This window comes from Amblyraja radiata, chromosome 7 (genome assembly GCF_010909765.2).
Source record: "Amblyraja radiata isolate CabotCenter1 chromosome 7, sAmbRad1.1.pri, whole genome shotgun sequence".
NCBI lineage: Eukaryota > Metazoa > Chordata > Chondrichthyes > Rajiformes > Rajidae > Amblyraja > Amblyraja radiata.
The window spans coordinates 21,666,869-21,811,047 of NC_045962.1; the positions used below are offsets into that span (position 1 = coordinate 21,666,869).

Sequence of the window (144,179 nt, forward strand, 5' to 3'; positions counted from 1 at the left end):
TTATGGAGAAATTAATTAGCAGAGTCTCTGGTCATAATTAAAGAATGGAGATGGCATGGAATTGGTTAACTGTTGGCTTCCCTGGGAAGTCTCTGGGGGTTGTGCATGACTTCCATTCTAATACATACTGTAGGGCACAGGATACAGGACACCATAGGAGCCAGCCCTTCAGCCGACAATGTCCACATGATGCCAAGATAAACTAGTCTCTGCTGTTATACATGATCCGTTCCACCTCCCTTCCCTACACATCCATGTGCCTCTCTACAGTAAAAGCCCTTTAAATGTTGCAATCGTATCTGCCTCCACCATCTTCTTGGCAGCGCGTTCCAGGCACTCACCACTCTCGGTTTGAAAATAACACGTGCTACGCACATCTCCTTTGAACTTTGCCCCTCTCAGCTTAAAGCTGTGCCCTCTAGTCCTTGGCATTTCATTCCTGGCGAAAGAGGTTGTCTAACCTATCTATGACAGTCTACCCTATCTATGCATGTCCTCATTGTTTATACTGTCAGGGCTTCCTTCAGCCTCTGACATCATAAGAAAGTTGTTGAGAGAGTTATGAGTATGGCATTCTCTGCATCAGAGGGCGGTGGAGGCCGGTTCTCTTGATACTTTCAAGGGAGAGCTCGATGGGGCTCTTAAAGATAGCGGTCAGGGGATATGGGGAGAAGGCAGGAACGGGGTACTGATTGGGGATGATCAGCCATGATCACATTGAATGGCGGTGCTGGCTCAAAGGGCTGAATGGCCTACTCCTGCATCTATTGTCTATTATCTATTGTCATTGAAAGTCCAAAGTGAATGATTAAGGGGGTGGGTGTGTAAATGGTGAAAATAAGGATTTTGTAGTTTAGGGAATAGAAACTTAGTGCTGGAGTAACTCAGCAGTTCAGGCAGCATCTCTGGAAGAAAAGATGTGACGTTTCGGGGGAATTTGAGGGATTATGTATCTTACCAAGGGGGAGAAATGATAGTGATACAGGTGGGTAGGTGTAAGGATGCTCCTGGAGTTTTGAGCAGGCAGTGTTGTGAGTAAATGGAAATGATTGAATGTACTGAGGAAGATGGTTGAAATGAATAGGTTAATAGTTTGACAATAGGTTAATCCTGTTCATCTTTACAGAGGAAGACCATATTCGCCATCTGATTGCAAACATATTTTTCAATATCTGCGTATTATTTGCTGATTCACTTTCTATCTTGTTGCTCCCAGTGTCTTGTTGGATATGGTTTGCTCATTAATTATTTGTGATCTTGTTTAATTGGATGAATGCATCAATATTTAATGCTGGAAGTTCAAAGGAATCGGACTAAATTGGTGAGATGTAATGCTGACAGCAAATGGTTTAAAAAAGTGCTTATTTGTGCCTTTACTTTCTATTCAGAAAAACGTTTAGTGGATTATTTTAATATAAATTGTAACTTCCTTCAGCTACAGTTTATTTAGACATAGAAACATAGAAAATAGGTGCAGGAGTAGGCCATTCGGCCCTTCGAGCCTGCACCGCCATTCAACATGATCATGGCTGATCATCCAACTCAGTATCCCGTACCTGCCTTCTCTCCATACCCCCTGATCCCTTTAGCCACAAGGGCCACATCTAACTCCCTCTTAATTATAGCCAATGAACTGGCCTCAACTATCTTTGGTGGCAGAGAATTCCACAGATTCACCACTCTCTGTGTAAAAAATGTTTTTCTCATCTCGGTCCTAAAAGACTTCCCCCTTATCCTTAAACTGTGACCCCTTGTTCTGGACTTCCCCAATATCGGGAATAATCTTCCTGCATCTAGCCTGTCCAACCCCTTAAGAATTTTGTAAGTTTCTATAAGATCCCTCCTCAATCTCCTAAATTCTAGCAAGTACAAGCCGAGCCTATCCAGTCTTTCCTCATATGAAAGTCCTGACATCCCAGCAATCAGTCTGGTGAACCTTCTCTGCACTCCCTCTATGGCAATAATGTCCTTCCTCAGATTTGGAGACCAAAACTGTACGCAATACTCCAGGTGTGGTCTCACCAAGACCCTGTACAACTGCAGTAGAACCTCCCTGCTCTTATACTCAAATCTTTTTGCTATGAATGCTAACATACCATTCGCTTTCTTCACTGCCTCTACACCTGCATGCCTACTTTCAATGACTGGTGTACCATGACACCCAGGTCTCGTTGCATCTCCCCTTTTCCTAATCGGCCACCATTCAGATAATAGTCTACTTTCCTGTTTTTGCCACCAAAGTGGATAACCTCACATTTATCCACATTATACTGCATCTGCCATGCATTTGCCCACTCACCCAACCTATCCAAGTCACCTTGCAGCCTCCTAGCATCCTCCTCACAGCTAACACTGCCCCCTAGCTTCGTGTCATCCGCAAACTTGGAGATGTTGCATTCAATTCCCTCATTCAGATCATTAATATATATTGTAAATAGCTGGGGTCCCAGCACTGAGCCTTGCGGTACCCCACTAGTCACTGCCTGCTATTCTGAAAAGGACCCGTTTACTCCTACTCTATGCTTCCTGTCTGCCAGCCAGTTCTCTATCCACATCAATACCGTGTGCTTTTAATTTGCATTCTAATCTCTTGTGTGGGACCTTGTCGAAAGCCTTCTGAAAGTCCAGATATAACACATCGACTGGTTCTCCCTTATCCACTCTACTAGTTACATCCTCGATTCAATATGATAATGGCTGATCATCCAAAATCAGTATCCCATTCCTGCTTTCTCACCATATCACCTAAGAGCTATATCTACAGTAACTCGCTCTTGAAAACATCCAATGAATCGGGTGCTATATCTAACTCTCTCTTGAAAACATCCAGTGAATCGGCCTCCACTGCCATATGTGGCAGAGAATTCCACAGGTTCACAACTCTCTGGGTGAAAACGTTTTTCCTCATCTCAGTCCTAAATGGCCTAATCCTTATTCTTAAACTGTGACCCCTAGTTCTGGACTCCTCCAACATCGGGAACATTTTTCTGGCATCTAGCTTGTCCAACCCCTTAAGAATGTTATATATTTCTAAATCTTTCCTCCTTCTAAATTCCAATGAATATAAGCCCAGTCGATCCATTTTTTCAACATTTGTCAGTCCCGCCACCCCGGGAATTAACCTTGTGAAACCACGCTGCACTCCCTCAATAGCACCAATGACCTTCCTCAAATTAGGAGACCAAAACTGTACACAATAATCCAGGTGTGATCTCACCAGGGCCCTTTACAACTGCAGTAGGACCTCCTTTCTCCTATACTCAGGTCCTCTTGCTATGAAGGTCAACATGCCATTTGCTTTCTAAACTGCCTGCTTCACCTGCATGCTTACTTTCAGTGGCTGATGTACAAGGACACCCAGGTCTCGTGCACCTCCCCTTTTCCTAATCTGACGGCATTCAGATAATAATTTGCCTTCGTGTTCTTGCCACCAAAGTGGATAACCTCACATTTATCTACATTATACTGCATCTGCTATGCATCTTTCCACTCACTCGATCTATCCAAGTCACCCTGCAGCCTCATAGTATCCTCCTCACAGCTCACACTGCCACCCAGCTTTGTATCATCTGCAAACTTGGAGAAGTTACATTTAATTCCTTTGTCTAAATTGTTAATATATATTATAAATAACGGGGGTCCCGGCACTGAGCCTTGCAGCACCCCACTAGTCACTGCCTGCCATTAAGAAAAGGATAAGTTGCAGTAATTCCTACTCTTTGCTTCCTGTCTGCCAACCAGTTCTCTATCCATGTCAATACCCTACCTCCAATAGCATGTGCTCTAATTTTGCACACTAATCTCTATGTGGGCCCTTGTCAAAGGCATTTTGATACACTTTGTCCTGAGGATTTCAATTATGTTGTGTCTCTGCACATACGACTTTCATATCTAGGAAAGCAACGTTTAAGAAACATTTCATCAGGCAGGGACTGGAGGGGTTTAGACGATGGGCAGGCTGATTAGATTTGTTTGATTTGGCACTGTGGTCAGTACAGACATGGTGGGCTAAATGACTTTAGAGATACAGCGTGGAAACGGGCCCTTTGGCTTAAGGAGTTTGCGCTGACCAGCGATCACTGACACTATCTAATACATTAGGGACAATTTACAATTTTACTGAAGCCAATTAACCTACAAACCTGTACAAAAATAGCCTGTTCCATTGGTCTGTTCCGATTCCAATCTAAAGAGGTTTGTGGATGTCGGGAGGGTAGAGGAATGTTCAGTTTGGCTCGGGAATCCATTGAAAAGCCTAAGAGGCAGCAGCAGAGGTCGGCCATTTTACCCTTCCTCCTGATGCTGTGTTGAGTAGCATCATGGGTGATCTGACCTTGGCCTCCGCTCAACTTCCTGCCTCTTCCCTTAACCCCTGACTCCGCTGAGGTCTATAAAAATCTGTCTATCCCAACTCGAATACATTAAGTGGCTGAGCTCTCTGGAGGAGAGAGTTCTGAAGGTTTGTGATCATCATCCCTGCATTAAATGGGATGGGACAGGCACCGACCTGATTGAGAATGGAGGTACACAAAAATGCTGGAGAAACTCAGCGGGTGCAGCAGCATCTATGGAGCGAAGGAAATAGGCGACGTTTCGGGCCGAAACCCTTCCACAGACGAGAATGGGCCTCATTTTTAATGAAGCAACACCAATTGGTCTTCCTGATTTTCAGCTGAGCCAGTGGGGCAGGGGAAAGGGGCAGGGTTGGGTGGGGCAGGGTGGAGTGGGATAAACTGACAGCAATGTGTAGCCCTGTTGTCGATCTGGATCCCAGCTAAAATGATTCATGATATTGTCAGTGTCTAACATTGATAGCGCTCAGTGAGTCTGTTTCAGATTCGACAGAAGGCAATTGCTGTCAAACTGCGAAGCAAGATACTGAGGCAGTCTTTGGGCCTGGGCTGTTACATTGAAGGCAACACATTTCTAGTCTGACGTCCGTATAATTGAGAACAGGAGTGAGTTCAGAAAGATTCACCAGGTGAATGCCGAGGCTGAGAGGGTAATTAGGGTCAAGAGTATTTCCCCTGGCGCAGGGGAATATGGAACCGGAGGGCACAGGTTTAGCCCGACTCTCAAGGTTCAACAGTGACCCCTTCTTCACCCACCGCATGGTCCAGTAGATGTGGCTGTTGTTGGGGCTCACGTTGTAGCCCCCTGGGGACATCACTTTCTTCGGGCTGCTGCCAATGACAGGAAGTGCTCTGTCATCGTGGGGCTCCCTCCTCTCTCAATAGCTGCCGCTTCCTCCTGTTGCCCGCTGCTTTGTCCGCCCCACCACCTCCTCCTTCCCCCGTCGCTCTGCTACTCGGCCTTTTCCCCACCCCTAACCCCACCCAATCCCACCCAACTCCACCATCACCTCCTCCTTCTCCCCACCCCCGGAGTCGGCAACATAATCAACACTGGAAGGTGTTGACGACTGCTAAAGTGAAGGAGAAGGAGGTGGAAGTGGCAGTGGAGGAGTGGACAAAGCAATGGGAGAAGAAAGAGTAGGCAGTGGTGGAGCAAGGAGCAGACAAAGCGATGGCCGACAGGAAAGAATGGTAGGTGGTGAGAGGGGAGCAAGTCCCACAGTGACCCATCGCGTCCTGTCAGTGGCGGCGGCTGGAAGAAATCACTGCCGACCAGGGGCTACGACGTGAGCCGCAACAACAGCCATGTCAACAGAACCATGTGGCAGCTGGTGGAGAAGGCCTCGCTGGTGCAGACCAGCGGCATCACCGCCTAGCTTCAAGGTGAAACAACACAAAGTGCTGGAAAAATTCAGCAGACTGAACCAGTCTGACGTCACCTATCCATGATCTCCAGAGATGCTGCCTGACCCATTGCGGTACTTCAGAACTTTGTGTCTTTTTGTTTATTAACCATCATCTGCAGTTCTTTGTTTCCACTACATACAATTATAATACCTTCCTTGGTTATAGCAGACAATCTGCAATAACAAATACCCGCCCCCCCCCACACACACACACACACACTATGGTTCTTCATAACAAGTGTTTGCTGTATTTCGCTTCTTAGTAATTCACTTTTGAGAATAATATAATATCGATTTTGTTGTCCACTCTGTTTTCCACAGCATTCTTGTCATTTGCCAGCATCCAAACCTGTTGCTACATAGATTTAGAAACCTTTGAATCTTTGTTATACCCTTGGTGAGGGCTGGGGAAAATGTGAGACTCATTAATATTAATGTACAGATCTTGTATTTGGAAGTATTTTGCATGAAGTACAGTTATCTAATAATTTTCATCTCACAATGACTGTGTACGCCAGAGTCCTGGGTTCGATCCTGATTATGGGTGATGTTTGTACACAGTTTGTACATTCTCCCTGTGACTGCGTGGGTTTTCTTCGAGTGCTCGGGTTTCCTCCACATACCCAAGAAGTGCAGGTTTGTTGGTTAATTGGCTTCTGTAAATTGTCCCCAGTGTGTAGGATAGAACTAGTATCTGGATGAATGCTGGTCAGCATGGACTCGGTGGGTCGAAGGGCCTATTTCCACGCTGTATCTCTAAACTAAACTAAACTTGTATTCGCCATGTAATGTGTGTGCTTTTAAACTTTCGGCAGCAATAATCTTTAGTTTTTAGAGAAACGGCGAGATTCTATTCTGAAAGTGAGATTCAACTGGGTGTAGACAAAACTATTTAGCAATGCCTCTGATCTCCAGTATGAGGTCTGGGTCACTTAACTTGGCTTTCTAAGATATACTTGGCTTACTGCCAGCCCCACCACACTAGAACTTGGCAGTCTGGTTTGTTTGGTGAAACTCCAACAGGGCATTTAAAACAATAATATAACAATTATAAACCAGGCCCAGCGCTGCTCTTGCTGGAAGAAGGATCATGAACAAGGCTGCAGACAGGTTTTATCACCACATCCCTGGTTCCGATGACCTGATGCAGAATAAAGAATTAAATAGGAGCTACTCTGATTTTACTCTGAGCACTTGGCACAGGGAAGTCAATATCAAACAGTCCTGAAATTAGTTGAGAGTCAACAGCAAATGTCTCGATCTAGGGATCAAGGTGCAATGTAAAAAAAAATCCATCTTCTGAGCTGCCACGTGGACTAGAACTCAGCCTTTGTCTCCTGCAGCAATGGGCGACAATTCCTCTTTTTGGTGGGGTTTTTTTAAGCTAATTAATTTGAAATTTTAGTATGTCGTCACATTGGCACAAATGTTAAACCCGTTTTGCTTCAGAATCAGTGGTTTGGAAGTATCAGGAGGTTTGTAATCTTTTATTTTGAAGTGTTTTTTGGAAATACTTGCACTTTCTAGAGAGTTATTTGTCCATTCAGTGTACATTTTCGAGATACATCGCAGAAACAGGCCCTTCCTCCCACCAAGTCCACACCGACCAATGACTACACATACATTAGTTCTAACCTACACACTAGGGATAATTTACAAAATCCAATGAACCTACAAACCTGCACATCTTTGGAATGTGGGAGGAAACCGGAGCTCCTAAAGAAAACTCACGCAGTCACAGGGAACACGTACAAACTGTATACAGACAGCACCATAGGTCAAGATCGAACCTGGATCTCTGGTGCTATAAGACAGCAACTCTACCACTGCACCACTGTGCCGCCCTCAAAGGACACTAAAGAGCCTGTCCCACTTAGACAACTTTTTAGGAGACTGCGATCGCCACATGGTCGCCACATGTTCGTGGGTGGTTGCCTGGGAGTCGCCTTCATGGGCGTGAGGACTTTCCGCTTTCCGGGAACTAGTCACGACCTCATTATGGTCACCGTGAATTTTTCAACATGTTGAAAAATTAGCGCCGACCAGAATGAAGCTGCCATGGAGAGTAGCGAGAATTTCCGTGCCGTTGGTGCAGTGATAGTGTGTCGCCAGGAGGTCGAAGGTTGTAGCTGGTGCTGACCGATGAATTTCATTGGCTCAATGGGACAAAAAACGTAAGCAGTAGTTTTCAGAACCAAGGATAACCGACCAGTAATGTTAATGTCCGCCGAGCTTCACAGCCGTGTATCTCTGGCTTCTTAAAAGTTGTCCCCATTCCTTCCGCCCTTCTCCCTCCCTTCTCTACCCTCTCCCCCCCCTTCTCCCCCCTCTGCCCCCTCTTTTAAAGGACTTACATGACCCTTCCCGTACACTGTGCTTTAGCCATCTTAATTAGAGCGCCAACCTTCCTGTTCATCGCGGTGTGTGTCTGTATCACATTGACTTTGCACCGTGTGAATTTCACTCAGACGCCGCTCCCCCCTGCTTGCCCTGTCCCCCGCCTGCATAACGGGCTGGTGAAGGAAACGATGTGTGTATGTGTGTGTGTGTTCCACTCTGACAGTCGCCGTTCCAGTTGCCGGTTTTTCAGGCGACTGTCGGCGACTCGACAGTCACCAGCAGTCGCCTGAAAAGTCGCCTAAGTGGGACAGGCCCATTAATGTTCATCCTATTTCACAAGGAATAATATGTAGTGGCATTTTTCCTATATATACAAGACAACATTTTTGTTTTCTTGCTTTGAATCTTAAAAAAAAAAAAATCCATACTCCTCCCTAAAACTGGAAATTTACCAGCTTTGTTGTTTCAGATAGCTGAATTTATGTTTTTCTTTCTCCAAAATCCACCAGCCATATTTTGCAGGAATAAGCAATAATACTGATGTATCCTATCAATGTCCAAATTTACAGCATAGAATGAAGCGTAGAGTAAACTACTTTTGCTACCAATCTGCCACTTACCTTTGAGGGAGAGAAGGGGAATGCCATCTAGTGTGCAGGATAGAACTAGTGTATGGGTAATCATTGGTCGGCGTGGACTTGGTGGGAGAAAGGGCCTGTTTCCACGGTGTATCTTGAAAACCAAAACTGAATGCCATCTAGACCTGGAAACCTAATTGCACAAACTTGTTTTTAAAAATTGATCTATAGATACTCAGAAGAAAACTCGAAAAATTACCATCTTCTAGCTTGATTTACATCTCAAACTTCACTGGGTACTTTGTCAGGATAACTGGAGGTTTGCAAAGAGGAATAGAAAACAATGCTATTCGTTGTGCAGCTTATTGAGAGAATTACTTGAATTGTATTGGCCAGTGGGATCCCAATATGGAGCTTTCTTAGCACAAAAAGATCCTTTGAATTGCATTACCAAACCGGGAAGGTCTGGGATGTTTATGTATTGGGGGTGTTTTGTTTATTGGTCACTGTTTCTGATGGTATGGCTTATTTTAACTTCCTCTTCCTTTCTTTAACAACCTTTCCACTGATCAGCTACCTTCCTCGCCACCTCCATAACCCAATCATTCCTGCAGCTTTGCAATCCCAGCCTTGGAAAGTGGTGGCACAGTGTGCTCCACCATAAAGATGCATTGACTTCTCTGCTACACCTGAAGTCTTTGTACACCAAATCCTGGCATCGGTACCATTTCTGTGCCACTAAAGGTTCTCTAAAATTTCTAGCTCCAATTATTTCACTTTGTTTTCTGAAGGTGATCTGTTATTTTTGGCCAAATGGTGCAATCTAGGATTTGGAGGAATTTGTGGGAGAAAAATATTGAATTGTCAATTTATTTTCATTCTTTATTTAGAGCTCTTGAATATTTATTTACAGTAGGTTAGATTTGCATCAAAGTAGAATAATAAACATCAATATTCATTTAACAATACCAATAATGTCAATATTATTACTAATGGCAAAGTGACTACAAAGTGAATTTATGGTGGACAGGTTTGAATTTTGGCTCAACACAATCATATTTGTGTTTGTGTCGCTGATTGTGTGAGAATTGCTTCCTGGACTGAAGTCCAATGTGAATTTATAGTAGTAGATTTCTAAGCCCCAAACCTCTTGAAGGTGATGAGCTGAGGGCCCGGAAACATTCGTCAGATTTGAAGCAGGATAATCGACAAAGCTTTCTCTGTTCAAAGACAGCAAACTTCCCTTCGAGATGCTCACAAGTTGGTCTTTGGTAACCACTCTTCTTTTTCAGATGCTGCCTCTTCTTCCTCGAGGAATGGCGTTTCATTTTTGCTCCTTAAAAGTTTCACCCCTGTAAATGTGCAAAAGAGCATTGGCAACTGGAACCAGTTCTCTTTCCAGTCAAAAGAAAAGTACAGCACAGGATCAGGCCTTGTGGCCCACAATGTAACGCCCATAAAAAATTTAAAGTTAGGCTTTACTCTGTGAATAGAAAGTTTTTTTTGGTTAAGATCTTAAACAAATGCATCTTAATTCCACTGGTCTCGTCGATGAGTATCATCTCCGCTCGAGAAATGTTACAACTCACCTTAAAGTTGCAACTGGGGTGACAAGGGCCAACATCCAACTCATCTCTAAATATTCAACATTTGTTGCATTTTGCAATTACATTACTTATTAAAAAAATTCAACGTAAAATAACAATCATAAAGCAACATGTGGAGAAAAAACTGAAATACTTGATAAGACTTAATTTCCTATGTTCCAAATAGATTTTAACCATTTAGATGTATAGAATTTAATAACACCCAGGTAAGTAAAGAAAATATGAGCCTAGGTTTCATTGCAAATTTCAAAAGTTCTTGTACAACTATCTGGGGGATTGAAGAACATTTGGAATATTGTTTCTTTAATAACACATACACATTAAGTTCTGTCAATGATTTAATGAAGAGACCTGCAAATGAAGAACAGCAATATAACAGATGTCTGAACAAATAACAGTTGCATGCTTCAAAGTGCTATTGGAAAGATTTTTTATTTTTTATTTGTTTTGCTGTGTGCTATTTCTTTGCATTTTGTATAATCTATAATTCTGTGTGATGATTATTATACACCTTCATGTGGATAATGATGATGATTATCAGTCTGTAATGATCGACTGGTGATTCTTGCCTCGACCCCTGTGTGAGATGCAAGATCAATCTTTATTACTAACAGCAGACCTTCTGACCGTTGTTTGGTTTTGTTCCTCCAGAGATGGGCTTTGCAGTTAAAAGCCTGCACAAGGGGACAATGGGCAACAAAGAGAGCACAAGAATGTAAAGCATAAGCAATGGAAGACCAATTGGGTAGTTTACATGGAATAAGACCACTATGGGAGAATCACCAGGGTTGTGGGCAGAAGTTGGAGATGGATACGGCAGTGGGTGGTAGAGTCAAGAACCCGTGGCACATGTTTTTTTTAAAGATCTAAAAAGAATGGGAACTCCACACAAATTTGAGCTCACCTGGCCATCTGCAGATGGTGTTCCAGGTCCCTACTCCAGATAAATGCAATAGACCCTTTGCTCTGATGCTCCTTTTGATGCCTGTTCCATAAAAGTGGTCTACCCTGAATTCCAGGCAAGCCCACTCTTTCCCACCGACCCCCTCCAGCACCTACTTTCCCCCAGGTGCTGCCTCAATACATTCCATTGCTCCCGTTCCTCATCCTTGGTCATCCACATTCTTTCTGGACCTAACATTGGGACACGGTCAATGATGAAGAAAAATATTACTGGAGTCAGAGCAGAGCAACAAGGCCTTTGGCCCACCCCATCTGGGTCCACCCCACCTGTGTCCACCCTAGAGTACCCAACTACATCAACCCCATTTATCTCCGCTTGCAACCATAGTTATTGAGACTGTCATGAATTGCTGGATTACCATTTATATATTGCCCATCTAGATACTTCAATGTTGTGAGACTACCTGCTTCCACCAATAAGCAGGTGCTCAACAGCTCAACCAGCCTCTGGGTGGAAAAGCTCTTCCTTGAATCCCCATCAACACTATGCCCTCTAGTTTATGAAGTCTGAAGAACGATCTCGATCCGAAATGTCATCTATTCCTTTTCTCCGGAGATTCGGCCTGACCCACTGGATTACTCCAGCATTTTGTGTCTATCCTCGGTGTAAACCAGCATCTACAGTTCCTTCCTACCCTCTAACATTAGACACCTCTGCCATGGGGAAATCTTTCTACTACTTATCTGTCCTAATTTTGTATGCATATCTTGCTTTATCTCCTCCCCCCATCCACTTAGCTGCCTCTGCTCCACAGAAAATGGAACCAGCTTTTTTAATCTGAAATGCCCTATCTCAGGCAACACCATGACAAATCTCCTCTAAGGCATCTCCTGTATAATTGCATCCTTCCTATAGCGTGGCAACCAAAACTGCACAGCAGCTGAGGCCTTCTAATGGTTTATAAAGTTGTGCCACAACATCCCTGCTCTTGTATTCTACACTCTGGCTAAGGGAGCAAGATGTCCCTTATACTGCTCTGCAGTCTTGTCTACCCATGCTACTACCTTCAGGGATGCCTAGTGTTGAGGTAGCTCTGTTCCTCAATACTTTCTTAGTCTATACTATACTCCACCTATCTTAGCAACTGATCAATATTGATTTGTAGCTTAAGACTATCCTCCTTGCCATCGACACCAACAATTTTCCGAAGTTTTTACCGAAGATAGACACAAAATGCTTGAGTAATTCAGCGGGTCAGGCAGCATCCCTGGAGAAAAGGAATAGGTGGAGTTTTGGGTCGGAGCCCTTCGTCAGACTTCTTCTTTTCTCCCGAGATGGTGCCTGAGCCACTGAGTTACTCCAGCATTTTGTCTCTATCCTCAATATAATGTATTATCATTGTGGAAAATTCAAAGTAGTTAAGGAGGATTTCCCCCCTAACTAAATCATAATAATTCATTCACAATAGAGTCAGCCACGTAGCATGGAAATAAGGTCATTTGACCCTACTTGTCCATGCCAACCAAGATTCCCCATGAATTTCCTCCAAACAATTATTTTAAAATCAGTGCCATTAAAGAATGTCTATAATTACCTAGCTTATAAAAGATAGACACAAAAAGCTGGAGTAACTCAGCGGGACAGGCAGCATCTCTGGAGAGAAGGAATGGGTGACATTCTTCAGACGTGTATATCTTTGGTTGAAACTTGCATCTGCAGTTCCTTCCTGCACATTCCCCAGCTTCTCACGGCTGCTCTTCTTGAATAAAGGAACCATATTTGCTCTCATCCAGTCATCTGCTGTCTTTGATGGGACCGGCAAAGAATTGTCAGTGTCCCAGCAGTCCCTTCCCTTGTGTGCCATAACAAGCTGCGATACATCACATTAGGCCATGGGGATTTATCCTACATGAAGCCTGTAAAGACATCCAATGCTTTTTACCTTTTTAATGATAATATTTCCAGAATTTCACCCTCCCATGTGAATTATTCTTCTCCCAAGTGAATAGAGATGAGGTATTCACTTAAGTCCCTAGAGTACCCAACTACAAGTACCCTTTGCTCTGATGCTCCTTTTGATGCCTGTTCCATAAAAGTGGTCAACCCTGAATTCATCCTCTGGGTCTGCACTTGGGTTTCCTCTTTCCCTGATTATCATTGTGTGCTTAGCGTACTTATTGAAATACTTCATGTTTTTTTTGTCACTGGTATTTCAGCACCCCCTCCCCCCTCCTCCCCCCCCCCCCCTTTTTTTTTTTAAAATCTCCCTGCAGTTTCTGTAGTCCTGAAATAACATTTCTGGCTCTGTGTAATTTTGTTCCTTTTTTAATTGAATCGTTGCCATCCAATGTTTTTTTTGGACTTGCTTTTATCACTCTCAAGAGACCATGTTTGCCTTGAGCCTTCATTATTTCATTTTTTTTAAATGTCTTCCTCTTGTCCAAGGTAGACTTTCCCGCAAGTAGCTGCTCCCCAGTTTACTTACACCAGGTCATTTCCAAAACTATCTTGTAATATAGAGTGTCACCATTTCAAAAATCTTCTCATTAACACCTCAATTACTTGTCCAGATATATTCTCCTAAATTAGGTCCAGCGCTGTCCAGTATAATTCTATCCATGTACTGGGCTCAAAAAGTCCCCCTATTTGTACTTTTAAATTCCAATCCCCACCAAGTCTAACAGAGGTGATTCCAGTTAACTCTGGCAATGTTTAAATCTTTTCCCATTATAATACAATTAGTCCTTGCAATTCTTGGAGGTATGTCTGTATTTCTGGTCTGTTTCCTACTGATTAAGAGGCCTATGGTATATTCCAGTAGCAAATAATTAGTCTCTTTTTTGTTCCAAACTACTCGTATGGCTTCATTGGAAAATCTTCTCAGGGTATTCTCCTTCATTACAGCAGTAAAGAACTCTGTGTTTCAAGGCCATCTTTCCTTATATTCACTATTTCTCCCTCACATCTGAACATTCTATACCCTGGAATGCGAGTTGCCAACCTTGCAACTGTCTTTGAGAGCAACGATATCATATTTAGTTTAGTGATGCACATCAGTTCCATATTATTCCACTTTCTCATCCACTCCCCACACACCAAGGGCAATTTACAGAAGCCAATTAACCTACAAATCCACACATCTTATGGACGTGTGAGAAAACCGGAGCATCCAGAGGAACAGGGAGAACATGCAAACTCCACACAGACAGCACCCAAGTTCAGGATCGAACTCAGGTCTCTGGCATGGTGAGGCAGCAGCTCTACCAGCTGCGCCACTGTGTATGGTCCCTCTCAAATTTCCACCACTCTTAAAGTTCATCAACCTTGTTAGTGAGATTCATTAGATCATTGTACTGTCTCCTAGTTTTCAACAGGCAACACCAACACGAACTTGACACAGGGAGGGCCTTGCCAATTCCAGATCCCAGATCACAGCTACTAACAATGCAAAGGCCTCAGAGTGCAAACCATTCTCTATGTATGTTGAAGGGTTCCAGCAAACAATCATTTCTATAGTTTTGTAAAACACATGAACAAAGCAGTAATTTATGCATCGGAAGATGAATGAAGAATATCCAAAGGCACAGAATCATCAGGAAATAGTGAGATAGAGTTGTACAATGATTACTAGGTCATTAAAAACAAAAACGATGTTTATAAAAGGGTTTATTTAAAATAAAGCTCATAAAACCACAGCATCAATGTGGGAAAATTGGGGGAAATAAAATAGATTGGACATTAGTCTAATTTTGCTTCCTATGTATTTGTGAAATAGAGAATAAGTCTAGCTCCATAGTTATTCAGAGGTGTGCTATACTGACAAGGGAATCCTAGTGGTCTTAAGTATTTCCACTAAAGGTCTATGCCACTGTTAAATTATGACATCAATGGATAACAACAAAATAAAATAAAATACATATTCATTTCTAATTCCAACTTCTTTGGTGCAGAATGTACACCTAAGCACTGTTTTGGTGAATGGTACATGGGTGTGCTTATTATTCCCCAAAACCAATTGTATTTGTAGACAGTAAACAGACTAAACATCTGAACTGGGTGGCCTGCTCAAAATTGGGTTCATGTTTGCAGTCAGTGTCACAGAACTACAGTCGACCTGCCACCTTACAGCCAATTACCACGTTATTTCCCAAATTTAAAAAGAAAACGATTTGTCTAAATGTTAAATTCAGAAATGCTCTTCCAAGGATTGGAGGCAAACCATCATTCATTTCTCTCCTCCCCCCTGATCACTTCATTGCTAAACTACCCAGCCTCATTGCTCTGCCCTTGTCCACGTAACCTCTTTTCTCCCTAATAGATAAAGGGGATTGTGCGACTAACATTTATATCCTTGCAAACTATTCGGCACCTGGGCACAGCCAGAGGTTGCCCACAGCTTGTCAGAATTGCATAACAGGAGCATTTGGCCGTGTATGAGGTGCAGCTGCTGCCTACTGCTCTTGCTCAAATATCACTCGGCCTTGAAAGCCGCTGAAATCTGAGTAAAATGTAGTTGCTCTGAACCTTTTAATGCTCAACCATAATTTAACTCCAGATACAGTGAAAAAATCATATCAGGTCGAGCAACTTCATGAAGGGGTGCACTTCTTCCCAGTCATGGGTTTCCAATAAAGACTGTGGCAACAATACTTAAAATATTTCCAATTTTAAATATTCCTAAGGAACATTGTGCTAGACTACTAAAATGCCTGAAAATACAATACTATCAAAAGTAATAGCAAAAGTAAATCCAGTTCCTTTAAAACTTTACAAGTTCATAGATGTGCCCATGTTATTAAAAATCCTGCTGAACCCAGATTCTATAAACCAGGGTCCTGTGCAAAACTATTGTTGGGCAGATGTGGCAAATTCTTTACGAGTTGATCAATGGCTTTCAATTGTCTTTCGTATGATATCAGTGCCAGTGGATAAAGATGAGGAAGCAGAAAATAACACTACAAGACCCCTGGATAGTACATTTTCTAAGTACAGATGTGGGCCATGTTTATAAAGTCAGCATTAGTTTGCTATTTCCTTACAGCCTTGCACCGAGAGACCTATCCACTACAAAGAGCAGTTATGACATAACGCATTGTAGTAACTTCAGGTCCACAAGAGAGTAGACTGGGTAAGGTAGCATATTTTCATTAAATAACATTAGTAAACCAGATGGCTTATTCAGCAGATCTATGGATAGCAGCTATTTTATTACAGATTATTTATTTCACCTGATTTAAATTCACCATCTACTGTCAATTGCTTACCTCTGCATCATTGGTTCGGGTCGCAGGATATTGAGGAACCTCAATAGTATAGAGCCTATTGTTACAGTACCCTTTAGTCTACAAACCTACCACAGGGAACACTTCAATATTTCTGAGGATCAACATAAATTGGATAAATAGCACTCTGAAACATTTGGATGACTGTATGATTTTAGAAGCTTGAGACCACAGCAAATAGGACAAGAGGTTCCAAACTGATCAAGACAGAGTGTTGGGATAGGGAAAGTGGTGAAGCTAAGGAATAATGGATGTGACGTGGAAGCTGAAGAATGCCTTTGTGCTTTCCATTGTTTAATTATGGATGCTTGATGAACAGATGAGATGGAGGACACAAGTGCTGGAGTAACTCGGTGGGACAGGCGGCATCCATGGAGAACATGCATAGGTATCGTTTTTAGTCAAGACCTTTCTTCAGACTCATCATTGGCGGGGAGATGATGTGATGGAGGCACTGAAAGAATCAAGGGCTGGTAGAAAAATTAGCATACGAAGGAGCAGGGATAGCACAAAATTAAGAAAAATGGCTCTAGGATGGATTCTTGAGGAAATCTGCGATTAATACTAATGGGCCCAGAAACAATGCATTGCAACAGATCTCTGGTTATGATACTAAGGGTCAGTCAGAATGGTTGAAGATGTTGTTAAGGACAGACATGTCAAACGCAATAACAGAGGCAGAACTAGAGGAGCATGCTGTGCTCAATCATCTCGAAGACTATTTAGCAGAACGAGGGGAGATGAATTGCTGAGAGTACCAATCATATTTATGTATTATTTGCATCTTCGATAGGATTAATGTAAGTGTCGGTGCAGGGGATGTATTAATACAGTCGCACTCAGCCTACAGACCACTTGAACCACTCCCCAAAAGTCCCATCTGTTCATTAAATCAGCAAGTATTCTCTAAAAGAGTGAGCATAGATTTTAAATTGGAGGACTTTAGTTATGGGGAGTGCGATTGCATCGATTCATTTCCTTGGAGCGAAGGAGGCTGAGGGGGGACCCTATGGCAGGATATAAAATTATAAAAGGCATTGACAGGGTAAATAGTCAACATCTTTTTCCCTTGGAGGAGCATAAAAAGAAAAAGAGGGCATAAGTTTAAGGTTGAGAGCAAATAGTTTCAAAGGGGTTTTGAGGGGAAGTATGTTTATACAGAGTAGATGATGTATAGATATCACTGCTTGAGATGGTGTTGTAATCAGATACAATTACTATATGTAAGAGACATTTAGATAGGCAATTAGCAATTGAAAGCACAGAGTGTAGAAGGAGACATCCTCGTGTGAGTTAGATTGATAAAAAGATGGGCAAGGTCCATTTCCGTGTTTTACAACTGAGGAAACAAAGCATCCATTGAAAAGTCACTCAATTTTCAAGAAGCAATAGGCAGGTATTCATTTGGTCGGCAACAACATTGATTGAGAAAGTTTGAATCAAAGACCCACTATTTAATGATTGGTAACATTGTGCGACGGTTTCATACAAGTGGCCACTGATGATGCGCCTCATTGAGAAGTTCATCAATACCACGTTTCTATTTTAAACCAGCCAGCTATTATGCTGAAGAGCCACTTCAAAAGCACTAAGCTCCTGTTGTTGACTGGATGTTTCACAACTGAAGAGGGTGAGGAAAGCAGCTCTGAAGCTTTGTATTATAACCTTCATGAGGAGTTTGGTACACTAATGATCCAATGAAAAAATTGTCATAGCATAATGACCACCTTGTAATTTTCCTGCAGTGCCATTAAATAACTTCAGTTTAAATTGATTACGAAAATATTTTCATATCACAAATGGTTAGTTTCCACCCTTGAATGTGGGAGTTCATGCTTTTCCTGTTCAATTTTCCTGAACCCTACTCTAAGATTGCTCAGACCAAGAATCTTCTCAGCGCAGCTCCCACTTTGTTAGTTTAACCTTGTGAAAAATTCAAACAAATAGTTATTGCATTTCTGGCAACATTACAATGGAATAGAAATGCCAATAAAAGTCCATTTCCAATGGTGCTTGCAAGCTGGATACTTAGTTTCTTTGTCAACTCAAATTTGCCACTGTAGAAATAATGAACACTTATTTGTATTACAACTGTTTTACTTTTTTCCCTTTAGTACAAATTATTGTATTAGATTATTTTAGCTGAAACCTCTTCAATGCTTTGAATTTTCCTGAAAAGCAAATTAAACTGAAGGCAAGTTAATATATAAAAAAAACAAGTTTAGATTTATTTTAATCTAGGTCACAGTGAAATATGCTTGTAAATTCCAAAGGGGTTGACTAATTATATTAGTGTACTTTAATGCAGGTGTTAATTTAGCAACATTCTTTTCTACAGTGAGTAAAAAATAAAATTTGTAAAGCACATAGATTGTTGTGACATCTCCTCTTTAAAGCCAGATTATAAACATAAAATGGTAGGAATCGAACTCTTGCTTAATTTGTAACATAAAGTCTACCTGTCATGAATGGTGGCTGGTGCTGAAATGGTGTATCTTTCCGTTGAGGTTTCAAAGTTTGCTCATCTGTGCCTGTTTCTGTCTGCTGTTGCTGTGAACTCCTTGAGAACTGGTGAGGCACATCATCGTGACATTTAAGGGGGGCTACCTGTTCAGCTCCTGTAACTGTGATAGAAATAACTTTTCAAAGCCATGTGATGGTCAATGACAATAAACAGTGGTCACACTTAGCATAGTATGTTTCAGCAGGAAGTGTATGCACCTGGACAGCCTGCCTTCTTTCAGGAAAAGTACTGATTGTCCTAAATATGGTTACATCCTTTGAGTCAAAATTAGAGTCATATAGCATGTAAGCAGGATCTTTGGACCAACTCGCCCATGCCGACCAAGATGGCTCGTCTAAGCTAGTCCTGTTTCCCTGTGTTTGGCCCATATTCCCTCTGAACCTTTTCTATCCATGAACCTATCCATGAACTTTGTCTATCATGGGTTGGCGGCGCGACCGACGTCGCAGCGGCCTCTGCAGTCCGTCTGTCTTTTTTTATTTTATTGTCCTGTTGAGTGTATAGTTTGTGGTGGGTTTTTGACTGTGTATGTGTGGGGGGCGTGGGGGTGGGTGGGGGAAGCTTTTAGATCTCTTCCCTGTACGGGGACCCGACCTTTTCCCTGTCGGGTCTCCGTTGTCGTTGGGGCCTAGCACCGTGGAGCAGCCTCCAACCGGAACGACAGCTCAAGTCACGGAGCCGGCGGAGCTGCGGACCAACCATCGTGGAGCTGGCCAGCTTCGGAGCGTGGGGAGCTGCGGTGGCGCACTGCTGCGACCCGACTCTGGTGGATGGTGACACCGGGAGCTCGCGGGTCCCCGGTGGGAGACCGCTTTGCGGGACACCGGCAACGGCGACTTCTCCCGCTCGAATTGCGGGGTTGAGAGTGTCCTGGAGCGGGGCCTTACATCGCCCGACGCGGCTTTAAGTGGCCGTGGGACTTGCTAGCGCCCGCCGGGGGCTTTGACTTTGACTTCGGGAGAGGAATGGAGAGCAGGGAAGAGACAAGACTTTGCCTTCCATCACAGTGAGGAGGAGACTCACTGTGATGGATGTTTGTGTAAATTGTGTTGGTGTGTGTCTTGGTTCTTTTCTTGTATGACTGCAGAAACCAAATTTCGTTTGAACTTCATGTGAGGTTCAAATGACAAATAAACGGTATTGTATTGTATTGTATTATTATTGTACTCAAGTATCCTTTACATAATAGTATTGTACCTACCTCAACTACTTCTTCTGGCAGCTTGTTCCACATACTTACCACATTCCTTGTGAAAAGTTTGCCCCTCAGGTTCTTATTAAATCTTTCCCCTCAAATCTTAAACTTATGTCCTCTAGTTCTTGATTGCTCTACCCTTGGAAAAAGCCTCTGTGCATTCACCCTATTTATTCACCTCATGATTTAAAATCTATATAATTAAAAATCTCATCTTGACCACTTCCTTTCTGCGCTGTATATTGATTTTAGAAAAAGCGCTACCATATATCGCTATGATTTTTGGCCATCTTAATCACAGTCCTCCTCCGCTGAGCAGGCCCTGACGTTTTTTCCCATCGATGAAAAATCAAAAAGTTATGAGTGTTTAGAAAACCTTGAGATCCTCTCGCCTGTCAATACCGCGATGAAGTTAACGCCCCTCCCGAGGGGGGGGGGGCAGGACTATAAAACCCTGGATGCCTGAACATGACTCAGTCACTCTGTAAGAACGCGGGGGAGAGGCCACGACTCTCATTCTAGGCTGTGAATCAACTGAGCTGTGAGTCTGCAATGTACTTGCAATAAATGATTTGTTAGCCCTTAATGAAAATGGAATGAGTTGTTTTGCCTGCCCTGTGTTTGAAACTGCAATGACAATGGAAATGAAATGAAAATGCAATCAGCTGTTTGGCTTGGCCTGCCCTGTGCTTGAAACTGCAGTGGAAATGAAATGAAAATGCAATCAGCTGTTTGGCTTGGCCTGCCCTGTGCTTGAAACTGCAATGGTAATGGAAATGAAATGAAAATGTAATGAACTGTTTGGCTTGGCCTGCCCTGTGCTTGAAACGCCAGGCCTGATTGTCTGAGCTGCCAGCCCACCAGGCCTGAGTGACTGAGCTGCCGGCCCACCAGGCCTGAGTGACTGAGCTGCCAGCCCAAGAATCCATTCGGCCCACAATGTCCATACTAGCACTCTGGGCACCAGTCTCTTTGGCCCACAACACCCATACTAGCGCTCCAGAAAGCTCCCCCACCCCACACTGGCCACCAATATTGTAATTGGTGGAGAGGTGGAATATTGCATTGGGGGACCAGCCCTCCCATGTGAACATGGGACCCAACGGGTCCCACTTAGTCTAGTAGCTCTATAAGATCACCCCGCTGCTTCCTGCTCTCCAAGGACTAAAGTCCTAACCTATCTAACCTCCCCCATTGCTTAGGACCTCGAGTCCTGGCAGCATATTTAAATCTTCTCTGCATATTTTCCAGCTGAATGATATCTTCCCAATGGTGGGGTGACCTAAATTGAACACAATAATCTAGTGTGTCCTCACCAGCGTATTGTACAACTGTAACATAACATCCCAACTTTTATACTCAATGCCCTGACTAATGAAGGCCAGTGTACCAAAGGCCTTCTTCAGTACCCTACTTACCTAGGATGCCCCAATTCACAGAATTATTTAGGACTATTGGACATGTTTGGTCCAGTTAATTCATGATGCATTTCTGTTTACGGTGAAAGTTTCTGCTGAGTGAATGCACTAATTAAACTTGTATAAACTTTTGAATGTGTGGAAACACTTCACGTTGCATTGCATTCATTGCTCAGATAAAAAGTCGTTATACCAAGCTAGCTAATGGCGAAGGGAGTGGGTGAAAAGCAGAAGGAATATTAGCAACAGAGATGAGCTGAAGAAGGGAGCCAAATGTGTGCAGACCCGGGGAGTCTAACTTGGGAAAATGATGGTGAGTTGAAGGACGTTAGTTGGAAACAGTTTTGTAAAGAAATAATGTTTTGCAGAACTTAAATTATTTTATCCAGGGTTTAATCCATTTTGCACTTATCAGCTCAGTTTTCCCGAGTCAATAGCTTGTCTGCCTGTGACATATTTGCAATAAGAATCTGATATTCATTCACCAGAAATGTTTCTGAATTCCTGTAAAATATTGATAACATGCATCTAATCTCGAAGGATTGGAGCAGTTTTTTAATGATTACATTCTACATGTTAAATCCAATAATTGAAATTATTTAGGGTGGCACAGTGGCGGAATGGTAGAGTTGCTGCCTTACAGTGCCAGAAACCTGGGTTCACACCTTGCCACGGGTGCTGTCTATACATTTGCCATGTGATTGCAAGGGTTTTCTCCGGGTGCTCCGGATTCCTCCCACACTCCAAAGACGTACAGGTTTGTTGGCTGATTGGCTTCAGTAAGTTGTACAATTGCCCCTAGCGTGTGTAACTTAGTGTATGGGATTATTGCTGGTCGGTGCGGACTTGGTAGGCCAAAGGGCCTGTTTCCGTGCTGTATCTCTAAAGTAAATATGGAATCAGTTTAGTTTTCAAAGCTCCCTGGTTCTGGCATATGACAATTTTGAGATGGAAGATTATTCAAGTTGCCCATTTCAATTGACCAAATGTGAATTTTCTACATTACTTACCAAGTGGACATCTACATTTTCTGTTGCACTGGGCTGACCACCTATATAATACATATTTAAAAGGACGGTTGATTTTGGTGAAAGCCTTTGCAATGCATGTTGAAAATATCTCCAATCAGGACAAACTTGTATTTCTTCATTTTTGACTTACTATTTTGGGAGAGGAATGAGAACAGGTTGCTGATTTGCTTTTATCATTTGAAGTATTAGATGAAGTCTGAGTCCATTCAGTCTATTCCTGAAACCTACCAGATTTTCCAATGTGTGTTATCCATACTCCCTGCAAACCTGTCATTTTGAAAGGTTTGTGGTACCCCATTGCAAACTTTAAATATGGAGAATGGCAGTAAATATTCGAGCTGAGTCATCTTTCATGGTCAGTGGAACAGACCACATTTTGAGTTATCTCTAAATTACATAATGTTACAATTTGTTAAAAAAAAAACAATGGCAATGTTAGATATCACTTAAAGGGACAGACACAGATTCAATTTCCGAGTTAACATATCTTACATTATAGATGAAAATTATATACTAATCATTTTACTAAATTGATATTTATCAATTAGTAATTCTTGACAGAATAATTAAAGTGAACAGTTGATGTAGATACATTGCAGAAATTATTCCAGTACATGATACACCCACAGGAAGCAATATTCACCACGTGAAGTCATTTTATACTGATATGGTTTGTCATAACTTTAGTTATTCATTCTGTTTTCCAAATATGTTCAAAATATTTCTATACTTGCTGATTTCCAAAGTCATTCAAAAGACATTGCAAATGCTGTGAAATCACTTCATTAAGAGCACAGTAAATATATTTTCTGGGAAAACCAGAAGATTTATTGACAATGCAAAAGTATACTGATCTTTAGTTTAGTCTAGTTCGGTTTAGTTTAGAAGTGCAGCGTGGGTACTGATTGGGGATGATCAGCCATGGCCTACTCCTGCACCTATTGTCTATTGTCTATTGAAACAAGCCCTTCACCCCCTTCAGTCCACTCTGCCCAACGATCACCACTACACTAGTTCTATCCTAGACTATAGGGACAATTTTAGAAGCCAATTAACCTACAAACCTGCACGTCCTTGGAATGTGGGAGGAAACAGGAGCACCGGGAGAAAACCCTCGTGGTCACAGGGAGAATGTGCAAACTCCATACAGACAGCTCCCGTAGTCGGGATTGAACCCAGGTCTCTGACTCTGTAAGGCAGCAACTCTGCAACTGTGCGCCTGATCTATTAATTTCAAACACAGAAGGTATAATTTCCTCTGTACTACAATCAGGTGAAATAATGAAAATAATTTAAAAGCTGTACCTCAATCAGCACAGACTTGTCACTTTTCAATAGCAGTATTTTTGCCCAACAATGTACAACAGTATTTTTGTACAACTTGGTGTTGCCGATGGACGTTTGAGGAAATTGTTATATTTGGATGGATTTTACATACAATGAGAAGGTTTGGTGCTTACCACTAGGCTGTTGTTTAAGTATAACTCACTTGTACATGTTCACTTCAATTAAACCACGCAATGATTAATTGATTAATGATGATTACTATCATTATCAACGTGGATAATTAGTCAAATAAAATCAAGACTGAACATTTTAGGGATTAGTATTCACAGTTGGGAACATTAACTGGTGTTAGCAACTCATCAAATACATGACAGAGCATTTTCTCGCAAAACTAAATGCCAATAGTTGAAAATGTTGCTTTGGCACATAGCCAGAAGGTTATTGATACATGCAGTGACATCTTGATTCTTTGCAAAATAAAAATCGCATTATGTTTTTAAGATTTGGCAGGAGGCACCTGCTAACAGCAAAAGCAAAATGTGCTTTTAAATATTTCCAGTAACACACTTCAAAATCAGCTCTAAACACTCCCTGATACAACCCTCCAGAAAATGCAAAGCATTCGAGATGCATTCATTCAAATCTGACCTGAAACTCATTGGTTCTGAAACTTCAGGGTGAGAAATGCCTTGAATATGAAGATGCATTGTTATATACCCCAAGTATTATTGTGGAGCAGTCAGAAGATGCCCAGGCTACAGTCACTGTTCTTTATACTTTGACCCTGCTTGAGGCACCAATCTTCATAATATAATACTTGCAAACTGTGCATTCAATTAATTTTCTGGAGGTCATTAAAATGTAAGTTTTATGTTGTGCCTTACAATAAATCTGAAAGGACCAAAGTACTTTGAACAGGCAAACCCGAATATACTTTACATTTCCATTTACATGAATTTTGGGAGTTTATTGCCCAAACTTTGGCCTTCACTGTTTAAATATGATTAGTAATGCCTTCTGCTGTGTCACACAAAATGTCAGTGGCAAGTACATTGCATCTTCAATAGACAAAATGTCATGCATGTCGATGAATTTTATATGGAAACATGCTGTACATAGACAAGTCATAAAGTATTGTGTTCAATTCACCCTGTTCTAAAAGTGGTGCAGAGAAGATTTACGGGGATATTGCTAGGACTTCAGGGCCTGAGCTATAGGAAAATGTTGGGAAAATGTTGAGCAGACCAGGATTATATTCCTTGGAGTGTAGGATGATGAGGGGTGATCTTATAGGGGTGTATAGGATCATGAGAGGAATGGAAAGGGTATATACATTCTATTTTCCCGAGAGTAGGAGAATCAAGAATCAGAGGACATAGATTTACAGTGACGGGGGGGGAAAGGTTTAACAGGAACCTGAGGGGCAACCTTTTACACAAAGGGTGGTAGAAATATGGAATGAGCTGCGAGAGGATTTATTTGAGGCAGGTACTATCACAATGTTTAAAACAATGTATGGACAGGTACATGGATAGGATAGGTTTAGAAGGATATGGGTCAAGCGCAGGCAGGCGGGACTAGTGTAGATGGGACATGTTGGTCGGCATGGGCAAGTTGAACCAAAGGCCTGTTTCCACTGTTGACTCTATGACATGTTTGCTTGATTTATCACAGGAATTGTTTTAATTATCTGTGGTTATAACTAGAGTGGAAAAGGACTTTCAGTAAATTTATATTTGAGATTGTTAATTAAGAATCATTGCGTTGATTTTCAAACCCATAACTCCTTCAAATATATTTTTTGCTCAAAATTCTAATCATTAAATGAGTTACATGAAAGATAATGACATTATCTATATTGCAAGCATGCAAACTTTAATGCAGCAATGTGTAACCGAAAGCATTCACAGATGTAACACTACTGAAAAACAAGAGATTGCTACAATATGATCCGATAAATTTACAGCATAAATGAAATTTAAACAGCTTGATGAGAAATGGTCCAAGCTTTCAAATCACTTGATTGCTTGTGAAATCGACAGGACTCTCATGGTGATTATGTATCGTGAGGGAGGGCGTATTGTCATTGACTTACCACCAGGAGAACTGCTGCCTGGATCATCCTCGGCATTTAGTAGCAGTTTGATGCCCGTTTGGGTGCTGGTGTGTTCACAGCAGTTGTGGGGGCCCCAGTCTGCAGGGGCTCCATTGCTGTGACAGCACTCAGTCATCATTGGGCTGAGCTCGTCTAGACAGCTGGGGTCACTCTCAGAGTAATCCTGGTCCGGTTGCTCCTGTTTCTGAAGATGGTGCTCCACCAGCAACTGAAGTTCTGCTTCAACAAGAGCACTGGGTTTAATAATTAGATCGCGCTAGCCAGTTACTTGCTTTACCTGCACAGTAAATTAAGTTACATTTCAAGGTCAGAACGGGCTTCTGGGTGAACAATAATGAGGAGGATCATAAGATCATAAGTGATAGGAGCAGAATTAGGCCATTCGGCCCATCAAGTCTACGCTGCCATTCACACATGGCTGATCTATCGCTCCTTCCTAACCCCATTCTCCTGCCTTCCCCCCATAACCTCTGTGCTAATCAAGGTGATTTGGGGAGGAGCCTCCTCAAATCACCTTGAATTCTTGTAAAAATAAGACATTGCACCCTGTCGCCAATCTGCATCTGGTAATAATCTTCCAACTGAGATGAACTGGATAATTCAATACTTTTAGTAATCACTTTTACTTTTAAATTACTCTTTTACTTTATTACTTTTAGTAATTTAATAATTAATTACTGCAACTTCTATAAATTTCCTCTGGAATTTTTTAAGGATGTGACAAGCAAAATGGATGAAGGAGAGAGCCAGTGCGTGTAGTGTATCTGGACTTTCAGAAAGCATTTGATAAGGTCCCACACAGGTGGGCAAAATTAGAGCACATGGTATTGGGGGTAGGGTATTGACATGGATAGAGAGTTGGTTGGCAGACAGGAAACAAAGAGTAGGAGTAAACAGGTCCCTGTCAGAAAGGCTAGTGTGGCAAGGCTAGGTGCTGGGACAGCAACTATTTATAATATACATGAATGATTTAGATGATGGAATGAAAAGTAACACTAGCAAATTTGCAGATGACACAAAGCTGGGTGGCAGTGTGAACTGCAAAGAGGATGCTAGGAGGTTGCAGGGTGACTTGGACAGGTTGAGTGAGTGGGCAGATGCATGACAGTATAATATAGATAAATGTGAGGTTATCCACTTTTGCGGCAAGAAAAAGGAGGCAGATTATTATCTCAATGGTGTCAGATTAGGAAAAAGGGAAGTGCAACGAGACCTGATTGTCCTTGTACACCAGTCACTGAAAGTATACATGCAGGTGGAGCAGGCAGTGAAGAAAGCTAATGGCATGTTGGCCATCATAACAAGAGGATTTGAGTAAGGAGTTAAAAGGTCCTTCTGCAGTTGTACAGGTCCCTGGTGAGACCACATCTGGAGTATTGTGTGCATTTTTGGTCTCCTAATTTGAGGAAGGACATCCTTGCTATTGAGGCAGTGCAGCGTAGGTTCACGAGGTTAATCCCCAGGATGGCGGGACTGTCATATGAGGATAGATTGTAAAGACTGGGCTTATATTCAATGGAATTTAGAAGGATGAGAGGATTACTTATAGAAACATATAAAATTATAAAAGAACTGGACAAGCTAGATGCAGGAAAAATGTTCCCAATGTTGTGGGAGTCCAGAACCAAGGGCCACAGTCTAAGAATAAAGGGGAGGCCATTTAAAACTGAGATGAGAAAAAACTTTTTCACCCAGGGAGTTGTGAATTTGTGGGATTCTCTGCCACAGAGGGCAGTAGAGGCCAATTCACTGGATGAATTTAAAAGAGAGTTAGATAGAGCTCCAGGAGCTAGCAGAATCAGGGGATATGGGGTTACTGATTGTGGATGATCAGCAATTATCACAATGAATGGCGGTGCAGGCTCAAAGGGCCAAATGGCCTCCTCCTGCACCTATTTTCTATGTTTCTATAAATTAAGGGATCTCTATATTTCTCCTCTGAAGGTACCCACACTTAGCAGAAATAATTATTGCTTCGGAGGCTAATTGGGTAACTACATATTTATCCCTATACCTAATTTTAAGCATCAATTGGGTAAGGGATTTACTTGAAACGCACTTATATTACTTATGTCATTGCAATGAAAAATACAGCTGAGTAACAGCATTCAGCAAGAATACAAGCCTGCCTCATACAATGTGTAAAACTGCACTTTACTCTGTATACTTACTGGAAATGTTAGAAAAGCACTTTGTCTGATAATGTCATTGAACTATCCATGAAATGAGCCCGACACACTTCATAAACCAAACAGTATTCCCGTGGCCTGTCTCTTCGTACGACAATGCATCCTTCTCCACAACTCAATGTGTAGATCATTACAATTAGAGATATTGCCAATATGGTCAATGAAGTCCCATTTACACAGCACATGCCCGTCTCAGAATAACAGTGTAGTGTTACGTCACATCTGTTAGGAGCCGTTGAATAATATCATGTCAAAAAGTCATCAAAAGGACCAAAATTGAAAGCTAAACTAACACTTTTCCTGCTTACAAACATTTAATACCTTTTGAGTGGAAACCATTTCTACTTTCCACTTAAAAGCCTTTTGAAAATTAAACCCAGCTCCAAAACTATGCCTAAATGTCCAAACATACACATTCTATTTGGGCCAGGAAATGTATTTAGATCTCAATAACATGTGAGAGATTTGATGTTCGAGCATCTGCAGTATATTCAGGAATACAAAACTAAACTGGTACAGAGCAGGCCATTTTGACCTTCATGCTGATTAGCAGTAATTTTGTGAGTGTGAGCCCCGATATTCAAGCTGTCTAGGCAAGGCCACCAGCATAATCAAGGACGAGTCTCACCCCGGTCACTCCCTCTTTTCTCCTCTCCCATCAGGCAAGAGGTACAGAAGTGTGACAACGCACACCTCCAGAATCAGGGACAGTTTCTTCCCAGTTGTTATCAGATAACTGAACCAATCTATCACCAACTGCAGAGTGGTCCTGAGCTACCATCTACCTCATCGGAAACTCTCGGACTATCTTTAATCGGAATTCCCTGGACTTTATCTTGCACTAAACGTGATTCCCTTTATCCTGTATCTGTACACTGTGGACAGCTCAATTGTAATCATGTATAGTCTTTTTGCTGATTGGATAGTATGCAACAAAGCATTTCACAGTACCTGTGTACACGTGACAATAAACTAAACTAAACTCATTTTTCAAAAAATGGAAATGTTGCGATTGAGAAATTGATCTGATCCAAAGGTTTTTGCTCAAGTGGCTCTGACCATTTGGCACTGATGTGAGCTAGCTTAATGTATTCCAGAAAATAAATTAATTTAAAGTATAGAATTCAACAATTAATTTTGATCAGAAATGTTTTTTCCCCCCTGAATATGTGTCAGTAGGCGATCGTATAGATTCAATGTCTAGCTGATATTGTGCTACTGAAGTAACCAGCAGTTGCTTTGGAGAAAATAAAGAAAGATTGGTTCAATAAAACGGCAATAATCTTTTATTTTAACGTTGGGAAATCCTGATGGTTTGACATCTAAGTCCCTGTGTTCTCTTCCAACTCACCGGAGCCTCAGTTTCTACTATCCCTTTAAACTGTCCCAGGATCTCATTTCCTGAGTTCCTTTTGCCACTTACTGGGCTCACTGCAAAATATATTATAATACCACGCAACTCATGAAAAAAGTGAATTAAAAACCGTTAAGGCAACAATAGGAATAACACCCAACAGTCTGGGAAAATGCTTGTTTAGCACCAAGAAAGTCCAAGTTACCTGAGTTTTTAGAGTCGGAGTGTGACTTCAGCCCAACTTGCTGAATAGCTGAGATATCTGACCTAGGACAGCTGGTTGGCATTCATTCATCTATTCACAGCTCTGCCTAATATAAGCTACTCTTTCTTGGTCATTTAAAGAAGAAAGCAAGTGGGGAAAAGTGAGTAAATTGCCATTAAATTAACAAGGTACAATTCTCATTAGGCTACTAAAATGAATCAAAACTTACTTCACTAAAAACTGACCGAGATCCACTATAAAATCGTCTGGATGTCTATACAGTATGGAACTGAGTTACACAAATGAGGACAACCACTAATTTGACATCAATGATTTGGATGAAAACATACAGGACAAGATTAGCAAGTTTACTGATGATACAAAAGTGAATGGTTTTGCAGATAGTGAAGATGGTTGTGAAAGATTGCAGCAGGATCTGGATCGATTGGCCAGGTGGGGGGAGGAATGGTTGATGGAATATAATGCAGAGAAGTGTGAGGTGTTACATTTTGGGACGTCGAACAAGGGCAGGACCTACGCAGTAAATGGTAGGCCTCTGGGCAGTGTTGTGGAGCAGAGGGATCTAGGAGTACAGGTGCATGGTTCCTTGAAGGTCGAGTCACAGATACATAAGGTGGTCAATGAGCTTTTGGCACTTTGGCCTTCATCAGTCAGAGTATTGAGTATAGAAGTTGGGAGGTCATGTTGCAGTTGTATAAGACATTGGTGAGACCACATTCAGAATATTGTGTTCAGTTCTGGGCACCATGTTATAGAAAGGATATTGTCAAGCTTCTAATGGTTCAGAAAAGATTTACGAGGATGTTGCCAGGACTAGAGGGTGTGAGCTATACGGAGAGGTTGAGTAGGCTGGGTCTCTATTCCATGGAGCCCAGGAGGATGAGGGGGATCTTATAGAGGTGTAAAAATCATGAGAGGAATAGATCGGGTAGATGCACAGAGTCTCTTGCCCAGAGTAGGGGAATTGAGGACCAGAGGATAAAGGTTCAAGGTGAAGGGGAAAAGATTTAATAGCAATCTAAGGGGTAACTTTTTCACACAAAGGGTGGTGGGTGTTATGGAACAAGCTGCCAGAGGAGGTAGTTGAGGCTGGGACTATCCCATCGTTTAAGAAACAGTTAGACAGGCACATGGATATGACAGGTTTGGATAGATATGGACCAAGCGCAGGCAATTGAGACTAGTGTAGCTGAGACATTATGGGCAAGTTGGGCCGAAGGACCTGTTTCCACATTGTATCACTCTATGACTATGACTATGACCATTGGTTGCATTTCTTGGGTGGGAGATTGCAACCTTCATGTGGTCCACCCTGTTTCGATGAATGTAATCAACCCGGCATGCACAATCAAATAAGATCAAATAAAACAAGTTGTCCTACAACTTTAGGCTCTGCACGCCATACGCAAGAAGAAGAAGGTTGCATTTCTAGCCACAAATGCTCCTCCCAATGAACTTCATCACCTGGTTTCCATAGGCAGTGGATCCAAAGATAGTATAGCATAAGAGCAGGCCATATAACAGTAGATGTACAACCAGGTCAGCATTCAGCATTTTAACCCTCATTTATTTAGCTTGATCATCAATGGCTAAGTTGATTCTTGGCACTGCAAAAGTGATGAGGGGGGGGGGTTGTGGGGGAGGGGGGGGGGGTGGTGTGGGGCGGAGGGGGTGGTGTGGGGTGGGGTGGGGTGGTGTGGTGGGTGGAGGTGGGGTGGTGAGGGGGGGAGGGGAAGGGTAAAGGGGGGAGTGTGGGTGTGTGTGGGGGAGGGGGGATGTATAGGGAGGAGGGGAAGGGGGGGTGTGTGGGGGAAGTGAAGAGTTTTTGCACTTACAGTGGAATTAGATAATTTGTTTGCGATTTATTTTAAGCCTAAAAAATGGAATCTATTGGATTCCATTATATAATCTCAAAGTGCATACTGGAAGAGGAAAAATCTATATCAGTAGTTTGTTCATTGACTGCATTAACGCTAAGTGTCCAAAAGCACGTAGCCTTTTGTTATGTTGCTGCTGCCTAAACAATTTGGCTTCACTTTGCTGACGCGCGATTTTTCTGACGTCAGAATATCAGATGCATGATTCATTTATCTGCCGTACATAAGTGTTAATGTTACTTTGACACAATCTTTTCATCCAGTTTTTATGCAGGATTCCCAATGCTTGCAGGGAACTTAAATATGTTAATGGCTTGGATTCTGCACAGAAGTTCTGTTAATTCTGGCCAAATTGTAGAGGCCAGGACACTAAAATTGAGTAAAGGCTTCTGGGCTGCTAGGCCATTTGGTCAATTTAATTGTACCTTCTGCAGAAATAGGACAAGCTGCAGAATGGTGCCAGCTTGTCTAGAGCCTAGGTAAGATCTGCAGGAAGAGAATGAGAACATCTGCAGACCCTGACAATTAGGAGCAAATTGCATGGAATGGATTGGATGAATGCAAACCAGACATACACATTGTAAATAATGTTGCAAAGCTATACTTTGCTAGATGTTGATCGGATTAAGTATTGAGCCATGTCTGGTTTTCTTGCATATTAAGGCACATGTTGCGATGTTTGTTTCCTTTGAGAAGCACTGTTTGAATACATTGTATTAGTCACTGTATATTTGGGTTAGTGAAATGTCTATCATATGCTATGTTAATCGATATCTGTTATTGGACTGTAAAGAGACCACCCCTATGTGGTTCAGCCCCTCAAGGTTTGGGGACCTATAAAAGACCGATCCCACGAGGTCCTGTGTCGATCTTCTGCGTGACCTTCTGGAGTGTCTCTGCTTGAGTGAGGCTAAGAGGGCTTGATCAGGCAGATATGAGGATTGAACCCGCGGTGGTTAGATATAGTAATGGAACTGTAATTGTGTTTTGTCAAAATAAAGTTTAGATGCGCAAGTGCTTGATTCAGTGATTTTCGACTGATACTAAACTGGGGGGAAGCTTAGAACGAGCTATTTACATTGGGGGTGTTGAGCTGTTTCGATTGCGAGTGCAGAAATCGGGCCCACTGTGTGGTTTTCGCATTGATTTTCGGCACTTCGCTAGTCGGGGTGAATCAATCATTTGCGGGCTTGGGGAAGGGTCTAATCGAGATCATTAGAACAGAGTCTAGCAAGCACTCCTTTGGGTTAGGGGCCCATAAAACAGTGCGAGGAGTGGCCCAAAACCTTGTGGTAGTAGGCTGACTGCAGCTTCTTTAATGAGAGCCTGATGCGCTTCAAGGGCGAGGGGTGGCCCATTGTCCAGATTTGGTATCCAATTGGTGGGGTATTGAAACACAGGTCTGGTTTACGTATTGATCTATCTTTGCCGGGAGTGTTGATTGGAAAGGTGCATTCTGAAAATCGACATTGACTGCCAGCGCGAAGAGGCTAGGCGCTGAACCCCCTGGCGCCCAGCAGAGAGGGGTGTCTGCGTGAAGATATCTGAGTTCCTCCCTGAAGTGACGGACGAGGAACCTCGTAAAGGCACTGAGCTCGGTGGCTTGAGTATAGATCGGCTGGTAATACTCTAGTCCATTCGAGATTTCATTGGGCAATTTAGTTTGAATTAGAGAGCCCGCGTATGTGTTGTGGTACGCACCAAAACTAGGTGGTCCGAGAACGAGTCTAAATTTGCAGAATCATATTCCAAATACAGAATTTCATATTAAATTTCTGCCTGTACAGTAGAATTCGAATTCTGTGTAAATAGAACTTCAGAGTTTGTGCATGTGTGAGATCAATTCCGAATAGCGGCTGCTCAACAGTGAATAGTTACCCTGTGGTCGATTGTTGATTAGTACCTGATAGCGAAGAGTACCTGAGAGACAGGAACCTGGTTTACCTGATGAAAAGTACCCGAAATGCGAAGGGCACCCCTAATTTTGTAGAGAGGAGGGGTAGAGGTCCCCCTAGAGAAGTCCAGCCTTAGCATGAGGATAGTAACATTTCGGAGGAAAAGTAGTCATTTAAGAAGTAGTACCCCTGAACAAAGAGTAACCTAGGAAGTGGAAAATCTTCGGTATCAGAGGGAGAGGTTCACTGATTGATAACAGCCTGATGCGGCATTGAGATTGAGTGTTTGTAAACTGTGCGCTGATGTGTTAAATTATTATTGTAAATTGTAAAAATCTTTTTAAGCATCTTTATCGGATCCGAATTGTATAAATACTTTGTGTATGTAAAATGATTTTGAGTGTATTAAGATTTAGAAAGTTAAGATTTAAAGTGTGTTAAGTTTGCGGACTGCTATTTGTATTGTTTGTGTGAGTGCTTAGGGATTTTTGGGTGTTAGATAATTTTAAGTAAAAGTGTGTTTGAATTAAATATTTGTCATTGTTTAGATTGTAGTGTTGTTGGAATCAAATTTGTGGTGGTCCGATCGGGGTTCGTACTCTTTCGATAGCTGTGTCGGGGGAGGAGTCGTTCCTCGACTGAGCGCGCCACGAGGAAGATTTATTAGAATGTGATTTATGCTTGTAGTTTATATTGGGGTGTGTCTGGGGTCACTTGTAATAGGGGCAATATATTCTTTTTTGATTATAGTTTTATTAGCATGGTTCGTATTTGTTTGTCTGTGTGAACTTGAAGGGTTTGCGAGGAAGAGAATGCTGCTTGGGAGAGATTCTTGCGAGGGAGAGATTGTAATTAAGAGTTGTAGTCTTCGTTTGAGAAACCGGAGATCCTGTGTTTGAAGGTTGAGAGTTGAATGAAGTGATTGTGATCTAACTGATATGAAAGTAGGGAGATCGATTGAATACGAGCAATTGAGTTGAATAATTGAATAGGAGCGTTTGAGTGAGTGATTGAATAACGGTTGGAAGGGAACAATTGTGTAAGGTGTGAATCTGGAAGATGATTAGCCATTGCGTGGGAGCGATTCCATTGACCTTGGAGTCTGAAAGGGAGGTGCGAGTTTGAATAGGTGTGAGTGTCTGGAAAGTTATTCTGTATTTTGTATTGTAACTATTGTTCAGAAAACAGGGAATGTCTCAGAGAAAGACCTATCAAATAGACCCGAAAGCCCGATAAGGATAATTTGCAAGAAACTTCCGCATGAAGCAGAAAGATTAAGAGGATTATTTGGAGAATTAAATGGAGTTTTGAGGAGCAAACTTTGGCCTCTGGGTGGAATCTGTAATAGGAATAAACTACATAGAGACAATTGTTAGATGATATGGAAACAGTGAGGAGGGGAATAAGCTTATTGGAATATGGAGAATGCTCTTCACTAGAAGAAAAATAAATAAAGAGATCGTTCTGCTTTCTATAAGAATGGCAGCGTACAAATTAGGGATTAGAGGCGAACACGAGAGAACTGGTCCTTCTCGAGACATTCAGGAACAGGGAAAGGAAAATAGTGGAAACTGACAGCAGGAGCAGGAGAGAATACCAGCGACTAAAAGTGAAATGACTAAGATGGCTCTTAAAGGGGAGGTGCCGACTAAAATGAAGCTTATTAAATTTAGTAAGAGTGCAGCAGTATCCGTGGACATCGAAGGGAGAGAGGCTCGCCATATGCCAGGGTGGGCAGAATTTTTCGGAATGGAGCCACAGCATTCCACACAACACTCTCGTGTTCTCAGTTCGGAGACACCCTGCGCAGCTTGCGAGCAGGGCACTCGGGAGGAGTCAGCGGTATCTTCGACTCCTCCCACTAAATTCAAATCCAAAGTGGAAGAATCGTGGAAGGACCCTCTAGCTCCTATGATTGCTCTACCAGTGGAGGATAGTATGGGAGATCAAGGAGCTAGAAGGAAGGTTCTGCCGAAATGGGTACCAAAATTAATCAGGAAATCCAGTAGTGGGAAAGTGAAGGAATCCTTCCTGAAGTACAGAGACAGAACGAGTAGCTTTTCTGAGGGTGAGACAGCAGGAGGATACGAAGTGGCTGTTCCTGACATGAACTTATTGTGCAGGAGCTATGGGAGTATTATTAGGTCAGAGCAATTTCCCGTCGATGGGGGTATAGAACAGATTCCCCAGAGGCAATTCCTTTGCAGGAAGTTGCCTACTCCACCTCTGGTGTTAGGTCCCGCAGTAGGTGTAAGTAATCCCCGGGCCACAGACGTTCCACATTATAATGCAACCTGGTCTGACGGCAGCTCAGAGACCTGTATTAAGAATTCAGAAATGGGAAATAACTTCGGAGGAAGATAAGGAGGAGGAGGATCTTAAAGCTTGGATAGCCCTGCCATTCCGAGAGCCAACTTTCCCTCGGCTTGGTTGGAGAGGGTATAGAGCTGTTAGATCTGATCAGTGTTACAACTGTGGGGAATTAGGACATTGGAGCCGATCGTGTCCTGTGAGGGAATACCGAGAAGGAAGGGGGCAAAGAAGAGGGCCACGGGGTTTCAGAAATCTGTAGATCCTGAGGGGTTACCGGAACACTTGGGACACCGAGGGTAGAGGAAGAGGACACTGGCCAGGAGATCAGGGGGCAGGGACATTGTGGCAACCGAACCCATTCTGCTAGCCCTGACCTGCCAGCAAATACAACATATGAAATCTGAAGGCATCCTCACTTGGCCCAAAAATAACAATAAAAACCAGAAATAACATCACCCCCTTCCAAATCCTATGAGAAGAGACACAAAGAATCTAATTAGAATCGAGAAACCTCACTAAAAGGAAGGACTTCGAAAAGGGAAACATAATAACTGGTGTCAGAAGAAATGGGAACTAAGGAGAACTGAAATGGCACTAGGGAGAGACGAAATGAACTTATTGTGCAGGAGCTATGGGAGTGGGGAAAGAAGCTATTGTACTAACGTGTTACTGAATTTGTGCCTGCAGGACAGTATAATCGACAACATACTGTCTGGGGAGTGAGGTAAAGAATATACAGACCCCTTGAGAACGGGCAGAAGACAGCTCAGGTAATGTAGCTACCCAGAAACAGGAACCAACAAGCAGGAGGAAATGATACTGTCCTGTCCCTTTAAGACAGATCTGGGAAGGCCTTTAGATAGAGAAAGCTGCTCCTCTGTATCCCTACTCCCCTGAAACTGACATCAAAGAAGAAGAAAAAGATACCTACTCTAATGCCCAACTTTAACATCATCTAGCTTTTGACACCAGTGAAGGAAAGGAGAGTAACATTATCCAAGCTTCCCTAAAAAAACAACACAGACAACCTATGACGACTATTGGGACGAGCTCCACTTTTAAGAACTGAATTTGAATTTGGAAAAAAACATTCCTCCGTGGTTTGGGGCAAAACACCTACTTTGCGTCTAAATTATGATTATTATAAATAAATTGATAAAAAAAGTTGAATTCGGTCACTAAATTGTATGGTAATGAATTGGAGGGACTTTAAAGTTTCAGGTTTTGAACCGACTGTAAGATTTGGCTTAGGAATATTTGGAGTTTGATTATTAATTGATATTGTTATTGTCTCATCCACAGACAGGCAGCCAAAGATGGGAAGGATTATTCAGAGAACATCAGGAAAGATCGAACTTGGGAAAATCTGGTAACATGGAAATTATTCAGGGAACATGAGAGTTGGAATTGGGAATGGTCAAAAGAGGAACTGTGAATAGCAACCATCTAGAAATTACTCAGTGGTTAGGAAACTAGTATAAGAAAGAACCCCTATGGACTGAGAGCTGAGCCAACATACTAAGGAAGAAGTACTGGAGGAGAAGTCTATTGAATTAGAAGGAGAAACTTAAATGGGTGTTGAGATATCAGAGTCGATGTATTTGACCGGTGGATCTAAATTGTTTAACCCTTGATAGTAAAGCGGCTTCTATTATCAAGGTGGGAAGAAATTGTCTCTAGAATTGGCATTCTTAATTGGCTTTATGATAAAATTGACCTCATATGGAAATCGATTGATTAGATTTGAACAGCTGGGAATTCCACAGGAATTGGAAAAATTGTGTTATCGACCACAAGCTGTGGAATGAGAAGAGTGAGACGGACCCTGAAACTTAAAATATTAAATTGAAGGTTGAGGCTGAATTTGGTTGAATTGAAACATTGTTCATGGTTTGCTTTAAATTAGAGTCACACCTGTAAGGAAATCTGGTCTGAACCAAGCTGAAATTTATATGAAAAACCATCATCAGATATACATATTATAATATTGTGTGAATACGGAGAGAGCTGATTAGTGTTGATCCTAGGATAATAATACATTTATTGTAGAACAGAATTGTAATAGGAATACAGTGATAGAGTAGAATATAATAGAGATAGTGATAATGAAATGGAAAAGGGACAGTATTGCAGAATTACAGTGAATGTATGGGAAAGCATTAGTGCATGAATGGTAGCTTGCTTTGTCCCAAGTTTTTCAGCAATTATAGGTTATAGGTTCGACTATGGAAAGGGATGGAAGAAAGGGCAACAACGCGGATGGAGGGAATTCGTGCCCACAAAAACTCGGGAGGTAAAGACTCATCAGACGGAAATTGTGAAGCTATGCTCACGAAAACTTGGGAAGCTTGACAAAATTCTGGGAAGAAACATCATCGTCTTGTTGTTGTTAATAGATGGAGAATGTAATAGACACACATATGTATATCTGGTAATCTGATTATCTGACTATTTGGTTATCATACATGATGGTTTATCATATATGATAAAAGGAAGGAATGTTAATTCTGGCCAAATTGGAGAGGCCAGTACATTAAAATTGAGTAAAGGCTTCTGGGCTGCTAGGCCATTAGGTCGATTTAAATGTGCCTTCTGCAGAAATAGGACAAGCTGCAGAATGGCGCCAGTTTGTCTAGAGCCTAGGTAAGAGCTGCAGGAAAAGAATGAGAACATCTGCAGACCCTGACAATTAGGAGCAAATTGCATGGAATGGATTGGATGAATGCAAACCAGACATACACATTGTATATAATGTTGCAATGCTTTACTTTGCTAGATGTTGATTGGATTAAGTATTGAGCCATGTCTGGTTTTCTTGCATATCAAGACACATGTTGCAACGTTAGTTTCCTTTGAGAAGCACTGTTTGAATACATTGTATTAGTCACTGTATTTTGGGGTTAGGGAAATGTCTATCATATACTGTGTTAATCGATATCTGTTATTGGACTGTAAAGAGACCACCCCTATGTGGTTCGGCCCCTCAAGTTTCGGGGACCTATGAAAGACTGCTTCCACTAGGTCCTGTGTCAATCTTCTGGGAGAACGCTTAGGACTGCATGACCTTCTGGAGTGTCTCTGCTTGAGCGAGGCTAAGAGGGCTTGATCAGGCAGATACGAGGATCGAACCCGCGGTGGTTAGGTATAGTAGTGGAACTGTAATTATGTTTTGTCAAAATAAAGTTTAGATGCGTAAGTGCTTGACTCAGTGATTTTTGACTGAAGCTAGACAGGGGGGAAGCTTAGAACAAGCTATTTGCAGTTCCAGCACTTCCACACAGGCCAGTTGACAATTCCAGCTGTTGTGAAAGCAAAAAGTTCAGGGTTTCAATGAGCGCATGCACGAATGTGCAAGTCCAGAATTTGTTCGCAGGTGGTAGCCAGTCATTCTGCAACTGCACTCCATCACTGGCCTCCTTATGAAATTCAACTTGGGGGAATAAAGCTGGAGAGGACGGCACAGTGGGGTAGCTGCCTTTCAGTGCTAGAGAACCGGGCTTGATCCTGACTATGGGTGCTGTCTGTAAATGGCGCCATAACTGGTGACTTGGTATACTGCCTCAGTGTCCTACTGCTATACACTTGTGCTATATCTGAGCTGCTTATCTAAGATGTATCTAAGTGCTTCTGCAAAGCGATACTTGTACTGAACTGTATACAAAAACGGATTTCACGGTACAGGTACCTCGGTACATGTGACAAAGTACCATTGCACTGTAAATTCCCCAACATTTTCCCCAACAAAATGTACATTAAACTATGTGTTTCAGAGAGTTGAGTGGAGCAGTATTACCGCATATGCTAAGATAAGTGTCAATACCTTTTTAATTGCTTGAGATTATCTAAATGTTTTCAATTGTTTTTAAATGTAATAATATATTGAATAACATTTCAATAATGTTTAGACGTTTCTGAATGGTAGAAATATTCATAGTTTTGACAGCCCAGCAAGTATAGTTTAGACAGCTAGCAAAGCTTTTTTTGCTGTGTGTAAGTGAGGCTTGCCATGAACCCCCTCCCTGTGTGTTGTCATTCATAGCACAAAGGAACAGCTGATGTTACAGAGCCTCTGTGGCTCACTATGGATCGAGCTGGCTGCTGTCAGATCTTTAGCAAACTCTCATTTACAATAAGAGCCACTTTTCCCATTTCACCATAAGAAATGTTAAGACATGGGTTGATGAGTGACAAATAACATTCATCACACAAGTGTGCCAAGCAATGGCTGCCTCCAGCAAGAGAGAATCTAACCACCTAACCTACATATACTTTAGCATTTCCATTTCCATTGCCAACTTCTCCACTGTCCATGCCCTGGGTGTCACCAGAAACTCAAATAGAGTACCATACATAAACACCATGGCAGGTCAAGAGCAGGTTAGAGGCTCAGTGTATCCTGTATTAGATGACTTTCCTTTTGACATCCCATGCCCCTACCGTCATACGTTCATAAGTTCTTGGAGCAGAATTAGGCTACTCGGCCCATCAATTCTACTCCACCATTCAATCATGGCTGATTTATCTATCCCTCTCAACCCCATTCTCCTTCCATCTCCCCATAACTCCTGACACCGTTACTAATCAAGAACTGTTTTACAAGGTGTCAATTAATTTACAATGCTCCGATCAAGAGTATGGTGGAATGTTCCCCACTTGAATGTACAAGTGCAGCTCCAGGTATTCCCAGCAAGTTCAACAACATCCACTGTGGGCAGCTCGATTGTAATCATGTATAGTCTTTCCGCTAACTGGCTAGCACGCAACATAAAAGATTTTCACTGTACTTCGGTACACGTGCCAAAAAATTAAACTAAACAAAACATCCTGGACAAAACAGCATCATGGTTGGCATCTAAACATCATTCCCAATACTACCAGTACACACTGTCTGTAGATGGACCATCTCCAAAAGGCAAAGTAGTTACTCACTCAGGCTACTCCAGCAGCAGCTCCCAAAGCCGTGACCTCAACCACCAAGAATGACGAGGGCAGGAGGTACATGGGAACTCCACCACCAAGAAGGTTCCCCACCAATTCACACACCATCCTGACTTGGAAATATATCACCGGTCCTTCACCCTCACAGGGTCTAGCTCCTGGAACTCCCTGCTCAACAGCACTGTGGAGAACCTTCATCAGAGGGACTGCAGCAGTTGAAGAAGACTGCTCACCCCCTTGATCTGAAGGGCAATTGTGTTTGGCAACGACCAGATCCCAAAAATGAATATCTTTAAATGTAGCTATTGGCTTGCAGGAGTATATGCATCTGTTTTCCTGTTATGGCTCAAAGTCATCTAATGTTATAATGAAGCAATGAAACATGGGCTATGCACAAAATATGAATTGTACACATATACTTATTACAGTAATTGATCATTCTAACCAAATGTTTTTGTTCAATTTTACATTATCAAACATATTTGAAATTGTTGAAAACCAGACAAAATTCTAAATCAGTAGTTTTTGTTTTGCAGTGGCTGTGTTAGACTGTTTACTCCACAATTGTTCTCTCATCTCTTTGGTTGTGGTGATAAACTGGACACTAAATGCCCTCTGATAGCCTTCTCAGTGGCCAATAACCCCATAATGACAATATTGACAATATGTAATCATGTATAGTCTTTCCGCTAACTGGCTAGCACGCATTGACAATATTGACAAATATTGTAGCTGGGAAGCTAGCACATTTCAATCTTCATCTGATAGCTAAACACACAAACCCTTCTGAGGGCAGCATGCAAGAGTAGCATCCTAGGCTGATTCCACTCTAAATCTCTTCGTAGCTTCCCCAGCTCACCCAAACTAATGAGTGATGATGCAACCCAAATAGCCTTGTCGAAGCCATATCATGGGTCAAACCCTAGATGGTATCGTTTAACTCCGCACAGAATGAACATTGAATTTGGAAATACCTTGAGACCTCTGAGAGAAACATATGGATTACCCAGAGATTATATGCCACGCAATCCAGTAATTCCTTCTTTATCCCCTTACTACATGCTTGCACTCAGCATTACATGTATCCAGTGATGGTGACACTGACTATTTTTACTGGAGAGTACTAGGGCCAGCTTGCTACCCTACATCTGGTGTACTGAGTATATTTTTTATTCATTTTACCTATTTTTGTGACTTTTCAAAATAAACTCCTTTTTTAATTATGATCCTACAAAGCCCCTGGCATCAATTCTACCCCACTGCCACCGAGGATGGGAACGACTGTTCCTTCATGTCCTAAGCAGTTGCCAGAAGTGGCAAATAACATTTAAGCACTGTTGTAGAATTGAAAAGACATTGTTCAAATGTTGTGATAAATAGAAGCAGGAATAGGCCATGCAGCCCCATGTCCTTGCTCCGTCATTCATGTGGATTGTGACTAATCTTTTACCTCAGTGCCACTTTCCCACCTTAGCCCCATGTCCCTCAGTTTCATTGATATTAAAAGTTAAATTGTTACTGCAGCATTTTATGTCTATCTTCGGTAGTTACTCCAACATTTTGTGACTATCTTCGGTACCAGAGGTGCTACCTGACCTGCTAAGTTACTCCAGCATTTTGTGTTTAACTTCGGTATTAACTAGCATCTTCGGCTCCACCAGAGATGCTGCCTGACCCACTGAATCACTCCAGCATTTTGTGGCTATCTTCTACATAAACTAGCATCTGCAGTTCACTTCCTACGCTTCCTGAACATTTATCTCTGCCTGGAATAAACTTGGCAACTGAACCTCCACAATCTCTTGGGTCGAGAAATAATCTTCTCCTCTCAGTCCTGACTAACTAACTTTGAGCCTGTGACTCTTAATTGTGGATACCCCCAGCCAAAGGAGACATCATCCCTGCATCTCCTGATTAAACCATATAAGGACGTTGAATGGGAAGACACAAGGTGCTCATGCCTTCTGTCTTTTTCATCTCTGGTCTTGATCCAACTATTTTCCTATCAGATAACCTTCCTCACCTGTGCCAGCCTATTACCTGCCAGCCTTTGTCCTGCCCCTCCTCTCATTCAACTTTCAACTTAGTGAATCGGGTTTCTTCTTGCAATAATGGTCTTCCCATTGCATTCATAAAGGAAAGAAAATACATGTTTTTTGATATTAAGTTGTTAACATATAGTGGTTAGTCAGGTTGCGCATATTTTTTAATAGATTATAACAAGTTTAGCCACAACATATGCTTCCCTTCACATTTTTTATTTACTCAGGAGGTTTTCAATGCCAAGCCACGTTATGGGATTTTGATTTTTCCCATGTGTAGATTTTAATTGTCAGGGAAGCATCATCAAAAAAAGAATGACCAGTCTCAAAGAGATGTAGAAGAGTATTGGATTATTGTGATCCACTGAAGAACATCGACCAGCTGATCATCAAGTGGAATTGAAGATCATCAGAGAGAGAGCCAAAGATTCTGGATTTTTTAATTGATGAACAGAGAGAAGGAGGTGCCAACGGAAAAACAGCTGTCTGATAGTGGGAATAAAATGTCAAATTATCAAGAGTTCCTCTAACCACCATACTTACAATGTTGTTACACTGTTGCACAGTTCTGTATGTGCTGATTCTTCAAACAATTACATTATAACATCTAAGATATTAAGGAGACTACATTCTTGGAATAATTCTTCCAAGAACAATTTAAGGCAGTCACGTTGATAAATCTGATTTGATTAAAATTGTTGCTTTTATATTCTTAATCCAACGAATTAAACCCGGACAAAATATCAGACTGCTGGAATTCAGCGGGTCAGGCAGTATCTCGGCAGACAGCGTTGTGGGTCAGGATTATTCTTTACACATAGTATAAATTAGTTTTAGAGTTGATTTAAACTAAATTGGTGATACGTGATCTATATTGGCACCATATTATTTAAAAAACAGATTGAGAATAATCTATCTGATTACTAACAAAAGTTCACTGTCCAAGGTTTGGTTTTATAATAGCTCCAAATTATGCAACAGCAGATGTATATAGATTTATAGATGTATATAATTGATGTCTATCTAGTACAAATACTTTGTACTAGATAGACACAAAGCTTCAATACAGTCTTTTACTATATGCTTTATAGATAAGGTGCAATAAGCACTTGAAATGAATTAGCAGATAGCATTGACGTAGAAAATGTATTTGATGGTGTCCCATTTTGCATTGTTAAAACCATTTGGCTGGCGCAACCGTTTATTGACTTTCAGCATAGATTGCAAATGATTTAAGCTTTAATTATTCAAGGTGGTGCTCCTCAGCGTACTTTCCTTCTTTAACTAGACTGCTTTAAATCTTTCAATGCAAATATAAATGTAGCAACAGAACATATCGGCCACCTATTAGCACTGCAATGGAATTGTTTTCTAAATGTCTGTTTTTGCATTGGTGTCTTTTTGGCAGTGTTTCTTTTCACTGTTTTATAGAATTTGCGTTAATTTTGTACAATTTATGTTTATGTGTGATGTTTGTCTCTGTGCCAGTGATGCTGTTGCAAGCAAGATTTTCATTGTACCTGTACCTTTGTGTTCTTGTGCATATGAAATAAACTCGACCTGACTTGTAACAAGTGGAATGCACATTGATGTTGAAGAAGATTCCATTGTTCAGATTTAGACTGAAGAAAAATCCAGACCCAAAACAGCACTCATCCTTTTTCTCCAGAGACGTTGCCTGACCAGCTGAGTTCTTGGTTCTTGGTTTCTTGCTCCTCCAAAATATTCCCAATGAAATTTAAACTGGAGTTACTCCAGCACTTTGTGTCTATCTTCGGTGTAAACCGGCATCTTCAGTTCCTTTCTGCAAACTTGATGTTGACCAGTTGCATGCGCATGCGTCTAGTGCAAAGCTAAGTGACGGCAGGTTAGGAAAGAATTATGTACTTGACAATGTCAGTGGCAGAAGGCACCTCCAAGATTCATTTAAAATTAACATTGCCATTCTAAATTCAGAAAGGGACCACAGAGAGAGGAAGCAAATTATCTCAAGAGCTTGTGACCTGTGCCCTGATAGTCACGAGGAATCAAGTGGGAAAGAAAACAATGTCATTCGGAATTAATTACTCAGTTATTTTAGATCCCCTATTGATTGTAGGTTAAAGCGCCAAAATAATTATGTCACGGCTGCACCGGTGACATTGATTCACCGCAGCGCAAAAATCAGCGAGTTGATGAATTACCTCGCACATAATTGCTTAATTCACTCACTGGATTCTTTGTATGAGAACTAGTTCAACCCAGTTCACAACAAATATTTGCTGAGGCCAACTAAATCAGAAGGACTCCAGTCTGCTTTAGCAGTTGGTGGTAGATACATACAAGCAGAATTATGAACAGTACCTTAACAGTACCTTTCATAGTTGGAGGTGTGTATACACTCTTCTTTCTTTGTTGGGGTGACATCTCAGCATTCTGGAAATGAAAAATAACACATCAATATTAAATCAATGTTAAATCACATCAATAACCTGAACAGTATTTTTGACTATGGTGAAACAGTTTAGAAATTTATATCACGTGTTAGAATTTTTTTTTTTTTTAAATTGTGAAGTATTCAACATTGCAGAAATGTTTTGAAAGGCCATTTTCACCATTAGAAGCAGCAAACATTTCACCTCAGCAGCTTTGATAAGAAAATAATTTACGTCATCACGTATTTTTCCATTGATCTGAATTTTAGCCACAACCTAAATTTAGCTTTGAAAGTATATAGCTAAGTTCAGCATAATGTACTTACTACAAATTCAATTATCGATAATCAAATTACAATATTGCTCTCACATTCATAGTGGATCCCAAAATGAGTAAAGGTCAGAACAACACTCAAAGTGAAAAAAAATACTTTGGTCTCAGTCACTTGGTAAATCGCAAAAATGTTATTAAATGATCCCATATCACTAAGTCTGTATTTGGGATCCTGACTGAGGAATTGGGTTTAATCGGTCCGAATTGGTGTAGTGGGTTTTTGATTTTCTGTGTTTTTGATTTTCTGTTTTTGGATTGAATTCTGTTTTTAATTTGTGTCTCTGTGATGCCTTTTTTTACCTGTTCTATTCCGATTATATGTTTTTATTCCGATTAAGGTGTCCTTGAGATGTCTGAAAGGCGCCCATTAAATAAAATTTATTATTATTATTATTATTAAGTGTACAAAAATCCCTCTAGATTTTATAATTGTCATATTGTTCCTGGTGGATTTAAATTATCTTGAGCAGCTATTTGAAAAAAAAAATTTAGTCAACTGAAAAATGCAAATGCAATCAGGGCAGCACAGTGGCGCAGTGGTAGAGTTGCTGCCTTACAGTGCCAGAGACCCGGTTTCCATCCTGACTACTGGTGCTGTCTACATGGAGTTTTATGTTCTCCCTGTGACCGCGTGGGTTTTCTCCGCAGTGCTTCGGTTTCCCCCCACATTCCAAAGACGTACAGGTTTGTAGGTTACTTGGCTTCAGTAAAAATTGTACCCTAGTGTGTTGGATAGTGTCAGTGTACGAGGTGATGGCTTGTCGGCACGGACTCGGTGGGCCGACGGGCCTGTTTCTGCGCTGTACCCCTAAAGTGAATCCTACACCTCCCACCAATAGAATATAGATGGAACATGGGCAAGGACAGTTCCCAGGCCAGCCCACTCATTCTGGGTGTCTAAAGCAAATTGGCTGCTTCATCAATATTTAAGGTGACACTCAGCTGCAGAGGTAGTTTCAGCTGCACAATGTTTTGGAGTATTTGTTTCAGTTTCTGTGACTGAGCTACCATGTGAAAGTGATGCTTCACACCTAGTGTACATAGATAGCCCAGACCATCGCTCAAACCTGCCTCCTTTCCATTGACTCCATCTACACTTCACTCTGCCTTGGCAAGGTCACCTTCAGGATCATTCCACTAGCTTTATATTTCACCCCACTTCTCTCCTTAGCGGACACCCTTTTGTCTCCTTTACACCTCCAGCTTTGACACTTACTACACCGATCTGCCCATGAAACCCCCTCACCTGTATCCACCCATCACTTGCCAGCTTTTGTCCTGCCCCCACCTCTTTCCCAGCTTTCTCTCCCCGCCTGCTACAATCAGTCTGAAGAACGGTCCTGACGTGAAACATTGCCTGTCCTAACCCAGGACTTTGTGTTTTGACACAAAATATTAACCGTGTTTCCATTTATGTAGACACTGCCTGACCTGACCTGCTGAAATGAATTTCCAGCTTTTTTCATTTTAAATTCCCCTCAACTACAATACTTCAATTATGCGTGAAAATGTAGTTCAAGCATTCTCTCATCGAATCCTACAGTTCTTTGATGTTAACACACACACAAAATCGGCAAAATTATTTTAGGTAATAAATAAAGGCAGTAATAAATATATTGTTCAACATACCTCGCCTTGCAGATTAGTCTCCCTTTTCTCATCTATTTCTGAAAATAAAAGAAATGTAAAAATGAATGCGTATATTTTATAAATGGTTGATTTACAATACTACAGATCTGATTTTATATACATAATCTGGTAAGTCATGTGCAGTTGGAATGGGTAACCAGAGCAAACAGAAGGGCTGCTGGATCTGAACAATACTGTGCAATAATACCTGTATTACCATCTTCTGCTGACTGTCAAAACTGATGCATATTTCATTTAGTAACAAAATGAGGTTTACATTAATCATGTTGGTATAAGTCAAAAGTGAAAGGAGAATTTTAAAATGTGATTGTGACACATTGGCAAAGAGACAAGCTCTGATCTGGGATAATCTAATTTAAACAATATGCAGCAGAGAAAATTGTCAAGTCCAGTGAAATTAAATTTACAGAGAGCGATGTCTACCGATATATATGTGCGTCAATTCACTGATACCTATTCCAGAAAATGAGACGTGCACTCTTGCAATTTGTCATTAGTGGTTGAGTTGAAATGAGGTGCTGCTTTGTACTTTATATCACCTCTTAAATGCAAGATGGCTCCTGCCTTAATTAGATCCATGATGTGTTAATACTTAAATATCTGCCTGCAGCAAAGCCAGACATTTGATCTATACAATCCAGAAGAAGCTTTCTCACTAAATATTAAATTAAAAATGGAACATTTATTTGAAGGGCCATTAGTATAGATCAGGTCTAGATTTCGTTTTAATGGAGGATGCATACAGCACAGAATACTCAATAAATTAGTTTAGAGATATAACGCAGAAACAGGCCATTCAACCCATCGAGTCTGCACTGACCAGCGATCCGCATACACTATCACTATACAACACACAATGACAATAAAAGATTTTTACCTAAGCCAATTAACCTCCAAAGCTGTACGTTCTTGGAATATGGGAGGAAACCGGAGCTCTCGGAGAAAACCCACGTGGTCATGGGGAGAACATACAAACTCCGTACAGACAGCACCTGTAGTCAGGATCGATCCCGGGTCTCTGGCGCTGTAAGTTAGCAACTCTACCTCTGTGTCACCGTACCGCTCAAATAACTAAGTAATTATCAAAATGAATCTGAAAAATATACCAGTGCCCAGTAAATGTAGGAACTGCAAGGTCAAATTTGAGCTATGTATAAATCTTCATATCAAAACCTCAGCATTTTTAAAGAACACAGGGGCAATTATTTTTTACTTATCTCATCTATCACAAACCCACTTCCCCACACTGCCCAACCTGTTGAGAATCTCCTTTTGCCAGACCGTTTGTCTGAACCACAAGTTTATATTCCACACTCCAAAGACGTACAAGATTATAGCTTAATTGGCTTCTGTAAATTGTCCCTAGTGTATAGGATAAAATGGATGATCATTGGTCGGCACAAAGTCTAAAGTCTAAAGAGAGAAAGGGAATGGCCAGGGCAGCAAGTATTCTCAATGATATTTCCAGCCTTCCTGATGCAATGCACCATGAAGATGGAATGGATGGAGGGAATAGCCTGCAATGGACTGAGTTGTGTTCACCACTCTCTGCAGGTTCAGGTTGTCATGAGCTGAGTGGCATGTATGTTTTTAGAATGTGGGAGGAAACCGGAGCATCCGGAGAAAAACCATGCAGTCACAGGGAGAATGTACAAACTATGTACAGACAGCACGTGTAATCAGGATTGAACCTGAGTCTTTGGCGCTGTAAAGAGGAAGTCCCACTGCGGAGACCTAATTGGCGAGTTTAGAAGAGTTTGCCCTTGACTCATACTCGCAGCATGGTCGACACGAGGTCCTAGGAGGTCTTTGTAACTCTCCTTCATGCTCGAGAGTAGTCCCCGCCTTTTTGAGGCCTCAGTTAGGTCGCGGGGTATTTTTCAACATGCTGAAAAATGCCAGCGAGTAAAAAAAGGTCGCCATGGAAAAAATCTATATATTTTTTACACATAGGTTTAGTCGAAGTAGGTCATAGCAGGTTGGCACGTTATTCGTAGGTAATCGAGGGTAGTCGAAGGTAATCAAACGTAGTTGAAGGTAGTCGTAGATAGTCTTCAACATAGTCGAAGGGAGGTCGAAGGGAGGTCGAAGGAGATCGAAGGAGGTCGTCCTCACTCTCCACTATTCGGTGTCCAATTTTCCCGAAGCTAGTCGTAGCTAATCTTCAACATAGTCGAAGGAGGTTGAAGGAGGTCCTCAACATGACACTTTTTCAAACTCTCCTAAACTCTTCTAAACTCGCCAATTAGGTCGCCCAAATGGGACAGCCCCTTAAGGTAGCAACTCTACCGTTGAGCCACTGTGCCACCTTTCTTAAAGCCATTGAATGTTGCAGCCTTTCAACTTGGCTTTAATCACTGCAGTCAAGAATCCACCACTGCCCTTGTAGAGAAATAATTATTCCCCCATGCATCCTGTCTTCCTTCTGCCTATTTTCTGCTCAACGGAGCCCATGACCAATGTTCCTCAGGCTCGAGGATGATTTCCCAGTTAAGTAATGACATGAGTTTGTAGAAACATGGAATGCAGATGCTGTTCTACAAAAAAAAGACACAAAGTGCTGGAGTAACTCAGCGGGCCAGGCCATATCCCTGGAGAACATGGATAGGTGATGTTTTGAGTCAGGATGCATCTTTAGTCTGATTGTCGTGGAGGGGTTAAAGAAGGCTATGAGGAGAGTCAGAACAAAACGTGGCAGTAATGGGTGGAGACTGGCGAGGGAGGGTTTTGATAAGCAGATGGTTGGACAAAGGCCAGAGATTTATAAAGAAAGGTGCGAGACAAAAGGATTGAGGTGCTGCAAATTGTGAAGCCAGAGGAAGGAATGTAGGTGGAGGGGGAGGAGAGAAATAGGTTCGAGTCCAGTTAGGGCACAGGGGAGGGGTTTGATGAGGAAGAAAGAGGGGTGCAGGGGAGAAAGGTGAAGGAGGGTTGTTAAAGGTCACCTGAAATTGGAGAATTCAATGAGCATACCGTTGGGTTGCAAGAATATTTTATATTCTCATCTACATCATTTTCTTCTGCCTCATCACCATATCCCTGTTACCTCCTTCAGCCTATAAGCATCCTAGATGTTGTAAGCTGTGCTGAGAATCTTTCCCCTTCTAGTCAATTGAAAGACTCCATTAGACCTTCAGTTGTCAATGCCCCTTCTCTGCCTCCTGAACTTTCCCTTCTGCTTTGATATACTCCTGAAAAACACTCACTTTGGCCACCCTTCTAGTCATTCTTATCCTTTTATATGACTCAGCCCCAAAATTTGTTTCATACTGATACTGTGAAGCACTTTGGCATTCTTTTTAAACCATGATAACCATGATGTCAGATAAATAGAAGGTCTTAAGTGTAGGAAGGAACTGCTGATGCTGGTTTAAACCTAAGATAGACGCAACATGCTGGAGTAACTCAGCGGGACGGGCAGCATCTCTGGAGATAAGGAATGGGTGATGTTTTGGGTCAAGAAGGGTCTTGACCTGAAACGTCACCCATTCCTTCACTCCAAAGAGGCTGCCTGTCCTGCTGAGTTACTCTAACATTTTGTGTCTATAGTCGTTCTTATCCTTGAAAGAAACAACACCACTTGATACATTCCTCATTAGACTCAAAGCACAGTTCATTCCCAGGTAACTTCCATGGGTTGACAGGAGGATTTGATGGTTGACATAGGTTTTAACTTAAACACAGTTGGGATAGGCTGAGGAGAGAGGGGTTAAGAGTGGTGGCACAGTTAATAAAAAACAAACATTCACAGTAAGATCCACAGGGGTTTTGGCTCCCACATCTCATTACTCAACTCAGTACTCCCACCCATTAGGTTTCACTGCCTTGCCGAAGGGCAGATGTGAAATTCAAACAGCAGGACCGTTTTGCTGGAGAATGGAAGATGAATCCCCAGGGAAAGTTTGTACATTGACAGCTCCCCACAGTAACTCATCTTTTCTAGAAAGGGCACAACAGGCAGCCTGCATAGAAATGATCTGTTGCTGCAGAGTCATAGTCATAGAGCACGGAAACAAGTCCGACCTGTCCATGTTGTCCAAAATCCCCATCTAAGCCAGTCCCATTTGCCTGCATTTGGCCTATATCCCTCTAAACCTTTCCTATCCTTGTATCTGAGCAAGTGTCTTTTAAATGCTTTGATAGTTTCTGCCTCAACTACCTCCTCTTGGTTACATATGCCCACCACCCCCAACCCGAAACGTCACCTATCAATGTTCTCCAGAAATGCTGCCTGACCTGCTGAGTTGCTCCAGCACTTAGGAGTAGGCCATTCAGCCCTTCGAGCCAGCACCACCATTCAATATGATCATGGCTGATTATCCAAAATCAGTAATTCGTTCTTGCTTTCTTCCCACATCCCTTGATTCCGTTAGCCCTAAGAGCTAAATATAACTCTCTCTTGAATACATCCCCTTTGCATCTTTTTTTGTAGACCAGCATCTGCAGTTCCTTGTTTTTACTAAAATGTTACCACTCAGGTTTGTATAAAATCTTCCCCCTCTCATGTTAAACATATGTCCTCATGTTTTTGATTCCTCTACCTTAGGTAAAAGACTCCATGGATTCACCCTATCTATTCGCCGCATGATTTTATATACCTCTATAAGATCACCCTTCAGCCTTCTGCACTCTAAGGAACAAAGTCCTAGTCTCCCCAACCTCTCCCTGTAGATCAACCCGTGAAGAATCTGGCAACATTCATGTCAATGTTCTCTCTATGCTTTCCATCCTTTAGCAAGGTGACCATAAATGATCCCAGTACTCCACGTGGCCTCACCAATGCCTTGTACAACAGCAATATACTCTGCACTCAATACCCTGACTGATGAAGGCCGTTGTGTCAAAAACCTCTTTGACCACCTTAACTACCTGTGATGTCACTTTGAGGGAACTATGTACCGGTTCTCCTGGACTCTCTACTCTACAACACTCCCCAGGGCCCTCCAATACACTGTGAAGGTCCGACCTGCTTTGTCTTCCCAGAATCTAATGCCTCGTATTTATCTGCATTAAACTCCATTAGCCATTCTTAAGCACACTTGCATAGTTGATCAAGAGTCTGCTGCAATTTTTCATAGCTATCTTCACTATTGACGATACCACCCACTTTAGTGTCATCTGAAATATTTCCTATTTGTTCAGTACATTTTATAGCACCAAAAACACCCAGCGGTAGAGTTGCTGCCTTACAGCGAATGCAGCGCCGGAGGCCCAGGTTCGATCCCGACTACGGGCGCTGTCTGTACGGAGTTTGTACGTTCTTCCCGTGACCAGCATGGGTTTTCTCCGAGATCTTCGGTTTTTTCCCACACTCCAAAGACGTACAGGTATGTAGGTAAAATGTCTTGGTAAATGTAAAAATTGTCCTTAGTGTGTGTAGGATAACCTTAATGCACGGGTATCGCTGGTTGGCGCGGACCAGGTGGGCTGAAGGGCCTGTTTCCACACTGTATCTCTAAACTAAACTAAACTAAATGCATATTATTTTGAAGAATAGTCATGTCATGTAGAAAATGGGACAGAAATTTGACCAGAGCAAGCTTCCACAAGTTGCCATATAATAATAGTCCAGTGGTCTAATACTTAATAACTGTATGATCAACATTAACTAACGTTAACTAACATTAACCAAGTTTCATAGATTTTAACAGTTACCAAGTAGTAATCAACCTCCTGGGTTTAAGAAAATTGTAATTTGAAACTAGTCAGGGAGAAGCTGTGACTAACAAAAATAATGGATAGTCTGAAATCATCAAATTATCCCAAGTTATTTTGAAAATCTTGTGCATTGCTTTTCTTTAAGAACTGTTGTGTCAATTTGAGTGACACAGTTGGTAGAGCTGCTGCCTCACAGCGCTAGAGACCCGGGTTTGATCGTGACCGTGAGTACTGTCTTTGTGGAGTTTGCACATTCTTCCTGTGACCATGTGGATTTCTTCCATTGCTCCCGTTTCCTCCCACATCCCAAAGATGTGTGAGTTTGTAGGTTAATTGGTCTCGGTAAATTTTCCCGGGCATATAGGGAGCAGATGCGAAAGTGGGCTAACATAGAACTGCTGTGAATGGATGATCGATGGTTGGTGTGGAGTTGGTGGGCCAAAGGGCCGGCTTCCATGTTATATAGTTAAACTAGGATTCCAAAAAAGCTGCTTTGCTATTCAGAGTAGCGTTATAAAATCTTTTACATCTCTCTGTCAATAGTGGGTGCCTCATTCTAATGACAGTTTGTCAGACATCGCAAAACTGTTTCAGAACTACACTGAAATGTCAATCCAGAAGATTGTGCTTGAATGCACAGGGTGGGATTTCACCCCACGACTTCCTGATTCAAAGGTGCAAAGATTACTGACCCACTGCTGACATTTAAGAAACATGAAACCGACAACTCTGCAACGAGTCTCTTATTCATTAGTCAGACTGCACAGAGGGAGCAGCACAGAGGGGGAGCTCACAGAGCTGTTACCTCACAATGCCAGAGACCCGGGTTCGAGCCTGACCTCGGCTGCTGTCTGTGCGGAGTTTGTATGTTGTCCCTGTGACTGCGTGAGTTTCCTCCATGTGCTCCTGTTTCCTCCCACATTCCAAAGATGTGCGAGGTTGTATGTTAATTGTCTTCTGTAAATTGCCCCTAGTGTGTAGCAAGTGAATAAGGCAGTGAGACATCATAGAACTAGTGCACGGGTGATCGATGGTCGGCATAGACTCGGTGGGCTGAAGCGCCTGTTTCAATGCTGAATCTCTAAAATAAACTAAAAGACCTACAGTTATAGATTTTCAGCTCATGAAGAAACACATTGGCAAAGTTGTTGCTTTCCCAGATGACTTGGCCTAGAACAGGAACAGTCTATGTGGAAAACATTCACCATTTTTTTTATCATGCATAATAACCACATTGTCATAAACGGGGCACTGATAACAATCTTATTGATATTATCAGTGGCATTCTATCAGGAGCAAAGTCTCAACCAATTACCTGGTTCTCCTTGAACCTTGCAAACCTTGATTTCTGATGCCAATCAACACTAAGATTTGTCGACTGAATTATAATTACATCTGATTAGTACAACGGTAACATTGATAGAAGTCTTTACAGCACCTCATATTCCACTTGTGTAGTTTACAGCCCAATGGTATGAACATTGAATTCTCCAATTTTAGATAACCTCTAACAAACCCCCTCCCCTTAATCACCCATACTCCACCCACCTCCTTTCTCCACCCCCTCCCCTGTGCTCCACTTGGACTTGCACCTATTTGGCCCCTCCACGTCCTCCGACATACCTTCCTCTGGCTTCACAATTTGCAACTTTTCAAACCTATTGTCTCATGCCTTCTGTTTTTTTATCCCTGGCCTTTGTCCAACCATCCGCCTATCAACACCCCAACCCCCCCCCCCCCCCCCCCCCCCTGCCTGTGTTCTATTAGCTGCCACACTTGGTCTCTGTCTCTTCTCTTTCAGCTTTTTTCACCCCCATCGCCCCCTTACAATCAGTCTGAAGCCTTGACAATCAGTCTACCCACTGAGTTGCAAGATGGCACCCAAGCCAAGCAAATCTTTGCGTGCTGATCCCAGAAGCGGATCTACAATCATTCTGAAGAAGGGTCTCGACCCGAAAAGTCACCCATTCCTTCTCTCCAGAGGTGCTGTCTGTTCTGCTGAGTTACTCTAGCATTTTGTGTCTATCTTCTACAATCATTCACTTCAATAGCTCCACACTTTTAAACTTCTATTCCAACAGCAGCTTACTCTAACTATGCCCTTCTTAATCACCTCTCAGATCTATTGATTATAATAATAATAATAACTTTATTTATAAAGCACTTTAAACAACTGCAGTTGCCACAAAGTGCTGTACATGAGAACTCATGGACAAAAAGCTATTACAAACAATTAAAAACCATTAAAAACCGTAAAACGAAGGACTATAAAAAACACACTAAAAATTAAAAGACATTAAAAGCACTAAAAACAGGAGCGATGCCTCAGCCAGTGTCGAAAGCCAAAGAATAAAAATGTGTTTTTAGGGAGGATTTGAAGATGGACAGTGAGGGGGCCTGTCTGATGTGCAGCGGCAAGGTGTTCCAGCGTGCCGGAGCAGCAACAGAAACGGCTCTATCCCCTCTGAGCTTCCGCTTAGACCTTGGTACCTCAAGGAGCAGCTGATCAGCTGACCTGAGGCACCGGGCAGGAGCATATAGGTGGAGCAGCTCAGAGAGGTAAGACGGGGCGAGCCCATTCAACGATTTAAAAACAAATAAAATAATTTTGAAATGAACTCGAAAGTGCACTGGTTATCTGATTATCTTCAGACTATCCTTAATCGGACTTTACTGGATTTTCTTGCACTAAGCGTTATTCTTTTTATCCTCTATCTGTATACTGTGGACGTAATCATATATAGTATTCATATATTGTAATCATATATAGTCTTTCTGCTGACTGGGTAGCACGCAACAATAGAGCTTGTCACTGTACCTTGGTACACATGACAATAAACTAAACTAAGTTGCTCCAAAAAAAGATGGGTCCTGACCCAAACCATCACCTATCCATGTTCCCCAGAGATGCTGCCTGAACCGCTGAGTCACTCGAAAACTTTGAGTCTTTTTCCAATGGAAGTTTTATTCCCTTATGGGTTATGTGAATTAGCTGCATAGCCTGCAGTTAATTACCACTTAATAGTCCCTTGAACTGCTTGGCCTTTTCAGAGCACAGCATTAGTCATACTTAAATTAGACTTGCGTAAGGATAGTAGATTTCTCTACCCGAGAACATTATAAAATCTGATGGATTTTTTCAATTATTCCGTAGTTTCTTGTCAAGACTTCTGTCACAATGATCTATTCTATCTTTATTTATTTAGCTGTTTTTCCATTCTCCAGCTCCTGCACCGTGAATTCATATCCCATAGCCATTCACCAACGCTTCTGAATGACTAGATATCCAATACATTTCTGTGACCTGTAAAATGTTGTATTTGCAGCAAAGCAGATATGAAATTGAGAATGATAAAAATAGTACAGACAAAGGTAACATTTGCACAGCAATCAATACCTTTAAAAAATGTAAACAAAGGACTCATACGGAGTGTCTGGGGTCATTGGAATCACGCACCATATAGAATTACAAAACAATTAATGACACACTTTCACCATGTTATCACTATCCCCGTCATTCTCTCCACAAGACTGCATTGTTAGCATCCAGCACCGGATGAGCTGTTTGTATTTTTCGCACGAGGGGAGGCACGGTGGCGCAGTGGCAAAGTTGCTGCCTTACTGTGATAACAGTGCTAGAGATCTGAGTTCCCACTACGGGTGCTGTCTGTACGGAGTTTGTACGTTCTCCCCATGACCGTGTGGGTTTTCTCAAAGATCTTCAGTTTCCTCCCACACTTCAATGACGTACAGGTTTCAAGTTCAAGTGTTCAAGTGAGTTTATTGTCATGTGTCCCTGTATAGGACAATGAAATTCTTGCTTTGCTTAAGCACACAGAAAATAGTAGGCATTTACTACAAAACAGATAAATGTGTCCATATACCATGATATAAATATATACACACATGAATAAATAAACTGATAAAGTGTAAATAGCAGAAAGTGGTTATTAATAATCAGAGTTTTGTCTGAGCCAGGTTTAATAGCCTGATGGCTGTGGGGAAGTAGCTATTCCTGAACCTGGTTGTTGCAGTCTTCAGGCTCCTGTACCTTCTACCTGAAGGTAGCAGGGAGATGAGTGTGTGGCCAGGATGGTGTGGGTCTTTGATGATACTGCCAGCCTTTTTGAGGCAGCGACTGCGATAAATCCCCTCGATGGAAGGAAGGTCAGAGCCGATGATGGACTGGGCAGTGTTTACTACTTTTTGTAGTCTTTTCCTCTCCAGGGCGCTCAAATTGCCGAACCAAGCCACGATGCAACCGGTCAGCATGCTCTCTACTGTGCACCTGTAGAAGTTAGAGAGAGTCTTCCTTGACAAACCGACTCTCCGTAATCTTCTCAGGAAGTAAAGGCGCTGATGAGCTTTTTTGATAATTGCGTTAGTGTTCTCGGACCAGGAAAGATCTTCAGAGATGCGCACGCCCAGGAATTTGAAGTTCTTGACCCTTTCAACCATCGACCCGTTGATATAAATGGGGCTGTGGGTCCCCCTCCTACTCCTTCCAAAGTCCACAATCAGTTCCTTGGTTTTGCTGGTGTTGAGGGCCAGGTTATTGCGCTGGCACCATATGGACAGTTGCTCGATCTCCCTTCTGTATTCTGACTCATCCCCATCAGTGATACGCCCCACAACAGTGGTGTCGTCAGCGAACTTGATGATGGAGTTCGCACTGTGGTTGGCTACGCAGTCATGGGTATAGAGTGAGTACAGAAGGGAGTTGAGCACGCAGCCTTGAGGTGCTCCCGTGCTGATTGTTATCGAGGCTGACACATTTCCACCAATACGAACAGACTGTGGTCTGTGAATGAGGAAGTCGAGGATCCAGTTGCAGAGGGATGCGCAGAGACCCAGTTCTGCGAGTTTGGTAACCAGTTTGGAGGGGATGATTGTGTTGAATGCCGAGCTGTAATCGATGAATAACAGCCTGACATATGAGTTTTTGTTGTCCAAGTGGTCCAGTGCGGAGTGGAGGGCCAGCGAGATCGCATCCACCGTTGATCTGTTGTGGCGGTAAGCGAACTGTAGTGGGTCCAGGTTTTTGTCAAGGTAAGAGTTGATTTGCTCCATGATCAGCCTCTCAAAGCACTTCATCACCACCGGCGTTAGTGCCACTGGTCGATAGTCATTGAGGCACGTCACCTTACTCTTCTTGGGCACCGGTATAATTGATGCCCTTTTAAAGCAGGTGGGGACCTCAGACCTCAGAAGTGAGAGGCTGAAAATGTCCGTAAAAACTCCCGCCAGTTGGTCCGCACAGGTTGTGAGTTTGGAAATGGGAAGCAGTTTTATAGCCGAGACTTAAGTTTAGAGAAGATAAACGTTGTAAGGGAGCCATGGTTTGTAGGTTCATTGGCTTGGTATAAATATAAATTGCCCATAGTGTGTGTAGGATAGTGTTAGTGTATGGGGATCGTTGGTCAGTGAGGGCACGTTAGGCCAAAGGGCCTGTTTCCGTGCTGTATCTCAAAACTAAACTAAGAAAATGAACTAAAAATTGGAAAGTCTAAAGACACAAGCCCAGTTTTCTAACCACCCGGCAGACATTGGCCTCGTCTGTTTGCAACCTCAAGATTTTCACCAAACCACTCATTCGTTATTTTCCCTGCTCAACTCTGCCGCTGCCTCAGTTTTTACGCTATTGAGATCCTCTTTCAATTCTGTACCATCCAGAGTTGATTGTATTATTGGCTCCCTTACAACGTTTATCTTCTCTAAACTTAAGCCTCGGCTATAAAACTGCTTCCCATTTCCAAACTCACAATGTTGTGCATTTTAAATGCATGTCATTGACTGGGAGTAGATTTTACATCACGGCGTAAAGTGGCACAGCGGTAAATTTGCTGCCTTACAGCGCCAGAGACACGGGTTCAATCCAGGCTACGGTGCTATCTTTCCAGAGTTTGTACGTTTCTCCCGGTGACCTGCGTGGGTTTTCTCTGAGTTACCTCCCACACTCCAAAGACGTACAGGTTTGCAAGTTAATAGGCTTCTGTAAACTGTAAACGGAGTTTAATTCAGTTTATCTTTAGTTTAGTTTGGTGATACAGCACGGAAACAGGCCCTTTGGCCCACCGAGTCCACGCTGACCAGCGATCCCCACACATTAACACTATCCTACATACACTAGGGACAATTTACACTTATACCAAGTATACAAACCCAAGCCAATTAACCTACAAACTGTACATCTTTGGAGCGTGGGAGGAAACAGAAGAAAAAAACCCCGCACAGGTCGCGGGGAGAACGTACAAACTCCGTACAGACAACACCCTTAGTCAGGATCGAACCTGCGTCGCTGTTGCTGCAAGTGCTGTAAGACAGCAACTCTACCGCTGCGCCACTGTGCCTCCCTTACTTGTACCTAATGTGTAGGATAGTGCTAGTGCTCATTAACATATATTGTAAATAGCTGGGGTCCCCGCAAGGCTCAGTGCTGGGACCCCAGCTATTTACAATGTATATTAATGATCTGGATGAGGGAATTGAATGCAACATCTCCAAGTTTGCGGATGACATGAAGCTGGGGGGCAGTGTTAGCTATGAGGAGGATGCTAGGAGGCTGCAAGGTGACTTGGATAGGTTGGGTGAGTGGGCAAATGCATGGCAGATGCAGTATAATGTGGATAAATGTGAGGTTATCCTCTTTGGTGGCAAAAACAGGAAAGTAGACTATTTGAATGTTGGCAGATTAGGAAAAGGGGAGATGCAACGATACCTGGGTGTCAAGGTACACCAGTCATTGAAAGTGGGCATGCAGGTGCAGCAGGCTGTGAAGAAAGCGAATGGTATGTTGGCATTCATAGCAAGAGGATTTAAGTGTAGGAGCAGGGAGGTTCTACTGCAGTTGTACAGGGTCTTGGTGAGACCACACCTGGAGTATTGCGTACAGTTTTGGTCTCCAAATCTGAGGAAAGACAGTCTTGCCATAGAGGGAGTGCAGAGAAGGTTCACCAGACTGATTCCTGGGATGTCAGGACTTTCATATGAAGAAAGACTGGATAGACTCGGCTTGTACTCGCTAGAATTTAGAAGATTGAGGGGGGATCTTATAGAAACGTACAAAATTCTTAAGGGGCTGGACAGGCTAGATGCAGGCAGATTTTTCCCGATGTTGGGGAAGTCCAGAACAAGGGGTCACAGTTTAAGAATAAAGGGGAAGTCTTTTAGGACCGAGATGAGAAAAACATTTTTCACACAGTGAGTGGTGAATCTGTGGAATTCTCTGCCACAGAAGGTAGTTGAGGCCAGTTCATTGGCTATATTTAAGAGGGAGTTAGATGTGGTCCTTGTGGCTAAAGGGATCAGGGGGTATGGAGAGAAGGCAGGTACAGGATACTGAGTTGGATGATCAGCCATGATCATATTGAACGGCGGTGCAGGCTCGAAGGGCCGAATGGCCTACTCCTGCACCTATTTTCAATGTTTCTGTGTTTCTATGAACCAAAGGACCTGTTTCTGTGCCTCATCCCTAAAGCCTAAAGATTTCCTGCACTTCTGGCTGAGCATCCCTGGGCAAAAGGAATACCACCACTGTTTGTTTTTGGAGACATGGAGAGATGTAAAGTTCCAGCAATCAATTTTTAAGCAGAAAGTTTCTTGTTTTTATAAAATGTCACTGCTCCGTTGGCTGTCTGGAACCTCCTGCTGCTCCTACACTGCAGCAGATCTCCAAGCCTGCCACAGCTGATCTCCAGTCCCTCTGCACAAAGGCCAAGAGGGCTGCCCTAGAGTGTGCATGATGTTGACATTTAGAAATACAGCCTGGCTCAAGGACACATCTGTGTGACAGAAACCCATCCGAGATGCACAGGCATTTTGATAAAGGCAGTTGTATCCCCCACCTATCCACGCAGATAATCTCATTAGTTTAGCTTGTTTTAGTTTTTCATAAATTCTAGGAATATAATTAGGCCATTCGGCCAATCAAGTCTATTCAGCCATTCAATTAGGTCTGATCTGTCTTTCCCTTTCAACACCATTCTCCTGCCTTCTCCCCATAACCCCATTATAGTTTAGTTTAGTTTAGTTTAGTTTAGTTTAGTTTAGTTTAGAGATACAGCGTGGAAACAGGCTCCTTGGCCGACCGAGTCCACACCGACCATCGATCACCCGTACACGAGGTCAATGTTATTTCACTTTTGCATCCTACATACTAGAGACTATTTACAGAAGCCAATTTGCCTACAAACCTGCATGTCTTTGTAATGTGGGAGAAAACCGGAGGACCCTGGGAAAACCGACTCAGTCACGGGGAGAATGTACAAACATTCTATTAGTAAAGTAAATACATTAGTAAAGATAAATTTAGGTGGACTATTTCATAATTGTTCACGAAGATCCATAACCATGCACTATCATATACTTATTAAATGTCTGATCTTGTACGTGTGTATATGTGTGTGTATACATGTGTGTATATATATATGTATATGTGGTTGTATTTACATCTTCGCAAAAACACTACTCGGTAACGATTACATTTTTACATATTCCGATTGACATTTTTACTGTCGAGGCCGGGACACCTTATCTGAACATTTTATGCTTTATTTCTCGATTTAATCTCGACTCATTACTGATTAAAAGTCTAAAAAAGTCAAAAGACTTTGAAATTAAAACTACCAGCTTCAAATGATGACATCACAATTGCTCAGCTAGCAGAGACCATCCCCAATGAAGATTTCATCCTATATTTGACACGTTATTCGCAATTAAAGCTTCAAAAATGCCAGCTTTCTCAAGATTTTTACATATTCTGATTCACATTGTTCCCCTCGAGGAAGAGATCACTTTCACTAAACATTTTATGCTTTATTTCTGGACTTATTACTGATTAAATTTTTAAAAATCAAAATACCTTGATTTTCAAACAGACCAGCTTCAAATGGCTTGACTAGCACGGGGAGGGCAAATTGCTATTGCAATATGCAGGCCAAGTGCAATTGGGATTTTTTTTAAAGATCACTGCTGAGGAAGGCAAGGGGAGTGCTGGAATCTTACGTTCAGGAACAGCTTGAGTTGGAGGGCCCGGGTTATTCACACTCCCTCCCCCCCCCCCCCACCCGGATTATTCACACTCCCCGCACCACCGAAAAAGACCCCACCGGTGGAACAAAGGACGAGCCCGGAGATGAAGTCGGGGCTATTGGAGTGTTTTTTTCCAGGCTTATGTTTCAGAGAAAATGAGTGAGATCAAGCAGTGAAGCAATGTTTCTGAGGAGCTATGATGGCACAACAAACCAATAGGTTATTCACACAACCCCTCTCCCCCCCCCCCCCCCCCCCCCCCCCCCACCGGCCCCAGGTTATTCACACTCCCCGCACCCTCCCCCCCTCTGCTGCCTCAAAAAGACAGCCAACACGCCCCCCTCCCTCTCTACCCCTCACCCTCCATCTCTACCCCTTCCCCCTCCCTCGCTACCCCCCTCCCTCTCTGCCCCCCTCTCCCTCTCTACCCCCTCCCTCTCTAGCTGTGCCTACAAGGGGGGGGGGGTTAGTGTGTGTGTGTGTGTGTGTGTGTGTGTGTGGGGTGGTCAGTGTGTGCGTGTGACGCCGCAGGCCGCATAATCCCCCCCTCCCCCCACAACTGCGCTTTGAGGGGATAGGACCCAACGGGTCCCCCTTGGTCTAGTGATATATAAAACCCCTAGAACTGAAACAATAAAATCAGCGCTTATTATGAGTGATTAAACATTACACAAGATTACAATGTAGTGCAGCTGAAACACAAATAGAGATTTCACACAAAATTGCCTCATGCTGCTTGTAAAATGAACTTTCTTAAAGTAAAGTTTACACCAGGGAGTAGAAAGAAAGAACTGCAGATGCTGGTTTACAAAAAATAAACACCAAGTGCTGGAGTAACTCTGCAGGTTAGCCAGCATCCTGGAGAACAATGGATAGGTGTCATTTACTTATCCATATTCTCCAGAGATGCTGCCTGACCCGCTGAGTTACCCAAACACTTGGTGTCTTATTAAAGTTTACATCATAATGTTTAAATTATATACTGTAATATACAACAGTGAATAAAAATGGCAAAATTAGTGCATTTTATCCTCTGTAAAAGAGAAAAATACGGCAAGGATTAAATGATAAACAGAGATGAGGGAGTAAGATGAAAGAGGGTGATAATGTGGAAAGTAACAACATTTAGGGCATAATGAGGCATAAATAAGACCAACGATCCCTGCACACTAGCACTATCCAACACACGCTAGGAACAATTTACAATTATACCAAGCCAATTAACCTGTATTTGGAGTGTGAGAGGAAACAGAAGAACCCAGAGGAAACTCACCCTGGTCACAGGGAGAATGTACAAACTCCGTACAGACAGCTCCCGTAGTCAGGATCGAACCTGGGCCCCTGGAACTGTAAGGCAGCAACTCTACTACTATGCCAAAAGAAAAAGCAGAAACTGCTGCACTGTTTCCCACCCTTCCATGACACCTTCCTGCACAACTCCAGGACCTGCAACACCTACTTATTCCCCTTTCCCTTTCCACCCTTTGTAAGAAATAACACTTGTGCCTGCTCTACTATGCAACCTGATTATAGTTGATCTTTTATTTCAGCCCCACTTTCCTGCACCAATTCTCGATTCCTCTCATACCTCAAAATGGAATCGATTCCTGCCTTGAATGTACTCAGCAACTGAGCCTGCATTTCCTCTTTCACAGTGAACCCCCTTACAAATACTGTCAAGAGATTACAGGTTTGCTCTGCCTAAAGGGCCTGTCCCACTTACGTGTCCTTGGCACGCAAATTACGCGACCTCGTGGTCGCTTTGAGCCGAGACGGTCGAGCAAAGGTCGGGCGCGATTACATGCGTACGCACAGCCGTCTGGAGCGCGTGACGTCATTTGAAGATGGACACAAAGCTGGAGTAACTCAGCGGAACCGGCAGCATCTCTGGAGAGAAGGAATGGGTGATGTTTCGTGTCGAGACTCTTCTTCAGTCTGAAAAGAAGGGTCTCGACCCGAAACGTCACCCATTGCTTCTCTCCAGCAATGCTGCTGGTCCCGCTGAGTTACTTCTGCATTTTGTGGTCTATCTTCAATTTTCTTGGCCCCGCTCTGGGAGTAGAAGTGGGGGCGGATCCGGACCGCAACGGCCGTGAGCTCCAGGCCGAGTTCGGCAATCGTTTACCTGCTTCTGCAGCTGTTGAAGGTGAGACGTTGCGTCGCGCCAGGGTCTTGGGCCTGTCCCACTTTGGCCGCCAGTTCCGCGACAGGCCGTTAATGCGCGAAGATTTCGTTCACTGCAAGAATTTCGGAGCCCTGCGCGATGTCGGGACCAGCCCCGCACAACTCCATACCCCTCCGCGCTTCTAAGTGGGACCGGACCCGCGCGGCCATACGGTACCCGTACGACTCAAGCGACCACGAGGTCGCGTAATTTGCGAGCCAAGGACGCGAAAGTGGGACAGGCCCTTAACCTTTCAAACCACCTTGGCCATGCTCTCATTTCACTGCTACCACCAGGAAGGAGGTACAGGAGCCATAAAATCGTGACCACCACATTCAAGAACAGCTTCTTCCCTGCAACAACAGGCTCTTGAACACCACACAACACTAGCTCTGCAATTATGATCTTGGATGGACTGTGTCTTTATTGCACTATGGTCTTTAGTTTTGCACTAGTCTTGCACTACAATATTAATTTATTGTATTAATTGATCATTATTCATTATATATTATCTGTGTGTTAAGTTGCAGCCAGATAAGAACTTCATTGTACCATTGTCGGCACATATGACAATTGAACTGATTCATACATATATATTGTATGTGTCTTGACTATTCCCTCATCGCACAGCCATTGGCTATACCAGAAAATTCTCACAAGTCCAGAGTGACCAGTGCTACTGACAACATTAATTCAGGCACCCAAATCCTCTTTTGATACAAACAGTGATTTAAAAATAGTCAAAACTCAGAAACCACCAACATTTTTGGAAATATTCCTTCTTGTCCCCTCCATCATTTCCCCCTTTCCTCTGGCACCGTAAGATATTTAAAATCTACTTTTTGTAATTTCAATAAGTAATCCAACATTTATATCAAAAAAGCTTATATTATTAAGCTGAAATATCACATCCTACACATGTGATTAAATATGGTTTTGTAGATTTCTGCAACCAATTGTGAAACCAGTCAAGACTTAAATTCTGGTGATTGTTGTGTACATGAATGCGTTAGCAAGTGCTGGGAAATGAAAATATTCCTATTTCAAGCATCCTGCCATTTAATTAGCTGTAGAGCTCTCATCTGTTTAGCCCCAGCGATGCAACCTAGCTTCAACCTTGAAAGAACTGCTTCTCTGACACATTTTCATCTCCCGTATCCTGACATACAGTGACCTCCCTCAGTGGGATTGCCATTTTCATGCCAATTACTGTGAAATGACAGGCAGGTTTCTGCCAAGGCATTGCAGTGCTGGAAATTGGATGTACCCCTGAAAGTTTGATTTTCTTTACGGCAAACGTGGTTAAGTTGACATCGTTACAAATATAAACAGCAACTTTATTTTTAGCCAATTAATACACATTCTTTGAAATGCAATCTGGAAAGTGAAAGACTGGAAGTGCCATTAATAATTTTACTTTTGCAAAATCTATTCTAAACAATTCCAAGCACATTTACATTTGAATAATCTGTAAAGTGAATCTGTATTAGGTCTACTATCTATTTGTTAAGGAGCCATTAGGAGGTAGTGACCATGATATGGTCAAGTATAATCTACATTTGGAGAGGGTGAAGTTTAAATCGGAGGTGTCGGTGTTACAGTTGAATAAAGGGGACTATGGAGCCATGAGGGAGGAGCTGGCCAAAGTTGACTGGAAAGATACCCTAGCAGGGATGACAGTGGAACAACAATGGTAGGTATTTCTGGGAATAATACAGAAGGTGCAGGATCAGTTAATTCCAAAGAGGAAGAAAGATTCCAAGGGGAGTAAGGGGCGACCATGGCTGACAAGGGATGTCAGGGACAGTATAAAAACAAAAGAGAAGAACTACAACGTAGCAAAGGTGAGCAGGAAGCAAGAGAATTGGGTAATGTTTAAGGAGCAACAGAAGATAACTAAAAAGGCAATACGGGGAGAAAAGATGAGGTACGAAGGTAAGCTAGCCAAGAATATAAAGGAGGACTAGACTAAGTGGGACCCGTTGGGTCCCAGCATCACACAGGAGGGCTGGTCAACCAACGCAATATTCCACCTCTCCACCAATTCTAATATTGGTGGCCAGTTGGGGGGCGGGGCTTTCTGGAGCGCTAGCATGGGTGTTATGGGCTGAAGGGACTGGTTTCCAGAGGGCTAGTATGCAAATTGTGCGCCAAATGGATTCTTGGGCTGGCGTCTCAGTCAATCAAGCCTGTTGTGCTGGCAACTCACTCACGGCTGGTGGGCTGGTAGTTGACTCACGGCTAATCCTAGAAATTCTATTTCAAGCAGGTTATAAGGCCACCAAATTCAAGTGCAGTTTCTCACCACTTCTAGCAGGATGCAAGGCCACCAAATTCAAGTGCAGTTTCATACCATTTGAAGTAGGGTGCAAAGCCACTAAAGACAGCGAGTCATGACCTCTCCCTCCTCCATCTTGCAGAGACTGAGCCACAACCCCACCACACCCCCCCCCCCCCACCCCCATCGGAAAAGGTGTGGCTTTCATGGACTGATTGACAGGAGAGAGATTCTCAACATTTAAAAAAAAACTAATAACACTTTTATTTTTCATTGATGGGAAGAATTCTCTGCATCTGCTCAGCGGAGGGCGACTGAGTAAGATGGCCAAAAATCACAGCCGTAAGTGGTAGCATTTTATCTAAAATCAATATACAGTGCAAACAGGAAGTAAGTGCATTTACAGTAGTGCCTTTTAACTTCAAGCCAAAGCACCCAAGCCACCATTTGCAGTAAGTAGTGCCTTTCAACTTCAAAGCTCCCAAGCCACCATTTGCAGTAAGTGGTGCTTTTCAACTTCAAGCCAATGCACCCACGCCCCCATTTGCAGTAAGGAATGCATTTTAACTTCAAGCCATTGCACCCAAGCCACCATCTGCAGTAAGAAGTGCCTTTTAACTTCAAGCCACACCCAAGCCACCATTTGCAGTAAGTGGTGTCTTTCAACTTCAAGCCACACCCAAGCCATCATTTGCACTGTAGTGCCTTTCAACTTCAAGCCAAAGCAACCAAGCCACCATTTGCAGTAAGTAGTGCCTTTCAACTTCAAGCCACACCCAAGCCACACCCAAGCTACCATTTGCAGTAAGTGGTGTCTTTCAACTTCAAGCCACACCCAAGCCACACCCAAGCTACCATTTGCAGTAAGTAGTGCCTTTCAACTTCAAGCCAAAGCAACCAAGCCACCATTTGCAGTAATAGTGCCTTTCAACTTCAAGCCAAAGCTCCCAAGCCACCATTTGCAGTAAGTAGTGCTTTCAACTTCGCCAAAGCACCCAAGCCACCATTTGCAGTAAGTAGTGCTTTCAACTTCGCCAAAGCACCCAAGCCATCATTTGCAGGAAGTAGTGCCTTTCAACTTCATGCCATCATTTGCAGTAAGTAATGCCTTTCAACTTCATGCCATTGCACCCAAGCCACCATTTGCAGTAAGTACTGCCTTTCAACTGCAAGCCAAAGCACCCAAGCCACCATTTGCAGTAAGTAGCGTCTTTCAACTTCATGCCACCATTTGCAGTAAGTAGTGCCTTTCAACTTCAAGCCACAATTTGCAGTAAGTAATGCCTTTCAACTTCAAGCCACACCCAAGCCACCATTAGCAGTAAGAGGTGCCTTTCAACTTCAAGTCAAAGCTCCCAAGCCACCATTTGCAGTAAGTAGTGCCTTTCAACTTCATGCCACCATTTGCAGTGCCTTTCAACTTAATGCCAAAGCACCCAAGCCACCATTTGCAGTAAGTAGTGCCTTTCAACTTCAAACCACAATTTGCAGTAAGTAGTGCCTTTCAACTTCAAACCAATGCATCCACGCCCCCATTTGCAGTAAGTAATGCATTTTAACTTCAAGCCATTGCACCCAAGCCACCATTTGCAGTAAGTAGTGCCTTTCAACTTCAAGTCAAAGCTCCCAAAACACCATTTGCAGGAAGTAGTGCCTTTCAACTTCAAGCCAAAGCAACCAAGCCACCATTTGCAGTAAGTGGTGTCTTTCAACTTCAAGCCACACCCAAGCCACCATTTGCAGTAAGTAGTGCCTTTCAACTTCAAGCCAAAGCAACCAAGCCACCATTTGCAGTAAGTAGTGCCTTTCAACTTCAAGCCAAAGCAACCAAGCCACCATTTGCAGGAAGTAGTGCTTCAGCTTCAAGTCAAAGCTGCCAAGCCACCATTTGCAGTAAGTAGTGCCTTTCAACTTCATGCCACCATTTGCATTAAGTAATGCCTTTCAAATTTAAACAAGCCACACCCACGCCCCCCATTTGCAGGAAGTAGTGCCTTTCAACTTCAAGCCAAAGCAACCAATCCACCATTTGCAGTAAGTAGTGCATTTCAACTTCATGCCAACATTTGCAGTAAGTAGTGTCTTTCAACTTCAAGCCACACCCAAGCCACCATTTGCAGTAAGTAGTGCCTTTCAACTTCAAGGCAAAGCAACCAAGCCACCATTTGCAGTAAGTAGTGCCTTTCAACTTCAAGCCAAAGCAACCAAGCCACCATTTGCAGTAATTGTGCCTTTCAACTTCAAGCCAATGCACCCACGCCCCCCATTTGCAGTAAATAGTGCCTTTCAACTTCAAGCCACAATTTGCAGTAAGTAGTGCCTTTCAACTTCAAGTCAAAGCTCCCAAGCCACCATTTGCAGTAATAGTGCCATTCAGCTTCAAGCCAAAGCAACCAGTCCATCATTTGCAGTAAGTAGTGCCTTTCAATTTCAAGACACACCCAAGCCAAGCCAACCCGTGGGGGGGGGGGGGCGCTAGTATGAACCATTTTAGAACCAATAGACATTTTTTTTGCAAGCTTTAGAACCAATAGACATTTTTTGTGCAAGCTTTAGAACCAATAGACATTTTTTGTGCAAGCTTTAGAACCAATAGAGACACATTTTGCAAGCTTTAGAACCAATAGACATTTTTGCAAGCTTTAGAACCAATAGACATTTTTTTGTAAGCTTTAGAACCAATAGACATTTTTTTGCAAGCATTAGAACCACTAAGGGCACTTACATTTGAGTGAACATGTGTTCAGTGTTATTCACAGCTCAGTGAAACGTGACGCTCTGCCTTCCTCCAGCTTGCAGACACTGATTGAGGCACACCACTTCCTGGTTTTATAGTCCCTCCCCCCTGCCACCAGCGGGGGCAGCAGAGAGAATGGGGAATTTTGTAAACACATTAATATCTCTGTCATTTTTAATCAACGGGAAAAATCCTCAGCACACATGTGGCGGAGGGGGGCTCTGAGCAAGGTGGCCAAAAATGACGGCCGTAGGTGGCAGCGTTCTCTCGGAAATCGCAGCACAGATCGCCAAAACCGGTCAAGAACAGAGTTTTAGTAATATAGATAGATAGTAAAAGCTGCTTTAGGTATGTGAAGAGGAAAGAAATAGTTAAGACCAATGTTGGACCCTTGAAGACTGAAAAGGGTGAATTTATTATGGGGAACAAGGAAATGGCAGATGAGTTGAACAGGTACTTTGGATCTGTCTTCACTAAGGAGGACACAAACAATCTTCCTGATATAGTAGTGGTCAGAGGATCTGGGGTGACAGAGGAACTGAAGGAAATTCACATTAGGCAGGAAATGGTGTTGGGTGGACTGATGGGACTGAAGGCTGATTAATCCCCAGGGCCTGATGGTCTGCATCCCAGGGTATTTGAGGAAGTAGCTCAAAAATAGTTATTTGTGCTCTTCACCATGTGCTTCCTCCATGCATTCATCCGAATCCTTGAATCCTGCACAGCGATCCAATTAACCCAATGTTTGTTCATGAATTAAATGATTGCTTGATAATTCATGAAAGTGTCAGAAACATCTGTGTTCAGTACTTTCACACACAATAATACAAACCGTAAAGAAATGTTCAGTGCTCTGTAATATGTGTACCATTAGATGCATGCAAGATGTAAAAAAGTATTTAACTTATAGGTGACATCAATTATCCATGACATTACACTTTTTGAAGAATGCAAACTTCTTCTCCGTGGTCAATCTGCAATTTGCTATAAAGTTGGAATATAGCAAAACTAACTATGCAGGGAAACTAACAAACAATAAATTAATAATGCTGAGAAAATAAGCCAGGTTTGCTAAATCGGTCAACTCTCTAAAATGCCGATTAGAATGTTGAATAACTATATGTGCATCGTTAAGTGTTCAGAGGGAAAGAGATTGATCAGGAAATATAAAGACTCTGTTTTGATGGTACATAATGTTACTTTCAGGAGTCCACAAATGGAATACTGTAAGCGAGATATTTCTAGGACTCAATATTTCTAGGACATAACTTCCTGTATATAGGAATCTATAGCCCTTCCTTGGACATAACAGTTTCTGAGTTCTAGGACATAACTTCCAAATCTATATTTATATTCATGGAGTCCAGCAGGATAGTGGGCAGATAGGCAGTCCCTTGCAGGTGATATCCAATTACTTCTCGTCCTCTGCTCTTTCCCTCCAGCACTGCAAATATTTCATTTTCAACTCTATCACTGATTCACTTCTAAAGGTTAATGCTGCATCTGTATTCATTCTGCTTCCAGGCAGTGATGTCCAAATCAAAAAATACCTATCGAGTTAAAACCAGTTTCAGCTCCTAACTGTGACAAGTTTCCTCATATTTACTCCAGCTAAATCTTGCCTCGTATATTTTGCACAGTAATGAAAGTTTAGCTCTGATAAACTTCTAGTTTCTCATTTCTATTACTGTTGGTATCTGCCAAATGTGCTTGCTGCCAACAAAGGTTTCAAAGGTCAAAAATTTCAACGGTCTGTTTATTACGTGTTGCAATTAAGGTACAGTGAAACTCAATGTAATGACAATGATGAAAGTTTGTCAAACCTCACCCAACTGGATAGACTTGAAATCATTCAATCATTCGATCATTTTATATGAATGAGATTGGCTAGATCTTTCTCATAGGAACTATGTTTGAGAAGGGAGCACATAGGTTAGATAACTATTATTATACAAATTTGTTTGAAATAGTTATTCTTGATCGGATTTTGCTGGCTTTACCTTGAACTAAATGTTGCTCCCTTATCATGTATCTATACACTGTAAATGGCTCAACTGTAATCATGTATTGTCTTTCTGCTGACTGGATAGCATGCAACAAAAGCATTTCATTGTACCTTGGTACACCTGACAATAAACTAAACTGTAAACTGTAGAAGATTTAAATGGCAAACCTAAACTTCTCATTTGTATATATTTGGGTCTGAGACTCCCATTGTACTCTTTTGGTCTGAGTCCAAGTATAAGAGGGAGATTGATGGACTGACCATATTGTGCCAGAACAACAACCTGGCTCTCAACGCTAGTAAAAGCAAGGAACTGATTGTTGATTTTCGAAAAGGAAGGTCGAGAACCACAAACCTGTCTTCATCAACAGGACAGTGGTGAAGAGAGTCAAAGACTTCAAATTACTGGGCGTGCATATCTCTGAAGATCTGTCCTGGATGCAATCATACAGACACCCCATCAATGACACTACTTCCTTAGAAGATTGAAGACATTTGGTATGCCAACGAATATTCTCTTGAACGTTTACAGGTGTATAATAGAGAGCATATTGACTGGTTGCATCATGGACTGATTCGGCAACTCGAACGCCCAGCAACGAAAAAGAATGCAAAAAGTGGTGAACACTGCCCTGTCCATCACGGGTGCTGACCTCCCCACCATCAAAGGGATCTGCAGAGGCGGCTCCCTTAAAAAAGCAGCAGCCATCATCTGAGACCCACACCACTCTGACCATACTCTCATTTCACCCCTGCCATCAGGAAGAAGGTATAGGAGCCTGAAAACTAATGTCCAGGTTCAGGAGCAGATTCTTCCCTTCAACCATCAGGATATTAAACACTATAATCTCCAAATAAACTTGGAAATATCTTGTCTTGGGGGCATTGTTTTTCTCTTTGAACTATTACTGTTTGTTTTTCTAATGGACTGTTATAATGCACAAATAAACAGTTAATGGACAATATTAGCTTTCAGAATACACTTAAAAGCTCTAATCTCTAATTTCTTCTATTTGTCAGCAACTGCTTAACATGTACATCTTGGAAGGATATTACTATGCAGAGTGTGAAGAATGTTGCAATGTTGGAATGTTATATATTTATATATATATCTATATATATATTTCAGTATAGATATTCAGCATATACAGTTGATATATACATCAATATATATTGATACATTCAGTATTTGTGTATATATATATATATATATATATATATATATGTATATGTATATATATTCAGTCAACACACACACACACACACACACATATATATATATACTGAACTTTTTTTGTTTATTATGGTGTTTACTGAGTATTATGTTTATATATCTCTTGCTTTGCAGCAAATAAGATTTTTCATTGTTCCGTTTTGGAACATATGACAATAAAACACTCTTGACTCTTCACATGACTCTTGAGCTTGGTATTTCATGATGCCTCAAAGTTACATTGTGTAGAATCAAAGTAGAGCTATTATATTTCCATATTTACTTTCTTGCTCTAAACACAAACCTTGGTGCAAATAGAGTGCTCAGTTAATTTTAACTTCAGGGGAATAACCTCTGTATCAGCAAAGTAGCATTACCTCAGATCCTAGTGGGTAAAATCAGCCAATGGAAAGACCTTTGAATGAAAAGACCTTTGAATAATGACAAGATTATATTTTGTGCAGCATCGTGGCAAAGTAGATGTAAAACAAATATAGTATCAGGTAACACAGTTTACTTTTGTAGAGCAGCAGATAATGTACAGTATTAGCTTTCAGAATACACTTACGAGTTTTAATCTCCAATTTCAGATGTTTGTCAGCAACTGTTTGACATGCACACCTTGGAAAGATATTTCACTGTGCAGAATGTGAAGAATGTTGCAATGTTGGAATGTTATTGATTGTATAGCGATTCTAGTAGACTGAAATGTAAAGCAAGGCCAATACAAATGCTCCCCAATTTACGTAAGGGCTATGCTCTGCGGACCCTAGCGTAAGTCAGATGTTCCATAAATTGGAGAGTGCTACTGCTTGTGCATAAATGTATTATTCATACAGAACTCCAAAGCAGAGGCCCAGTGGGAGCTCTGACACGGAGACCTCGTAGGAGCATGCATGAGAATAGCTGACTGGCTCGTGGAAATGGCCGCATGTGAAAGCAGCAGGGCACTGCTACTGACAGTACTGAGATGCGCAACTTGGAAATATAGCAATGCGCTCAAAGAATTGCTTACATAAGCGAGAGGTTTCATATGCTACCTATTACATAAGTTGGGGAGTGCCTGTATTACCTTGTAAACAGTTAACATTTAGACTGTTTTCTTTGCTCATTTATCAATTCAGGCAGCTATACTGGGAACAACAAATGCAGAACAGAACTTTTGAATCAAAGAAGACACTTAGATTTTCATGAAGTAGCTAGGCAATGAAATTAGCATCAAAAATAACTCAGTTGAAGTATCAGAAGCTTCACTTTGCATTCAGTGATGTGGTTGCATTCTACATTTAATGTCTGAAGAAGGGTCTCGACCCAAAACCTCTCCCCAGAGATGCTGCCTGCCCTACTGAGTTACTCCAGCTTTTGTGTCTATCTACATTTAATATCCTCAGCAATTTTCAGGGCAATGTTTTCTTTTGGACAAATAGTGCAGCACTATACTACAATGAACAAGATCACAATACTGCCCTGGAGCTGATTTTAAAATATACACTGACAGCTTAATTGGATCGCAGTGGAACAAGACGTCAGTACCACAGTTACAACCCCACTTCATGGTGCTTCTACTTCTCGTTCTTTAGCAACCCTTTGGCATTGTGGATGACCTGCTTCCACTCTGATGCATCACAGATTCTCCCACAGATGGGACCGGAGGCATCTGATGAAATGAGCGGATGCATAGTGTGTCAGGTACACTGGGCTGCACTGGTTACTCCCATGCATGGACTTGAAGCTCTCAAAATCATCCTGTAAGCTACTTTTCCCACCTTGAATGGTCATGGGCCAGAAATTACCAGGAGTCACCAAGAATATTGCAAGATGGCTTTGAGCATGTCATTAAACTTATTCTTCCATTTGGATCATTTTCCCCATGATGGAGGCCAGAATAGAATATCTGCTTTGGGTTTCAGGAGTTGGGCCTGGTTGAACACTGGCCTGTCTACTGAGCTGGCTGAGTGTGGTAGATGCTCATTGCTGGGTTTTCTATGTTAATTGCCACGAGGCATTGTCAAATGTACCTAGGTACAGTGAAATTCTTTATTTTTGCATGCAACTCGGTAAAGTCATGCAGCAGACCTCACCTAGGCCCTGCACAAAGAGTTGCCACATTTCTGGCGCTGACAAAGTTATGAAAGTTCATCGAACAGTCCATCTTCAGTTTGCAGCAGGAACCAGGCCTTCTGCAGCATGTGACTGCAGGCAGCACCCTGCCTGGTCCCCCCATTGAACTTGGCCATGAATTAACATTCACACTCAGCGTGACCCTCACTAGGAACCCCCCGCCCCCCGTAGTGTCTATCTAAATCTGGACTCATTCCATCCATGTCCCAGCCCAGATTGACTTCCTACCTAAATCCACAATACCTTTTTTGCCCATCCAAAACTGAACTCCTCTCTAATCCATGGCAATTTGATTCCCCCTTCCACTGACTCCTGGCTAATCTTCACACTGCCTGACCCCATCTCTACATTCTCCCCTTGTGACCTTTTAATTTCCTGATCTTATCGATCTTTCTGCAGCAACTTTTCCACCATGGCACACCAACTGGTCTCTATTGCGCAATGCCTCAATCCCTTCTCATTCCTGATTCTCTCTCTATGCTCTCTCATCCATTTCCTGAGCTCCGGTTTCCTCCCACACTCCAAAGAAGTACAGATTTGTAGGTTAATTGGCTTTGGTAAGTTGTAAAAAATGTCCCTAGTGTGAAGGTTAGTGTATGGGAGGTGATCGCTGGTCAGCGCGGACTCGGTGGGCTGAAGGGCCTGTTTCCGTTCTGTATCTCTAAAGTCTAAAGCATTGCTTTTTCATGTATTTTACTCACTGTACCATTTCTAGTTCCTCACTAGTCACATCACCAATGGTAAATGAACACAGGGCAAACAGAAAGGATTTGAGCATAACTTTGGAAATGTGAACACATCAGTACATTTTAGGTTTAAAATGCAGTTGTGGATTACTTTGTGAGTTCTGTGTGAAAAATCAACTGAACCTGACTGTAGATTTATAATTTCAAGCTTTGCTGCTACAAATTCCTGTCTCACATCTGTGAAAGATGTTCACAGTTATTTTAATCAGCCGATTAATAAGGCTGCTCTCAACCCCATTCATGATAAATTGGATTCATAGTTCAATTATGGTTGATGATATCGTATATTGAACATAGAGATTTTCCATAAACCTTTCGAATGTGCACAGTGTATATGTCAGCTATTTCGTTAAATGATCTGGAAATAAAAAAAAGAACATTTAAGAGTCTAGACAGTGTGAAAGACATTTCTTTGAACAGATGGAGACACGGTTGCAATAATGATAGGCTCAATTGATCTAACTTGTGGAAAGTGGATATGTAAAATTCCGCAGCACATCTGCGTACAAAATGTCATGATTTGTTCTCCAGAGAATTAGATCACCACTCTTCAGCAGAGAGTAGAAACAAAAGACTGCAGACGCAGGTTAACACACAAAAGGAGTCTGGAGTACCTCGGCAAGTCAGGCAGCATCTCTGGAGAACAGGGACAGGTGATGTTTCGGGTCGAGACTCTTCTTCAGACTGATTGTGCGTTGGGGGTGGAGAAGAAAGCTGGGAAAGGGGAGAGACAGGACAAAGTGTGGCAGATGATTGGAACAAATCTATTTTTCTGATAGGCAGTTGATTGGAACAAAGGCCAGAGATGAGAACAGAAGATGTGAAACAAGTTTGAAAAGTTGCTGATTGTGAAGCCAGAGGAAGGAAAGTAGCAGGAGGGGGGAGGGGAGGGGAGTGGAGAAGTAGATGGGACTTCAGGGAAGGAAAGTTAGAGGTTACCTAAAACTGGAGAATTCAATGTTCTTACCAGCAAAAAGCCTCATAAACAGTACGTAATTTAGATCTTATCTCCCATCACTTTTACTTCCCCGTCATAATGGTCATGCATTCATTAATTGGAATTTTGCTCTTATCTTTCATATGTGACAAAATCTTGCTCATCAGACGATTTCCTCTCTCTGTTGATAATATTGGGTAATTTTAGCCCAGTTCTGTGCAGTCATTAAATCTGATCACTGTCTATAATTTCGCATTGTAATGAAATAAGGGGGCAAACGTGACCTGTGCTTGTATGTGAGGCATTGGATCTCCAGAAAAATTGCCTTCTCTATCACAGGCGGCCAGTGATTTGCCTTTTGGTTTCAGTTGAGGCACAGATTAAGGAACGCATTGACACAGGGATTGTTCTTTGCAATGACCATTAGTCGGGAAAGATGAACTGGGATTGAAAAATATATAAATGGCAGAGTTAGGAAACACAAGCTGCTGTGTTTCAAAAAGGGAGATCCATTACTAAAATCCCAATTGGATTCAATATATATCCTCAGGGGATTTATTGAATCCCAGCAAAAAGGGAACAATCCCATAGGGTTTGCAACTGCTCCATTTGGAAAGCTGTTTTGTTTTTAAAAAGATGAATTATGTCTGGATTAGAAAGCTTTTTGAACAGATGGCATGAAAAAAGAGCTATGGAAAGACTGCTAAGTGGACATGGATTATTCCTTGCTAATGATGAATATTATATAAATATAACCTGCCAATAAATTGGTATATAATCTTGTGCACAAACAGTTTGGGTCTAAATGCATTAGTCAAGATCTGGTGGTCTAACCCACATGAGAAAAGGTGAAATGATTCAGCAAAGATACTGATATTAGCATGAATTATGTAAACAGAATTGATAATGAAGGGTCAGGTTTGGACCAGTAGGGAATGGGAGCGTAGAAATTTTTAGCTGGTGGGGCAAATTCCTGAACAAAGGAAAATTGTTTGCTGGACAAACAATGATGACACCGGATGCTGAAGGAACCCTGTTTCCACACTGTATCACTATGACTCTTTGACTAGTTAAAATACCAAAGATCAAAGAAAGATTCTTATCTCTCTTTCTTATTCAGGAAAAAAAAAAAAACTTGTTTTTAGGGTCATAGAGTCACAAGCGTGGAAACAGGCCCTTTTGCCCAACTTGCCCACGCCGAGTATAGGGTGATTTCACGAAAGGTCACTGGAGCGTAAATCCCCACTCACGTGACCGAAAATTTTAACTGGGGGACAAGCGTCACTTCCGGTACATGTTAGTGAATGGGAAAACACGCACTTTCACACCCGTTAAAAACATCGAAAACGGCCAGTTTTTGAGCTGCAATTAAGTGAGCCAGTCGGGGTGACCGTGAGGAACAGCTACCTAAATTTACAGTCCAAAAAAAAGATAGAAACTAAGGTAAATACAAGAGCGAGCTGAAGGTGTAAAAAAGGCGGAAGTGCTAGCGGACTTTTTCCGTGGAGATTTAAAGATCCAAAATATCGGGAATTATCGCGTTTGCTCGCTGCATTTCATCAAAAGTGGCATTATTGGCTTTGTTATCTTTATTCATTTGTTATATGAAAAGTATTAAAAGTTAGAAACCCGTCAGTAAAATTGCAAAATCGCCCATGGCTCTCGGGTGGGTTTTAACATGCAAAATGAACACGCTTCTGAAGCTCCATTTACCATTTAAATAATCGTAAGCTTGCATCTCAGTAAAATTTATTTCAAAACGCATTGATAGTTTACGATTATTTAAATGGTAAATGGAGCTTCAGAAGCGTGTTCATTTTGCATGTTAAATTTTTTGGACTGTAAATTTAGGTAGCTGTTCCTCACGGTCACCCCGACTGGCTCACTTAATTGCAGCTCAAAAACTGGCCGTTTTCGATGTTTTTAACGGGTGTGAAAGTGCGTGTTCTCCCATTCACTAACATGTACCGGAAGTGACGCTTGTCCCCCAGTTAAAATTTTCGGTCACGTGAGTGGGGATTTACGCTCCAGTGACCTTTCGTGAAATCACCCTATAGGAAGCCCTCAATAACCAGTTAAATCTGCCTTTAACCTGAGGTTACCAATGGTCGTGCACATCTTCACCGCATGGCATTCCTGTGCACATCAATGCAGAGGGTGAGCTGCAACCATGCCATGAAGAAATGTATCAATGCAATGTATGACAGCAGGTGTGACAGACTGCCTTCAGCGATCAGGGAAAGCCTTGTAGGAAATACAGGTCACATGTGTACAATGATGGAGACCAGTGCTCTGGTTGACCTACATACGGTGTCTTCATCAACTATGCAAGAGAGGTGGATGAGCATGTAATCCATGTACTAGTCTATACAGGCATCTCTGTTGTGCAAGCGAACTGTATCTCTTTCACTTCAGGGCACAGATGATCTAGCATGCAGAAAGCCATAGGGACTCCTCGTTTTCCATTCCTCTATCATTCCTTTAGCTCACACTGAGTTTACCACATCTGCTTTTTTAATGCAATAAGCTTGTGGCTGAGAAACTACTTCCTCTTAGCTGCTGTACCAAAGCCATCAATGCGATCGGTAACACAAAGGCAAGTACCGAAGGGCCAGCTCTGGTGCTTCCTGATTCCTTTAAGGCTTTCGATCACCGTGCACCAAGTCGGATGCTACTCTATATTTTTAAGGTTTCAGACCCATCATTCGATTTAACAATCTAGCATTCTGAAAGCCACAGGGACTCCTCATTTGTGATTCCTCCATCTTTCCATTAGCTTCTATTGAGGTTACAATGTACGTTTTTTTAAAGCACTTGCTGCATTCCTGGTCTGGGAAACATTTCAAATACAGCTGCCTTTCACATCCATTAGCAGAGAGTACTCACTGTAGGTGCTCTATAAACGCTGCAATCTCCTTGGAGAAGGAATATACTTCCCATAACTTAAAAAAAAAAAAGTAATAAAAATACAAAAATGCCAATAAAAATAAATCACATGAGATGAGAGAATCGTAAAGATGAAAGGACTTGATGCTTTTCAGGGCTGAACACTGAAAGTCCACCCTGATCCGATCACACCCTACGCAGTTTGAAATTTTATTAATCATTAGAGTAATAATAATTATTTAATTAAGCTCCAACCCTTCTCATTTACACTGCTTGATGTCTATCTAAAAGGCCTGCAGACAAATATTACACCGGTGTCAAAGCCATCAAGATCCAGCTGCCTGGACCCAAGGCCACATCTTCCATCTCTCTGGTGTTTCTTCTGCTCCATCTCATCCTGAAAATTACACCCCAGTGCCAACGCCAAACAGATATCAGGAAGGAATCTTGTCCAAACTGCTAGGTGAGGTGAAGTGCTTAGGTTCATAGGAAATATAGGGCATAGGAAAAGGCCTTCATGCATCATGTTGAAATAGTTACCCAACCTTAGCACTTCTCCAGCACCAGGTCCATAAGGTCGTAAGGTCATAAGTGATAGGAGCAGAATCAGGTCATTTGGCCCATTAAGTCTACTCCACCATTCAATCATGGCAGATCTATCTCTCACTCCTAACCCCATTCTACTGCCTTCTCCCCATAACCCAGTTGTATCACAGCTCTTTAACTCCGTGATAAGCATTTTTGCTTGCTTAACCTTCTTTCTTGGTTGTGAGTTCTACCCCTCTATCATCCACTACATGAAAACTGTTTTCCTCTTTTCCCATTTCATCCTCTCACCAATTACTTTCAAGTTATATTCTTGGATTTTGATCCACCCATAAGGCAAATAGGTTTTTTATATTTTACAGACCTGACAGAATCTTTGTAAGTTTTCTCTATGAGCATCCTGGTGCATACACATCTTCCTTATTGAGCAGAACTGTACGTGATACTTAACCTGTGGCCTAACTAATGTTGCAAACTGTTCCAACAACAATTATGTGTTCTTTTAATACTGAGCCCGAGCTAAGGGGCGCTTTAGGGCAGCGCAGTGGCACAGCGGTAGAGTTGTTGCCTTATAGCGCCAGAGACTCGGATCATCCTCAGCAGCTTGGGCTCCGAATCAGCCACTTCCTACCGGAGTCCGTGGCTCCCGAAGTCCACAGGCCGAGCTGGGCGGAGGTTCAACGCTGGTTGCCCTCAGCAACGGGTGTCAGGACTCCGTAATGTTGCTCAGCGCCGCCCGCGCTGGGAGCTCCACAAACCACAGCTCCATGATGTTGATGCGCAGGCCCAACACTCCGGAACTTCAAATGGCGATCCCAGGTAAGGCATCGCCCGCTCCGCGATGTATCCAGCGCTGCGCCGCCGCTGCTGAAGCTCTGGTCCGGTTCCTGGCAGGAAAGGCCGCGCCAATTCAGTTGGTAGGCTGCGAGGAGGGGGACGAGGACGCGACTCGGAGAATAGTCGCATCCTCGCCAGGAAGTGACTGGGAAATAGTTTCCCCCTTACCCTACCCCCCTCCCCCACATGAAATATTTTCTTAAAAATCTCCAAAACATACTTTAACCAAACTAAAAATTAAAAAAAGATAAAAAGACAACAGACTGTAGGCAGAGGCAGCCATCATGCAGCGCCCCTCTTGTAGAATCAGAATGATAATAATATTCCAATCAAAAGAACAATGAACAATTACACTTTAATTCCTGCCTTTGAAGTGAATTTGTATCCATTTACCATTTTGTGCCATAAACTTTTACATTTTATGAGTAGCCTCCTGTATAGAATCTTGTCAAAAGCCTTTCTAAAGTCTCTGTAGACTACATCAAACAAACTGACTTCATCTAAATTCCATGCAGTCAAATTAGTCAAACTGCATGCTCCCTTAACAAATCCGCAATCCACTCTAACCGTTCCTTATTAATCTGTGCCTTTCTAAATGAAGGTTCTTTTCTTTACTTTGGACTCCAATAATTTTCCCACCCCAATGTTAAAGCCCCTGAGAATGTCAGAGAATGTTTGCACAGTTCTTGTTTTATATTTATTTTTTATTCTGAATAAAGTTTATTTTGATTAGTAATAAAAATATTAAACTAATGACTGTCCAGTTAATTATTTGGTTTATTCTATCCTTCCCTTTTAAACAAAAGTACATTAACAGTCCTCCAGTACCACTCCTGGAGTCAGGGAGGATTGAAAAATTGTGATCAGAGTTTCCATATTTTTCTTCTTTGCTCTCTTGACAATCTGGGATCATATTTCACCCAAGCCTGGTGATGGTTCTATATTATTACCAAGCCTTGTTTAAAAAGTGTTCGAGCATTACTTAGATCTCTAGCGCATCCATGCTCGAGGTGATAAAATGGGTTCTATGCAGGTCATGACATTGAATTAACTTTTAATTGTCTTTGGAAAGTTATTGCTATAATATTCAATTTACAGTGGGATAGTTTCAGAGCATTGTTCCATAATCTTACTGGGCAGTCATGACAGAATATTTGTGATGTTAAGTTTATTATCCGAGCTACTGTTTGAACTATTGTGAATTTGCTTTGTCAGGTTAGCCTCTATTCTAACTCAATGGCAAAACTATGAATTATGTAGCTTGGTCTCCATCTGTGTTAATGTTTGTGCCTCTATATCTATCTCGCTATTTGTAAATCGAATCAATAAAAAAACTGTTTTGAAATTAAGTAAAGTAATTTAAAGTATTTGTATTTACCAACTATATACATTAAAAAACAATGCAATATTGCTTTTTCAGGTAGAATACAGACTGGGAAAAGGCGAGCTATCATATCATGTCATAAGTCCATCTTGGTCATGTCATCCATGGCAGTGAAATGCATTCACTGTATCAAATGCTTTTTTCTATCAATCAACATTTAGTTTAGAAGGATGAGGGGGATAACTCATTGAAACTTACCAAATAGTGAAAGGCCTGGATAGAATGGACGTGGAGAGGGTGTTTCCACTAGTGGGAGAGACTAGGACCAGAGGCCATAGACTCAGAATAAAAGGATGCACCTTTGGAAAGGAGATGAGGACACATTTCTTTAGTCAGAAGGTGGTGAATCTGTGGAATTCATCACCGCAGAACACTATCGAGGCCAAGTCAATTGATATTTTTAAGGCAGAGATTGATTCTTGATTAGTATGGGTGTCAGGAGTTATGGGGAGAAGGCAGGAGAATGGGGTTCAGAGGGAAAGATAGATCAGTCATGATTGAATGGTTGAGTAGACTTAATGGGCGGAATGGCCTAATTCTGCTCCTATAACACACACATTTATGAACCAATTGCCTCACCATGACAAGAATGGGGTTGTAAAGGCCATTCATGTATTGTGATAATTATCTCTGTTGGTGAACATTATGCATGTGATATCACATTTACTGCAAGAACTTATTTTTGTCATTTTATTTTTTACAGATGATATGTACTATATTATGAAATCATCTCATAAAACTCTCAGACAAAGACTAGCACTGAATTTGAAATATTTGCCTCTTATATAGCTCCTTTGAAATCCCAAGGAGTATCAGAGGTGCATAACCTGACACAAGTATTAGTAATACAAATAACTGCAAATAATTATATTGTAATGTTGCTCAAAATAACTCTTCCATTAAAATGACAAGGATATGGAGTCTCTTGTGTCTCCATTTTTATGGAAAAGTAATTTTGAACAACACTACAAAATAATTATTTTACAGTTGGTTGTTTGTATTATTATTATTATTTTACTTCCTTTATAAAGTAGGAAAAGTTTCAGATGCAAACAATCACACTTTCAAGGACCCAAGCAGTCGTTCCAGGTGCGACAAAGGTTCACCTGTATCTCCTCCAACCTCATCTACTGCATCCGCTGCTCTAGATGTCAGCTGATTTACATCTGGGAGACCAAGCGTAGGTTGGGCGATCGTTTCGCCGAACACCTCCGCTCAGTCCGCAATAACCTACCTGAACTCCCGGTGGCTCAGCACTTCAACTCCCCCTCCCATTCCCAATCCGACCTCTCTGTCCTGGGTCTCCTCCATTGCCAGAGTGAGCAACAGCGGAAATTGGAGGAACAGCACCTCATATTCCGTCTGGGGACCTTGCGTCCGTATGGCATTAACATTGAATTCTCCCAATTTTGCTAGCCCTTGCTGTCTCCTCCCCTTCCTTAACCCTCTAGCTGTCTCCTCCCACCCTCCCATCCGCCCGCCCTCGGGCTCCTCCTCCTCCTCCCCTTTTCCTTCTTTCTCCCCCCCCCCCACCCCCCATCAGTCTGAAGAAGGGTTTCGGCCCGAAACGTCGCCTATTTCCTTCGCTCCATAGATGCTGCTGCACCCGCTGAGTTTCCCCAGCAATTTTGTGTACCTTCGATATTCCAGCATCTGCAGTTCCCTTTTGAACACATTTTCAGTCCTGCTCGGTTAGCTGCTAATATCCCTGGTGAAGGAATAGATGCAATGGATCTGAATGATGCGATGTGCTCCAGCTTTAGCGCTCGTAATCACAGCTGTATGTTGTACCATTAAGCATCTAACACTCTGCAGTGGTTGTTCACTTGCCCATGGGTTGAGTGGCTTCTGTTGAGGCTTGTCCATTGTCTTTGAAATCAAAGCCAGGGTTCTCTGCCGTGGGGTTAGTGATGAAGTTCCCTGAACTAGATATACCCACCAATTCCTGACATCCAGATAGTGGGTATATGCCCACAACAGAGGAACTGGCTGCTTTCTCCCCCCAGAGGGGCTGTGTAATTTTAAACAGTCTTACCAGGCTTTGGTGAGTAGAGCAGTTGATATTATTTATAAATGTAAATATTTCATTTTATGATCTTTTGCATCATCTATCTCTCTCTCAGAAATAAATTAAACATTAATATTTGAACATCTAGCCAATTAAATATTGAAACCACTGTGACGTGTCACAATTCAACAGTTCCCTGCATTCAATCCACACCATTTCGCAAGAACGCAAGAAAAGCTATTGACTAAATAAACGGAAAGAGTCCCGATTTATTTATTCAGTGCACACAGAAATACTGGTACATAAATTGCTGCCATACAGAATAAACAGATGGAAACAATCTTTAAAAAAACATTTTCACCATGTATTTCAAGTAAAGATAAAAGCACACACAAAATCAATTTGTTTCAGGAAACGAGAAGAAATATGGCCAAATTCAGCTGTTGCTTAATTTTCATGAAGGTAGAATCACATAAAGTTGACCTTTAGATATGTATATTAATGGGAGTGAATGTAACCACCCAGAACATAAAATGATGCCTTTGTTGCAACTGATTCCAGACTCAGGCAGTGTGACACAAAGGAATTCTATAGCTTGGGTCAGAATTTAAATGATCTCTCCCACTCTTTCGAGAACAATAACATCAAGCAAAGGCCCATCCTTGGGCATAAATTATGAACTTTCTGTGAATGCTCAGAGAAAGCCTGTGTTTCTTCCTGCCCTCGCACGATATGTAAACTTAAAAATCTGTGGAACGTGGCTGCTTTGTCACCCCGTGAGTAAGCATGATGTAAGTGAGAAGAAAGAGAATGGGCATTCATCGGCATGTTAAGAGAATGATATCGCAAGGGCTCTGTATGGGGATCTCAAGTGGTCACCATGCCTCCTAATGATTTAAATGAGGAACAGAGTTGACAACCCAACTCAAGAGTGTTTAATGGTCATAGGCACTGGCAATGGAACAATGAACCTCTGACAAATGCAGCAGCTTTATTCATAAATTCATGTCAGGTAATTTGGCTCATCGAGTCTATTCAATCATAGCTGATCTATCTTTCTCTTTCAACCCCATTTCCTTACCTTTCCCCATAATCCTTGACACCCTTACTAGTCAAGAATCTGTCATTCTCCACTTTAAAAAAAAAACAATGACTTGGCAATGAATTTCATATTCACTAGCCTCTGACTAAATACATTTCTCCCTCATCCTCAGCCTTCACAGGCACAATAATGCAACAACATATGAAATAAATATATAATAAATGATTCTACCAACAATTACAGTTATATGAAGTAAGCAGACCAGAATCGTTCAAGCTGAAGTACATAGTACTACTTATTAAAATCCATAGACATTTAAGGTTCTGAGGTATCAGGTTGTGCACATGGTTCAAGAACCTGATGGTCAATGGGAAGAAGCTGTTCTTGAACCAGGTAACAGTTTTCAGGCTCCCGTACCTTATTTCTGATGGTAGCAGAAGATGAGAGCAAGGCCAGGCTGGTGTAGGTGTTTGATGCTATGAGCTGCCATTTTAAGGCAGCAATTCCTCAATCTCCATAATGAGGTGATCAATCTCCATGATAGACCAGGCAATGTCCACCATTTTCTCCAGCCTCCTGAATTCAGATAGCTCAACCAGGTCGTGATACAACGAGTCATTAGACAATAGACAATTGGTGCAGCAGTAGGGCATTTGGCCCTTCGAGCCAGCACCGCCATTCAATGTGATCATGGCTGATCATCCACAATCAGTACCCCGTTCCTGCCTTCTCCCCATCCCCTGACTCTGCTATCTTTAAGAGCCCTATCTAGCTCTCTCTTGAAAGTATCCAGAGAACCGGTCTCCACCGCCCTCTGAGGCAGAGAATTCCACAGACTCACAACTCTCTGTGTGAAAAAGTTTCTTCATCTACGTTCTAAATGACTTACATCCCATTTTTTCTTAGTGGTGGCCCCTGGTTCTGGACTCCCCCAACATCGGGAACATGTTTCCTGTCTCTAGCGTGTCCAATCCCTATATAATCTTATATGTTTCAATAAGATTCCCTCTCATCCTTCTAAATTCCAGAGTATACAAGCCCAGCCGCTCCATTCTCTCCGCCATGCCGGGAATTAACCTTTAAAACCTACGCTGCACTCCCTCAATAGCAAGAATGTCCTTCCTCAAATTAGGGGACCAAAACTGCACACAATACTCCAGGTGTGGTCTCACTAAGCCCTGTACAACTGCAGAAGGACCTCTATGCTTTCTTTACTGCCTGCTGTACCTGCATGCTTACTTTCATTGACTGATGAACAAGGACCCCCAGATCCCGTTGCACTTCCCCTTTTCCCAACTTGACACCATTTAGAGAATAATCTTCCCTCCTGTTTTTGCTACCAAAGTGGATAACCTCACATTTATCCACATTAAACTGCATCTGCCATGCATCTGCCCACTCACCCAACCTGTCCAAGTCACCCTGCATTCTCATAGCATCCTCCTCACAGTTCACACAGCCACCCAACTTTGTGTAATCTGCAAATTTTCTAATGTTACTTTGAATCCCTTCATCTAAATCATTGATGTATATTGTAAATAACTGCAGTCCCAGCACCGAGCATTGCGGTACCCCACTAGTCACTGCCTGCCATTCTGAAAGGGACTCTTTAATCCCTACTCTTTGTTTCCTGTCTGCCAACCAATTTTCTATCCATGTCAGCACTCTACCCCAATACCAAGTGCCCTAATTTTGCCCACTAATCTCCTATGTGGGACCTTATCAAATGCTTTCTGAATGTCCAGGTACACTACATCCACTGGCTCTCCCTTGTCCATTTTCTTTGTTACATCCTCAAAAAAATCCAGAAGATTAGTCAAGCATTGTACAACTTACTCAAGGTCACACTATTAGTCAAACTCCAAGGCCTGTGTTTGTGCTGCATGCCTGTGTTCATAAGTTTGTACTTTCACCTTTCCAGTGCATTCAGAAAGTACTCAGACCCCTTCACTTTTTCCACATTTTGTTACATTAGAGGCTTATTCTAAAATGGATTAAATTCTTTTTTTTTTTAAATCATCAATCTACACACAATACCTCATAATATAAAAGTGAAAACAGGTGTTTAGAAATGTTTAGAAGACACAGATCTGGGGAAACAATTTAAAACAATTTCTGGAGCATTGCATGTCCCGAAGAGCACAGTGGCATCCGTCATTCTTAAACCACCAGGACTCTTCATAGAGCTGGCTGCCTGGCAATCGGGGGGAGAAGGGCCTTGGTCAGGGAGGTGACTAAGAAACTGATGGTCACTCTGAAAGAGCTCCAGAGCTCCTCTGTGGAGATGGGAGAAACTTTCAGAAGGACAACTGTATCGGCAGACAGAAGCCACTCCTCAGTGAAAGGCACATGACAGCCCGCTTGGAGTTTGCCAAAAGGCACCTAAGCAAGATTCTCTGGTCTGATGAAACCAAGATTGAACTCTTAGGCCTGAATGCCAAGCGTCACGTCTGGAGGAAACCAGGCACTGCTCATCACCTGGCCAATACCAAACCTAAGCTGAAGCATGGTGGTAGCAGCATCATGCTATGGGTATGTTTTTCAGTGGCAGGAACTGGGAGACTAGTCAGGATCAAGGGAAAGATGAACGGAGCAAAGTACAGAGAGATCCTTGATGAAAAACCGCTCCAGAGCATTCAGGACCTCTGACTGGGGCAGAGGTTCACCTTCCAACAGAACAATGACCCTAAGCACACAGCCAAGACAACGCAGGAGTGGCTTCGTGCTAAGTCTGTGAATGTCCTTGAGTGGCCCAGCCAGAGCCCGGACTTGAACCCGATCGAATATCTCTGGAGGGATCTGAAAATAGCTGTGCTAACAAAATGTGGAAAAAGTGAAGGGGTTTGAATACTTTCTGAATGCACTGTATATCCTCACTTCCTTCTAGACTACACTGCGGCACAGCCAGTCATCTCACATGGGCGGCATGGTGGCACATAGGTAGAGTTGCTGCCTTACAGAGCCAGAGCCCTGGGTTCGATTCCGACTATGGGTGCTGTCTGTATGGAGTTTGCATGTTCTCCCTGTGACCACGTGGATTTCCCCCGGGTGCTCTGGTTTCCTCCCACATTCCAAACATGTACAGGTTTGTAAGTTAATTGGCATTGGTAAAGATTGTAAATTGTTCCTAATGTGTAGGATAGTGCTGATGTATGAGGATGACTGGTCGGTGGGTTGAAAGACCTGTTTCCATGTTGTATCTCCAAAGTTGAACTCCAGCAACCCTGGTTAGAGCCTGGCCCTTGCTGTTGTCTGCATGGGGATTTGTATATTTTTCATGGGGGTTTCCTCCAGGTGCTCCAGTTTCCTCCCACATCCCAAAGACTTGTAGGTTGGTAGGTTACAATGGCCATCGTAAAATACCCTTGATAAGTAGATGAGTAGCAGATTCAATGAAATTGAAGGGAATGTGGGGAGAATAAAGGCTCGGGTTACTGTAAATAAGTGCTTGATGGTGGGCATTGTCCCAATGGGCTACCATTCATTGTATACTTTGTCTTCTTAGCTCTCTGCAGCATAAATTTCAACGGGCAGTATGGTGGCACAGCGGTAGAGCTGCTGCTTTTACAGCATCAGAAACCTGGGTTCGATCCTGACAACATCCTGATCTGTATGGAGTTTTTACATTCTCCCAGTGACCTGCATGGGTTTTATCTGGGTGCTCCAGTTTCCTCCCATATTCTAAGGACGTGCAGGTTTGCAGGTTAATTGGCTTTGGTAAAAAGGGTAAATTGTCCCGTGTGTGTGTGTGTGTGTGTGTGTGTGTGTGTGTGTGTGTGTGTGTGTGTGTGTGTGTGTGTGTGTGTGTGTGTGTGTGTGTGTGTGTGTGTGTGTGTGTGTGTGTGTGTGTGTGTGTGTGTGTTAATTTACAGGGATCACTGGTCGGAACTCAGTGGGCCGAAGGCCCTGTTTCCATGCTGTATCTCTAAACTAAAACTAAACATGAACACACTGTTATAAAATATCATTGTGGTGAACGACAACCCTGGATTAAACACAATTGGATTCCCTTAAGCATTTTCCAATTACATTCCTCTCATTGTTTTCCCAGCAGCCTGCCTGCTTTATTGCATAAGTGAGTTTTTAAGCAAACCAGTAGCCTTTTAATCAATTCGTAGGATTTGCATGTCCATTTTGAAGGCCAGAGCTTTGTTTATGTATTGGATCATCAATGAATCATCCACCCATATTTATTGGCTTCCTGGCAAGCGAGTAGATCAAATTTGCCACATCAGATACCTTTTCCATTGCACCAGTCTTTCCACAACTGTATCTCTCTGCAACACTATGACATCCCTTGAGACATCTCTCCAACATATCACATATCAATGTGCAATCTTAGAGGCAAATTTTCTGATTGGGTTTCACCAGCAAAATATATCTTGCACTGAGGTATTAAACTATAATTACCAAAATTAGATTTACTATATTACCAGTCACTTTCCAATCTTCAAGATCTACCTCTTCAATCCAGATTCGAGTCATTTGGGTGGGTTCCAAGATTTACCCATGACCTCATTTTAGTCTCCACTGAATTTAGTGGAGTGTAGTGTTGGACATATCTTGGCAAGGGAGTTAGTTAAATTTTGCCATATCAGATATTATTTCTCATTGCACCAGAAACACTCTAAATCCAAACTGTTGGGTGTGGAGATAATCGAACTGTAACTAATTAGTTCACTAGATGCTGACTAAATTTGGCTGTATTCACTGAAATTTAGAACAATAAGCAATATCATTGAAATATCATAGACTGGACCTTCTGCTCAAAAATAGATCTGATTTGCAGTCTAAGAATTTAACAGAACTAGAAGGTTGGATTTAATTGGTTTTAAATTATTTTTATTATTTCACAGTTTTAGGACCTGAAAATATTTAACATTATTAGGGGCTGCACAGTTGCATAGCAGTAGAGTTGTTTCCCTAACAACGCCAGAGACCTGGGTTCGATCCTGCCTATGGGTGCTGTCTGTACAGAGTTTGCACGTTCTCACTGTGGGTTTCCTCCACGTGCTCCAGTTTCCTCCCACATTCCAAAGACGTACAGGCTTGTAGGTCAATTGTAAATTGTCGCTCGTGTGTAGGGTAGTGTTAGTGTATGAGATGATCACAGTTCGGCTCGGACTTGCTGGGCTCAAGTGCCTGTTTGCACACTGTATCTCTAAGTCTAAGGTATAAATCATGTCTCACACTGAATAGTTTCAAATGGATGTGCAAATGCCTTGGACTGGCTACTGATGCAATTCTGTGAACAAACTGTTTTCCATTTGGAAGGTGTTGCAGTACCTTGACTCTCAGCGATCAGATTGGTGCCTGATTCCTATCTGTGGAATTGCTCCAATGAAAGGAAGATTTGTTGGAAGATGAGCAGCAAACAGGTGTCGCAAGTTTTGGACAATGATATTATGAAAATAATTCAAAAGGAGGAATCAAAGTACTTCCAACTGGACAAAATAGGAGCAGGAAGCGTAACCTCAGTACAGGTGGTAAACTATTTGGAACAGAGACGAGTAGAAATAACTTCATTCAGCCCTTTTGTGCACTACCTCTATGGGTGATCGCTGGTCGGAGCAGACTCGGTGTGCCGAAATGATGTTTCCATGCTGTGTCTCTAAACTAAAGAAGAAATATGTAAATGGGAGAATGAGTCCACAGCATCTAACAAATGAACCATTTGCCTGTTTTGTCAGGCACTTCTTGCCCCAACTGTGGAAGGCACTGTGATTCCACTCTGGCTGCATCAGTTATGTCAGCATCCACAAAACTAGATTGATAGCAAATTATCCTCGAAACGGAGGGAAGGTCTTTGAAGAATATTTAATATAGTGATCAACAATTTCAAGATATTTTGTGACTGCATGACAAAGTGGTCTTACCTTATTGACCTTAACAGACAGTGAAGCAAGTTTGAGTTGCTCCATGTCCAACTCCTGCTTATTTAGCTCTACATCTCTTCATCAATTGCAGTCATAATACCATTCTAACCACCGGACTGGATTACCTCAGGATAATTAGATTTGTTTAATTATTTATGTAATCTGAAATTTTATCATTTCTAATCGTAAAAGCTCAGCTTACGGCCAAAGACAACCTTTAACAAGAGAAAGCATTTCATAAAAGGATTTTGTTCAAGCCAATTGTCTTCTTTCCATTCTCTTCCGCTGTGATTCACATTCATCGGAAATAGTAAGATCGACTTTTTAAACACGAAAACGATATAAACATCTCAAAACAATAAAAAGCAGATTCCATTCTGTGCAGGAAGAGAGAGTTGAACTTTTCCAAAATTTCCACCGTGGGGAATCCAATCAAGTATTGTTAATCTGACCCAGGAATTCAACTGGTCAAGCCAGTATTTTGCCAACTTTCTAAACAATTAAAAGATATTTTTAAATATTCTTTAATCTCTGAAACAATCCTATTCATTTAATAAGCACTACCAGCTAGAGAGGTTTTGGATGTGAACTATCATTAGGTTTCAATTTAAGGACCACGAACCTTACGGTCTTTTCAATAGATTAGTTTATTTCTGCAAAGCAGCAGCTTTAACTTATAGCCTAAACTGTTAATCATTACACATTCAATTTCATTACTGTGTATCCTGCTTCAAGAATGGGTAAGTTAATCTGACCCACGACATTTGCTTCATGTTGACATTAACTAGCTAATGCTTTGCTTTCAACGTGCAGAAGGAACAATTGCAGGAGTAATCACTTGGATAGAATAATTTTATCTCGGTTCAGAATAACCCATCCTTTATTCCAGCCTGTCAACAATCCACTGGGACAACTGAAACCAAAACCGGCAATTGATAATAAGGCCTTGTTTTCCCCTCCGATACAAAAAAACTGCTCTGTGATTCTAGTGTAGTTTATTTCAGTTTAGAGGTACAGAATGGAAACAGTGCTTTGGCCCACTGAGTCCGCGCCGACCATCGATCACTCGTTCACAGTAGTTCTAAATTATCCCACTTTCCCATCCAATTCCGACACATTAGGGACAATTTTACAGAAGCCAATTAACCTGCAAATCTGCATGTCTTTGGGATGTGGGAGGAAACCGGAGCACCCGGGAGAAATCAACGGCGTCACAGGGAGAACGTGCAAACTCCATAAAGGGAGGGCAGCACGGTGATTCAGCGGTAGAGTTGCTGCCTTACAATACCAGAGACCCAGGTGTGATCCTGACTATGGTGTTTGTCTGCATGGAGTTTGTACGTTCTCCCTATGACCAGCATGGGTTTTCTCTGGGAGGCTCCGGTTTCACCTCACACTCCAAAAACGTACAAGGTTGTAGGCCAATTGACTTGGTATAAATGTAAATTGTCCCCAGTGTGTAGGATAGTGTTAGTGTGCGAGGATCAATGTGGACTCGATGTGCTGAAAGGCCTGTGTCTGCACTGTATCTCTAAACTAAACAAACCTTAACTAAACTAAGACAGCATTTGAGGTAAGGATCGAGCTCGGGTCTCTAGCACTACGAGGCAACAGCACTACCAGCTGCACCACTCTGTCGCCTTCAAGATTAGAATGTTATTTAGCACAACTCACAAAAAAAAGGTAAGTTTCATTCAGAGCACCAATAATTCATTGCATCAGAAAACATAGATATTTAACAGGAAATGGGTCCAAATGTCTCTGCTATTTTGATGTGAAATTCATTAAAAACAGAAGTTATGATGTCAGTAAAGTAAACGGGACTATAGTGATTTCATGGTAATTAAAGAACTGGAGCATAAGTGGAACCTGTAATGGAAAGTTTTAGAGTAAATTAAAACAAGAATATGTAATAATTCCATGCCGCAATGCTTATCAAAGTCAAATAAAAGATTATTTGTCAATGAAGTTACCTAGTGTTTGATCCCTGGCTACATTTGCTACATTCATTGATCTTGGTCTTAAGAACAATATGAACTAGTAATTATGCCTGCTCGCTCTCGCTCGAGATAGAGAGGATAATCAGCTGTGGCGTCAGCTTTACAATTCTGTAAAGCAGCTTTCATTATGTACTGGACAAAGAAGGGACTGGTTTCTGCTTTAGAAAGATAAAATCCTAGACTAACTCAACGGGCCAAGCAGAATCCCTGGAAAACGCAGATAGGTTACATTTCGGGTCAGAACCTTACTTCAAACTGATGATAGAGGGGGTGGGGGTGGGAAAGAAAGTTGTGAGGGAAGAGGTGCAGGACAGAGCATGGCCAGGACTAGTTCATAGGTAAAAGCATGGGCGGAAATCCCGGGGGGAGGGGGGGGACAGGGGGGCACGTCCCCTCCATGTTTTAAGAGGTGGGGGACAATCCCATCCATGTTTTGTAATCTAAATATTGAAATTCAGTGAAAAAAAATCTATTAAAAATCTCCGCTTTCCGCGAGACAGTGGGCGTGGGACTGCTGATCGAGGGCGCCAATTGGACGAGAGAGACGTTAGTCAGCAGGCAATGGGGGGAGCGGGACATGATGATTCAGCTCGGTAATTGGAGGAGGGAGGTGTCGGTCAGAGGCGGACATAGGGGGGTGGGACTGAGGATAGAGCGCGGTGATTGGAGGAGGGAGACGTCCTGGTGGAGCAAAGATCATAGAGCGGAACTTGAATTGGCCCGTTCGCGGGGCCTTTCATCGCCCGGCGCGGATTAAAATCGGCCACGGGATCTTCCACCGCCCCGTGGTCAAATTGCTGCGTCCAGGCGATCGAGGCTCCCGATGTTGAAGCCCCCGCCGGGCGATGGAAAATCCCGCGGCCGATTTTAAGCCGCGCCGGGCGATGAAAGGCCCCGCAAACGGGCCGATTCAAGCCCCACGATTCGGGGCGGACAAAGCTGCGGTTGCTGGAATTTGGAGTCGGTCACCAACCAGGTCAGTTCCAGATGTTACCGTCCGCAGGCCCCACGGCTGAAGCCTCCGAAACCTTGCGTGTATGTGTGTGCGCGCATGCACCACCAAGAAATTGTGTCCCCCCCCCCCCCATATTTGATACCGATTTCCGCCCCCTGGGTAAAAGTAATCTCTCACTGACCTACTTTGATGGCCACAGTAGCTGAATAATCTGCCACATTCACTTGTCAAACTTTGTCACGAGTAATAGATACTGAACTAGACGCTGCCAATACCAAAGGCATCGTAGTTGGCATGGACGTGTTGGTCCGAAGATCCTGTTTCTCTGCAGTATGACTCTATAACTGGGCCACAGCGGAAAGACGTTGCCTTCCAATTGATGTGGAAAACAAAGCCCAAGTATTGGAGAATTTATTTTTAAAGATGATGCAATGGGCTGTAAAATCTGGTTCTCAGGAAAAACTGAATAGGTACCAACACAAAGGTCAGTGCCTAATGTGAAACATTCATGTGTTCAAGGATAGAGATGTGAGTTAAGCAATGATTTAAAATACATTAGCGTCAGTCAAATTTTCCAAATCAGAAGGAAAATTTAAGCTTTATGCTGAACTAAGATAGGGAAACATGCAAACATGATTAAACTGGTTATTTGGCATAATTCAGACGAATCCTTCACATTTCAAGTTATTAGCTACTCAAATCAATTACAATCTGGCATAAAGTAGACTCAATCAATAAGACTATTCAAAATGATTCCTACTTCAGAAGTGATAGAAGGTGTAAGACACGACGCCATTACTAGTCAGAGGTAGAAGCGCATTCCAAATATAAGTATGATAAGGGATGGATGGAAGAGACCATAAGAAGTAGGGATAGGAACAGGCTATTCAGCCCCTTGAGTACGCTGCACCATTCCACAAGACCTCTCTTCATCCAACTTTCCTCATCCGCATTCCTACCCTCTCCCCATTAGGCTAATTATTTTTACTAATCAAAAATCCATCTGAGATTTGAAGATAGTCAAGGGTCCAACTTTCTAGATTCACTTCAATGTTTCAATCATACTTTACTGTCACATGTACCTAGGTACAGTGAAATGCTTTGTTTTACTTGCAAAATCGTACAGCAGACCTCACCTAGGCAGTACACAAGTGTCGCCACGTCTCTGACACCAACAATGTTACAAATGTTCACCAAGCTGTTAAGCAATTCCAGAGCTTCAAACACTTTGAGAGAAGATATTCTTCCTCATCTCTGTCTTGAACTGGTCACCTATTCTGAGACGCTGCTTGCTGTTCTTAGACCCCCACGAGGGAAAATATCCTCTCAACATTTACTCTGTCCCACCCCGCAATGCTTCACAACTGCAATATGTACAAACTCATCAGGAAGATGGGCTCCATCCTGGGGGCGGAGTTGGATTCATGGGAGGTGGTCTTGAAGGGGAGGATGCTCCTCAAATTGCAGAGCATCCTGGATAATACAATTCACCCCCTCCATGACACACTAGTCAACCTGAGGAGTACCTTCAACAGACTGGTTTCACCAAGATGCAGGACAGAACGCCACAGGCGATCCTTCTTCCCTGTGGCTATCAAACCGTACAACTCCTCTCCCTCCTGTCATGGGGTAGACTGAACCTAATGCCCCTGTCCCACTTACGTGTCCTTGGCACGCTAATTATGCGACGCGTTGTGGCGCGACGGTCGCGCGCAACTTCAAGCGCCCGCACAGCCTTCTGGAGCGCGAGACGTCATTTGAAGATGGACACAAAATGCTGGAGTAACTCAGTGGGACCGGCAGCATCTCTGGAGAGAAGCAATGGGTGATGTTCCGTGTCGACAATCTTCTTCAGTCTGAAAGAAGGGTCTTGACCCGAAACGTCACCCACTAAACTCAAAAAATTCAATTTGTTGTTCTGATTACCTGCAGCACATATATGGTAACTTTCTGTGTTTCATAATCCAAATCCCTTTATGCTACAATTTTCTGCATGTTTTGTTTTCCATTTAGATATCTTGTTTTATCATCCTTTTCCAAATGAACAACTTGACATTTTCCCACAATATAATCCATTTGCCATCTTTTCACCCGCTCATGAACTGATCAGTATCTGTGTTCCTCCTCACAGCTTGTTTTCCCACCTACTTCTGTGTCATCTGTAAATTCAGCTAAATAATGAACAAACATTGCAAATAGCTGCAGTTCTGCATGACCCCACTGGTGACAGGCTGCTAACATGAAAATGACCCCTTATCTTTCCTCGCGACATCGCACAAGTTAGACAAACTTTTACCCATGCCAATATATTAACTCCAACAATATGTGCCCTTATCATGCAAAACATTTTGTGTGAGCTATAAGGTGAAGGGGAAAAGATTTTATAGGAATCTGAGGGGTAACTTTTACACACAAAGGGTGGCTGGTGTATGAAACAAGCTGCCAGAGGAGGCAGTTGAGGCTGAGACTATCCCAACATTTATGAAACAGCCAGACAAGTACATGGATAGGACAGGTTTGGCCTAATTCTGCTTGTATGCCTTATGGTTTCATGGTACCCCCTTTTATGAAGCCATGATGGCTCTCCTAGATCTGAATATGATTTTCCAAATTTAAAACACAAAGTGCTGGAGGAACTCAGCGGGTCAAGCACTGTGTGTGGAGGGAATGAATGAGTGACGTTTCAGGTCGGGACCCTTCTTCGGAATAGATGCTACCTGACCTGTTGTGTTTCCACAAATGCTGCCTGGCCCACTGAGTTAACCTCTCAGTGAAATAGCAAAGGCTAGATTTTGGGTACAGGTACTTTGTGTTTTGCACTTTGCGTTCTGCTCAAGATTCCAGCATCTGCAGTTCCCTTTGTCTAAATGCTCTGCTGTTACCACCTTAATAATAGATACAACATTTTTCCAATAATAGATTTTAGGCCAATCGGTCTATAGTTACCAGCTTTTTTGCCTCCCACTCTTTTTCAACGATATCACACTGGCGGGTTTCCAACCTTCTGGAGGAGCCGAACAATTGTCTCTCATTTCAATTCTTTTAAAATTTAACCTTTACAAATTTACTGCACATTCCACTGTGGTTATAAAACAGTGCAAATAGATTAGTGATTTATTCAACTCCCCATCTACAGTTTATGCAATTTACACTTGTTTTCCAGATGAAATCAAAGCTTGACATCCAAGATCATTGGAAATGTTTGTTCAAAGCGGAGGAAGGGAGGTCAAGGAACAGAGAATTCTTCCACATTGAATCCGGTTTCAATGTCAAACCCTCCCAGGTCAGATATAATCCAGAACTCATTGTCCTGACAAAGTCTTCAACCTCATTGTATCATTTCTCAATTCCACGTTTTTTTGTCAAGTTCGACATCTTGAGCTGTTTCCTGATTGTTAGCGTAAAAAGTGGAAAGCTACTGCACAGGAACAGGCCCTTCGGCCCACAACATCTGTGCCAAACATGATGCAAAGATAAACTAATCTCATTTGCCTGTAAATGATCCATATCCCTCCATATCCATGTGCCTATCTAAAAGCCTATACATGCCCCCATTGCATCTGCCTCCAACACCACCCCTGACAGCCTGGTCAAGGCACCCACAAGCCTCTGTGTAACAAACTTGCCCAGTACATCACCATTAAAGCCAGGCCCTTCAGTCTTTGACATTTCCATCCTGGAAAAAAAAGGTTCTGACTGTCTAACACTCTATGATGTTCATAATTTATATACTTGTATCAGATCTACCCACAACTTCCAGCATTCCAGAGGAAACCATTCAAGTCTGTCCAACCTCTCCTACGATCTAATACTTTCTAATCCTAAATATGGTGGATAGACACGAAAGACTGGAGCAATTCAGTAAGTCAGGCAGCGTCACTGGGGAAAATGGAGAGGTGACATTTCAGGTTGAGATCCTTCTTCAGACCGCACCCCGAAACGTCATGTATCCATTTTCTCCAGAGATGCTGCCTGACCTGCTGAGTTACGTCAACCTTTTGTTTCTTAATCTAATCAGCATTAAGATATCGGTATAAATCAACAGCTGCATTTCCTTGTTATTAAATATGGCAATATGGTGGACGTGGGAAATGTAAGGTGTGCATCAGGGATGACACCAGGTTCAGCAGGTGACCACACCGACACACATTGTACTCGCTGGAGTTTAGAAGGATGAGGGGACACCTTCATTAAAATGTACTGAATTGTGACAGGCTTGGATAGAGTGGACGTGGAGAGGATGTTTCCACTAATGGGAAAGTCTAGGGCCAGAGGCCATAGCCTCAGAATAAAAGGACGTACCTTTAGAAAGCAAAGGGAGGCATTTTTTAGTCAAACAGTGGTAAATCTGTGGAATTATTTGCCACAGATGGCTGTGAAGGCCAGGTAAGTGGATATTTCTAAGGCGGAGGTTTACAGATTCTTGATGAGTAAAGGTATGAAGGCAGGAAAATGGGAGTGAGAGGGAAAGATGGAGCTATAATTGAATGGCAGGGTAGACATGATGGGCCGAGTGGCCTAATTCTGCTCCCAGAACGTATGAAGAAGTGTGAATTCACATTCTTTTATTTACAGTGGTTAAAAAAAAGTCCAGGAGAGCCGGGGCCACTGTCCCTCGCCATCAGGGCACATGTGGTAGGCTGGCGATCTCGGGCTTGTCCCAGCAGATCAGTTCTGGTCTCAAAGTAGGAGGCATGGTGACGTCAGGTTTCTCCGTGCAGTTCATCCTTGCCTTGAGAGGAGGTGCTGGTGGCCTCAGGTTTATCCTTGCGGCTCAGCTTTGGGCTTGAAGAAGTGCTGTCAGTTTCTGTATAATCCTGGCAGCTCAGTCTTTGCCTCTGTTTGTGTGAGCTCAGTCCTTCATTGTCCATACGCAGGAAGAGGCACTGGCATCTCAGGCCTGCCCCAGCCACTCAGTCTTAGCCTCAGTAGAGGCACTGCTGTCTAGGGCTTCCTCCCGGCAGTCCGGACTTGACCACACAGTGGCACTAGTGGCCTCCGTGTTTGTCCCAACGGCTCGGTCTTCCTCAAACCTGGAACAGGGGGGTACACAGCTAGCAGGGATGTGCCCCCACGTTGTCAAACCTGGCTGGAAGCACTGGGCTTTATAGGGACTAGGTTGACAAGGGTTAGAAACATAGAAACATAGAAACATAGAAATTAGGTGCAGGAGTAGGCCATTCGGCCCTTCGCGCCTGCAATATGATCATGGCTGATCATCCAACTCAGTATCCCGTACCTGCCTTCTCTCCATACCCTCTGATCCCCTTAGCCACAAGGGCCACATCTAACTCCCTCTTAAATATAGCCAAATGAACTGGCCTCAACTACCCTCTGAGGCAGAGAGTTCCAGAGATTCACCACTCTCTGTGTGAAAATTTTTTTTCTCATCTCGGTTTTAAAGGATTTCCCCCTTATCCTTAAGCTGTGACCCCTTGTCCTGGACTTCCCCAACATCGGGAGCAATCTTCCTGCATCTAGCCTGTCCAACCCCTTAAGAATTTTGTAAGTTTCTATAAGATCCCCTCTCAATCTCCTAAATTCTAGAGAGTATAAACCAAGTCTATCCAGTCTTTCTTCATAAGACAGTCCTGACATCCCAGAAATCAGTCTGGTGAACCTTCTCTGCACTCCCTCTATGGCAATAATGTCCTTCCTCAGATTTGGAGACCAAAACTGTACGCAATACTCCAGGTGTGGTCTCGCCAAGACCCTGTACAACTGCAGTAGAACCTCCCTGCTCCTATACTCAAATCCTTTTGCTATGAAAGCTAACATACCATTCGCTTTCTTCACTGCCTGCTGCACCTGCATGCCTACTTTCAATGACTGGTGTACCATGACACCCAGGTCTAGCTGCATCTCCCCTTTTCCTAGTCGGCCACCATTTAGATAATAGTCTGCTTTCCTGTTTTTGCCACCAAAATGGATAACCTCACATTTATCCACATTATACTGCATCTGCCAAACATTTGCCCACTCACCCAGCCTATCCAAGTCACCTTGCAGTCACCTAGCATCCTCCTCACAGCTAACACTGCCCCCCAGCTTTGTGTCATCCGCAAACTTGGAGATATTGCCTTCAATTCCCTCATCCAGATCATTAATATATATTGTAAATAGCTGGGGTCCCAGCACTGAGCCTTGCGGTACCCCACTAGTCACTGCCCGCCATTGTGAAAAAGACCCGTTTACTCCTACTCTTTGCTTCCTGTTTGCCAGCCAGTTCTCTATCCACATCAATACTGAACCCCCAATGCCGTGTGCTTTAAGTTTGTATACTAATCTCTTATGTGGGACCTTGTCGAAAGCCTTCTGGAAGTCCAGATACATCACATCCATTGGTTCTCCCCTATCCACGCTACTAGTTACATCCTCGAAAAATTCTATAAGATTCGTCAGACATGATCTACCTTTCGTAAATCCATGCTGACTTTGTCCAATGATTTCACCACTTTCCAAATGTGCTGCTATCCCATCTTTAATAACTGATTCTAGCAGTTTCCCCACTACCGATGTTAGACTAACTGGTCAGCTGACTAACTGGTTCAGGTGGCTAAACTAACATCAGGCTAAATGGGCCCGGCTGTTACTATTAATGCTGGGGAATTTTCTCCTGACCCGTCAGCCGGTGATATAGATCAGAACGGCATCCATAGGAGGGATGTCACGAAGGGTGGAAACATATTAGTGTCAGGGTAAATAATCAGTGGCTAAATAAAAGACCAGGAAAACCAAACAAATTTTAATAGCACAGCCGAAATTCATTTTGTTCACAATATTGCATTGTATCCAAAAAAAGATTTTGATATTTTCTAAAACTGTAAAACATTGGTCCAGAAGTTTTTTAAAACCAGTATTTTATTTCATTTTACCATGCAGTTACTTTGGGATAATTGGCATTAAAATGTTTTTTATTTTTTTTAAATATTTAAACAATCAACTTTTTAATACGTATAAAGCTGAGGCTTGAAACCATAGTGACTGTACAGATTAACATTTGAGCAGGTTTACAAATGGAAGGAAGAAGACACATTTGAAATGAATATATTATGGCATTAGCAAGAAAAGGAGAATAAACTCAGCAAGTCAAGCAACATCTGTGGGGGGAAATGGCCTGTCAACATTTTGGGTCGAGACCCTTCATCTAGTCTGGATGAAGGAACTTGACCCGAGGCATGGACTGTCTATTTCCCTCCCCAGTTGCTGCCTGACCCGCCAAGTTCCTCCTGCTGCTCTCCCTTATTTTGTGGGTCAGGCATCAAGTGATGTTTCGGGTTGAGACCGCTCTTCAGACAGTCTGAAGAAGGGTTCTGACACGAAACATCACCTATTCCTTTTCTCCAGAGATGCTGGCTGACCCGCTGAGTTATACCAGCATTTTGTGTCTATCTTCAGAATAAACCAGCCACTGCAATCCCTATTCATGACTCCAATACTCCAGAAAAAATAGTCCAAGCAATTGTATCAACAGAAAAACTGCAAGTCCTGGACTCTTGAGCAAAACAAAAATAGTGGTGGAGGAATTCAGCAGGTCAGTCAGCATCTGTGGAGGGAATGGTCAGTTGGCACTTTGTGTCAGGACAACCCTCCTCACCTGTATCCAACAATCACTTGTCTGCCTTTGTCTGCCTCCACCTCTCTTCCAGCTTTCTCCCCCACTACAATCAATCTGAGAAGGAGTCCGGACCCAAAGCGTCACCTATCCATGACCTCCATTGATGCTGCCTGACCTGCTGGGTTACTCCAATACTCTGTGTTTTTTGCGTAAAAAATTGTGTCAATACATTTCCAATTAGATATTAACTATGTTATTTTTTCCAAAGATCTTTCAATTGGATTTGATTCATTTTAAATGTAAGGAGAATTTTTGGTTGGGAGTTTTCTATTTTCCATTGCCCCCAAAACAGCTGCCTTCTTTGGCTTGGAGAACAGCATTATTTAAATCAACAAACTCTCAGCCACTATTAATAGCGGACGAGAACTATATGTACAATGATTCAGATTTTCCCATTCACCTCTCCATGTTCAGAACATGGTGTGGCAGAGATTTACATTTGCATTTCAGTGAGAGCTAGACTTTAGACTTTAGTGAGACCATGTGGAAACAGGACCTTCAGCCCACTGAGTCCGTGCAGACCAGCGATCATCCCACACTGTAGCATTGTCCAACACACTAGAGACAATTACAATTTTTACTAAAGCTGATTAACCTACAAACCTGTATGTCTTTGGGGTGTGGGAGGAAACCGGTGCAGGTCATAGGGAGAATGTGCAAACACCCTACAGTCAGCACCCGTAGTCAGGATCATACCCGGATGTCTGGCACTGTAAAACAGCAATAATGGGCGGCACGGTGGCACACCGGTAGAGTTGCTGCCTTACAGCACTTGCAGCGCCTGAGACCCGGGTTCGATCCTGACTACGCGTGCTGTCTGTAAGCAGTTTGTTAGTTCTCCCCGTGACCGCTTGGGTTTTCTCCGAGATCTTCGGTTTCCTCCCACACTCCAAAGACGTACAGGTTTGTAGGTTAATTGGCTTGGTATAAGTGTAAATAGTCCCTAGTGTGTGTAGGATAATGTTAATGTGCAGGGATTGCTGGTCGGTGCGGACTCGGTGGGCCGAGTGGCCTGTTTCAATGCTGTATCTCTAAACTAAACTAAACTAAACTCTACTGCTGTGTCACTGTGCAGATTATGGATAGAACATAGAACAGTACTGCACAGGGACAGGCTGTTCAGCCCATCATGTCTGCGGTGACCACAATGCCAATCTCCATAATCCCATATGTCTGCACAAGTCAAGTCAAGTCAAGTCAAGTTTATTTGTCACATACACATACGAGATGTGCAGTGAAATGAAAGTAGGTTTGCATCTCTTTGTTAACCACCTGTTCATGATCCTGTCTCAATGCCTCTGTCGCATTTGTTCTACCATCTCCCCTGGTAGTGCATAGTGGGCACTACCATTCTCTGTATAAAATACTTCCCTCGCAAATCTTGTTTAAACTTTCCCCCTCGCAGTGTAAATGTATGCCTACTCGTAAGTTATTTTACATTTCTGCTCGGGGCATAAGACTCATAATAAGTAGATTACCTACCCTATTGTTTCCTGTTGTGATTTTTGAGAGTTCAGTCAAGTTCCCCTTCAGCCTTCAAAGTTCCAGAGAAAATAATCTAAGTTTGTCCAACCCGAGGAAGTTGGGGGTATTCTTTAAATATGAGGCATAGAAGGGTAAATGGGTCATTTTTTCTGGTCATCAGTCTTTTGGAACTATTTTTTTCAGGCTGTATTGGAAGCAGAGTCTTTGAACGTTTTTCAAATCCTGGCAAGACCCAAGTGAAGATGGACACAAAATGCGAGAGTAATTCTGCAGGTCTGGCAGCATCTCTGGAGAAAAATAATAAAATAATAGGTGGCGTTTCGGGTCAGAACCCTTCTTCAGACTTAAAGTAGAGGTGGGGGGGGGGGGATAAACTGGAGTCGAGAAAAGGGCAGAACAAATCAGGGCCGACAACAGATGACCTCAATGGCCCATTGTTGGCTGGGGAAGGTGCAATAAAAAGGATGCGACCATGGGAACTGGCAGGATGACTAGGGTTGGGAAGGGGGGGGGGGCTGTAGGGGAGAAGAGGGAATGCAGGAGTTACTTGAAATTAGAGAAATCAATGTAGACTGCCCAAGCAAAATATGAGGTGCTGTTCCTCAAATTTGCACGTGGCCTCACTCTGACAGTGGAGGAGGCCCAGGACAGAAAGGTCAGTATGGGGATGGGGAGGGGAGTTAGAATGTTTGGCAACTGGGAGATTGCGTCGGCCTGTATACGTGTTCCGCGAAACAATCACCAAGTACGCTTGGTCTTGCCGATATTATAGGAGCCCACAATCCTCATGAACTTCTCCAAAGCTTCACATCTGTCTGACAATGTGGTGACCAGACCTGCCCATAGTTTTCCATATGTGACCCAACTAAAGTTTTACACAGCTATGCATGACTTCCCAATCTTTAATGCTCAATCCATCAGCAACATGACTTCCCAACTTCTATACAACATATTATTAGATATTGCTGCAATTTATTACAAATGTTTTCTTATAGACATAGACATAGAAAATAGGTGCAGGAGGAGGCCATTCGGCCCTTCGAGCCAGCACCACCATTCATAGTGATCATGGCTGATCGTCCCCAATCAATAACCCGTGCCTGCCTTCTCCCATATCCCTTGATTCCACTAGCCCCTAGAGCTCGATCTAACTTCTTATTGATAACTCAGGCTTAGCTTATGATTTTAAGCCCCGCATCAGGGAAGTGAGCACCAAAATCCTGGCTAACATTTAATTGCCATACAAAATATGTGCCACACTGTTGGAGGTGCTTGCCAAGAAATGTCATTCCTCACTAAAATAATGGTGACGGTATAATTAATTCGGCCTCTGAAATGTAGTACATTGCATTCACGACTTTGTAGCACGTTCAGTTTTACAAATAATCAGGGTCACATATCTGGAGAGCTGGTATCCTGAAAGTTACATTTAATCCATGACCTATCTGCTATCCCATTTAGTCACTCTCTGAGATCAGCTAGTACATGGTTTCATGGCACTATTTTGCATGAGACTACAAGAATTATCCAGGTACTCTAGCCAAAACTTCACTTTCACACGTCGATCTATGAATATACAAATTGGGGGCAGGAGTTGGCCTCTCAAACCAGCTCCACAAATCAACAAGGCTTTGGCGTCCCCCATCAGTCACCTTTCACTCTTTACCTGTTACCACTCTATCTACCTCTACATTAAAAGCATTCAAAGACTCTGCTTCCAATGCAGCTTGAAGAAATGAGTCCTAAAGAATTATCATCTACATGAACTAATATTTCCCCATACCTGTCTTATTTTTAAAGAGTGACCCCAAACTTCTACATTCTGCCAAAAGAGGTAACAATCTCTCCACATTCACCCTGCCATGACCCCTCAAGATCTTATATGTTCAATCAAGCTTCCTCTCATTCTTCCAAATCCACCAGATGCTATTTCAGTCCCGATGCAGAAACTCAAATTGATACGCTGACAATTATTCTGCCTCCGAAGGTGCTATTTGACTTTGGTTTCTTCTAACAGTTTGCTTTTTGCTGCTGTCACTTGTCTAGCTCGTCTAACCTTGCCTCTTAATCGCCCATTTCAGATATCAGTCCAGCTGTTCATACATATCTTCTATATACGTATTCATAGATATATGAATATGTTTATATCAGCCCAGTAGACCTTCTCTGAATCGCTTCCATCCATTTCCCTTTCTCTTTCTTATATGGAGGACATCACATGTGGTCACATCAATACCCCATAAAACCGAAGGACAATCTTTCAATTCCGCTCACAAAAACAACATTCCTCCCTTCCTAATATCTTGCAGTATTTGCAAGACTGGCCTTTTGCAAATCAGGCTTTAGGACTATCTTTGCATCTCAGAACTCTTGCCATGCACATATTTTATTTTATTTTCCTGCTAAAATGAACAATTATACTTTTTCTACATTATTCTCCATTTACAAGATCTTTGTCCACGGAATCTACCTGTCTACATTCCTCCATAGCCTCCCTATGTCCTCTTCACAGCTCAGTATCCTAACCCCTCTTTGCGTCATCAACAAATGCAGTGACCACTGCATTTCATCCAAAGAATGTAAGTAAGAGACTTTGTCCCTTTAGCACTCTTCCTACTGCAGCTTGCCAAATAAAGAAAAGGCCTGCCCACGTCCACTCTTTGTTTCCTGCCATCCAGCCAATCTTCCATCCATGCCACCATGTAACCTTCTCCACCATAAGTTTTTATCTTCTACAGTGAGCTAGCATTTCTCAAACAGTTTCGAACAATAATATCTGACTTTCAAAATTATCCAGCTGACAACAAAACACTTGGGACATCCTGAATGGAATACAGTTAGAATTACTTTAGTTTAGTTTAGCGATGCAGCGTGGAAATAGGCCCTTCGGCCCACCGAGTCCGCGCCAGCCAGCGATCCCTGCGCACTTACACAATCCTACACACTAGGGACAATTTACTATTTTACCAAGCCAATTAGCCTACAAACCTGTACGTCTATAAAGTGTGGGAGGAAACCAGAGCACCCGGCGAAAACCCATGCAGGTTACAGGGAGAATGTACAAGCTCCGTACAGGAAGCAGCTTTGGTCAGGATTGAACCCAGGTCTTTGGTGCTGTCAGGCAACAATTCTGGTGGTAATTCCAGTATCATTCTGGTATAATTCTGGCTACATTGTCATGAATTGAATGTACCTAATTTCAGAGACCAAAGTAATTGTACTGTCACCGTAATTCTATAAATTATTTAACCTTATTTTTATTTATAAAGATACAATTTTACAGAATTCCTCTCTTACCCTCACCCTTTGTCTCCTTTTCATCTCTAACCTTTGTCACTGACTCCACTAATCTGCCAATCAACACTCCCTCACCTGTATCCATTGTGCAGGAAGGAACTGCAGATGCTGCAGATCGTCTTACACCGAAGATAGACACAAAATGTTGGAGTAACTCTGCGGGACAGGCAGCATCTCTGGATAGAAGGAATTGGCAGACACAAAATGCTGGAGTGACTCCGTAACCCATTCCTTCTATCCAGAGATGCTGCCTGTCCCGCTGAGTTACTCCAGCATTTTGAGTCTATCCACCACTAACTCCGTAACCCATTCCTTCTATCCAGAGATGCTGCCTGTCCCGCTGAGTTACTCCAGCATTTTGAGTCTATCCACCTATCACTTGCCAGGCTTTATCCTGCCCCACCTCTCTTTTCCAGCTTTCTCCACCCTACTCCAATCAATCTGAAGATGGGTCCCAACCTGAAACATCGCCTGTCCAATCCCTACCCAAATGCTGCCTGAATCACTTTGTGTTTTGCTCATGATTCCTTCATCTGCAGTTTTTTTTTGTCTGCAGATACAACTTGTTTTTGTCAAACCATGATTCATGATATTTGTCTTTATTTTTGGAAGTTGAAGATTACCTGTACTCTATTTGTCAAATTTCCTTCTCCTTTTGTGATATAGGCTCAGTGACCTTTTATAGAACCGTCTAGCATTTAAGTGGATATATATTATTTAATGTGATAATCTAGATGGGCAATATTGACAGTCTTTTCAAGTATAGAAAACTTACGGCATGATCTCAGAAGTCAGTCTGTTAATACAGCTCACATTTTACGATCGTTCCTAAATAGAAGCCTCATCATGTCTGTTGCGCTGTCATTTTAGGATTGTCTAATAGTGAAAGTTCTGTATTTATTGTAAGATACATAATCTAATTATAAAGAGCAAGATATTATATCTTTTAATGTAAGTTAGCCTGTTTTTTAATTTAGTTTAGTTTAGAAATACTGCGCGGAAACAGTGCCCTTCGGCCCACCAGGTCCGCGCCGACCAGCGATCCCCGCACAGTAACACTATCCTACACACACCAGGGACAATTTACACTTATACCAAGCCAAATAACTTGCATACTTGTACGTCTTTGGATTGTGGGAGGAAACCGAAATGCTCGGAGAAAACCCACGCTGGTCACGGAGAGAAAGTACAAACTCTGTACAGACAGCACCCGTAGTCGGAATCGAACCCGGGTCTCCGGCGCAGCAAGCGTTGTAAGGCAGCAACTCTACCGCTGCACCACCGTGCCACCCTATACCCTATGTTGTTGTTAGCCTATCTAAGTCAGCATTTGTTGCCTGGAAATTCTAGTGATACGCTGGAGAGTTGCACACACTGAGTGAAGCCGGTTCATTCTAAATATAATAATAGAATGGTACACTGCTGGAGGTGAGGTCTTTCAAGGAGATTCATACTGGGCTTCCATCTGCTCTGCTGGGTGATTGTAACAGAATCCAAGGCGTTATGTCAAAGGAGTGGTGAGCTACGCGAGGTGTCCTCACCATTATCTATACTTTAACCAACATGAAAAAACAAAATTGGCCATTATCACATTGCAGCTTGTTCAAGCTTGCAGGGTACAAGTTAGCTGCTGTTCTTCCATTATCATATCTGCAACTACACTTCAAGAAACACTACATTAGCTGTCCTGTGCATGGCTGCCCAGCCAGCAGCTGTCTGTTTTTTCATCCTTTATTTTTATTTTAAGTTAGTTAAAGTGTTTTGTTGGAGGTCTAGACTTTTTTATGTGGGGGGTGGGGGGGAAGGGGGAAACTACCTTTCAGGGTCCCTACCTGGTCGGAGAGGCAGCTTTTCTCTGGGCTGCAGCTTCGACCCGTCCTCGCGGCCTACCAGCGGGCCTGGAGCGGCGTTTCCTGTCGGGGACCGCCCAGAACCGCGGCTTTCGGTGGCGGCACAGCACTGGAGCACTATCGCAGAGCGGGCGATGCCTTGCCTGGGTCGCCGCGCTGGAGCTCCGGTGAGCTGAGACCGCCGGGAACAACATCGCGGAGCTGCGGGTCTGTGTAGCGGCCAGCTGCGGGCGGCGGCGCTGAACTGTACACCGGGAGCCTGGGATCTCACGACGAGATCGCCAGTTGTGGAGCTCCAACCGGCGCGGCCTTGTTGGCTTCGGAAGCCGCGGCCTCCAGTGCGGAAGCGGCCATTCCGGGGTTCCCAGGCCGCTGGGAGGACTCTCCCGACGCCGGAGCAACATCACCCGGCAAGAACGGCCAGGAACATCGGGCCTCCATAGAGGCAACTGTGGAGGCCTCAATGGGCCCGACTATGGGTGAACTGGGGTTGGGGACTGGACTTTGTGCCTTCCCTCATGGTGGGAGCCATTGTGGGGGATGTTCTATGTGTTAAGACTCTCATTGGTGTTATGTCTGTATTCTTTTTTTGTGTGCTGCAAAATGGCAAAAAGCATTTCACTTCACTACACCTTGGTGTATGTGAATGTGACTAATAAAATACCTTTGATACCTTTGATACCTTTGATACCTTTGATACCTTTGATGCCTTTGAAATATCTCTGCCACATGCTGAAGGTGTGAACGTTTTTATTTTTGAATTCTGAGACATCAGGAAGTGAAATTCCCACGCGAGCCAATTTTAGCCAACGTTTATAAATTAAATTGGGCTGATCAGAATTGTGCCAGGTTTGGGCGATGTAAGTAGCGAGAGATTATTTTTAATAGTCAATAAAACTCACCTTCAATGTTTGATTTAGTTTAATTCAGAGATTTGGCATGGAAACAGGCCCTTCGGCCCACCGAGTACATGCTTCCCAATGATCACCAGTTCAATCCTACACACTAGGGACAGACACCAATTAACCTGCATGCCTTCAGAATGTGGGAGGAAACCGGAACACCCAGAGAAACCCACGCAGTCACGGGGAGAATATACAAACTCCATACAGACAGCACCCATGGTCAGAATTGAGCCTGGGTCTTTGGCGCTGTAAGGCAACAATTCTACCACTGCACCACTGTGCCGCCCTCTGCACTACTGTGCTACTGTTAGCAATATCAGCCGAGGGACCATCCACAGCTCATGTGCGGCACCTGTCCTTCATTTGCTTCATAAACTCTTATATGGTAAAACACACACAGGTTTACATTGCTTGCCCTCTGGTTGTAAACTATTGGTCATCTTGCGGACCATTTAACCCTCAAAACATTAAGAGGTGTGCAGTCAATAAATTGTAGAGCACATGCATGATGCATGAGGATGCAAAAGGAAGGGTGGAGAGAACAGAATTAGGAAAGACTAAGATGTAAGGAAATGTATGAATCGAGAAGAGAAACAGAACTAAAAAAAGAGAAAGGCAAATGGAATTAGAGTATCATCAGCACAAAAATATGTATGTTATCCATATTCTCCAGGGATGCTGCCTGAGCCGTTGAGTTACTCCAGCGCTTTGTGTTCTTTTGTGTATTCGCAGCATCAGCAGTTCTTTGTTTCTGCACAAGAATTGTATTTGCTTTGTGACCTGGACTATTGGAGACTTGCCGAACAATTTTTCCAGTGATTGGCAAACTGAGAATATGATCATCGTTACAATAACTCCAAGAACATGGAATACGGATACGACAGTGGCGTTTACGAGGCTTTTAGATAGGCATATAGATATGCAGGGATTGGAGGGATGTGGATATGTGGTGGCAGATGTGATTAGCTCAGCACAGACACTGTGGCTCACAGGGCCTGAACCTCTTCTTGTGCTGTACTTTTCTCTGTTCAATCTTCTAACTGACATTGAATGTTCAGAGGTACTTAATAACTTCAAATAGATTAGCAGACCGCTCATAACTAAAACCTGAAGACTTCTGTGCAAAGTCCTTGATTCCTCTGATCATTTGATCCAAATGCATCAATAAAGGCTTCACATGATACTAAAAGGCCTTCAGTGAGTTCAAGAGAGCAAACTTTAACCTCATTGCAAACAGTGTGATGGAACCTGATATTGCATTATATAGAGCTCATAATGCTGCCCTATCACTCCCGCAGTGATTTAACTTATGACTCATTTCCTGAGAGCATTGTTCCTCTACTGCCTGCTTCCGGATGGCTTCAGTTTGCTTCTGACAAACATTTATGACATTCATTGTGCTCAATAGAAAAATGCTGACAAATCTGTTTTATTTCTCAGCAAACAACATATGTGTGCATACACTACTCCACACAAGGACAGGGCTGGGGACTAATAACATTGAAGCTGATTTTTAATGAAATTTTCCAGAGAAGTATCATATTGCTCAATTAAAGAGCACTCAAGGGCATAAGGTATGTGTACACAATATCAGTAAAGACTTCAAATATTAGCCACTGCCAATTTTTGCGGAGCCAGATTTCTTTACCTGGTGCTCTGCCTACAATCCACAGGGGCAGAGTACAACGGTACACAGTGTAACAAATGTGGGGGGCAGCTGCAGAAAAGCAGAGAGCATTCAGCTTTCTGCCAGCTCTTCTCATACGTCCAAGCACACTGGTTTCCCAGCCCACGAACATACTGGATGAGGCGGCTTAAAATGATCCAGGTGGGCAGAATACCACGTAACCTTGAGTCCAAAAACATCATTGGTTCCTTACATACATGCTGATGGCATCGACTGTCTTTGTCAATAGGCTTCTCTTTTATTGATGATAACAGATCAGAGATAACTGGCTGTAAAATGCGGTGGGGGAGAGGGGAGACGGGGTGGAGGGGGATCTCCGACCTTAAACATGTGAAGTAACGTTTAGGTAGTAGAGGTTTGAACCCAATTTTGGCAAATCAGTTTGCATATTGTGTATTAAGTCTCCAAATAAGCTTTAAAAAAAGTTATTTCACACACCGTTTGCATCAATACTACAACAATCCAGTGCATTAATAAAAGTGATTAATCTCTTTCATTTGCACTTAGGCAGTAATATCTTAGAAAAATCACTAAGATTAGCTCAGCCGCTCCACCACACAGAATCTATTATTTACTCGAATCAAATTAATTTTAATACCTGGTGAAGATTCATTAAGAATAACCAGTGATGCTGGAGTAGGTCTTCGCCTTCTTATCTGTAAAAAGAACAACCAAAACAGAACTAATTATTTTAGCTACTCTCAAACTTTTAAGATAAGCCATTTTCATTGTTTAATACAATACAGTGGCAGAACAAAAAAATGACAATGATTTAAAATAAGACATGCTTCAACATGCACAAATGCAAATTTGAAATCAAATTCCCACATTGTTCAAATATATTGTGAAAGGTTAGCTTGCTGTATTACCTGCTCAGCTGCCTCTGGATCTAAATGACTTTGAAATAACGGCACAGCAAATTGAATCTTCTTTGGACTGTTTGACTCCATTCTCTAGCACCGGAGACTCTGTCAATTCTGAAAGCAGAAATGAGCTACTGTTGTTATCCACCGTCACACTCCTTAAAGGAACACAATAGCAGCCTGTCTGGAAGTCTCCCAGTGAGCGAATGAAGGTCCTCTAAGCTGCATCTACTGTGCTCAGCAACTCCCTCATTACACATCCAGGGGAATGTTTCGCCTTTGCTCCTGCAATCCTCCAGTTCCCTCTGTGTAAACCATCAGAAACAATGAGCTAATTGTACACTCGCCCAACTCCACAATAGCCACGCATTTATCCACAGGCTCATTTAAAATGCAATGCTGGACTTGAATGGCTTTGTGTCGTGGGATTTGAATGCACCAACCCATCTACTATATATTATTAGCAGTCTACTCAAATGTGCAATATAAGCTCCCTTTGGACTTTGCTGATGCACTGTTAATTATTGATAAGCTGAACTCAGGAAGCTCTTGCTTTTCTCATATTTGTCAGAGTGGATTTCTGTACAAATCCACTTCACTGATTGGTGTGGAAATTAACTTATTCCAGCGCCACACATTATGCTGCTGAGCTGAAAAAACTGAAGCTAAATAATTGTTATCCCCCCCCCCCCACCCACCCCCAATTCAGGGCCTCTGTGTGGAACCCTCCTGGTTTGGCTCAGGTTGAAATGTCAGGCCGCTCACTCCTTCCTGTAATTTGAGGCAAGTACGAGACCTTCAATTAAGTGGGAAAACAGTTCACAGATTCACATGCCAACCACCCACAGATCGAGGAGGAACATGCTAAATGCCTCTGGTGACGTCTGAATATGTTTCGTCTTTAATCAGAGAGTGCAATGGAAACATTAGGCTGCATTTTGGAAAAATCAAATGAATTCCTCAAGAACAAAAAAATGTGTTGACAGGACAGTCAAATTGAGCAAAATTGTCAGATTTGGAACAAAGCAGATTTAGAAATGATGGCATGACCTATTGAATTGCCGGACATCTGAATTCCACCAGAGACACATGGATAAGGAGAATCGGCTTTCTCTGAGACTCGTGGACGAGTGCCATGTGTGCTGTGTCCTCAAAAGTGAAGCTTTGAAGTACAGTATGCACCTGCATCACCCCGCAGGGATGAGTGAGCAGTTTGACATTGATCTGGAGCCAAACCTAAACCATAACAATTCTAGATCCTTTCTTTCAATGTGCAATTGGCAAAATAGAACATTGGCTTAGCTTCAATTAATAACATCAAATACCTGGACTAGTGTGCCTACCTGTTAGTTGGATGGAGATCAACATGACCTTGAAAGCAATACTTCACTTACACACCACTGCAACTGAAGGAGGCTTTTAAGGATGAGAGCATGTGAAAAGAAATTAACTGAATGTCACTCTGTGTGATCATGCAGCTAGCCTACATGTGAACGCTTTAATGGTGCCAGCCAAACGTATTGGAAGAGGTACAAAAGACTGAGCAGTAGGTTGCTCGATTCCATTAACTTGAATCAAGATATTTAACATTTTGAACAGCGTTGCATAATTTATATCTATTTATTTCCTAACGTCCTCTTTCTTCACATGGAAATGGCAGGTAGAAACAATGGGCATTGTAGCAGACTGCTTGACAAGTTACAGATTGTATTCATCAACCACACACGTTATAACTTTGTTGTCATGTTGTGCGGCATATGTTGGGCAGCACGATGGCGCAGCGGTAGAGTTGCTGCCTTACAGAGCTTACAGCACCAGAGACACGGGCTCAACCCTGACTACGGGTGCTGTCTATATGGAGTTTGTATGTTCTCCCCGTGACCACGTGGATTTTCTCCCCGATCTTCAGTTTCCTCCCACACTCCAAAGATCTACAGGTTTGCAGGATAATTGGCTTGTTATAAGTGTAAATTGTCCCTAGTGTGTGTGGGATCGTGATAATGCACGGGGATGGAATGGACTCCGTGGGCCGAAGGGCCTGTTTCTGCACTGTATCTCTAAACGGAACTAATCATGAGCCCTTTCCATCATCAGGGGAACCAGAAGTCTGGTACAATCAGGAGGAGGAGGAGGAGGGAAAGAAAACAAAGAGCCATCAATCAGCAACCTAGTGCTCCATGAGTTTCAATTCACAGACACCCATTAACCTGTGTGTCTTTGGAATGTGGGAGGAAACCGGAGCACCCAGAGTAAACCCACGTGGTCCCGTGGTTCTATACAGACAGCACCCTTAGTCAGGATTGAACCTGGGTCTTTGGCGCTGTAAGGCAGCAACTCTACCGCTGCACCACAGTGCCGCCCTCTGCACTACTGTGCTACTGTTAGCAATATCAGCCGAGGGACCATCCACAGCTCATGTGCGGCACCTGACCTAGCAAGTACAAACCTCATTTCCTTCACTGTTTGCTTCCAAAACTCTTATATGATAAAACACACATAGGTTTTCATTGCTTGCCCTCTGGTTGTAAACTATTGGTCATCTTGCAGACCATTTAACCTTCAAAACATTAAGAGGTGTGCAGTCAATAATTTGTAGAACATGTGCATGATGCATGAGGACACACAGAGAGGCAGGCAAAAGGAAGGATGGAGAGAAGGACAGAATTAGGAGAGAAAGACTGAGATGTGAGGAAACATAGGAATCCAGATGAGAGGGGTTGGTTGGTGGGCATTGACTCGGTGGGCCGAAGGGCCTGTTTATGTGCTGCATCTCTGAACTAAACTAATCATGAGAACACTCCTTTCAATCATCAGGAGAACCTCAAGTCTGGTGAGATTGTGAATATGCAGGGATTTGGGTACTTTGGGAAATGGCAGGTGAAAGACTGGGCTGCACTGGTGGTGACATTGCTTTGCAAGGTGCTGGAGACCCATGTGACCCAGCTGTCGCCACTAAGTCTGAACCTCTGAAGAAGCTCCAGGAAGCTTCTGCCCATGTGACCCACCTGTTGCCACTAAGTCTGAGCTCCTAAAGAGGTGTTTGTAAAGTTTCAATACACTGACGCTTGTTCCGTGTCTGAGATTGGTTGGTGGAGTTTTCTGTTTCAGTATCTTCCCGCTGGTGCCTGTGATTGGTCCAGAGGGTTGACCTCCCACTGTTTGTTTCTACTTTGTACTGAAGATGTTTCTACTTTGTTTCTATAGACTGAATAGGTGCCGTGATTGGTCTAAAGGGGTTGCCACCCCCTGTATAGGGGGTATAAAGGTGTGATCCTTTGGTTGGGGTGGATCGGTTGTCTTACCTTCTGTTCTGTTTACACATGGCTGCTGAGGGCTCGAGTGAGTGGATCCGAGGCCGGCCCCGCGGTGTTGTATACAAATAAAGAAGGGTTTGGACTCCAGTGTTCGACTCAGTGGTTTACTGAACCAGACTAGGGAGAGCGTATTACATCCGGAATTAACAAAATCAGGAGGAGGAGGAGGAGGGGGTAAAAATAACCAGAGAGCCATCAATTAATTAGCAATGTTACAAAATTTTGAGATTTTAAAAATAAGTCTGTAATTTACTTCAGATAGAGCATAAAAAGAAGTTTAATTTGACACCTAATTCACTTTCATATCTTCAGTATTAAAAAGGTTATGGCCATTTTCATACTCGGAAATTAGCATCTTGTTCCCTATTGCTTTTCCATTGACAACACAAAAGCTGTGATCGAGAACAGTCAAAAGCCCATAACTTTCTTAAAAATTAAGAGAACTGAAAGAAATTTTCAGTTATTATAGATTGAAGCATTCTGAAACAAATATGAAACAGTCTTACTTAGATGACTTGAAATTAAAGCATATAATTAGCTAGTTACCTAATTGTAGCTAATTACAACATTCAATTACTAGATCTAAACATCTATCCATTTCTTAAGAATAGATTAACATTTTTAAATAGCCTAAGTGTCCAAATATCATTCACACAAGAATTCACAATATAACAGAATTTTTAAATCTCATTGTCATGGGTTTATAGGCCAAATGGAAGGAATTTAATGTTTAATACCTGTAAATTAATGGCCATTCAAATCAACTTGCGAGTGGGTTTTTCTGGAACGCGATCAATTGGAATGTTGCGGTTGCAGTGGATTTAAACCCATATTGGCAGCAAAAATACTGCCGGTTCGTACGGGGAAAAAAATCACCGTTTCGCAACTTAAAATGTGAATTAAATGCATCTTAAGAAACACTTTTATACATAAAAATAAACAACTTTCTTTTACCTGTCCCCTACGTAAAATCCGTCCCCGTTGTCGGCGTTGACGGCTTCAGAAGCTGATTTTAAAATCACTCCAGCGATGCACTTGTCGGGCGAATTTTAAAAAAAAAGACATAGAACGGCCATCGGAATGATTCTTCAGCAAAAGCTTGCACTCCAACAAAATATAATTCAGGACCAGGTCGGAAAAAAACGCGTTTTAACCCCGCCCGCTCCCCCCCCCCTTCAGACGCGCCAAAATCGCGCACATGGCCAGTGGCAGAATTGCAGCGCCACTGAAGGTAAGTATTGTAACATACCTACATCAATCAGCAATGTCCCTCGTGCTCCCTGAGTTTTAGAAGAGGTATACATCAAAGAAGAGTTCAAGTGATTTGATTCCGGCATCATCCCATATATCATATTGCAATCCCTTTCACTGTCATCACTACCAGTCCTTCATTCCAAAGCATCAGTTTGCCTACATTTCACTCCAAAAACAAACACGGTACCAAATCCAGAAAACACCCATCAAGTGATTCAATTGAAGGTACACAAAAATGCTGGAGAAACTCAGCGGGTGCAGCAGCATCTATGGAGCGAAGGAAATAGGCAACGTTTCAGGCTGAAACCCTTCTTCCGACTGATTCAATTGCATTGACGCCTAAATATTAGGCGTCGTAGAAATGTGCAGGAAGTAACTGCAGATGCTGGTTTAAACCGAAGATAGACACAAAATGCTGGAGTAACTCAGCGGGACAGGCAGCATCTCTGGAGAGAAAGAAGGAGTGACGTTTCGGGTCGAGACCCTTCTTCAGCAGTAAATCTGCACAATTCTGCACATCCTTGGACCAGCTTCATGTTATCCCGCTGCTCCTTAAATGATCCAGAAGTTTTAGCTCGAGAAGAGGAAGGACACACTCATCCGACAACATTCCTAATGCTCTGGATAAGCGCAAGATGCCAAAGTGACCAGACAGCATTGACTCCTCAAGATGGCAGCCATCTGACCTTCCATAATGGTGGTGAATCTGCGTAATTCATTGCCACAGACGGCTGTGGAGGTCAAGTCATTGGGTATTTTTAAAACGGGGATTGATGCTTTCTTGATTAGGAAGGGCATCAAAGGTGATGGGGAGAAGGCAGGAGAATGGGGTTGAGAGGGAAAAATAGATCAACCATGATAGAATGGCGTAGTAACAAAGCAACAAAAAGCTTTTCACTGTACCTCGGTACATGTGACAATAAACTAAACTGATAAACTAAACTGAACTAATAGACCTGATGGGCTGAATGGCATAATTCTACTCTAATTCTTTGTCTATGGTCTTATAATGTTGCTGAGAACTGTTACGTGTGGCCCCGTAATGTTGGTCACCTGCCAGGTGATCACTCTGTCAGTGTTGTCCAGCGTAGTCTCAATGCTGTGTGTAAAGCCACAACGCTACTTGTAGCCAGACCCCTTCATGTTCCTCAGCACTGTATGATGCAAGCTTATTGGCATTGATTGAACTTGATGGTCACTTCACTCCTTAACCATTTTTCCAATTATGCTTCTGGCTGGAGCGCACCTTCCCTGCAAGTGCCTTTGCAACCATCTTCACCCAGCCATCTTCGCTGCTATAACAGGTATAGCCAAAGTATAGCATGGACGGCACAGACTGCATGGATGACTCATAATGAATGAGCAACAGTAACGTCAGGCACGACCTGCAGCATCAGTAACACGCATGTACACAACATGGCTCCAGAATCATGCCACAAAGCCAATGGGGATTAAACGCTCTGGACACAACTTCTCAAATAAAAGGGTCTACTATTAAAATTAGTGGGCCATTCAGAAACTAATCAAAATTTACTTAATCACAGTGTAGATTTGGGACTTCTTTCCCCAATACTGCTGCAGCTTGGCAGCCCATGGCAAAGCCAATAGTTTTCCACTGAAGATGGAACAAAGCCATCTAAATAAAACTGGATTACCGATAAAGTTCTGGTCGTATCTTTCTATAAGTGTGAGAATAACACAAGGAGCTGGTGCTTGTTTCTGTTCATACACTTGGAATGGAATTGCAGGGTGTGGAATAAGGGGTGTTCTGGCTAACTGGCTCTTTGTCAGAGTATTAGAGCAGAGAGGTATTAGTGTCTGTTCCCCCTCAGAGCATCAGCATGGAGCAGTCAGTGTCAGTGACTTCTTTAGCCAGCCACACGCCTCAACATTCTTTCAAACGTGGAGATGCACGGTGTTTAGTTTAGTTACGTTGTAGAAAGGAATTGCAGATGCTGGTTTACACCAAAGATAGACACAAAGTGCTGGAGTGAATCAGCAGGTCAGGTAGCAACTCTGGAGAAAGGATGGGTGATGTTTTGGGTCAGGAGTCTGAAGAAGGGTCACCCATCCTTTCTCCAGAGTTGCTGCCTGACCTGCTGAGTTACTCCAGCACTTTGTGTCTATCTTTGGTGTAAACCAGCATCTGCAATTCCTTTCTACAACGTGTTAAGTTTAGTTTAGTTTTTAGGTACACCGTGGAAACAAGCCCTTCGCTCCACCGAGTCTGCGCTGACCAGCAATCACCCGTACACTAATTCTGGACCTACACACTAGGGGAAATATACCGAAGTCCATTAACTTACAAACCTGCACGTCTTTGGAATTTTGGTGGAAACCGGAGCATCTGGAGAAAACCCACTCGGTCACAAGGAGAGAGTACAAACTCCGTCCAGGCAGCATCCATAGTCTGGATCGAACCCGGGTCTCTGGCGCTGTAAGTTAGCAAATCTACCACTGTGCCGTCTGTGAACATACATCAGATTCTTGATGGAGTGTGGAAAAGCAATTTCTATAAATCAGCAATGTACTGGGCAATGAATAGGACTTCTGAACAGTGGTTTTGATCTGAGCAGGTCTCTTATGTACAATTGTTCTATCAAATGGCATTTACCATTGGCATTTATCTCACTGATGCCTATTCTGGGTTGTGCCAAGACAACTCACGTACAGTCCTTATCATAGCCTTGTTTGAAGTCTAGATCAAAGAGCTGATCTTCAGAGTAAAATAAGCTGTTGATTCATGTAGTTCTAGTAAAACTGAAACCAATGGGCATCAAGAGGAAGACATTCCAGGGAAGACACAATGTGTTGGAGGAGCACCTTGTTCGGTCAAGAAACATCCTGGAGAACATGGATAGGTGACGTTTCAGCTTGGGACCTTTCTTCAGACTGATTGCAGTGGGGGGAGAAAGCTGGAAGAGAGGTAGGTTGGGGACAAAGTCAGTGGATACTCGTAGGGAGGGAGGGGAAGGGGTTTGATTGTCAGATGGTTGGACAAGACCAGAGATGAACAGCCAAACAGTGTGAGATAAGGAGATAAGGATCGAAGAGGCAAGAAACGTGAAGGCAGAGGAAGTAATATAGGTGGACGGGCGACAGGTGGAGGGAGGGGGGTGGGTATGGAAGGAGTAAGAGAGAAACCGATACACATCCAGGTGGGGCACAGGGATGAGAGGCTGAATAAGTGGTGTAGAGGGAAGTGAGGGAGGGTTGTAGGTTAGTTACCTAAAATTGAAATATTCCGCTTGGTTAGCTTACAACGCAAAACTATTAACAATAAGTTCTCCAATTTTAGGTAATTAGCCCACAAACACTCCCCCCTCTCCCTACCCCTCTTCCCTTGCCCTCTCTATCTTGTGCCCCACCTGGATGCACATCCATTTCTCAGTTTACCCTTCCATCTGGCGGCAGATTTCCTGATACTTCTATCCGTATCTTTTCTCACACATTTGGTCTTTTCATCTCCAACCTTTGCCCAACCATTAACCCCCCCCCCCCCCCCCCCCCCCTCACCTGTATCCACCTATCACTTGCCAGACCTTGGCAGGACACCAACCCTCTTTCGTAAGTCTGAAGAAGAGTCGCGACCCAGAAGATCACCTGATGCATGTTCTCCAGAGATGCTGCCTGACCTGCTGACCTTGTATACACTGGAATTTAGAAAGATGAGAGGGGATCTTATTGAAACATATAAGATTTTTAAGGGATTGGACAGGCTAGAGGCATGAAACATGTTCCCGATGTTGGGGGAGTCAAGAACCAGGGGCCACAGTTTAAGAATAAGGGGTAGGCCATTTAGAATGGAGATGAGGAAAAGCTTTTTCACCCAAAGAGTTGTGAATCTGTGGAATTCTCTGGCTCAGAGGGCGGTGGAGGCCAATTCTCTGGATGCTTTCAAGATAGAGTTAGATAGAGCTCTTAAAGATAGCAGAGTCAATGCATATGGGGAGGAGGCAGGAACGGGGTACTGATTGTGTATGATCAGCCATGATCACAGTGAATGGCGGTGCTGGCTCGAAAGGCTGAATGGCCCACTCCTGCACCTATTGTCTATTGTCTGTTGCTGTTACTCCAGCAGTCTGTGTCTTTTCCTCTCAATCAGCATTTGCTGATCCTTGTAAATACATTCCAGTGGGTGGATTATGACTATGTAGAAGTCAGGTGTGGTTTTCAGAGATCGATCCCCCCATCCAAGGACACAATGCATGACTACCTCAGGACAGTGACATCCGCCCAAACACCTTCATCTGTTTCATCAATAAAATGCCTTCTATCAGAAGATCAAGTGAAGATATATATCAATCATTGCACAATGTTCAATTCCATTCACAACTGCTCAAGAAATGAATTATGGAAAAAACATAGACAACAATTAGGCAAGGAACATCTGTGCTACATAAGTATTGGACTGTGGCAAACTTCAATAAAAGAGTCAACTACCTATCCTTGTCATTCAACATTACCATTGCTCTCTCCCACCATCAATACCCTGGGGGTCATCAATGACCAGAAACACAACTGGACCAGTCGCATAAATAGCATATTGCCATGAGCAAGTCAGAGGCTTGGTATTCTATAATGAATGAGTCACCTCCTGACACTCCAAGGCACAAATCATCCATTTGTCCACACAAGTGGAACACCAGCAACCTTCAAGAAATTCAGAAACATTGAGGACAAAACTACCCGCTTGACTAGTCCATGATCTAAGGACACAAAATGCTGAGGTAACTCAGCGGGTCAAGCAGCTTCTCTGGAGAACATGGATAGGCGACGCTTCAGGTCGGGACCCTTTTTCAGACCATCATCAGCTAAGCATTAATTCCCTCACACACAAAGATGCAACCCCTGCCATCAAGGACAAGGGCAACGTTTGCATGGGAACACTGCCAGTTCCCCTCAATGTCACATGTAATCCTGACTTGGAAATATACCTTCAGATCTTAATATGTAGGAAGGAACTGCAAATAGACACAAAAAGCTGAAGTAACTCAGCGGGACATGCAGCATCTCTGGAGAGAAAGAATGGGTGACGTTTTGGGTCAAGACCCTTCTTCAGGAACTGGAGACGCTGGTTTACGCCGAAGATAGACACAAGATGCTGGAGTAACTCTCGACCCAAAACGTCACCTATTCCTTTTCTTCAGAGATGCTGCCTGACCCAGTTACTCCAGCATTTTGTGTCTATAGTCAGTGGATCAAAATTGTGGAATTCCCTATCCAACAGTGATGTGGAAGTATCTGCACTAAAAGGACTACAGGTATTCACGAAGGTGGCTCACCATAATTTCTGAAGGGCAATTAGGGTTGGGCAATAAATACTGGCGTTTCCAGCAATGCTCAGGTCTCCATATAAAATGTGTAAGTCTACCTCCCCCGGTAAAGTTTCCATTTCAAGAGATCACAATATATTTCTGTGTGAGTGCACATTGCTTGACATCCTTGCTGCCTGTTCAGCCGCCTCCTGACTCATTCACCTGAAGAAATAAACTAGAATATAATCAGACATTCTCATCAATAAGAAGTGATGGACAGATATCACTGGCATAGCTAGTCTGATATAAAAATCTGTGAACATTTAATGTTAGGAACATCTAAAGAGTGCATCATTATTGCTTTTGAAACATGCTTTCTCTTGCTTGGCAGTGGGTGATTTGGAATCAAATTGATCGATGTCAAAGACAATCCATGGATTCCAGATTCCTACTTCTTTTCTCCATGGAAATAAATAGCCTGGAAAGAAAGAATACCTTGGGAGAATAGGGGAAGGATCAAACCTCATGTAACAATGTTCTCAGGTGCACACTGACATGATCACAGTGAATGGCGGTGCTGGCTCGTAGGGCCGAATGGTCTACTCCTGCACCTATTGTCTAATACGTAATACATTGGTGTATTTCAAAGACCTTACGTTTTTAATGTGATTAACTCTGAAAGAATAAGCATTTTAAGCATGGAATCTGGAACTAAAATAATTTTGGGAAATTAAAATGCTACCTACTTTCCATCTTAGCTATTGGCGAAGACTCAAATTAGGAAAATGAAAAGCAACAGCAAAATAGGTATAAAAATTCACATTACATTTTTTAAGTTATTTATTGACAGAAATAATCTTAATAATAATCACACCAAGATTGTTATTTATAAATATCCTGTTTTTGCCTTCCACTGCTTTAAAGGTGTTTATTCTCACCATTAAAACTAATTTAGTCATGCAACATTTGTCTCGTTAAATGCAGTTAATGCATTATGCAGGCAGGTACATAGTTATCCTTGTAAAGGTACATAGTTTGCAAGGTCATGCAAAATTAACTGTTTAAAAGCGAGCATTTGTTGAACTGTTGCAATATCACAACGAAAATACCCCTGGCATCTCTAACGATAGCTCAACCTAAAAGATTTTAAATACACTTAGAACCACACAGCATGTAAAGTCTGCTTCCAATGTCGATAGCCTTCGTCCCGCATTGTTAGTAAGCTGCTTTACCTCAGGATGGAAATTTCAATTATAAAGCACTGTAGGATTTTAATCTTTTTATTAACTTCCAGTACTTACATGCTGAAATACTGGAAATTAAGCCTCAGCTGTTTGGATTTTGCTTTGCTAAACCTTTTACAGAACAAAGTGTATTTAAGACCTTTTAAGTTGTTATAGTTAGAGATGCCAGGGATATTTTTGTTGTGATATTGCAACAGTTCAACAATGGCTCCCTTCATAACGCCTCATTCTCCATGACCTTGCTAACTATGCACCTTTATAAGGACATAGTTTAAGGATAAGTATTTACCTACCTACATTGTGCAATAACTGCATTTAACATGGCATTTAGAAACATAGAAACATAGAAAACATAGAAATTAGGTGCAGGAGTAGGCCATTCGGCCCTTCGAGCCTGCACCGCCATTCAATATGATCATGGCTGATCATCCAACTCAGTATCCCGTACCTGCCTTCTCTCCATACCCTCTGATCCCCTTAGCCACAAGGGCCACATCTAACTCCCTCTTAAATATAGCCAATGAACTGGCCTCGACTACCCTCTGTGGCAGGGAGTTCCAGAGATTCACCACTCTCTGTGTGAAAAAAGTTCTTCTCATCTCGGTTTTAAAGGATTTCCCCCTTATCCTTAAGCTGTGACCCCTTGTCCTGGACTTCCCCAACATCGGGAGCAATCTTCCTGCATCTAGCCTGTCCAACCCCTTAAGAATGTTGTAAGTTTCTATAAGATCCCCTCTCAATCTCCTAAATTCTAGAGAGTATAAACCAAGTCTATCCAGTCTTTCTTCATAAGACAGTCCTGACATCCCAGGAATCAGTCTGGTGAACCTTCTCTGCACTCCCTCTATGGCAATAACCAGTCCATCACAGTACTACCCTCCCGGGGTGGAAGATTGCAACCTTCACGTGGTCCACCCTGTTTCGACTAATGCAATCAACTCGACGTGCACAAACGAAAGATCAAATAGAACAAGTTGTCCAACAACAGGAGGAGGAGGAGGAGGGGGAGGAGGAGGAGGGGGAGGAGGAGGAGGAGGGGGAGGAGGAGGAGGAGGGGGAGGAGGAGGAGGAGGGGGAGGAGGGGGGGGGGGAGGGGGAGGGGGAGGGGGAGGGGGAGGGGGAGGGGGAGGGGGAGGGGGAGGGGGAGGGGGGGGGGGGGGGGGAGGGGGAGGGGGAGGGGGAGGGGGAGGGGGAGGGGGAGGGGGAGGGGGAGGGGGAGGGGGAGGGGGAGGGGGAGGGGGAGGGGGAGGGGGAGGGGAGGGGGAGGGGAGAGGGAGAAGGAGAAGGAGAAGGAGAAGGAGAAGGAGAAGGAGAAGGAGAAGGAGAAGGAGAAGGAGAAGGAGAAGGAGAAGGAGAAGGAGAAGGAGAAGGAGAAGGAGAAGGAGAAGGAGAAGGAGAAGGAGAAGGAGAAGGAGAAGGAGAAGAAGAAGAAGAAGAAGAAGAAGAAGAAGAAGAAGAAGAAGAAGAAGAAGTAGAAGTAGTACTACCCTCCCCACCACTGAAGGGATCTATAGGTGCTGCCTGAAAAAGGTTGTTAGCTTCGTCAAGGTCCCGGCCATGCTCTCATTTCACAACTGCCATCAGGAGACTGAAAACCATGACCATCAGGTTCTTCCCAAGAACAAACGAGGGTGGAACATTGGTGCAGAAGTAGAGTTGCTGCCTCACAGCACCAGAGACCCGGGTTCGACCCTGACTACGGGTGCTATCTGTGCAGAGTTTGTACATTCTCCCTGTGACCACGTGGGTTTCCTCCAAGTGCTCTGGTTTACTTCCACATTCCAAAGACACGCATATTTGTAGGTTAATTGACTTCTGTAAAATTACCTCTAGTGTGTAGAATATGAAAGTGAGATAACATAGAACTAGTGTAATCGCTGATCGGGGTGTTGGTGGGCTAAAGGGCCTATTTCCACATGGTATCTCTCTAAACCCCAAACCATCAGGTTCTTCAACACTACACACACCAACTAAACTATGAACTATAAACTGTCGTGGTTGCACTAGGGACTTTGAGCTTTCGCTTTAGCAGACCAGTTAAGCTGCTGCAAGTAAGAATTTTGCTGTTCCTTTTTCAGTACATATGACAATTACACTCTTGACTTGACTAATTAGCAAATTGCAAAGTTTGTGCATTGTTACATACTTCAGATAGGCTACAGTTATTCTAATTTAAAGTTCTTAATATGGCACACTAAGTTTAGAGTGATTTTTTATTCACCTTCTCTTACTTAAATGTACTTACTCTCACGCAAGATTCAATTAGCTTCGAGCCACTCAGCAATTCGAAACTCCCACTTGTCAGGAGACCATTCCCATTTTGTTCGTTAAATTCTTGTGCTGTAATATGAAACTTCGCAGTGGAATAATAAAATGGGTCCAAAATTAACCAGGTGATTTAAATAATTTCTATATTCAAATCTTCCCTTTGGACACTTTTCAATCAAGTGAGAATCACAAACATGTTAGTGAAATGAGCCAATTTGAACTACTGATCAGGCAGATATAATTTCTGCTGATGAAGCAAGCAAGAGGTGACGTAAGTCAGTCACTCTTTGCCATTATTCAATGTGGAGCAGAGCAACTGCGACAAAAATAAACAAATACTAGTAGAGTCATTTCAAGAGGAATAACCTGCATGAACTATTCTGAAAGGCAGTAGTGAAAGAACAGTTCATGGATCAGAACATTTACATTATAATTGTGCAATATAACCACGAACTAATTGTAAAGGTAAGTAGGATCCCAACAAAAATAACATATTGAATCTAAACATGTCCCAGTCGATAGGGCTTTATACAGCACGGCCCGAGCTAACCTGAAGAGAGGCATCAGAGAGGCCAAATCAGACTGCAGGAGGAGGATAGAGGACCACCTGGACAGTAATAACAGCAGGCAGGTGTGGCAGGGGATCCAGTATCTCACCAATTACAAGACCAACCTTGGAGCTGCTGAAGGTGATGCCTCGTTGGCAGAGGAGCTGAACCTATTCTTTGCTCGCTTTGAAGTGGAGCCACCAGAGACAGCCACATCACATCACATGGTCCACAGCAGCTTAACCCTCAAAATAGGGGAGCATGAGGTGAAGCGCACGCTGCGGGCCATCAATCCGAGGAAGGCTGCTGGACCCGACGGCGTCTCTGGACGCGTGCTGAAGGACTGCGCAGACCAGCTGGCTGGAGTCTTTACGAGGATTTTCAACCAGTCTCTGGCTCAGTCCACTGTCCCACCCTGTCTGAAGTCCGCAACCATAGTCCCCTTGCCCAAAAAACCCCACATCTCCAGCCTCAACGACTACCGGCCAGTCGCACTCACACCAGTGGTGATGAAGTGCTTTGAAAAACTGGTCCGGGGTCACATCACATCACTCCTACCCCGAAGCTTTGACCCCCACCAGTTTACGTACAGAGCGAATAGATCCACAGAGGACGCTGTAGCCACTGCTCTCCATGCTGCACTGTCCCACCTGGAGCAGCGGGGGAGCTACGTGCGGATGCTCTTTGTGGACTACAGCTCTGCCTTTAATACCATCCTTCCCCACAAACTGGTGGACAAACTGGGGGACCTGGGAATTCCATACTCCACCTGCATGTGGATAAATAGCTTCCTGTCGGGTCGCAGCCAGAGTCAGAGTGGGCCATCACACATCCACGGCCCTCAGCCTCAGTACCGGCTCTCCACAGGGCTGCGTACTGAGCCCCCTGCTTTACACCATCTACACACATGACTGCACCCCCGCCCACCACAGTAACACCATTGTCAAATTCGCGGATAACACCACGGTGGTGGGACTCATCTCTGGGGGGGATGAGTACGCCTACAGGGATGAGGCGGAGCAGCTGACAGTGTGGTGTGGAGAGAATAACCTGCTCCTCAACACCTTAAAGACAAAGGAGCTCATAATAGACCACAGGAAGAAGAAAACGGACATTACACCATTAATCATCAGAGGGAACTGTGTGGAGAGGGTGGCGGATTTCCGCTTCCTGGGAATCCACATTGAGGAGGACCTGACGTGGAGCGTGAACACCTCTGCGCTGCTGAAAAAGGTTCAGCAGGGACTGCACTTCCTGAGGGTGCTCAGGAAGAACAACATCACCCAGAGACTGCTGCTGTCCTTTTATCGGTGCTCCATTGAGAGCATCCTAACATACTGTGTATGCGTGTGGTACACCAGCTGCACAGTGGCTAAGAGGAAAGCGCTCCAGAGGGCTATTGACAACGCCCAGAAGATTGTCCGCTGCCCTCTCCTCACCTTGGAGGACTTACACAGTTCCCACTGTCTCAAGAAATCCCAGAACATTATAAAGGACATTTCCCACCCCGGACACTCCCTGTTTGAACTGTTGCCGTCAGGCAGACGGTACAGATCAATGAGGACAAGGACAAACAGACTCAAAAACAGTTTTTATCCCACAGCAATAACTACACTTAATATAGCCACCAAATGAGCGCAGGTGCGCTACATACCAAAGGGATTGTGCAATCGACAGAAGAATGTATGGTTGTGTGTTTATGCTTGGTTTTTTCATGTTATTTATTTTAGTTGTTTATTTCAGATATTTCTCTTTTACGTATCGTTAGCTTTTAGATAATGTGTGAATGGTGCACTGACTGGTTGGCATTTTTAATTTCGTTGTACATGTTTACATGTTATAATGTAACTGACTCTGGACTCTGGTCCTGACCACAGGGGGGGGGGAAATGGAGGAGGACTGGCCAAAATTTGTGCCTTCCACCACAGTGATGAATGCTGTGGTGGATGTTTGTGTTACAGTTTTATTGTGGTTGTGTGTTCTTTATTATTGTATCGCTGCAGACAACCCAAATTTCCACCAGCCTGGCTGTGTGGCAATAAATTATATCTAATCTAATCTAATCTAATGACAATAAAGAACAATTTCGTTTCATTTCATTTCATGTCCCAGTCGCAGAAGGCAAAGGTGCGTCAATCTGCGTTAAATTTTAACATTTATGGTATGGGATTTTCTGGAACTCAGAATCATGGATGCTCTGTAAAACGTCAGGGTGCATCATAGCTTGGTTTGCCCAAGGCCGCAAGAAAGCGCACAGTTGTGGATGTAGCCCATTTTGGAATAGGTCCATTTAGCCCATTTATTTTGGAAAGCAGCCAAAATAATCAAAACCATTTTAACTCCACTCATTCCCTCTTCTCCCCTTTCCCGTCAGAGAGAAGATGCAGAAGATCGAATGTATGTACCACCAGATTCAGGAAAAGCTTCTTCCCCACGTTATCAGCCTTATGAAAGGTCCCCCCAAGCTAGAGTGTAATCCTAAACTTCTAACCTGCCTCATTATGGATCTTGGACTTTTTCTCAGTAACTGTAATACCACAATGCTGTACACTACATTCTGCACTTTCATAGATACAATAAGCTGGAGTAACTCAGCGGGAAAGGCAGCATCTCTGGATAGAAGAAAAGGGCGATGTTTCGGGTCGAGACCCTCCTTCAGAAATCTAAAGAAAAGTCTCGACCTGAAACGTCACCCATTCCTTGTATCCCAAAATGCTGTCTGTCCCGCTGAGTTACTCCATCATTTTGTGTCTATCTTCGGTTTAAACCAGCTTCTTACAGCATTCAGAACTTTGGTGTTTTTCTCTTTGCACTGCTTGTGTAAGGCTTGATTGCACTCAAGTACGGCACGATTTGAATGACTGGATAGCACGCAAACAAAAGCTTCTCACTGTATCTCAGTACACACGACAATGATAAGCCTACACCAATACCAACAACAATAGCTCCACTGTTTTGTGGTAAATATCAATGATCTGGCCATATTTGTAGAGCCATGATTAAAACGTTTGCAATGTGGTTGGCAGTGAGGAAGTCTGCTGATTGTAGGAACATAAAGAAGATAATAATGAACTAATTGGGACAAGGGGTGAGGAGGGAGAGAGGTGGAGCAAAATTGGCAAAGGGAGTTCAATCAGGGACAGAGGGCCATTCCATTTGAGAAGGGGAAATGAGACAAGTGAGTGCACTATAAATGGCAGGATATTTAAGAATAAATAAGATCTTGGAGTGCATGTTATCAGATTCCAAAAGATAACACAAGATTTATTAGTTAAGGCGACTTATAAGATGCATGATTTATTCACTAGTGCATTAAAAAAAGAGCAGGGATTTACACTATTGGTGGAACCATAGCACTCGCTAAACACAGTCCTGATCCCATAGAATGTAATATGTTGAGAGAAAGTAATACATTTTCACAAGATTTCGCAGTTATGCCCCTGTCCCACTTAGGAAACCTGAACGGAAACCTCTGGAGATTTTTCGCCCCACCCAAGGTTTCCGTGCGGTTCCCGGAGGTTTTTGTCAGTCTTCCTACCTGCTTCCACCACCTGCAACCTCCGGCAACCACCTGCAACCTCCAGGAACCGCACGGAAACCTTGGGTGGGGCGCAAAGTCTCCAGAGGTCTCCATTCAGGTTTCCTAAGTGGGACAGGGGCATAATGGTACAATAGTGATAAGGGGAGACGAGCTTCGCTGGGCTGAGACTATTGTTTGAAATAGAGGACGTTGAAGAGAGACTTAATTAAACACATACACAGTAAAACACTGAAATCCCAGATTACTTGGTTGAAAACCCCATTACAGCTTTGACAGCCACCAAAGTTGAAGTAGAAACAAGGAGCTGCAGTTGCTGGTTTATATCAGTTTATACACAAAGTGCTGGAGTAACTCAGTGGGTCAGGCAGCATCTCTGGAGAAAAAGGATAGGTGACATTTTGGGTCAGGACCCTTCTTCAAACTGAAAGCAGGGGATGGGGGTGGGGGGATGTGAAGAGCTGGAAGCGAGAAAAGACCAAGACTGATCAGGGCTGGCACAAATGACCCCGGGTAGGGCCCATTGTGCACAAAATGCTGGAGTAACTCAGCGGGTCAGGCAGCATTTCTGGAGAGAAGGAATAGGCGATGTTTCAGGTTGGGACCTTTTCTTTAGAATGATGGAGTCAGTCAGACAGAGAACTGTGGAACTGGTAAAACAATTAGGGTGGAGGAAATAGGCAAGGGGGAGAGGGGAGAGGAGTGTAAGTTGAGGTTGGGTTTTGACTTTCTGCATGGTGTTCAATGCATTTCAAGGATGGAGTCTCCACTCTATACTGATAATGGTCATGCTACACCTGATGCCCTATCAATGTGTCCAGATGTTTCAGGATAACAAGGAGCTTTCAGCATCTGGACCCCTAATACGGACTTCCCATTCCTCACTATATTACTTGCTGAAAGAGATAAGGCTTTTTAATGCAACAATAACTAATTATTATACAAGCGGAGGGTTTAAATTCTCAAAGCAATCCTACTGTCTACAAAATAATTTGAAATTGTAACATGGTAGTTTCACGCAAGGGATCAATGTCAGGAACAAATGACCATAAATTTGATGTGCAAGGCTGTTGGGCTGGTCAAACAGTAAAGGTCTGCCAGGTACATACCATTTTCAGATAAAATATACAGTATGTTCTTTGGCACCACAGTGGCACAGCTGGCAGAGCTGCTATCTGACATGCCAGGGACCCAGGTTCAATCCTGACCTAGGGTGATGTCTGTGTGGAGTTTGCATGTTTTCCCTGTGACCACGTTGGTTTTCTCAGGGTGCTCCTGTTTCCTCCCACATCCCTAAGACCTGTGGGATTGTAGGTCAATTGGTAGAATAACATGAACTAGTATGAACAGATGATTGATGGTCGTTGTGTACATGGTGGGCTGAACTGCCTGTTTCCATACTATAAATCAAACTAAACATTCATCTAGTGAAACCTATTTGCATCAGAGTCATTTGTGTGTCATTTGAAGTGAAAATGTTTTACAGCAATATGGATGTTAAATATAACATTACATTGACACAAACTATGGCCTTAGTTGCAGTAGAGTTGTATCAGTCATAAATTGAATGTTTCCATGTTGTTCCTGGGTGGTTCATTCTTTGATAAAGAATGTAAATGTTCTCTAGGTAGCTTCAAACAAACATCACTGGTAAGATTCAGTGTTGGACTGTCAATAGCCCTGAATCTGGTCCTTCCCAAATGATTCGTACAAACACCATGAAGGGCATGGATAAAGTGAATGCTCGTGGTCTTCTTCCCATAGTAGAGGATGCTAAAACTAGAGGGTGTAGGCTTAAAATAAGAGGGGACAAAGGTCCTTGGAGCAGCTTTTTCACTGAGATGGTAGACCATATGTGGAGTAAGCTGCCAGAGGAAGGTACAGGAGTGGGTACTATTCCAAGTTTCAAAAGATATATGGACAGATATATGGATAGGAAGGCATTCGAGTGATATGGGGCAAATGCATGGGGAAAGTCCAGTATACCACCTAGGTTGCCATGGACAAGGTGGGCTGAAGGGCTTGTTTCTGTGCTGTAAAGCTGTATGACAAATAAGAGAAAGTTTTCCATAATTGGCAGAAATATTTCCTTGAATCATTGAGTAAAGTAACCGATTTAGAACTTTGTCACTCAGCATGCAACCCTTGACAGGTCATAGATCAGCATGTAACCCTTGACAGATCAGAGACAAAAGATTAGATTTCATATTATCTGCTGATGTTTGATCTCATATATTATTTATTTGATGCAATGTTCTCTTCCAGAGATTTGAAATAGAATTTCAGCCAGTGTCAGACAACATCTTGGCCATGCATTAGACTGCAGATTTGGGTAGCTGAAGCTTTTTCTCATTTTCCTGCATCCCATTTTTTATCATTTCACAATCTGTTCTGTTATTCTGTCATGATCATATCTCAAATGTTAAGCAAATTTAGACATCAGTTCTTATTTTCTGTAATGTAGCACACACAACCTGCAAGGCAAACACTTACAGAAGACAAATGAAGGCAACATTTCCTGTCTTAAATACATTTTTGGTTGTAAAATGTAGTAAATTGTCTAGTTAAATGTAGTTGTTTGTGTTTTTTAATAGTGTTTTTAACTGTGTATATGTGGGGGGAGGGGGAAACTTTAAAAAAATCTCTTCCCTGTACGTGAGGCCCGACCTTTTTCCTGTCAGGTCTCCGTTGTCGTTGGAGCCTAGCACCGTGGAGCGGCCTCCAGCCTGAACGACCTAGGGGCTCCAGTCACGGAGCCTGCGGAGCTGCGGACTTACCATCGTGGGGCTGGCCGGCATCGGAGCGTGGGGAGCGGTGGTGGCTCGCTGCTGCGGCCCGACCACGTAGCTCGGAGGCTCCAGCTGCAGCCGCAGGTCCGGTGGACTGGGACATCGGGAGCTCCTGGTCCGGGTGAGAGACCGCTTTCCGGAGCTCCCGTAACGCGACTTCTCCAGCCCGTGTCGCGGGGTTGGAACGACCCGGAGCGGGGCCGTACATCGCCCGGCGCGGCTTCATGGCCGTGGGACATTCGAACGCCTGCCGGGGGCTCCAACTTTGTGACATTTAGACCGGGAGCGGGGCCGTACATCGCCCGGCACGGCCTAAAATGGCCGTGGGACTTATCATCGCCCGCTTGGGGTTTCAACATATAACCATATATAACCATATAATCGGGAGAGAAATGGAGAACAGGGGAGAGAAAAGACTTTGCCTTCCATCACAGTGGGTTCACTGTGATGGATGTTTCTGTAAAGTGAATTGTGTGTATGTCTGTAGGATATTGTCTTTGTTTGTATGGCTGTGGAAACAGAGTTTCGTTTGAGCCTCACTGGGGTTCAAATGACATGTAATAAATATTGTATTGTATTGTAAAATACTCAATTATAAATCAAATACTAAAATACTCAATTACAAGTTGAGACAACAACTTGGCTGCTCAACACCCGGCTTGAGATCTAACTATTCCTTTGGTTTATGTTTCATTCGCAAGAGGAAGAAGCAGAAGAAGAAGATAAATCACAATCTCATGTTCCAACTAGGATATAAAAATAATTTTGAATAATCCTTTGGTTCCTGGCCCCCTCTTTTACATTATTAATCTTGATAGTGAAAATGTAGATTTAGCACCTTAATCTGAGACGGATAACATAGAACAGGCCCTCCTCCCACAATATCAGTGCCGCACATTATGTCAAATGAAACAAATTCCTTCTTCCTCCACATGATCACTATTCTTCCAATTTCAGTCCAACTTAAACATTAGCTACTTTATGTTGTTTCTTGACTGAGATGTAGACATAATGCAGTAAAAATGAAAGGGCAGTGAGCCTCACATCAGTGGTAGGGAAGCTGTTGCGGAGGATTCTTAGGGGTAGGATTTAGCGTTGGAAGTTCATGGGCCAATTAAGGACATTCAGGATGGCTTTGTCTGCATCAGGTCATGTCTTACAAACTTGATTGGAAGATATGACCTGCTCCTTTCAAGATCAACTCCTTCTGATGCATCTGAACCCTCAGCAAACCTCAATCAGTAGGGATTGGCAACCACACCTCCTCCTCCTCGTTGACCATCAGCACAGGAGCATCTCAGGGCTGTGTCCTCTGTCCCCTGCTCTACTCTCTCTAAACCCAAATCTGTGTAGCCAGATACAACTCCAATGTCATCTTTACATTTGCCAAGGATAAGACTGTCGTTGGACGAATAATGGGTACCAATGAGTCAAGGTACAGTAGGGAAATAATAATAATAATAATAATAATAATAATAAACTTTATTATGGACTTGAGGTCCAGACAAGGGGCAACATTACATTAAAAAATGCATTGTATATTAAAAAATATCATAAGTACATATAAAATCTTAGTATATCACATAAAAGCATCATAACTTATATATTTTTTTAAACACAATACGTAAGTTAAAAATCCAGATTAAAAGAATGATCAATGTCCTACAACGAGACAACGATACCAGTGTCTCCACAGCTGGGATTCATAGCGTGTAGTGTTAACCCTTATTTTTTTTTCAGATTCAGATTCAACTGCAATTGTCATTGTCAGTGTACAGTACAGAGACAACGAAATGCAGTTAGCATCTCCCTGGAAGAGCAACATAGAATATGAGCAATAAATATATCTATTTACATGCATACAGTCATAGTGTTTTCCTGGTGGGAGGAGTGTCCGGGGGGTGGGGGGTGATTGGCAGTCACCGAGGTACAGTGTTGAGTAGTGTGATAGCCGCAGGGAAGTAGCTGTTCCTGGACCTGCTGGTCCGGCAACGGAGAGACCTGTAGCGCCTCCTGGATGGTAGGAGGGTAAACAGCCTATGGTTGAGGTGAGAGCAGTCCTTGGTGATGCTGAGCGCCCTTCGCAGACAACGCTTGCTTTGGACAGACTCAATGGAGGGGAGCGAGGAACCGGTGATGCGTTGGGCAATTTTCACCACCCTCTGCAGTGCTTTCCGGTCGGAGACAGAGCAGTTGCCATACCATACTGTGATACAGTTGGTAAGGATGCTCTCGATGGTGCAGCGGTAGAAGTTCACCAGAATCTGGGGAGACAGATGGACCTTCTTCAGTCTCCTCAGGAAGAAGAGACGCTGGTGAGCCTTCTTGACCAGAGTTGAGGTACTGTGGGTCCACGAGAGGTCATCGGAGATGTTGACCCCCAGGAACCTGAAGCTGGAAACACGTTCCACCTCCGTCCCGTTAATGTGGATGGGGGTGTGCGTGCCGCCCCTAGACTTCCTGAAGTCTACAATGAGCTCCTTGGTCTTCTTGGAGTTCAGGGCCAGGTTGTTGTCAGCGCACCAGGCTGCTAGGAGCTGGACCTCCTCCCTATAGGCCGACTCATCGTTGTTGCTGATGAGGCCAATCACCGTTGTATCAGCCGCATACTTGATGATGGTGTTAGTACCATGTACAGGTGTGCAGTCGTAGGTGAAGAGGGAGTAGAGGAGAGGGCTCAGCACACAGTCCTGTGGAACGCCAGTGTTCAGGGTGAGGGTTGAAGAGGTGTGCTTGTCTAACCTAACAGACTGGGGTCTGTTGGTTAGAAAGTCCAGTATCCAGTTGCAGAGGGAGGGGTCGATGCCCAGGTTACCGAGTTTGGTGATCAGTTTAGAGGGTTTAATGGTGTTGAATGCTGAGCTGTAATCGATGAACAGCATTCTTACGTAAGTGTCTCTGTTGTCGAGGTGGGAGAGGGCAGAGTGAAGTGCCGTTGAGATGGTATCCTCCGTACTCCTGTTCTTGCGGTAGGCAAACTGATAGGGATCCAGTGTGGGGGGTAGGCAGCCTTTGAGGTGTGCCAGGACCAGCCTCTCGAAGCACTTGGTGATGATGGGAGTAAGTGCAACTGGGAAGAAGTCGTTGAGTGTTTTGGCACCGGCACGATGGAGGTGGTTTTAAGGCACGTGGGCACAACTGCTTGGGCAAGTGACAGGTTGAAGATGTCAGTCCAGACGTCTGTCAGCTGCGCAGCACAGGCCCTGAGCACGCGCCCGGGGATGCCGTCAGGGCCAGCAGCCTTACGTGCATTAGTCCTATTCAGTGCCACGTACACGTCGTAGGAGGTGAGTGTGAGGGGCTGGTGATCGGCAGGAAGCACAGCCTTGATGGCTGTCTCTAGATTGTCCCTGTCGAAGCGGCCATAGAAGTGGTTCAGCTCCTCAATGAAGGAGGCGTTGCTGGATGTGGGGGTGGTGTTGGTGGGTCTATAGTCCGTGATGGCCTGGATGCCTTGCCACATACGTCGGGGGTCGGAGTTGTTGTTGAAGTGCTCCTCAATCCTGAGCTTATGGCAGTGCTCGGCCTTCTTGATGCCCCTCTTCAGGTTAGCCCTGGATGAACTGTAGGCTCGAGCATCGCCTGACCTAAAAGCGGTGACCCATGCTTTCAGCAGTAGCCTGACCTCGCTGTTCATCCATGGCTTCTGATTCGGGAATATGGTCACCTGTTTGAGGGAGGTGACACTGTTGATGGCGGAGTTTATAAAGTCCAGAACAGAGGATGTGTAGGAATCAATGTCTGTGTGGGCGTCAAGGGTGGCCTGGGCTGCAAATGCCTTCCAGTCATATGTTTGACAAGGCCACAATAATTACATTTTTAGAGTCATTTATCCTGCAAATGAATTTATACATGTGATTTCTTAGGATAGCTTCTAAAGTACTGACTCCTGCAGCCACAAACATATTACTGGCATTACACCATCTAGGTTTCCTTAGCAGTGTTCTCATGGCATAGTTTTATGCCACCTTTAGTCTCTGCAAACTTGTCTTTCCATAGTTTGACCACAGGTGCACAGTGTAGAGTGGTGTGCAGTATGCTCTAAATAGCGACATCTTCACTACATCTGTATACGCACCAAATTTACGCAAGAGAATATTCGCCTGTACATACAGCATGCGTCATTGCCTATAAATATCCTCATCATCTGTCATTTGTTCTGTAATAATATGCCTTAGATATTTTACCTTATTACAGACACTAAGATTATTGTCAGACAATTTAAAATCAGGAAATTTTAATCATTTATCCTCTTTGATTCTACAGATCATAACAGCACTCTTACTAGCATTATATTTAATGTCATGTTCCACACCATATACAGAACATATAGTAAGGAGCTGCTGGAGACCAGCGCTAGATGGACTAAAGACCACAGATCATCTACATACATAATATGGTTCACTAAAATAATACCAATCACGCACCCAGTGTTACAGGCTTTCAATTGTTTAGACAGATCATCAATATATAGATTAAAAAGGACTGGGGACAAAATTCCCCCTTGTCATTCATTCCATTGAGTAGTTCCAGACAACAATTTTGTTCTCAACGTCAGTAAGACCAAGGAACTGATGGTTAACTTCAGGAAGAGCAAGCCGAGGGTTCAGTAACATGTCTCCATTGCAGATAGAGGTAGAGAGAGTCAACAGCTTCAGGTTCTTGGGCGTACACATCTCTGATAATCTGTCCTGGGCTAAGCACATTGATACATCACAAAGAAAGATCCCTAATGGTAGATCACTATTCAGAAATTGAGGAGATTCGGGATCTCACCTTTGGTTTCACAGATGCAGAATTCTCTGTCGGGGCTCCAGCAATCTCCACCCTTGCCACTTGCAGCATCCTGAGATAGATAACCTGTTCACGCTAGTTCTATATAATCTCACGCTACGTCATCCCATGTTATCCTATTTTCGCATCCACTCTACGCACTAGGGGCAATTTACAGAGGCTAATTAATCTACAAACCTGCACGTCTTTGGCATGTGAAAGCAAACCAGAGCACCTGGTGGAAATGCACACGGTCACAGGAAGAAAGTGCAAACTCTATACAGACAGCACCCAAGGTCCATGCTGACCATCGGTCACCCTTTCACACTAGTTCTATGTTATCCCAATTTCTCATCCACTCCCTACACACTAGGGGCAATTTACAGAGAACAATTAACCTACAAACCCAAAAGTCTTTGGGATGTAGGCGAAAACTGGAACACCTGCAGGAAACACACGCCGTTAGTGGAAGTATGTGCAAAATTCACAGCGACAGCACCCGAGGTCAGGATTGAAGCCGGGTCTCTGGTGCTGTGAGACTGTGGGTTTACCAGCTGCACCACAGTACTGCCCTTCAATCTTCCATGCCCTTCTTCCTGGTGAGCACACGGATGAGAAGCATTCATTGAGGAATTCATCCATACCGCCTGACTTCTCTCAGAGATTATACCTTTTGTCCCTCACTGGATCACTATATTATTGCTCTCAATATTCTTTCAAAATGTAGCACGATTCTCCTTAATCCTACCTGCCTAAGGATATAGCATGGCACCATTTGCCCTCCTAACTTCTTCCTAGGATATTTTTCTTTAGTGACTCATTCACTGCAATTGCTTACACCCCTAATATGTTTCTATTGCATTCCTAGTCGAACCTTCAATATCCTTTCTCACCCAAGGTTCCTTAATCTTGCCATGTTTGTCTTGCTGGAACATGAGGACCTCGAACTCTTACAATCTTTGAAAGAACTCCCACTGGTCAAAGGTTGCTTTACCCATAACATCTACTCCCTCTGTCTACACCCCTTATTTTCTCAAGTTCAATAGGAATGGGCAATGACTGCTCAATTTGCTAACAATACCTACATCTCATGAATGAATACATTAAAAAAAATCTGGATTATAATAACACATCCAAAGGCAGAACAAAGGTAACCTATTATAAGTAGCGCCCAGATGGAAAAGCAATGGGCCAAATCTTGTTAGACCTAGTCCGCGCCTTACGCTGGCCTTTCATGTGATGCCCAGGGTTGTACTTGCCTTGTGTGAGCTATGTTACAGATGACCCTTCTTCTGCTCCGAAGAAGAGCGATCCGCAAGGTTGCCCAGGCTGCAAGCAGTGGAAATTAGACCATGAATAGTTATACAGTCATAGAGTGATACAGCGTGGAAACAGGCCCTTCAGCCCAACTTGCCCACACCGACCAACATGCCCCATCTAAACTAGTCTCACCTGCCAGTGTTTGGCCCATATCCCTCTAAGCCTGTCCTACCCATGTACTTGTCTAGATGTTCGTTAAACATTGCAATAGTCCCTGCCTCAACTATCTCCTCTGGCAGCTCACTCCATACACCCACCACCCTTTGTGCGAAAAAAAACACACCATTTTCTAAGATTAAAATCAATAAGAAATAGCTGAAAGTACATACATTAATTTTCAAAAATTAAAGGTGATGCTGCATTCAACGCTATTTTAATTAACAGAAATGTTTAAATTAAAGCTAAGAAATCAAAATAAAATTTGGTAGCACTAAGCAAATGAAGGACACTATTCGGGAAGCAACCGTTATGATGGATGAAAAGCTGAGGAGCGAGATACACACTGAATCCTGTTCCTCAGTTCAGTGTTAGAAATCGCTGGGAAGTTTGTGGTGTTTCTATTTGTGGTGTTTCAGTATTTCCCCACGTTAATGCATAGGTGCAGATATCAGAAAATGCTGATGTGTACAATGCCGTTTCAAAGCCCTTTTCCATGGAACCACAGGTAAAACAGAGGAGAAATACGCATTGCGGACTTTGTCCATCTCCTGCTGCTCTGCAGAGATGACCTCCATGGTTTCTGAGAGCCCCTATTCCCTCTCTAATTATCCTCTTTCCCTTAATGTACTTTTAAAATGTCTTTGGATTTCCCTTGCGATTATCAGCCAGATCTATCGCCGGTCCCCTTTTTGTCCATTTGACTTCCTTCTTAAGCATGCTGCTCAGTACCCAAAACTCCTCCAGCAATACACTTGATCCCAGCTGCTTGTACATACTGTGAACATTTTTTCTGAACATGTGAACAACATTGAGCAACATGTTTTCCTTTATTTGTGCTGCATAAGTTTGCTACATTTAAGAAAGGAAAAACTTGCCACTTCAATGTTCTCAGCCTTTCTTTTTTTATACTGGCAATGTTATCAAAGTCCGTCACAGAACACTGAATGGTTAACACATTTCCATGATCTTGGGGAGATAAGAAGAAAGCCACAGGCCATATTACATGTAAAACTACAGCATCATATGAATAAGTACAGAAACCAGCGATACCCTGGATATATTGTTAATTACTCATTCCATATTAAATATGGACATAGTGAGAAGAATCTAATTCATGCCTGATGAACTCAGACGTTTGATTTGTCTGAATAAAATGAAGTGTCTATTTAATATTTATGAATCACATTCAATTCAAATATTGTGGGATATGTTTACTAAATACTATAATTTTTTCCTTAAATATTGCTAGATATAAATTGTTTGACTCAACAGCTCCCCCTCTGGTGCCTGGCTAGTTTCACCCCAAGCTCCCACTGCAGATATTCTCCATCTCCATGCATATGAATTCCAGTATTTAGCGTTTGTAAATTAGCCTTGAGGTGACTGTTATAATTTGCATGCAATATCATTCATATTTTTATTAATTGAAAACTTATGCTGTGAACAATGCACACTGTTACACTTGATGCAAACATACTTCCTGAACACATCCCTCTGTGGATCTTTGGAACCTAGAATAGCAGTTTGCAGCAGATGGCAGTATATTCCAAATATTCATCTGCCTAGCAGGTCAGCCCTCATAATTCACTCTTCATGCCACTGAGTATAGTGTTCACACAGTAGGAATCGAATAAAACTCTGTTGATAACCTCAGCTATCTTCTTCAATTGAATGTGATGCTGCTGCAAGCAAGGTTTTCATTGTACCTGCACCTCTCCATTCTTGCAAATATGACAATAGACAATAGATGCAGGAGTAGGCCATTCAGCCCTTCGAGCCAGCACCGCCATTCAATGTGATCATGGCTGATCATCCCCAATCAGTACCCCGTTCTTGCTTTCTCCCTATATCCCCTGACTCCTCTATTTTTAAGAGCCCTATCTAGCTCTCTCTTGAAAGTATCCAGAGAACCGGCCCCCACTGCCCTCTGAGGCAGAGAATTCCACAGACTCACTACTCTCTGTGAGAAAAAGTGTTTCCTCGTCTCCGTTCTAAATGGCTTATCCCTTATTCTTAAACTGTGGCCCCTGGTTCTGGACTCCCCCAACATCGGGAACATGCTTCCTGCCTCTAGCATGTCCAAACCCTTAATAATCTTATATGTTTCAATAAGATTACCTCTCATCCTTCTAAACTCCAGAGTGTATAAGCCCAGCCGCTCCATTCTCTCAGCATACGACAGTCCCGCCATCCCGGGAATTAACCTTGTAAACCTATGCTGCACTCCCTCAATAGCAAGAATGGCCTTCCTCAAATTAGGGGACCAAAACCCATACCTCGACTCCATCATATCCCTCCTGGTTAAATCCCTCCCTACCTATGTTCAAGACACCTCAGACACTCTCCGTCGTCTCCGGGAATTCCGTTCTCTAGGCCCCCATCCCCTCATATTCACCATGGACGTCCAGTCACTCTACACCTCCATCCCCCACCAGGAGGGTCTCAAAGCCCTCTGTTTCTTCCTCGACCGGAGAACCAACCAATCCCCGTCTACAAATTCTCTCCTCCGCCTAGTGGAGCTGGTCCTTCCCCTTAATAACTTTTTGTTTGACTCCTCCCATTTCCTCCAAATACAAGGCGTAGCTATGGGCAGGTGCATGGGCCCCAGCTATGCCTGACTTTTGTAGGGTACGTTGAACAATCCTTGTTCGAGACGTACCAGGGCCCCATCTCCGACCTCTACTTCCGCTACATCAACGACTGCATTGGTGCTACCTCCTGCACCTACACACAACTCACTGACTTCATCCATTTCACCACCAACTTCCATCCAGCACTCAAATACGCCTGGACCATTTCCGACACTTCCCTACCATTTCTTGACCTCACTATCTCCTTTGCAGGTGATAGACTTCTGACTGACATCCACTATAAACCCACTGACTCCCATGGCTATCTAGACTACACTTCTTCCCACCCCGCTTCCTGTAAGGATTCCATCCGCTACTCCCAACTCCTCCGTCTACGCCGCATTTGTTCCCAGGATGGGGCGTTCCACACCAGGGCATCGGAAAAGTCCTCATTCTTCAGGGAACGGGGGTTCCCCTCCCCTACTATAGATGTGGTTCTCACCAGGGTTTCTTCAATACCCCGTAAAACTGCTCTCACCCCCCATGCCCCCACTCGTAACAAGGGCAGAGTCCCCCTAGTCCTCACCTTCCACCCTACCAGCCGTCACATACAACAAATAATCCTCCGTCATTTTCGCCACCTCCAACGTGATCATTCGCCACATATTCCCATCTCCCCCCCCCCCCCGGTTGGAGGAGCAGCACTTCATATTTTGCTTGGACAGTTTATACCCCAGCGACATGAACATTGACTTCTCCAATTTCCAGTAGCCCTGATTGTCTCCTCCCCTTTTCAGCTCTCCCTCAGCCCCCTGGCTCCTCCTCTTCCTTTCTTCTTCCCGCCCCCCCACCATACATCAGTCTGAAGAAGGGTTTTGGACTGAAACATTGCCTATTTCCTTCGCTCCATAGATGCTGCCGCACCCGCTGAATTTCTCCAGCATTTTTGTCTACCTTCGATTTTCCAGCATCTGCAGTTCCTTCTTAAACACAATACTCCAGGTGTGGTCTCACTAGGGCCCTATACAACTGCAAAAGCACCTCTTTGCTCGATTATTTAATCAACTCCTCTTGTTATAAAGGCCAACATGCCATTCGCTTTCTTCATTGCCTGCATGCTTACTTTCATAGACTGATGAACAAGGACCTCCAGATCACGTTGTACTTCCCCTTTTCCCAACTTGATGCCATTTAGATAGTAATCTGCCTTCCTGTTTTTGATACCAAACTGGATAACCTCACATTTATCCACTTTAAACTTCATCTGCCATGTACTGTATCTGCCCACTCCCCCAACCTGTCCAAGTCACCCTGCATTCTCATGGCAATAAACTTGACGTAAATTCTACTACATAACTCTGGGAGCAAGAATACTTCATGGGCAATTCTTCTTATTTCATCGACATAAAGAAAGATGATTTGTATTCGTAAACTTCAGAATGAATCTTTCTGCTCTTTTACACACAAAGGGTGGTGGGTGCATGGAACAAGCTGCCAGAGGAGGTTGGTGAGGCAGGTGCTATTGCAATGTTTGAAATATTAGTGCAGTTACAGGATTGGGCAGGCCTGGGGTGAAATGGGTCAAATGCAGGCAGGTAGGACTAGTGTAGATGGGTCAGCATGGGCAGGTTGGGACAAAGGGCCTGTTTCCATTCTATATAACTTTATGACTCTGACCAGTTAATAGATACCTCATGGCCAGCATTGGGCACAGGATATTTTTAAGGTGAAAATATTTTGAAAAAAGAACCCTGGTACAAATATATTTTTAAGCAAAACAATGAATACACTTGTTGATGCTCAAGTTATACCGATTTGGAACAATAGAAAAGTTGGCTTAGTATCTGTTCATAAAAACTAGGCTTGTACTCACTGGAGTTTAGAAGGACGAGGGGGAATCTTATAGAAACATATAAAATTATAAATGGACTGGACAAGCTAGATGCAGGAAAAATGTTTCCTATGTTGGGCGAGTCCAGAACCAGGGGCCACAGTCTTAGAATAAAGGGGAGGTTATTTAAGACTGAGGTGAGAAAAAACTTTTCCCCCCAGAGAGTTGTGAATTTATGGAATTCCCTGCCACAGAGGGCAGTGGAGGCCAAATCACTGGATGGATTTAAGAAAGAGTTAGATAGAGCTCTAGGGGCTAGTGGAGTCAAGGGACATTGGGGAGAAGGCAGGCACGGGTTATTGATAGGGGACGATCAGCAATGATCACAATGAATGGCGGTGCTGGCTCGAAGGGCCGAATGGCCTGCACCTATTTTCTATGTTTCTATGTTTCTAAAACAGAAAATGACTTTAAAAATAGATTATTCATGCAAAGGATAAGTGTGTTGCTAACACAGCCCTGTTATACCCCATCCCTATTTGAATTGGGACATTAAAGAGACATTTAAAAATAACATGTCTATATGTCAGGAGTCACACATAACTCAGGCAGATCAAGGCTAGTACATTTTCTTAAGGTGCTTTAGTGAACCAGATTGCATTTAACATATCCAGGTTGATGTTGATGTTCAAGTTATACTGATTTCCCCCGTATAGATTTAATATTACATGACCAATATGGCTCAATTTTAATCGTGTATTGTCTTTCCGCTGGTTGGTTAGCACGCAACAAAAGTTTTTCACTGTACCTCAGTACACGTGACAATAAACTAAACTACAAGTTTTCAAAAAAAGCGAACCTCCCAAAGTCCACCAGGCGCAACACCTCCTACTTGCTTGGATTAAACTCCATCTGCCTTTTTGCTTCCTATCTTCTACAGTATATTGTGCGGAATCCTAATGCTTTTTTCAAACGCTAAGTTTAGACTAAAGCAATGATGGATTGGATCTCAAATATCCTGGATCAAAAGTCTCAGGATTATGAATCTACTAACAAGCCACTATGTTACATATACAGTGCAATAATGGATTGCTATCCAGGGTCATACATCTAGAGAATCCTGTTGATCAATGTCAGATTTCCTGCATGACTCAACTTCCAAGAAACCATTACATTAAAAACAGAAAGAAAAACAAAACAACTGAAACTTGATCATTTGATTAAATTAAAACCTTCGCAACCTCCATTTAGCGCATCAACTTTCATGGAGTTTTGAAAATGTGTGATAGCGTATTTTGGAGAACTCTTTCAATATAGTTACTTAAAAAAACAATTTAAAGTAGGATTTGGGAAAGCAAAATACAGAGATTGACATATGGTTGATTGCAGTAAACATGCTTATCTGGCTGAAATGGCACGGCAGCCAATGGAACGAAAGCTCTAAAGAGCACCATGGAAATTCAAGGAGGCTGGTCAAGCTTCCTTATAACTGAAGTCTCTCTTCCCTGCCAACATCTTGTAAAAAGCCCTCTGTACTCTAAGATATTTACTTCTTACATAGAACATGGAAGAGTACTGCACAAGAACTGGCCCTTCCGCATGTCTGCGCCAAACCTGATGTCTGAAGAAGGGTCTCGACCCGAAACGTTGCCTATTGAGTCTGAAGAAGGGTCTCGACCCGAAACGTTTCCTATTTCCTTCGCTCCATAGATGCTGCCTCACCTGTTGAGTTTCTCCAGCATTTTTGTCTACCTCCAAATTAAACTAATCTCTGTTGCCTGCATGTGAACCACATCTCTCCATCCCCTGCATATTCATGTGCCTATCTGAAAGAATCTTAAACGCCACCATCATATTTGCATCAACCACCATTCCTGGAAAAGAATTCCAGGCATTTACCACTCTTTTTG

At 42.9% G+C, this 144,179-nt stretch overlaps 1 protein-coding gene across 2 annotated transcripts; it reads right to left on the reverse strand.

The window, feature by feature from the left end:
* Nucleotides 1-9,545: 9,545 nt before the first annotated feature.
* ppp1r1c (protein phosphatase 1 regulatory inhibitor subunit 1C) lies at nucleotides 9,546-111,879 on the reverse strand. 2 transcript variants are annotated; one of them, XM_033023823.1, is made up of 7 exons: nucleotides 111,410-111,879; nucleotides 111,139-111,196; nucleotides 47,255-47,292; nucleotides 45,232-45,292; nucleotides 26,023-26,262; nucleotides 18,932-19,096; nucleotides 9,546-10,031 (listed from the first exon to the last, which is right to left on the reverse strand). In XM_033023823.1, exons 1-7 carry the CDS (start codon nucleotides 111,488-111,490, stop codon nucleotides 9,934-9,936), a joined length of 741 nt encoding a protein of 246 aa, XP_032879714.1. In that variant the 5' UTR covers nucleotides 111,491-111,879; the 3' UTR covers nucleotides 9,546-9,933. The 2 variants fall into 2 exon arrangements, with proteins under 2 accessions (XP_032879714.1, XP_032879715.1); XM_033023824.1 differs by having other exon boundaries at nucleotides 26,023-26,259; nucleotides 111,410-111,877.
* Between the last annotated feature and the right edge of the window lie 32,300 nt (nucleotides 111,880-144,179).

Excerpts from the sequence above, each read along its gene's own strand:
- ppp1r1c (XM_033023823.1), bottom strand. The coding sequence starts at position 111,490 with ATGGAGTCAAACAGTCCAAAGAAGATTCAATTTGCTGTGCCGTTATTT. Across the intron at positions 45,293-47,254 it reads AGACTAATCTGCAAGGCGAG|AATGCTGAGATGTCACCCCA; the intron begins GTATGTTGAACA and ends TTTCATTTCCAG. Across the intron at positions 19,097-26,022 it reads AGGCAGCAGTTCTCCTGGTG|TTACAGGAGCTGAACAGGTA; the intron begins GTAAGTCAATGA and ends TTTCTATCACAG.